Below are 144,179 nucleotides of genomic sequence, written 5' to 3'. Positions count from 1 at the left end.
CGCTCTCTCCCCACATCACTCCTACGGTAATGTCTGCAGCACAGGGCGTCTGTGAGCTGATGTACTGGAGCCGAGCCGCTGCGCTTTCCTCCGAGCGCGCTGGCTGCTCGGTAATGCTGCATCAGCAGCAGCTCGAAAAGAAGCGGTGGCTGACTTCACATGTATCGGAGGAAGCATGTATCGGAGGAAGCATTCACCCTCCTGGTGTGTTGAGGTATCACTAGTGATAGGGGGAGTCCTAATGAATGGGTTGGGTAATTGGCCGTGTAAATTGGGGAGAAAATGGGGAAAAAATTAGAAATAAAAAAAAAAACACTGTTAGTGTTAAATTTTACAGTCTCAGTGTTAATTTAACACTGGTGAATTTCCTGTGTAAGCTTTTCCTCAGCTTAGCATGAAGAAAATATGAACAATATTAAGTGAAATAAATATTAATTGTTCAACATGAAGCAAGTGTTTTTTTAACCCTTGATTTGCTAGTATTGACCCACCCCCTTGACTGGGCAGAGAAGAAGAAAAGAGGGGGAGCGAACTCAGAGTATTTGGAATGGAGTTCGGGGCAGCTTCGCTGTAAAGCGTGAAGCCGAAGCCCCCCCTCACACGAAGAGAAACATGAGAAGAGAATAAAATTAAAGAAGGAGGAAGATGGGGAGGAGGTGGGTGCGAGGTTTGTTCAATGAGCAGGTAGAGAGGAAGTGACGGTTTAAATAGGGAAGGAAGTGGGAGGAGTGAGGGCGTGGATCACTCCCAAAACTTAGTTATGATACATAACTCCACAAATAAAACCGTGTGAAGGTTGTGATAATACTGATGTCAAAGATTACTTTTTTTAAAGGGACAGGGTTATCCAAAGACCACAGGGTAAACAGGGAATCCTTGAACATATTTAAATAGCTTAATATGTTTATTAATATAATTTTAAAACATTGGATTAATCAAACAACTTTGAAAAAAATCATTATTCAGCTTTACCAGGCAGCACTGTGGACATGGGAAAAAACATCCCCACAATGTATAAAATGATCAGAAACTACTTTAAAGTGAAGGTTTACATTACTCTATAGTTGCAATAATGTGTTCATTGAGAGTAAATCTTGATAAATGGATTATTACACAAGACATGACAACACAAGACATGTTTTATTAATAATGACCCAAATACTGTAGGACTGATTCCTAATAACTAGTTAATTCTGATTACTGTCTGATCACAAGCCATCAAAACAAGCTGAACTGCTTGAATTTTTGCACCAGGAGTAAAGGCATAAAGTTATCCAAAAGCAGTGTGTAAGACTGGTGGAGGAGAACATGCCAAGATGCATGAAAACTGTGATTAAAACCAGGGTTTTTCCACCAAATATTGATTTCTGAACTCCTAAAACTTTTTTTCTTTGCATTATTTGAGGTCTGAAAGCTCTGCATCTTTTTTGTTATTTTAGACATTTCTCATTTTATGCAAATAAATGCTTTAAATGAAAACATTTTTATTTGGAATTTTGGAGAAATGTTGTCTGTAGTTTATAGAATAAAACAAGGATGTTCACTTTACTCAAACATATACCTATAAATATCAAAATCAGAGAAACTGATCAGAAACTGAGGTGGTCTCTTATTTTTTTCCAGAGCTGTAGATGCCTCATGAGTCAAAAAGATGGAGAAGGAGGATCTACAGAATATCAGGCAGGTGGTTTTAATATCATGGCTGATACGTGTAATTATATAATTCTTACATAAGAAGCAAATCACATATTTGCACCCAGATTCTCCAATTCAGCATCGTTTTCTTAAACCATCTCTCCAGCCACCTACAGTGAGACTCAGATAAGGGACGTATCAAACATCTCGTCCCAAAATTTGCTCTATTCTCCTCCCGCAGCTCGGGGAAGTGCCTGCTTATCAACATCCTTGTTAAATAGGCCTGCGATTGTGCTAACGTGCCGCTTCCTGCCAGAACCTGGCTGTTCTGGAGTGAGGAGGTAGATAACACAGCATCAGCTCCATAACTCCAGCTGAGGCCCTAATCAATGGAGATGTTCAGGAAAAGGCTAATGGAACCCGGTGGTGATAGCCACAGCCTGCTAGTGTAGCCGTACTGAAGAATGGAGGGGGCAGCAGGAGAGCATGGTGGGCTTTAGGAGGGGGGTGTGAGCGTGTTTGGGGAAAGGTGATCAAAAAGCATCCCTGCTGGAAAAGTGTGCGCACACACACTCGTGCATACACACTCACCCACAAACTCATACCATCCCATCACTTCAGACTAAAGCAACAGTGTGTGTCCGAGCCATCTGCCGAGCAGCGCGAGAAAAACAACCTCATGCAAAATGAGAAAAGAGAGGAATATGCGAGAGAGAGAGAGAGAGAGAGAGAGAGAGAGCAAGAGAGAAAAATGTGTGCAAGTTTTACATAAAATATTTTAGTTATGAAATGCTATTTTAGCAAGTCTTATTCCTGTTGCATTCAGATTTGCTTAACAAATAAATAATCTCACAAAAGATCTGAAAAAGTTGTGTAGAAAAGACAAAGAAGCCACAACATGACAACCCAAAAAACAAGATATTTCATGATTTGTCTGCTCAACTTATGTTCTTTTGTTAATAGTCATTTATTCCTTCATTTCAGGCCGACAAAAAATTCCAAAAAAGGTAGATATTAAACAGGTGACATCTGCATGTTTTTCTATTTATGATTTAATACAAAATCAGTCTTTACTGAGCGAAGATAATAATCTCCAGTTTGCAACAAGGGTTTAGGGGGAAATATTCATGTGAAAAGGAAAAGGGCTAAGCTGAAAGACAATTTTTGACAACCATGGTGCTTTTAAATCAGAATCAGAATGACTTTTTTTCACCAATAATGTTACACATACAAGGAATTTGGCTTGGTGAGAGCAGCACATATATGACATGTAACAGTTACACAGACTATTGACAAACATAACACTACAAAAGAAGGTACACTAAACAATAAATACAAGAACAATATAGTTAAAAAGTACTAAATGAATAAAGAGCACTGAAGAGCAATATAATCTAAGAGATAAATGAAATAAAATAAAATAAAAATCAGAACTGTACACATATGAATATTATTGCATCCAAACATTCTTGAGGTGGGTTTATGTTAAATATTGTTTAAAGAAAGTTGCAGATGATGTTTAAGTTACAGAAGAACATCTGTACAGCTAGCTGGTGCAAGTGCAAGTGACTACATTTCTTTTAAAGTAGAACCTATACTAAAGAATAGTAAAAATGCTACTATTATTAGTGCAATATTAGTACCATTATATTATGATTGTGTTATTGCTATGATATTGCAATTAAGCTATTACATCTTAATTACAGCTGTGCTATTGCTGTGATATTACAATTATGCAAATATATCATAATTAGAGTTGTGTTATTGCTGTAATATTACAATTAAGCTATTACATTATAATTATAGTAGTGTTATTGCTGTAATATTACAATTAAGTTATTATATCATAATTAGAGTTGTGCTATTGCTGTGATATTACAATTAAGCTATTACATTATAATTACATTTATGTTATTGCTGTGATATTACAATTAAGCTATTATATCATAATTAGAGTTGTGTTATTGCTGTGATATTACCTGTAAGCTATTATATTATAATTACAGTTATGTTATTTTCATGTCATTACTATTTTGGTACTACTATGTTATTGCAAGTGTGTTATTTCCATAACATGACTTGTGTTATTACTGCTTTGTTACAGTATTATTATTATTGTGTATTAACAATGATAGATAGATAGATAGATAGATAGATAGATAGATAGATAGATAGATAGATAGATAGATAGATAGATAGATAGATAGATAGATAGATAACAACAATGGAATTATTAACACACTTATAACACAATGTATGTATTTATGTATGTATGATTGTATCTATTTATGTACATATCTAACATTTTATTTTATATATTTCTTTTAGATATAAAAAATATAAAAATAATTTAATAAAAATATTTCCTTCAAGAAATACATATCTAATTATAATTAAACTGCAGCTCCTGTGATCTAAGAATTGCACTCTCTGAAATTGTGATATTAAAATGATTAATCAACCAACTTTATATGAATTAAGTTCTGAACTAATCACATTCACATGGAGTCTGACTCCACAAAACCCTATCAGCATCATCTCCTTCCTCACTACTTAAAAAACAAAGCTAAAAACGGGCAAATAATTAAATGAACAGAGCAACGCAAACAACTCCAGTCCTGATATCAATTAGCAGAGAGCCAGAGAGCAATGTTTCTGCCTTAAACTAATTACAGCAGCACTGATTTAAAATGTAATTGAAATAGATTAGTCTTCAGAGTGGCTGGAGCTGTGCATGATTTCTGTCTATAAAAGTGTGTTCTACATAAGCTGTCCCAAAACTAGATCTATAGGCAATCTTCCCCAACACTGCAGCTGCATGCGTGCAAGGAGGCTGAGAAATTAAAGATGTTTGTTTTTGTTTTAGGCAATATAAATTCAATATTCTCCATAGTATTTCACTATCACAATGCTTTAGAAATAGTACAAGTACTCTATAAGTACTCTTGGGCAGGTTAATAATTGAGAATTAGTATTTAAAACAATTAGAAGCAACCAAATGAACAATTAAAATAATAGCAAATAAAAGATAATACTAATGTATTGATTTCTTAAATAAAAAAACACATTGCCTGACTTTGATTTTGAATTAAATATGATATATTTGAAGTGTACTGTGCACAATAGGTTTTTTAAACAAAAAAATATGTATATTTTAATTATTATTTAAAGTATTTTATTGTATTGTTCTATTTTATATAATGTTTAAAAATTATTTAATACTTTGTAGAATCTCTACAGTTGTTGAGGTCTCAAAACTAAAATATTAATCAAATATGACAGACCCGTCTTTAAGGGGTTACTTGTATACCTCTATACCTAATCTTTACTGTAAATTATAATACATTTTATAATAAACTTTACATTTAGAAACAAAGAACAGTCTCATAATATTTTCTGTAACTGAGAATAATTGAAAATTAGATTTTTACACTGCCAAAAATAAACTTTTGTGGGATTAACCAGTTGGCAACAATTAATTTCTTTTTTGTTTTGCTGGAGCACAAACCTTTTTTCAGTGATTGCACTTATAGGCTAGTAGCTTGCTTTACAGCTAGCTGCTAGTTATACGAATCAGAAATAAGAAAGGAAATATCACGTTGCACAGCAAAATGTGTTTTTGTGATTGGTTCAGAGATTTTTTCAGAGAAAAAAAAAATGAATTGCTCGCATTGCGTTTGGTGGGGCAAAACTAAACTAAATTTGACTCCCCTCCTAGAACCAGCCCTGATTAAAAACATTGCAAACATTTACATTCGCTGATCAGTTTACAGAGTAAATACCATCATTGCTTGCTACACAGCAAATTCTGTTTTTTTGGAATAAACTCCCAGAGAGTTAATATCAACTCAGTTTAAATGTATATATGCGTGACTATCCAATACACTCTATAACAGAGTTAAAGCAACTCTTTTCTGGGAGTTTTTGGCATTTTAACTCTGTTCAGGAGTTAAATCTGAACTGTTGTGGGAGTTAAAATATTTATCCTATCTAGAGTAAAATACAGCTCTCAGCTAGAGTTCATTTCACCATAAACTCCTTCACAGTGTTAACAAATAATGCAAAAAATGTGTTATGAAACTAATATTTTAAAACCCTGGAACATTTAGGAGTCAAAATGATAACAAAAAGCATAATTACTGACCACAGTAACAATTTCATACTAAACAAGTGTATGCCAGTGTATATTTTTTCATTGCATGGCACATTTAATCCTGAATTGCAGTTTTCAGTGCATTACAGCACTTTGTCACACTTGACAGTGCAGAAGATGGTAACTAGCTCATATAGCCAAACACACATTACTAGGCAAACGGAATACCCCATGAAAGGAAGCCCTGGTGGCAAGACTTCACACTGATGGTAAGCTGGGATTGGGGGACACACCCATTAGAGAGTTCAGTCACGCTCTGAAATACTACAACACCAAAGAGTTATTAAGGATTTAATAACTTTTTAATAACCTTTTTAATAACCTTTAAATCTGTAGGACAGTCATTGAGTTCAGCAGACATTAACTCTGATATGAGCTATGAGCCTCGATCCTGACCAGCAAATCAAAAACTTCAACATCGTGCAAGAACAGTGATAAATACATTAGAATTCACAAGAGATTTAAAACAAGATAAATCCAATAAACTGATAACTTTGTTATTTAGGAAATTGTGAAGTAATTTATTCCACAAATGTGAAAGAGAGTGAAAGAGAGAGAGAGAGAGAGAGAGAGAGAGAGAGAGAGAGAAAATGAATGGGCTCTATTGTGCTGGAAAGCTCTAGGCCAGCCATTAAAGACAAGAGGCAATCACCATTTCATCAACACCCTCTCTCTCTCTCTCTCACACTCTCTCTCTCTCTCACTCTGTCTCTCTATAGCTCAATCTGTCTCGCCCCTCTCTCTTTATACCTCTCCATTCCTCTCACTCCCAGTTCAGCTTCTATGTCTCTATTTCATTTGATCCTTCCTCATCTGCCAAATCTGCTCACCTTTTTGCTTAAAATGCAGTCAGATTGTGTCCGAGGGTGTGTGTGTGTGTGTGTGTGTGTGTGTGTGTGTTGGTATCACTAATCAATCATCACCGAAGGCAAATTAATTGCCTATATAAACCAAATGATCTCACTGTCTCACTCATCTGTCTCACACATAGACGGCAACACCCACACTCACTCACTCTCTCTCTCTCTCTCTCTCTCTCTCTCTCTCTCTCTCTCTCTCACACACACACACACACACACACACACTCACTGTTCTTACTCTGGTACTAAAGCGAGTCTGACAGTGCCATCCTCTGCTCACTCACACCTTTGTCTCCAGGGCTGACCGCATTATGAAACAATTACCCCTTTAATTGACACTTAATTAATCTAAAGTCAATTTAACCTTGACAGAATAACCTTGAGATACACTTCCACAGCACTCACAGTGACAGAGTGTGTGTGTGTGTGTGTGTGTGTGTGAGAGAGAGAGAGAGAGAGAGAGAGACAGCAGTAGAGGAAGTTGAGGTGATGGTATAAGGGATTAATCACTATTGTAGTCTTCACATAACTGTCCATTTTTTTCACATTTTTTTCATAAAAAAAATTGTGTGTCTCTTTACCTAGGTGAAATTTAAATTAAGCTTTCTTTTATCAAACTCTTCTGTGTTGACTGCAGAAACATTCTAATTATTTCTTTGATATTTGAAACAATTATAATTTGCCAAATTTACAAATTAAACTAATAGCACATAAAGGATAATACAATGTCTGACTTTTATTTTGCATTAAATATGATGTATTTAGAGTGTACTGCGCACATTAGTTTTTTTAACAAAAAACATATTAATGTATTTTTAATTCGTATTGTTATTGATTATTTATTAATTTATTAAATGTTATTGTTTTATTTTATATAATATTTAAAAAATATTTTACACTTTGTAGGTCTCTACAGTTGTTGAAGTCTCAAAACTAAAATATAATACACCTGTCTAAAAGGGGTCACCTGTATATGTTCTAATCTTTACTGTTAGTTATAATACATTTTATAATAAACTATATGCTTAGAAACGAAGAACACCTTACATATTGTTTCTGTAACACGCCAAACTGAGACACACCAGAACACATTTGTATTCTGGAAGTCCTGGTCTTGTGAACACATCCAATCCAGCTCTAATATTCTCATACACAGTGTTCAGTTCAGTCCTGTAGCATCCCACACATTTTCAATCAGGGATAGGTCTGTATCTTCAGGACAAGCTGTATGTGAATGAGCATTGTCCTGTTGAAAAGGTAGGACCACTAGCTGCAAGACCTTATTAACATACTGTTAAGCTGTCGAGGAGTAAAAAATGTATGTTATAAAAATCAAAAATAAAAATATGATTTATCCTACAGCCCTAATACTTATAAAAGACACTATGGATGGTGAACAGAGAACAGACAATATCTTACCACACTTCACATACTTTACCAAACCTCTCCCTCTCTCTCTCTCCGTCTCTCTCTTTCTCTCTCTCTCTCTCTCTCTCTCTCTCTCTCTCTCTCTCTCTCTCTCTCTCTCTCTCTAACAGCACCATTTGCCCCGTATCTTTTGCTCATGCAGGCTTGTTAAAAAAAAATAAATAAATAAAAATAAAAACATGGAGAAAGAAAGATAGGGGAGGGGGTGAAGGGAGAGAGGTAGAGAGAGAGAGAGAAATGGAGAGAGGGAAAGAGAGAGAGAGAGAGTTGAGGATAAATTTGTCTCCTGTTTGTGTTTCCATGACGAGACAAAGCTCTGCCTTCACGCCCAGCCGAGTCGCAGTGATTAAAGAGACGACAACCAAAACCATCTGCCTGTCACACACATCCGTCATCCCTCTCTCACTCACCATCAGCGTCACCCATCACTCACACACTCACTCTGACAGAGACAGGGAGAGAGAGAGAGAGAGAGAGAGAGAGAGAGAGAGAGAGAGAGAGAGAGAGAGAGAGAGAGAGATATGAGAAAAGAGAAGACAGAAAGAGAGGAGATAAAAACAAAAGTAACTGAGAGAGGACAGGAGAAAGAAAGAAAGAAAGAAAGAAAGAAAGAAAGAAGATACAGAAAAGTACAAGCAACTGAGAGTATTACAAAGTAAAACAAATGGGAGAACAGAAGACAGAATGACAAAAAATAGACAGAAAAGATAGAAAGAAAGAATAGAGAGAGATGGAGGGAGAGTGTACAGAAGACAGAAGAAGTGAAAGCAACTGATAAAATGGACAAGAGACAGACAAAAAGAAAAAAGTGACCGATGGAGAAAAAGAGAAAGACAAAGAGAGAAAACAAACATCAGACACATCAAGAAAGAAAGAAAGAAAGAAAGAAAGAAAGAAAGAAAGAGGTGAGTGAGTGAGTACAGAATACAAAAAAAGAGTAAAAGCAACTGAGGAAGTAAGAGAGAATAAAAAAGAAAGGGAGGAAAAGAGAAACTGACAAAAAAAAAATAAAAAGACTGATAGGGTAATAGAGAAAGAGAGAGGGAGAGAACAAACATCAGAAACAGAGTGAAAGAAAGAAAGAAAGAAAGGGGGGTGAAAGTGTACAGAAGACAAAAAAGATAAAAGCAACTGAGTAAATAAGAGAGAAAAAAAAGAAAGGGAAAAAAGAGAGAATGGCAGATAAAAAGAAAAAAGTGACTGATGGAGAGAGAGAACAAACATCTGAAAGAAAGAAAGAAAGAAAGAAAGAAAGAAAGAAAGAAAGAAAGCAAGAAAGAAAGTGAGGGAGAGTTTACAGAAGACAAAAAGAGTAAAGGCAACTGAGGAACTGAGGGAGGAAAAGAGAAACTGACAAAAATAAATAAAAAGACTGATGGGGAAATAAAGAAAGACAGAGAGAGAGAACAAACATCAGAAACAGAGAGAGAGAGAGAGAGAGAGAGCACACACACACACACACACACACACTAACCATGACACTGTTGTGGTCAGGTGGTAAGTACTGTAGGTTATGGATCACTGATCTTCAGTAGTGGAAGAAGAGATGATGGGTGATGATAAACACGCCACAGATAAGGTCGAGAGACAGAGAGAGAGTGGTGAAAGAAAGACTGAATGTGAGGAAGTTACGGAGATGTGAGTAGTGTGTGTGTGTGTGTGTGTGTGTTTACTGAGTTGTATCATTAATTCCTGCTGGACAGATTGAAAGGCTGTAATGAAAGGTCCTCCAGGCTCTGCTCTTCACTAGACCAGGCCGTGCTTTGCTGCATCAGGCAGGTGAGCGACGTGTTCATGCTGAAAGAAGCTCTTCTGAATCAGCTCTGGGTTTATTCTGAACATGAGGAGCTCTTAAACACAGTGAGGCCACACACTCCAGCCTACAGCGAGAGGGAAACGAGAGAGCAGGTAAAAGAGAGAACGAGAGGAAAAAGCTGAGGTGTGTGGAGTGTGTGTGCTGACCTGGTCAGGAGGAGAGTTCTTCTCTCACTCTTTTCTCTCTGGTGATCTAGCGCAGCATCTCTTTTGCTTTCCCTTTTTCCTTTCCAGCCCCATTATCTCCTATCTCTCCCTCCTCTTTTTTTCTCCTCTGAAAAACCTCAGTCAGCAGTGATATTCAGGGGCCCAGTGTGAGTAAAATAAACCCCACTCTCATTCTTCATTCCCAATCCCAACCCCTCAGCTCGTCCCCCTCGCTCCTCCCCTCTTCCCTACCGGGGCCAGAATATCGATTAAGCGTACTAAAAGATTGAGTCTCTTAGTTGGAGTTCGGCTCCTGAGGCCTCTCTAGTGCAGAGAATCATGACTTATGCTCTAACCACAGAGTGCTTCAGCACTTTACCGCACTAACCACCAAGGACAACTCCAGTGCTAATCAAAGACCACTTAAATACCTACTATAGCATGCTAACTGTAAAGAACTAGCGCACTGAGACTAACTACTTCCAACTAAACTAAACCAGCGTCACTAAAAAGTATCATTTTTAGTCATAATTGTTCTCTTTTTGAGAAATGTAAAAATGAATCTGCCTGGGATTTCACACCAGCATTGGCTTATACAGTCCCCCAATAATCTGTACTCTCATAGTTGAAATGAAAGGAGATGGTTGGGACATACAGCTCTGAAAAAAATAAGTGACCACTTAAAATGATTGAGTTTCTTTGATTTTACCAAATTGAAAACCTCTAGAATATAATCAAGAGGAAGATGGATGGTCACAAGCCATCAAACCAAGCTGAACTGCTTGAATTTTTTGCACCAGGAGTAAAGGCATAAAGCTATCCAAAAGCAGTGGGTAAGACTGGAGGAGGAGAACATGCCAAGATGCATGAAAACTGTGATTAAAAACCAGGGTTATTCCACCAAATATTGATTTCTGAACTCTTTCTGTGATCATCCATCTTCCTCTTGATTAAAATCCAGAGTTTTTCAATTTGGTAAAATAAAAAAGAGTTCAGGAATCAATATTTGGTGGAATAACCCTGGTTTTTAATTACAGTTGTCATGTATCTTGGCATCATGTTCTCCTCCACCAGTCTTACACACTGCTTTTGAATAACTTTTTTTGCCACTCCTGGTGCAAAAATTCAAGCAGTTCAGTTTGGTTTGATGGCTTGTGATCATCCATCTTCCTCTTGATTATGTTCCAGAGATTTTCAATTTGGTAAAATCAAAGAAACTCAATCATTTTTAAGTTGTCTCTTTTTTGTTTCCAGAGCTGTATGTCTCAACCATCTTGTTTCATTTCAACTATGTGTGTAAGACTGGTGGAGGAGAAAACTGTGAAAAAAAAAAACAGGGTTATTCCACCAAATATTGATTTCTGAACTCTTAAAACTTTATAATTATGAACTTGTTTTCTTTGCATTATTTGACGTCTGAAAGCTCTGCGTCTTTTTTTCTGCAAATAAATGCTCTAAATGAAAATATTTTTATTCGTAATTTGGGAGAAATGTTGTCTGTAGTTTTAAGAATAAAACAGCAATGTTCATTTTACTCAAACAAATACCTATAAATAGTAAAATCAGAGAAACTGATTCAGAAACTGAATTGGTCAATCTAGATAAATGTGCAGATGTTTGTGAATTAGTTATTATATGTTCATTAATATGGTTACATGATTGTAGAGATATTTAACTAATTTAAACCTATTTAAACCATTAATCTCCCTGTGACCTGTAACCCCCAGTGTCCTCTTTATTAAAAACAAAATATATTCACCCAGGAGAAAACATAATTACCCATGATCCTAAATAATGATAATGTAGTGATTGTGACATAAATGATTCAGCTTTGTGATTAGCATATCCTAAGATGAGCTACAAAGATAAGTGTTCAGATGATGCACGATTCCAGATGTTCTGTTTGGTCAGCTCCTCTGTGTTGAGCCAAACACCCTGAAGTGCAATGTGCAATTCCACGCTTTACCTGACAAATGCTGGAGATGATTTATACAGTAATATACAGTAGGTGTGTGTAAGCATTAAGCTTCAGCAGTGTGTGCAAGCAAAAGAGATAGAGAGAGAAAGAAGAGCGGGAGAGAGAGAGAGAATAACATGGTTGTTTGAGATTACTTTATCAAGAGGAAGGCCTCTTAAAACATTGCATCTTTTGATTTATGAGATAATATATTTCAGAGTCTTCTCTTATCCTGAAGACCGGACACTGTAAAAGCAAACACTCCTCAGCAGAGACACACTCAAGGTAAGTACACAGACTGTTTGTGTGTGTGTGTGTTTGTGTGTGTGTGTGTGTGTCCAGACAGATCATTCACCTCGGGGCTCCGGTTCTCTCACACACAGACCCTGAAATGCCACAATGAGTTACAACTCGTAACGCACCACACACACACACACACACCGCGAGAGAAAATACAGACCAAAAAAAAGTTACTCTGGAGAAAATTGGACACTAACCTTCCTTACATTACCTAAAACATTAAGTACACACCTCACTGGCCACTAAATTGGAAACCCTTTAAGATCTACAGACTAATCTACAGATTTTCTAGACCACAGGTTTCCTTGGTCTACAATACATTCTTACAGCAGGTAAATGTGGCTCAAATCTGATTTTTTTTTTTTTTTTTACCAAATGTTTTATTATATTTTTTCTCCACCATTTCTACCCAAGCAGCCACCAGAAACATTATTTAAAACACCATTTGTTAACGATTATGTGATTTGGCAGCTGTTTCTGACCTGATAACCAAGGACGCATGCTAATTCCAGGTGTGAACGAGGCCAAAGAGCATCGGTTTCCCCATCTCCTGCATCACAGGAGAGGCTGACAGTTAGGCTTTATCACTGAGTATGCATTGAAGCTAGCGGTTAAAAAAAAGCATGTTATTCAGCCACACCTATTTTTTTTTTTTTTTTGCATCCATAATTTAAAAAAGTTTATATATATATATATATATATATATATATATATATATATATATATATATATATATATATATATATATATATATTTTTTTTTTTTTTTTTTTTTTTTACAGCCTAGCCTCTCGTTGTTGTGTTCAGCAATTTCTTTATAAACACACATTTTTTTTTTGATTGAGACATCACCCCAAATATATATATATATGCTATCGTTCATTTTTTGCCATTTAATGCCATTGAAGCGTATTGGATATGTGTTGGGTTTCAGTACCTCATTAAAGTATAAAAGTGGCCCGAATATGATGAAAAAGATTGGAATTTGGGCCACATTTACCTGCTGTGTGAATATAGCATTGGAGTGGTGGCTGTTCTGTATATTTTAACCCAAAAGAGCCCAAAGTAACATTTATGTCACAGACCCTTTAAAAGCTGTGGAATGTTTCTTGCAGCAGTTTCTTACTATTCACAAAGACCTAAAGTGACATATACTGAACATCCTGAGAGCATCACAGGACAGTGTGTGAATGTGTGATCATGTATGTGTGTTGGGTTAGTGCTTTAAATAAAACTAGCTCATTTGAAAGATGTATTTTTGCTTCTACATGTCTGTTCCAACATTCTAATAATTTAAATACTTTAAAGAAATGTTTTATTATTATATAACTAGTTCTGCTACAATTTCTAGAACGTCATTTTAAGAAAGTTGTAAAAGTTATAAGTTATTAAATTGTTGAGTAATTTGTGTTGCATTGGAATGTGCGTTTCTCAACCCATTCAATCCTGAGTTATATTCCAGTGATGGAAAAATATAAAATTGCTGTTTTCTACCTGTAATGCACACAAAATAAGAAACTAATACCATAATATAAAATCCACCAATAAAATACTTAATTGTTTTTTTTTTGTTGATTTGTCATTGTTCATTGTATGGAAACATTTTTATTTTATATTGACCTTTTTGTGTCACAAACCATTCCTACAAAATACAATAAACATGATTAAAGTGTCCAAATCACAAAATTAGTAAAAATCAGCTCTTATTATTTTGCCTTGTGCCATACTCTAATGCCTGAGCTGCCGTTTTTTTCCCAGTGATGTGGGTGTGGCTAAGATACCATATTATTGGTTTGTAAACTTGTTAATTGGCTGGTTCATGCTCCATTATGATGGACAACAGTCTAAAATAGTGTTATGTGCAACACAACATAAAACAAATGAGATATTCATTGTAATGGATGCAGGGTTTAAAAGGGCTAAAAACAAGAATACACAAAAAAGAAGAAAAAAGTCCATTGCAGTGGATGCAGGGTGTGAAAGGGTTAGCTTCAACACAGAAACCATTTATAAGGAAGCCAATTAGTAGGATTGGGTGTGCTGGGAGTAGACTGTGCAGGGCAGAAAGCACCCCAGAACCAGGGTTGGGACCACAGCTCTAGCCCTTAATCACCGTTCAGTCTCTGACCAGAGAGCTGCCAATGGTTGGCTGGTTATTTTTGGGTGATAAATCACATTGGTAACACTCAGCAGTGACTCTGACCTGCAGCTCCACCACCACACAGATTATCACACCACTGTCTGTGTTACTGTTGTTCTGAGAATGATCTACCTTCACCCAGTTACTGTGTTTAACAGCAGCCCTGTATTCAAAATCTGACCAATAATTAATAAGGTTGAGAGAGGCTAAATAATCCTATGCAGCCTATTAAAGCACAATTTTCCTGAATACAGTTCACTTTATGAGGTTTTATTCAATGTTGCCCAGGTTATTATTCATTAATTATATGTTTTGTGTCTATAATTCAAAGTTATAAGAACCAGAAAGAATTAAATAACAATCAAATAAAGTTTACTTACTGAAACTAAACATTTGAGCCAAAAAACTTAGACCAACATTAATTATCATTTCTTGCAGTTTAGTAGTTAACATCAGTGTTTTTTGCAGATCTCTTCACTAAGATGAAGTTTTGTAGGCATGAAGTACACAATTAATGCTCAACCAGATATGTGCATGGGAGCATGTATGAACTGAAGCATGGGTTCTTAATCTGGGGGTTAAGAGTGATGCTAATTAATAGGATTTATCTCTGAAAAATGTGCAGACAATCAGATTTATATTATCTCCAGAGTTGTCATTTCACTGAATCAGACTTTACAACCAGGTTTGCTTAAAAATAGAGAGCTTTTTTAATGATATAACTAGAATTAGGAATGCAAAATAAAAAGAATAAAAAATACAATGGAAAGTTGAACCCTAAAAACGATCCAGATAGCTCTCAGGGGAGCTCCTAGCCATTTTTTTATTTCTTTTTTATTTGAAGTTAATAGGGGCATTGATGGTATAGTTACTTTGAAAAAGTAATCCGATTACTGATTACTGATTACTCCTTTAAAAAGTAACTTAGTTATTTTATGGATTACTTGATTTTAAAAGTAACTAAGTTACTTTACAAGTTACTTTATTAGTTACTTTCAGCAGCTGCAGACACCACCTCCCGCCGCCTTAACATAAACATTATAACCAGTTTTGCCATTATTCCCTTTATTGGAAAATAAATTTTTAACAGCAACATTTTTAACAGCAACAATTTATCTCTAAGTTGAACGATTTCCTAAAAAAATACGTTTTTTTTAAAAAAAATAAAAAAAATTAACATAAATATTTTTTTAAATAAAAAATAAAATATGGTCTTTCTTGATTTTACTAAACATAAATACTTGTTTTTATAACAAATATATAAAATAAAGAAAGTCTTTCTTGACCTGACATATTTAACACTGTAAAACTGAACATTGAACTTGTTGTTCTCTGCAGGGCAGCAAGGAGTGGTTTTATAAAACAGAACCGTGTATATGGTCTAGACCAGGGATCACATATTTGCAGACTGGGGTCCGGGTCCGAACCCAGACGTTGTCCAATACGGACCCATACCGGACCCAACTACTGAGAAGGATTTAATTCTGACAGTGTTCATTTAAAGCACCGGAACTTTTCTTGTCTTTACGGTATACGCGCAGTGAACTTCCAATCACGTGTGGTGTAAAATCTTTAAATGCTCTCCTCTGCCAATCAAATTTGTGGCAGACCGCTGCCCTGGCTAGTGAATTGGGACTCGGCCGCAAAAAAAACGCTTTAATAAAGAGAACTGGCGAAAAACGAAAACGGGCGGAAACTAAAGACACGCCGAGCGCGAGAGAGAGAGACGCGTGTGATTGGGGAAGAGCGGAGGGGGAATGGGTAAGGGAGCGGTGTGTGTGTGTGTGTGTGTGTGTGTTTGTGAAGGAGATGAGGTGGAGAGAGAGAGAGAGAGAGAGAGAGAGAGAGAGAGAGAGAGAGAGAGAGAGAGAGTAACGCACAGTGACTTAAATAAGTAACTTTAATCTGATTACTGGATTGGAAATAGTAACGCGTTAGATTACTCGTTACTGAAAAAAAGGGTCAGATTAGAGTAAGGCGTTACTAAGTAACGCGTTACTGACATCACTGATTAGGGGGGTGTATGTTGTTCGTGGGAAGCTGGGTGTGTATGTATGTATGTGTTATATGTGCTTGTTTAGATTAATTGGATTTAGTTGTGGTGGTTCAGTTGGAGAAGCATTAGTCACACTCTTGGTGCTGGATCAGAGGGTGGATAAGGGTCTCCACCAGTGAGCTTACATTTAATGAAACTGCTACTTCTTGTTTAGTGGTCAATAATGTTTTTACCTGTTCTAAATAAAGTTCAGTATGATTAAGTAGTTTAAAGTCTGATGTATCAAATATAATACAAATTAAAAGTCATTAAAAATATGCAACTTTTTTTCTATAATTGGTTAGAAAATCAAATAAACACATATACAATAACTTTTCTGGGAATTATCTGATGGTTCCTGCTTTACAGGTTTAAACGTATAGGTTGAATAATGCTGAACAAAGGTTGGAAAGTGAAATTCTATTATGAAGAATTTTCTTTTTTGTTTGAACCAAGCAGTAGTAGTTTTTGAACACTTCCTGCCTTTTTCCATCTCTTTATTTTGGAACATGCAAATACAACTAAACTTAAAGTATGTATAAAATATGACTCTGACACTTCTTGAAGTAGTGGATGACTTTTTCTTATTTGTTCTCAATTTTCAAACAGACTCTTTTTTTCAATAAACAAAATCTTATACTTTCATTTGTTTTTATTTATATGGCAATTTCAAGCCAGATAAAGTTCACGACACCTGTGTGTTGCAAATGTATTTTCTTGGCCCCGGGATAAGAGAGAATCAGGAGACTGGGATGCAGAATGATGTTCTTTATTGTGTGAGCAGAATGAGAATCCACAAAACCAGTCCAGCTCATTTCTCTGCTCCAGTATCTTCCAGTCTGACTCAGATTATTTAGTGCACATCACGTCTGTAGCCAGTCTATAGCCTAGTCTCATTCTACAGCTTTTTAAAGCTGGTTTTGATTAAATCCACTAAATGTGGAAGCTTGCTAATGGTAATGATGACAGGTGTGTTGGGTGGTAACTTTTCAGGAGTGGCAGTAGATCTTTAGTTTGAATTGTAATTAGTTTGTAAACACTTTATTTTGATTTTCTTCTTAAATACATACTGATTGATATGTTATCAGATACCTGATATAATGTACTGTTGGTAAAGTTGGTAAAGCATACTTTTCATAACATATTTTAATGTAGATTGTCCCTTGATATACTGTAAATCTGGAAGATGTTCTTTAAATGTTCTAAACATTAGTGTTTTTTACATTCTAAAAAGTATTAAAAATATATTTTTAAGAAGTGTTTATCTTCTTGTGTATAGATATAATTTTGGATATACTAGCTTTTAGATGACAGTGGAAATATACACTGCCTGGTCAAAAAAAGGTCACACCCTCTAATATTTGGATGAACAGCCTTTAGCTTTGATTTCGGTGCACATTCACTGTGGAATTGTTTCCACAAGCTTCTGAAACGTCACAATATTTATTTCTGTCCAGAGTTGCGTACAATTTTTTCTTTAAATCTTGTAATGATGATGGTAGAGTCTAACTGCTGCACAAAGTCTTCTCCAGCACATCCCAAAGATTCTCAATGAGGTTAAGATCTGGACTCTGTGGTGAACTCTCTCAATCCATGTGTGAAAATACTCCCTGAAAATCTCATGCTCCCTGAATCACTCTTTCACAATTCCAGCCCCATAAATCCTGGTATTGTCATCTTGGAATATGTCTGTATCATTAGGGAAGAGAAAATCCTTTAATGGAACAACCTGGTCTATATTCAGTATATTCATACTGTTGCTGAACCTAAACCTGCAGACCAACTGCAGCAACTTCAGACCATAGCATCGCCCACAGGCTTGTACATTAGGCACTAGGACTGATAGGTCCATCACTTCAGCCGCCTCTCTTTGTACTCTGATGGACCCATCACTCTGGAACAGGGAAAACTTGGACTCGTGACCTTCTTTTATTGCTCCAGAGTCCAATCTTTATGCTCCCTAGCAAACTGAAGCCATGTTGGCTGATTAGCCTCACTGATAAGTGGTTTTCTTAAAGCTTCACAGCTGTTTAGTCCAAATCTCTTGAGTTTGGGCACTCTCACTTTCATTTTTAAACATATCCTTCAGTTCTAGTCATGTTTTTCCATTAAATGTGATTACAACAAAGTGATTGCCGATCATCATTATTCAAGATTTATCTCATTACAACCACATTCCTTCATTGAAGATGATGTATCCTCACTGTTCTTCCACTGTTTAATAATGAGTTTGACAGTTCTTAACCTGATTTTAGTACTTTCTGCAATCTACTTGATGCATCGCCAAACATTTAAAACAGATGAACATCTTCTCCATGACCACAGAATGAGTCTTTCCATATGGTTGTTTAACAAACGAGAAGCTACTCCCTGCATCAGTTAGGGATAAATAACTTGTTGCCAGCTGAAACACAATCATCCAATGGGAGAATCTTACCTATTTGCTTAGTTTAATTCAGGTAGTGACCTTTTTTGCCAGGCAGTCTATACGATATATGAGCACTTTTGAGTACAGTGGTCCTACCAGGCTGATGGATCTCACACAGTGGCCAGTGAGAGGAAGGAAGGTGTTTTTAATAAAGTGCATGGTGAGTGTATATTCTAATGCATTTGTATATTAGAGAGACTCATCATATGAAATATTCTTTAATATTAAAAGAGGATCAGAGCATCCATCCCTTGTCACGACTCCTTAATATCCATGATAATCTCTGTGGTCCTGAACATATAATAATAATAACATATGAAATATTTCTATAATATAATGAAGAATTCGGGAAAAAAATGCTAATAAAAAAAGCAACTACTGAATGCTAAAGTCTGAACTCATCCAGACGCTACAGCTCACAAGTGAGAAAATATTCTCACTATGGTGGATTTCTTTTTGCGAATATCTTGACAGGTTGAGAAACACACACACACACACACACACACACACACACACACACTGCACGCACCTACTCACACACACACTCATTGTAATTCCTGAATTCTATTAGTCCCGGCCCTGCAGTGAGCCTGTGCTTAGCGAATAAATAATGCTAATGATAACAATCGCTCACACTGTCACACAAACTCTCACCGGCACTCCCCAGGGGCACAAAGCCACACTGTGGGCAAGTGTGTGTGTGTTCTGCGATGTGTGTGTGTTGGGTGAGTGTGTGTGATTACGATGCTCTTAATTGCTCCCAACCCTGCAGCCTTCTCTCCAGGCTTACATCCCTACAGGCCTCCCAAGCAGTGTGTGTGTGTGTGTGAGGATCCTCCTCTCTCTCTAGCCTAACATTCACACATACACACACTGATAGGTGCAGGTTGTAATTGTGGTAGGCCTGGGGTGGTATACACTCAGGTCTATAAGTATTTGGACACTGAGACAAATGTTGAAATTTTACCTTTGTACTCTACCTCAATGGATCTGAAATTAAGCAATTAAAATGTGGTTTAAGTTTATATACCCAAAACAATTTAATTTAAGGAGTTTAGCAAAAATGTTGGGTAATAATTTATAATACCTGTTCCAAAGCCAATAGGTAACTAAGCAGGAACTACTTAATAGTGCTGCATTAACACATAATTAGTACCCTATTAACTACCAGGGGGTACTGAGTAATTACTCAGTAGGTAGTACTGAACTAATGATTATAGTAGTTCACTATTAGCTAAAAAAAAGGTCACACACACTAATATTTCATTGGACTGCCTTTAACTTTGATTCCATCATGCATTCACTGTGGCATTGATTCAATAAGCTTCTGCAATGTCACAAGATTTATTTTATTCCAGTGTTGCATTAATTTTTCACCAAGATCTTGCAGCATTAATGATGGTAGAGTCTGACCACTGCACAAAGCCTTCTCCATCCAGCACATCACAAAGATTCTCAATGAGGTTAAAGAAGAACTCCGATGTAAAATAGAAGTTATAGTTAAACATGATCTTTGATGAATAGCACACCTCTGTAAAGTAGCTCTACACCTCCTTGCTAGAATCCGGAGAGCCCTGACATTAAAAAAACAAGGCATTAATAACTTAAAAAGTTTCAATTCAATTTTATTTATATAGCGCTTTTTACAACAAAGGTTGTCACAAAGCCGCTTTACAGGAAAAACAGGTCCACGCCTCTTATGAGCAGCACCACAGAGATGCCAATTTTATGGTGACACAGTGGCAAGGAAAAACTCCCTTTAAGAGGAAGAAACCTTGGAAGGAACCAAGACTCAGTCCGAGGAACCCATCCTACTCGGGTTGACCCGCTCAGTACAACAAACAACAAACAAATAACAGAACAAAACAGTACAGAGAATTAATGTGAACTATGGCTAATATAACAGGTACTAATTTATGAATATAAGAATGTGATGGGCACAAACTATAGAGCTATGGCTAATACAGAAACAGATACTGAGTGTGTTAATGGTAATCAGTGCAGGGTTGCAGAGCCGGAGAACAACACAGCGGGCAGTGGAGAGCCAGGCTGGGAACATCAGGAACAGGGCATCTCCATACATGTAAAAGAGATAGATAGAGAAAACAGAAAGGAAAGGAAGAGAAAAAAAAAGCAGAAGTTAAAAGGGTTGTGAAATAATTCTGATGAGTAGAAGGACAGGGCTGATTCCTGAAAGCTGGAACCACAGACGGACACATCCAGGAAGACCGGCCGGCCAGGCGTCTCAGCACATGTGAGAAAGACAGAGAGAGAGAACAGAGAGGGGAGGGAAGAAAAAGGGGTTAGAATGGTTTTATAAAACTCTGCTGGAGTGGGATGGGCACTGGTAGCAGCAGCTCAGGACATGGGGAGAGAAAGAGAAAGCAGATGATTAGGACAGGGTTTATATTTGCTGGATAAGCTGTAAGAGGAAGAAAATTGTAATGAGACATTACTCAAAAGCTTGAGCAAATAGAAATGTTTTGAATGTGCTGTTTACCACTGTTTACCACTGTTTACATCCTATAACGCTGGCTTTGTATACATATTACAATAATACATATTTGTATTAATAATGTCATAGACATATGTATACATAGACATAGATCTTGGAACGCTGTGGGAGAACTGAGGTGTGCTATTCATCAAAGGTAAGTACTTTTTATCATGTTTTACTACAACTTCCATTTTACATCGGAGTTCTCCTTTAAGCTCTGGACTCTGTGGTGAACAATCCATGTGTGAAAATTATGATCTCATGCTCCCTGAATCACTCTTTCACAATTCCAGCCCCATGAATCCTGACATTGTCATCTTGGAATATGGCCGTGCCATCAGGGAAGAAAAATTCCATTGATGGAATAACCTGGTCTATATTCAGTATATTCAGGTAGTCAGCTGACCTCGTTCTTTCAGCACATACTGTTGCTGAACCTAAACCTGCAGACCAACTGCAGCATCAACCCCACATTATTTACTTAGTAGTTAACTCCAGGTGGCCACTTTTTTGTAGCAAACTTGCCATAACTGTTTAGGGACTATTTTTTAAAATGGGTATACTGTATTGCCAGACTCTCAAAAGTGGTTCAAAAACCCGTTCGGTTCCATAGTGCCAGTGTAGAACTGCTGGATAGCCCATTCAAAGCTATCTGAACAGGAGCAGTTCCAACAACCCATCCCTGACCCCCTCTACTCCCTCCCTCCCCCTGTCTCTGGTCATCTAATGAAACTCAATTTCATTACCTCTCTTGCACGAAAAACACGGAAATGCTGTTAGCCCGCCTGCATTTGCAAAGCCACTCCGAATTTATGAATAATGAAGATTAATAAGCATACAAATCATATTAGATAATTGAATTCAACCACAGTGAAAAATGAGACGGAATAAGAATAGTTATTCTTCAACAATTTCCCAAAGAGCCGTGTCAGAGATTTAATATTATGCCTCATAGATTCGACCATTACTGGGCCTGGCAAAACAGATACAGAAAAGAGTGAGAATGCTGGAGGAAGCGAGAGAACGAGGGAGAGAGCGGGAGAGAGAGAAAGAAAGAAAGAAAGAAAGAAGGAAAGAGACATTGGCCATACACAAAGATAATGCAATATATCACAAATGAGAAAAAAGGAACATGTAAAAATAACTGATTCCGTTCTCTAATGCCATAATGTAGTTTGGTGGCTTTGAGGGACTGGGGAAGAGAAACATTAATGGAGCGGACGAGAGTGTCTGAAACAATGTGCTAAAATCAATACCGGCTCGATCCTGCACATCGCCGTGAGAAACACTTTTATTCTATTAGCCTAGATTCTAAACACATTTGCAGCATTTTTCAACGTCTAAAAGTAGCTCAAAGCATAGATGGATGGATTTTCTTTGGGCTCTTAATATGATTTGAGGTAGCGGTGGACGGACAGGGCTCTTAAATGCGTTCAGGTTTGAGTGAAAAGACACATTACCCATCATGCACCTGCATGCGACATGGGACTTGGGATTAGGAGCAACGAGCACCTGAAATAATTAGGATATGGGCACAGATCTGTCCCACCGAACATTAACAAGAGTGTACACATCAATCTGAAGGGGGTAATTCAGCTGCATTGATTTTAGACTGTCAGCAGGGCTGTGTGATAAATTGTATAGTTATCTTTATCGTGAGTTTCAATAACAGACACCCTGTTAAAGGCTATAATTAAAAACACACATGTGGGGAGGCTAATGACTATCTATATACAGTGGCTTAATACTCTACATTTCTTGCACGGCTGGTGTTTGGTTTCCTTTCCTCTTTACCAGTGACTATCTTTATATATAAGTTTTAAGCCTTAGTTTAGCCTTTGTTCACTGTAACCTTGGCCACGTCTTAACCCTACCCGTTTTAACCCACAGTTGCTGGTTATAGAGATTAGCTCTGATTTATTGTCAATCTGTCAAATTCCTTGAATTTTTATTTAGCATTTTCAAACGTTCTCACTTGTGTTAATCTTTTAACTTTTTGCATTTCCGTAATGTTAGTGTTTGTCTAATAACGTTGTGATATAAACCATTATTGTGTCACATGTTTTCATGTTTTGAAATGTTATTCCTGTAATGTTTGGAGACTAATCCTAATAATAAAGAATAAAGTTTTGATAAATAAGAAATATTTTGAGAAAAAAAGTTGTATTAGTTTGATAATAAAATGGGAATAATTTCAGAATAAAGTCGTAATATTTTGAGAATAAAGTGGTAATAATTTAAAGATAAAATCATAAAAGTTTGAGAATAAATTTGTATTATTTTGAGAATAATACAAAAAGAGAAAAGTCATAATATTTAAAAAATAAACTCATAATAAAAAAAACAAATATTTTGAAAATAAAGTCTTAATAGTTTCATAATAAAATGGTAATAATTTGAGAATAAAGTAATATCTTGAGAACAAAATTGTACAATGAGAATAAAGTTGTACTATTTGGAGAATAAGTCGTAATATTTAAAGAATAAAGACATAATATTTTAAGAATAAAAAAAATATTTTGAGAATAAGGTCGTAATATTTTGAGAACAAAGAAATATTTTGAGAACAAACTAATATTTTGAGAACAAATAGTTTTAATAGTTTAAGAAAAAAGTAATAGTTTGAGAAAAAAGTTGTAATAGTTTGAAAATAAATTCATAATAGTTTGTGAGTAAAGTAATATTTTGACAATAAAGTTGTACTATTTTGAGGATAAAGTCGTAATATTTAAAGAATAATGTCATAATATTTTGAGAATAAAGTTGTAATAGTTTGAGAGTAAAATCTTAATATTTTGAGAATAAAGTCAGAACATTTTGAGATTAACATAAAACTGTTCAACTCCTTAAGAATCGATCATCTTGATAACCATTCTTATCATTTCCTGAGAAACTACATTCCCTCTTTTTAGTTTCAGGAGATGTAACCCTTCCTGTATTTGACTTCCAATTCCATTTGTGCATTCACTGCACTCCATGCTCTTTCTTCAGAAGCTTCAGCACATGGGCAGTCTGTGGCACAGCTGTGATTCACCCCTGAACCTGAAGAGAAGTCTCTGTCATGGCTGGAGGCTCTGATTGGTCACAGCTCGGTATGGCACTGGATATTCTCCTAAATGAACATGTGTAACTCTGCAGCTCGAGGGAGAGGAAACTTGATTGCACTAATTGGAGGCTCTCAGGTCTGGAGAGAAACATTAGTTAAAGGTACAATCTGTGATTTATAAAGCTGTTTCCTTTTATATCTCTTTCCTGAGCATGCCCACTAATTACCCAACATCTCTTTAGATGCTTCATCTGCTGACTGCAATTATCTCACCCTATGTTGAGCGGGAACATGATGTGTTGATCCCTCTGTTTACAAACAATAAACAACTGTTGTTTTTTTGGCCCTGGAGATCACATGGTCTTGGTGCCTGTAGATACACAAAGAGCACTGGCACAATTCTGGACCAAGACCAAGCCTGAAACTCTGTCTAAAGCCCTATCTGGACAGAATTAGTTTCTCAGGGGGTCCTAGGGGAAATTTTCTCTTTTATGGAGGGTCCTCTATGATTTCATTTCATCCGGAACGACCATGTATGTGTTTTTCTGTTGCTCATGCTGTGACTTCCTCTGAGAAAATTACAGGCTGAAGTACCTACTGTTTTTTGCTTAACTCCGTGATCCTCAGGTAATTTTATTCCCATCTGGACGCACATCTGTATGTTTTGTCTCCTCGCGTTAAATAAAATAGGTACTTTTTCCACCGCTGCACACCGTAATTACATGTTGAATTACTGAACGTGATGTCATGTGACAGCATGTCATGTGACACAGCAATCGCCTACAAGGTGACGACAGAACAGGCTCCTTCCTACCTGCATTCACTTCTGAAGGCTTACGCCACCTCCCGGCCGCTGCGCTCCTCCAATGAACGTCGCCTCTCTTTGCCAAACACTAACACAAAGCAATCCAGACTGTTCTCATACAGAGTTTCCCAATGGTGGAACAAACTTCCTTCCACTACCAGATCAGGAGAATCTCTCGCTATCTTTAAGAAACTCCTGAAGACAGAGCTCTTCAAAGAGCACTTACTCTCCTAACACCTCTAACTAACTACCTTCCACTACCAGATCAGGAGAATCTCTCGCTATCTTTAAGAAACTCCTGAAGACAGAGCTCTTCAAAGAGCACTTACTCTCCTAACACCTCTAACTAACTACCTTCCACTACCAGATCAGGAGAATCTCTCACTATCTTTAATAAACTCCTGAAGACAGAGCTCTTCAAAGAGCACCTACTCTCCTAACACCTCTAACAAACTACCTACTTCTAACCTCATTTCCTTCTTCCCCTCCCTTCCTTACTTCCCTCCTTTAAACCCTATCTAAAAATGTTTTACCTTTAACTTCTATTACTTTTGTACTTGACTATTGTAAGTCGCTTTGGACAAAAGCGTCTGCCAAATGTAATGTAATGTAATGTAATGTGACAGAGGAAGCCTAAAAACTCACTGGTCCTCCTTTTTTTTTTTTTTAAATGCAGTCCGGATGTAAGAGTTGTATCACTGAGTAGAAGTGTTAAATATTTTTCACAGACTTTCCCCTGAGAAAATAATTCTGTCCGGATATGGCTAAACACTGGTATCCTTAAAAACTTTCTAAAACATGTATTAGTACTGAATAGAGTGAAGTAATACTGGAGTAAAGAACACAGCCCTACTACAAATCTCAATATAAGTAGTAACAGTTGTGACAATGACATAAACTAATCAACACTGTTTGATCTTTAACATTGTTAAAGTGTCAATTTCAACAAGTTACATTATGATCGGTATGTTTAATAAAGAACAATATACAGTACCGGTCAAGTATGGACACACCTTCTCATTCAATGTTCTATTTTATCCCCCCTACACTGTAAATGAATACTGAAGTGATCCAGACTACGAAAGAACACATAAGGAATCATGTAGTAACTTAAAAGAGTTAAACAAACCAAAATACTCTGTGAAGCACTGGGGTGTTCTTATCTGTGCTGCTGTTTACTTGTGGTTTCTGAGGCTGGTAACTCTTATAAACTTGATAAGTTGTTATGATAAACGTATTCTGTACAACAAAAGAAAACTCTTGCTCTTCCTTTCCTGGGACGGTCCTGATGAGAGCCAGTTTCATCATAATGTGTTTGATGGTCTTTGCGGCTGCACTTGAGGATCCTTTCAAAGTTCTTTACATTTTTTTGGGCTGACTGACCTTCATTTCTCTAAAGTATGTTTTTTTTATACTTAGTTGAGTAGTTTTTGCCATAGTATAAAATGTCTCTAAATCCCCAAATCTACAACTATTGCTGTAAGAAGCCTTTTTTTCTGTAAAGCAGCTTTGTGACAATCTTGTAAAAAGCACTATATAAACAAAATTGAACTGAATTGAGTTGAATGAATTGAATTGAATTGAATTATTTTATTACATTTTATTAAAACTTCTAAATAGCACATTTATCTCTGAGGACACAGATCTGCACAGTTTTGGTATTTTAATTCTCAGTGTCTTCATGAGGCAGAGTCACTTGGAATAGTTTTCTCAGCGTTTTCTCAGGTATAGATCAAGGAAAAGTGGAGGATAAACACTTTTTTTTTTACTGTTTACTACAAAATTCCACGTGTCCTTTAATTGTTTCCATGCCTGTAAAATAATGTACAACGTCGAAAATAAATGAAATAAGGAAAAAAAAGAAAAACATTGAATAAGAAGGTACGTAAAAAAATCACATTAATTTTCTTTCACAAGAGTCAAGCAAATAGATTATAGATTTTGTCTCGGAATGGAATAATGGTGGGAGACGTTGCTGTAGAGGCCAAACAAAAGAGAAAGATAAAGTATTGATGCAGAAAGAGAGAGAGAGAGAGAGAGAGAGAGAGAGAGGAAGCAGATGGAGGACTGAGAAGCTGTGTGATGGCAGAAAAAGAGGCAAGAGCGACATCCAGTGGTAAAATCTAATCATTGAAACCACATAAAAAGTATCATTTTTAAAAACAACAAATTTAAAAAATAAAAATATATCAGTATTTGGTTTATCTAAAATCTGGGAGATGCACTAATAGAACGCTTTACGGGCAGCACTGAGACGCTTTAGTGATTTATTTTTCCCTCTATTTATCTCTGCCCTCTGCCTTCTGTCTTTCTTGGCTGGCTGAGGTCTAAGGTCAAGTATGACACAGCAGATCTGGTGTCACCCTGCCCTGTCCTCGCCATCCCTGCCCAAACGGTGCCAAGCCAGCCATCAACAGGAAGCGACCCGTATCTGACAGGGCTCCTGTCGGCCAATCAGACGACCGCTGAAGCTTAACGGTTACCTGTGCAAGCTTTACACTCACCACTGACAGCCTGAGGAGCTGTGTGTCTTTAAGTCTGTGTGTGTGTGTCGGGACTTTGCGTATAATTATGAGTAGAATGGCATGCACAAACACAAAGGCGTAGGAGTGGGTTTGACATTGGGGGAGACACATTTGCTAAAATGAATCAAAGCAAAGAAAAAATGATGTGTGAAATGTCATGTGTAAATTATATACATATGACAAATACACATGACAAAATATAAAAACTGATCAGTAATCACCTAATATTTAAAAAATATGGTTGTTGTTGTTGTTATTATTATTATTATCTATTGGCATGTCAATTCTGTTGTATACTTACATATTCTCCACTCTTTAAAAAAAAAAATCAGTAGCGTTGGGTCCTGTGTTTTTAATATTGTCTACTGAGAGCATTTCTTACAATGGTGTCCTTTTATTAAAAGAATGCAACTTTACGTTTCATAGGGATTTTTTTGCAGCACTTAATATAAACTTCAGATAACCCAAACCCTCCCAGTCTGTTACCAGAACAAGACATTACCCTAAAGCCGTTTTATTGCAGTACATTGTTATTGTTGTGATTCACTGCTCACATCACTTACTCGTGTGTAAAGCCGCTGTTGTGCCGAATTCAGCACCCCCGCCAGGAAAAGTACCCCCTCTCTTTAGAAGCACTTTACCTAAATAGAAATACCCAAGATACTGTTCTAAGCTACGGTGACTCATACATGGCGGGGTGCTGAATTTGGCACTATAGGAATGCCTAAATCTGCACCCCCGCCATGAAAAGCACCCCCTCTTAGCAGCGCAAACTTACCGTCTTCTTGATAAAAACAAAGATAATTGCTTTAGCTAACTTTACTTAGAAATGACGTAGACACGTCCCACCCACACAAGGCTAAAAAGTGACAGGGGTCTTTTGGGAGGAGAGGCAGGGCAGGAGAAAGAGATGATTGGCTGAGCTGCAGCAGCAGCAGTGTGCCTCTGATAGCGGTGAGATGCAGGTGGTTGGACGTCGGGGGGGGGGGGGGGGGGGGGCTGTATTATTGATTAACTGATCTATATATTGTGATGTGTCTGTGTACCAAAGTACATTAACACATCCTCCTCATCTATAGCACAGTTAAACCTGAGAGGGTGCTGCAGAGACAGAGATGACCACAATAAAAGTGTTTTTTCAAAGGTTAGAAAATGTTTATAAAACAAAATAAGCAGGACTGATATGTTTTATTTCTACAAAGGAACACATTTTAGCTATTAATGGAAAAAAATATGGTTTATGGTTTAGTGGCTCTTTAGTAATTAATATTTATTTAAATATATGTATTATATATTTTTTTATTTATATTCATTTAAATACATTTCCTTTTTATTTTTTTTTTACACTTGTTTTAATGTCTGCACACACACACACAACATAAACACACACACACACACACACACTCAGATCTCTTGGAGGATATCTGCAGGAAAAAAGCCAAGCTTGCGTCCAGTGCTGACCTTCAGATAGCCATTTACCTCATCTCCTTTCTTCACCACGATCTGCACAATACATACCAAATAAATAAATTAATTAATAAATAAATAAATTAATTAATAAATAAGAAGGTCAAAAATTAAGGTGTGTTTTGGTTCTTCTGTGATTTTTAACCACAGATACAGAGTCAGAATTAGAGTCACTCCACTCAGTGTAACCGTTAATGTACACTAGCAGTCAAAAGTTTGGATACACCTCTTCTCACTCAATGTGTTTTCTTCCTTTAATGATCTTTTTTACATTGTAAATTGACAATTGTAGATTATAATAAAGCTCTACAGGAACACATGTAGAATTATTCATTAAATAAAAAGTGTTAAACAAACCAGAATCTGTTTTATACTTTAGATTCTTCTAAGTATCACATTTATCTTTGAGGACAGATCTGCACACTCTTGGTATTTTAATCTCAGTATCTTCATGAGGGAATAGTTTTCTCAGCGTCTTGAATGAAGGAGTTCCAGGAGGTGCTGAACAATAGCTGCTGCTTTTCCTTCACTTTGCTGTGAAGCTCCAGCTCATCCCAATTAAATCACCTCAAATCACCATCTCACTTCATCAGGTTTAGATCAGGGGATTAATGTGGAGGACAAACCCTTTTGGTACCACTTTAAAATAAGACTACCTTTATAAAGGGTTTATAAATGGTTTACAATTAGTTTATTAATGGTTATTAATTAGGTTGTAAATGCCTTAAAAATCATTAATAATCAGTTATAACACATACTTAGAAAGTGCAAAAGTAAAGAAGGCTGTGGGTTCACTATTTGGCAAACAACATGTCTTCGTACATTTCTATGAATGTGTTATAACTGATTATTAATGCTTTTTAAGGCATTTACAACCTAATTAGTAACCATTAATAAACTAATTGTAAAGCATTAATAAACGCTTCATAAAGGTAGTTTTATTTTAAAGTGGTACTGAAATAAAGAAAACATTGACTGAGAAGGTGTGTCCAAACATTTGACTGGTACTGTATACCTTTAATTATGCACAAATACCAATTCAAGTATAACTGATCATACATTGCGTTTGTGTGTGTGTGTGTGTGTGTGTACTCTTTATATTTGTGTACTGTGTGTGTTGTAAGTGTGTGCCTGTATGTAAATTCCAACCTGGTCTTTCTTCAGCGTGATCTGGCCCATCTCTCGGTTCCCCACAAAGGAGCGAGTTACCTTGTACACTCTCTCCCCTGAGCGCACTCGGATGATGTAGTTGGCTGGCAAGAAGCCAGATCTCTCACCAATCTTACCCTGAAACACATCATCACACAGAGTGTTCACCTTCTCCCTGGATCTGCTGCATTTACACAGTGTAACACTGGGTGGCATCAGGAACAGTAGTTAATGCACTGGGCTGCAGGGCAGTGTTAATACTGATACATTCCCAAAAGGCACACAGCCCTTAATTAGCCTTGAGTGGACTGTAGAGGAGGTCAGTGCACAGAACACTTACACTAATAGTGTTTAATGCTGCTAAATACTTACTCTCCACCACTCCTCATTGGAATCATCTATCACTGTAATGCGGTCTCCTGGACTGCAAGCAAGCAAGACACACACACACACACACACACACACACACAAAGGCAAATAAACATTACCATAGAGAGAAAGATACATAAAGATAAGATGTACATACGTAACACATACAGATGCATCACTGTGTTGTGATCAGTGATCAGTCTGATAAATATACAGCTCTAGAGATCACATAAAAATTATTTTATTTATTTATTTATTTTTTTACCAAATTGAAAACCTCTGGAATATAATCAAGAGAAAGATGGATGATCACAAGCCATCGAACCAAGCTGAACTGCTTGAATTTTTGCAGCAGGAGTGGCATAATTTTATCCAAAAGCAGTGTGTAAGACTGGTGGAAGAAAACATGCCAAGATGCATGAAAACTGTGATTAAAAAACAGAGTTATTCCACTAAATATTGATTTCTGAACTCTTAAAACTTTTTGAATATTTGAGGTCTAAAAGCTCTGCATCTTTTTTGTTATTTTAGCCATTTCTCATTTCTGCAAATAAATGCTCTTAATTACAATACTTTAATTTGGAATTTGGGGGAAATGTCCGTAGTTTATTGTCAATAGTTAATTAACAATTAACTATTAATGAATTAACAATTATTTAAAGCTGCAGCTCATCCCAAATCATCCATTTCAGTTGGTCAGGTTTAGGTCAGGGGATTGTGGGGAGGAAGCATGCCACCAACACTGAACTGACAGTGATAGACATATATACATGGACACAGCCGGTGCCAGGAGGCAGGCTATGCAGAGTCTATGTGTATATATGTCTATGTTATTTTCAGTTAAGTAATGATGGCGCTCAGAGCTGAAGCTTAATAAGCTTCTTATGCACTTTTTAAGTTAGTAATGCCTCCTTTTAAATGTCAGGGCTACTACTTTAAGCTGGATAATGGTGGAAAAGGTGATTTATTAGGGCAAATTATGCCCCGTGTCACCCAGTCTGAAGAGGGTTTGGACAAACTGTTAAAATGTCTGGATTTCAGAACACTGTGGGAAAAGTGTGCTTTTCATTAAAGGTAAGTACTTTTTAAATCATGTTTTACTACACCAAAATCAATTTAACTGACTTCTCCTTTAAGCTTGAGTTGTGCTAATATAAAAAAGCATAAAGGACAGTGGGGGAGCAACTTTACACCATCTTGTTTGTGGCAAGAACCAATATCTAATACAACCTGTGATCATTTATATATCTGCCTGAGACATAACTGCATGCTGAGTTTTACAGCAGTCTGTTGTGTAATTCTGAATCATATCAAATCTATTGGATCAAACTGTGATGGGATTTGAGAATGTTCCAAAGACTCAAAATGAATCATTGTTATGTCAATCTGTAGAACATACCCATAATAATGGCATGACAGATACAGTATACAAACATAAAAGATACACACTGAAACCAATTTCATAATTGTAGCAAGCACAGAGATCCATTATCTTCACTCACTGCAGGTCCAGGTCATCTTTCTCGATGGCTTTAAACCGGTACAGAGCCAGATAGTAGTGCGACTGAGAGAAGACCCCCAGTTTACCCAGCACAGGCTTCTTCGTCTACATCACAGCACAACACACAGAGAGATCTGAATGATTGATCCTGGACAATTATCATCTGAGATTATAAATACTGTACATATCCACATTTTATAATGTCTGCTCAAGTAGTCTCCAACCTTGTCTTCTGCTGCTGCTTTGTCCCCTTTCTTCTCTGTCTCTTGGTTCACTGTAGAGAGATTAGGGATATACTGTATTTTACCTGGTAACACAAATTAAATTGTATTATATGATTATATGATTCTTTTTTACAGTCTCACCTTCCTCTGCTGCTCCTTCCTCAGCTTTAGGCTGCGATTCCTCTTCTTCCATCATCATCATCTGGATGAGTAAAAAATGGATTAAGACAGAAACAGTGGTAACTTTATTGCAGCGTGTTTGAGTTTATTTAAGTGTATTTAAATGCTAAGTAACAAACACAAATCTACATGTGAACCCTGAGAAAAATATTAAATAATATTGGATGAATTAAGCATTGTGTTTAAGGGCAGTTTCATACATGTAGTTGTTTTTTCTGGTCCAGATCAGTTATTGTGATTGTTGGAATGGAAGTGTTTTCCATTACTGTATTTTTGCACTATAAGGCCCACTTAAAATCCTTTAATTTTCCCCAAAATTGTCAGTGTGCCTTATAATCTACTTCACCTTATGTACAGTATGAATTCTACCAGTCAGGTATTAAGGAGCAGTAAAGCCCCTCCACTGGAGTACAGCATTATATAGGAGTTTCAGTTTAGTTATCCAGCACTGAGACTGCTAAGCGCTAAATCTTTCACAGTTCAGAGGTGATATTATCAGCTCTGGCTAGCACTGCTGGAGCAGCATAAGCATAAGTCGCTAACCACACTAAGCGCTAGCTCTTTTACAGTTCAGATGTAAAAAAGTATATCGGACTATAGCCTGCTCATTCATCACGTTAAAATAAGCTACTGATATTGCACTGGCTTACTGGAACACTCAGGGTTTCTCAGAGTAGTGCTATCGGGCAGCATTAGCCACTAGCCACTAAGCACTAGCGCTAGCGGTTAGCTGCTAATGCTAATTCTGCTGCTAACAGTGGAAATCTAAGCTTACTGTAAATAAACGGAAGCACTTTACTCACCCAAATAAACAGTTTTCAGAAGATAAATCTGTGTAGATTTACATCCAGCGCTTGTTTAACTTTAAAAGTTTACTAGTGTTGCATAATGGGACTTATAATAGGGTGCACCTTATGTAGAAAATATCCAAAGCCACTTATTCCTATTACAGAGGTGGGCCAATGTAGTGTTAGGAGTCTTGCCCAAGGACTCTAATTGGTGTAGCACAGCATTCAGTCACCCAGAGCAGAAAAATGATTGGTTTGATTGTTCAGAGCTGTCTGGAGTGGAAGCAAGAAAGTAAATACAGTCAAAAGGTCCTGTTTTTCAGATCAATCAATGCATTTATTTGTACAAATGTGAACAGATCTAATGGACAGGTTTGACACCCCCAGGTTATGTATTAATATTGTATTCATATTAATATGGATTTCTGTTCAAAATGCCTCTTATTTCATATACATGAAAACTGTAAGATTAAAAAATGGTCCTCCACAGATTAGCACCTCCCATTGTTTTTGTGCTCTAATTAAAAAAAAAAAAAAACTGGTCTTTTGAAGCAAACAGAGAACCAAATATTTCTGCTCAGGCTCAGAGAAAGCTGACAGGTCCTCCTCTGACCTTTAACCCTCCTGTTCTACTGTCCGTCTGTCCTCCTCTTCACCTCCTGACAGCTGTCTATCAGTCTGACTCCCTGTCCACGTTCAGAGTATATTACACTATATATTATCCTCTCTCAGCTCTCTTCACTCTTACGTATGGAAAATGTGCTTCTGTTGTTGTTGTCATAAAGAAGAACTGAAGCCTCACTGGAAAACCCAGGATTTCTGCTTGATAGTACAGTTGGAGTTGGAATACAGTTGAGTTAAAATTCTTGACTAACAGTCAAAAGTTTGGACATTCAATGTGTTTTTATGTCTATATTTAATTTGTTTCTGCATTGTAGATTACTATTAAGACATGAAAACAGTTAAGAGACATGCTGGAATTACGTACAATTGCGTAACAAATTACAGTAAAAAGTGTTAGTCCTCCACATTAATCCTCTGATCTTAACCTGATGAACTGAGATGGTGATTTGAGGTGATTTAATTGGGATGAGCTGGAGCTTCACAGCGTGAAGGAAAAGCAGCAGCTATTGTTCAGCACCTCCAGGAACTCCTTCCTTCAAGACGCTGAGAAAACTATTCCAGGTGACTCTCCCTCATGAAGATTAAAAGATTAAAATCTCACCAAGAGTCTGCAGATCTGTCCTCAAAGATAAATGTATAAAACATCTAAAGTATAAAGTATCCAAAGTATAAGACATATTCTGGTTTGTTTAACACTTTATGTTTACTAAATAATAATTCCAAGCGTTCCTGTATAACTGTAATGTCTTCAATATTAAATTTACAATGTAAAAAAAATCTTAGAAAAGAAAAAAAAAACACATTGAATGAGAGGAAGAGTGTCCAAACTTTTGACTGGTACTGTGTCTACTACAGTGGACAATTTTTTTTTTGTTATTTTTAATTCATCCCATTTTCTCACCAATTTACATGGCCAATTACCCAACCCACTCATTAGGACTCCCCCTATCACTAGTGATGCCCCAACACACCAGGAGGGTGAAGACTAACACATGCTTCCTCCGATACATGTGAAGTCAGCCACCACTTGTTTTCGAGCTGCTGCTGATGCAGCACCCGGAGGGAGCAGGACCTATTTTGCTCCCTCTGAGCACCAGCAGCTTGATGGCAAAGCTGCATGAGTGGGGGTTCGAACCTGCGACCTCCCGCTCATAGTGGCAGCTCTTTAGACTGCTGGACCACTCGGAGCCCAAGAAAAAAAAAAAGAAAAATAAAAAGAAAACATATTATACTGTTTTTAAAACCACAAATATAAACATAAAAACATTATAAAATAAAAACATTGCACTGAGACTTAATTAAACCTTTTTTATAAAATAATTCTTCATTTTATTAGGCTGAACTATCTTTATCAGTTTGAGATCTTACATGTTTCTTGTCTTCAGACCCTTTTTTTCTTTCCTTGTTGGCCATGATGACCCCGATACGCAGCGTCTCGTACACAGGGTCAGTGCGGTTAGACTGCGCTAATGAGGACAAAAAATTAGGAACATTGTCAGTTTGTGCATAGAAGAAGCTCAAATGATTCAAACTGACTTTAGATAAGATCATTAAAGTCTGGTAAAAGGTTGAGGAGATGAACAAACTCACAAAAGGGAAGCAGCTCTTTAACGGTGGCATTCTGCTGACTGCTGTAAAGAGGAGAGCTGTATGCCCGTCTGAATCCTGGAGGCTGAGAGCAGGAAGGAGAAAATTACATGCAACAAATATATCGCCTCTGGCACGCAAAAACACACACTCTCCAAATGTCCTAACTTTTATTATAAATCAATATAACATGATTTAATTCCAAGTAATTCTGGAACATTTCCATTAGTTCATGTGTCATAAGTTTCACACAATAAGAACAAACAACATAAAAAAAACATCAAAAACGCAAATTAATGTTTTTATTGCATGACAGCGACATAGTTGCAAAATTAAAAAATAGTTGCACCCAGAAATAAGTGTAGAACTGCAGTAATCAGGATGTGTAGTTACGAAGTAGAACTACTTCACTACTGTACTTAAGTACTAAAATGCTGTATCTGTTACTACCGGAGTATTAATTTTATTTTACTACTGTATTTAAGTACTAAAATGCTATATCTGTTACTACTGGAGTATTATTTTTATTCCACTACTGTACTTAAGTACTAAAATACTGTATCTGTATCTACTGGAGTATTATTTTTATTCCACTACTGTATTTAAGTACTAAAATGCTATATCTGTTACTACTGGAGTATTATTTTTATTCCACTACTGTACTTAAGTACTAAAATGCTGTATCTGTATCTTCTGGAGTATTTTTTTTACTTCACTACTGTACTTAAGTACTAAAATGCTGTATCTGTATCTACTGGAGTATTATTTTTACTTCACTACTGTACTTAAGTACTAAAATACTGTGTCTGTATCTACTGGAGTATTATTTTTACTTCACTACTGTACTTAAGTACTAAAATGCTGTATCTGTATCTACTGGAGTACTATTTTTACTACACTACTGTACTTAAGTACTAAAATGCTGTATCTGTATCTACTGGAGTATTATTTTTACTTCACTACTGTGCTTTAATACTAAAATACTGTATCTGTATCTCCTGGAGTATTAATGATATAATAAAATAACTATTGAGTTACACCTAAAGAGTGCCGTAGATCAGCACAGCCGTGCCAATATTACACGTTATGGCACAAACCTTGAGTGTATTATCGCTATTTATTAAAAAAAAGATAAAGTTAAAGAGGTCAAGAAAATACGATCTGTTTGGGTATAAACACTCTGCGAGTTACAATAGTTCCATTGCTGCTCTGTTTTTAGCTGTTTTTATTTGGTTTGTAAGCGCTGCATCGTTGCTAGGTTATGTGGCAGAGTAATACATTGAAAGCTTGGGTTACAGCGCATTACTGGCTGATAACGGCACTTATAGAACGCCTCTCAGCCAATCAAATTGCAGGCTTGGAACATGACTGATAGTGTTTAGTATACTTGTCCATCATACGACAGTTTTACAAACTACTCACGATTTTTCCAAAGCACCTCTGGAACTCGACGTAGGTCTGGCACTGATGATGGATATTCGTCTTGCAGTTTTTACACCTCAGTGCAAATTTATTATTGACTGTAAAATAAAAAAAAAATGTAAGAAGATATGAGCACAAATGACTGTTAGAGCTGCTAACATGAAGCTAAAGAGCATCACACTGCAGGACCCAGTCAAACAGCCACACTTACGAACGATCATGCGTGCACAGACGTCACAGAACTTGGGCTTCTTGCAGTAGTGGTCCTTAAACTTGTGCGGTTTATCGTTGACAGGCTTGACCGGCTCAGGAGGAGGAGGTTCCTCTTTCTCTTCCACCTCTACTTCTTCATCGTAAATGAAGTAGACCTGAGAGTGTAAAGAAATGACCCAATCTAAATGTTACGCTCAGCAGTGTAATAAAAACAGTCATGTGGGAACAGTTTTAATAGACAGTATTAAAATTAGGCTTTTGAAATGGCAAGACCTGGACAATACGATACATATCACAATCCAGGGGTTACAAAATATATCATATTAAATATATCAAAAGGTCCTGCAACACTGAAATCAATGTTATATACAGGTCTGGAAAAAAAATAAGGGACCACTTAATGATGATGATGTTTTTCCTTGATTTTACCAAATTGAAATCCTCTGGAATATAATCAAGAGGTAGATGGACGATCACAAACCATCAAACCAAACTGAACTGCTTGAATTTTTGCACCAGGAGTAAAGGCATATAGTTATCTAAAAGCAGTGTGTAAGACTGGTGGAGGAGAACATGATGCCATGATGCATGAAAACTTTTAATAAACACCAGGGTTATTCCAACAAATATTGATTTCTGAACTCTTAAAACTTGATATAAAAAATGCTAAATGCAATATATGCACTGTAAATGTGTTTTTGTTCTAACATGAATAACCATGAGAAAAAATGACACAAATGCTTAACCTGAGGAGTGAGGAGAGCTTTTGAGGGTGTGATATAAAGTCTCAGACAATGCGATTATTTTTCCATTGAAATTGTTTCCTAAAAATGAGGTCTAGTCAAATACTCGAGGGTCTAGAGTTCTCTAAATGCCTGAGAGAAGAGTTTGGATGATTCTAAATTTATCTTGTCTCTGTGGAGAGCTGGACCTACAGCTCTCGGCAGGAATGCTGTTGCGTTGCCATGACTAACTCTCAACCTGTTCTCCAGGATCCCTTGGGAACCTGGGATTTCAGAGGGCCCTGCTGCTGCGATCTGTTACTGCCTCCCACGTTCTCCAGCTAGCGGAGCCTGACGATGTATTTCTCCCTGCCTGCTTACCCAAGACCTATCATTTCTATACACACACATAAACATAAATACACACAGACACACAGACACACATGGGAATATGGAAAATAAAACCTGAACAGGAGCCAGTAACACTCTAATCAGAGCTTACAGGAAAGAGGCTTGGCATCAGTCCTAAATATATATCAAAGCGAGGACAGACACAAACAGCTGCCCCATCATTATGGCTTGGAGAACAGAAGGATAAATGTGAATAGTCTTGCATGAAGAATGGGAGGTCTCCACAGTGTGTGGGGATCATAGGGAATCAGCCTGTACTGTGGTGAGTATCGCTGTTGCCAGGGACGACAACATCTTAGCAAACACATTCAATAATTTAGAAATAATTTAGCCTAACAACACCTTATTAACCACCTGGGATAACATAGCAAACCACTTAGCAACAACTAACAACAAACGTTAGAACCTTATCAACTGCTTATAGCAGTGGTCTCAAACTCATGTTATCTGGGGGCCTCTGAGTAAAGCTGGGCCGCATCAGTACAAGGACTCACTGAATGTGATTTCTTCAACGCATTCATTCTGCCATGCAATACTACTACTACTATTACTACTACTACTAATAATAATAATAATAATAATAATAATAATAATAATAATAATAATAATAATAATAATAATAATAATAATAATAATAATAATAATAAAAATATAGATATTTTCTAAGAAATATATACAAAAACAGATTATAATAAACTCTTAGTACCATAACTTTACCCTGATGCGGTGAATTAGGCTATCCAAATATAGTACATGAACATGATTCTACTGCAAACATGCTCTAATATTGTGCTAAATTCTTTTGTATTTTTATCTTTAAATATACACAAAAGGGTATCATGGTTTGACAGGGTAGCAAAAGTCGACAGAACACTCTCCGCTTGCTGTGGCGCTAGGCGTATCCGTGATGTTTTTTAATTTAAATGAAGCAACAGATGTAGTCAGTTATAAATTTAAGATTTTTCATTTTTAATCAACCCCACTGTGATCTATAGTTCTATAAAATCATATTTTGCCGTTTTCAGCTTCTCCGTGGTTGAAAGGCAGCTGTTCTGTGTGTGTGAGGCTTTTCTGTGTGTGTGAAGTTGCAGCCTGCTGTTCCCTGATTGGCTGGACGAAGCACGGCGGTCGGATTCATTTGAATAAAGTTGAGTTCTGCTGAACTTGTGACCCCTGGCCTACAGTAACACCTTGGCAGCCACCTCAAGTATGATAGCAACCACCTTTCAAATAAATAGCATCACCAAGCTAACCTGCTTGAATTTAAAGGCATAAAGTTGTCCAAAAGCAGTGTGTAAGACTGGTGGAGGAGAACATAATGCCAAGATGCATGAAAACTGTGAATAAAAACAGGGTTTTTCCACCAAATATTGATTTCTGAACTCTTAAAACTTGATGAATATGAACTTGTTTTCTTTGCGTTATTTGAGGTCTGAAAGCTCTGCATATTTTTTATTATTCCAGCCATTTCTCATTTTCTGCAAATAAATGCTCTAAATGACAAAATTTTTTATTTGGAATTAGGGAGAAATATGCAGTATGTTACTGTTCTTCAGGGACTGATTGCACTCACCGTGTTGTTCTCCTCTCTCACCACGTTATCTGGAGCAGGAGGGTGGTCATGGATGTCCACAGAATCCTTGTCATCCAGTCTGTAAAGAAGTGAAGAGTTGAGATGAAGGGATGTGTGTCTATGATCTTCGACAGATTCATCACTGTAAACACGTCAGGATAATAGATAATAAGAGTTAAATTCAGATTAATGTGCCTTTTGGCCCTTAAATTGTATGGAAAAATAACTTGGAAAAATAATACCAACACAGTACCAACCACCTACCAACCAGAAATTGTAGCAACAACCTAGCAACCACTTAGCAACACCATAGCAAGCACCTGGAATTCCTTAGCAACCAGGCAGTTAACAGCATCTTAGCATCCACTTGACAAACCATAGCAATATAATAGGAAACACACGCAAACTACCTGGAAAACCATAGCAACAGCCTACAAACACTTTAGTAACCACCTGGGATAGCATACAGTAGCAACAAACACTTAGCAACAACTTACACCAACCTTTAGAACCTTACAAACTGCCTAGTAATGCCTGAATAGCCACCTCAGATATAATAGCATCCACCTATTATTGAATACTGTATATAGCAACTGCCTATCAACACCTAATTAACCACCAGAGATACGATAGCAACCATGTACCAATGAATGATCAACACTTTATAATTAGCAACCACTTGATAAACCATAGCAACAGCATATAAATAAAACTGTATAAAATGTACAAAAAAACACTTTAAAGGAGAAGATGGTGGAGGAGAACATGCCAAGACGCATGAAAACTGATATTAAAAAACAGGACTATCCCACTAAATATTGATTTCTGAACTCTTAAAACTTTATGAATATGAACTTGTTTTCTTTGCATTATTTGAGGTCTGAAAGCTCTGCATCTTTTTTTTATTTCATTTTTTTTTCCAGAGCTGTATGTTGTAACTCAGTGTTTGCATGAAATTTACACAACTATGCTGCACACATAGTAATACTGAACCAAAGAATACAGACTAAGAAGCAATTTGGAAAAAAGGAGGGGGGATGAAATGATAAAGAAGAGAATAGATCGTTAATACAACAGCATTAAGGGAAGAATAGATCAGTTATTTGATATTTGACACTTACTGGTCATACTGTGACATTGCTGACTCTGGATGTACTCAGCTGTAGACCTTTTCTAAAACCAACAGGGGGCGCTGTAGGCATAGAAATCTCAATATAAGACATTTGTTGAGTATTGTTTAGGAGTATGTGTAGAAATCTCAATATAAGACATTTGTTGAGTATTGTTTAGGAGTATGTGTAGGTTTTTGTATTAAAATCATGCTGTCCTCAGACTGAACACTTGATATCAGACTTAAAGTAAAAGTAAAAATCATATATTTTCATAAGAACATGAACAACATAAGAAAAAAGGTCCTAATTTGTATTCAAATGCATTTGTTAATGTGAAAGTTTGAGTCAATGAGAACCTGATGCAACATAAACAAAAATAAGGTTTGTATGGAGCCCCTTAGGTGACATCATGTAAAAAAAAAATAAAAAAATAAATAAATAAATAAATAATGCGTTGTCACGACTTATTAAGGCATGGAAATGAGATACTAATTTGTAGGAACGAGATAATTAAGTCATGACCATGACATATTAAGATGTGGGAAGAAGATAACAAAGGTGTAGGGAGTTGAGATAATTAAGTTGTGACCATGACTTATTAAAACATGGGAACAAGATAATTAAGTCATGGGAATGAGATAATTAATTTGTGGCCATGACTTATCAATGTGCGGGAATGAGAAAATGAATGCGTGGGAATGAGATTATCAAGTAGTGGTGGCCATGATTTGTTAATAAGTGCAAACAAGATAATTAAGGTGTGGAAACAAGATAATTAAGTGGTGGTCATGACTTATTATTAAGTGAAAACAAGATAATTAAGGTGTGGGAACGAGATAATTTAGTAACGGGAATGAGATGATTAAGTTGAGGCCATGAATTATTAAGGTGTGGCAATAAGATAATCAATACATGGCTATGATTAATTAAGGAGTGGGAACGAGATGATTATGTTGTGTACAGAGAATAATAAAGCTTGGTTTTCTGTAAATGAAGTGCAGTGTAAACTGTCTATGAGTTTTTAATTTATATTAATAGGGAGCTACACACCTGATTTCACACCAGTTCATTTGTAATTCTTTATCATTGCAGAATTATTGTTTCAGCATGACCACTACAATGTCTGCATACACTTACTGCAAATGGAAAATTCACACTTTTCAGTTTCCATGCGATATCTATCAAAGGCTGATTAGATCATCCAAATATAATTTATTCTACTCCCATATTGGAAACACAGTGTATAACATACATGCAGCATTCTGAATTAAATCTGATGAAAAAAAAACACAATATACTAAATATATATTATTTTGTAAAGTCAGTTATTATTTCCTATATTACATCCACAACTAATTTATTATTGATGGTTATATATCAGACATTGGCACCAGTCATTATAAACAAAATTACCATATCGATGCATCTCTAATATATCCATTAAATCTAAAGTTTATAGCATTCGACAACATCTGAGGGCTTCCAACAAATAACACTTTATTAACTACTTCTTGAAAAATTACGAATTTCATACATGAATAAATGTAACCCTAATTAACGCACATTTAACTTTTCTAATATAAAGAAAAAAAGCTAGAAATTGTCAATATATGGTCAAGTGTTAGTCTAGCAGATTCCAGAGTTCACAGTTAGTCTTCAGCTGGTTCAGGAACACCACTCTAATACTGTACACACTGAATCAAACCGACTGTCTTACCTTACTGTACAAGCGCTGCTCTGGTTCCACTCTGGCTGGAGCTCTGGGGTGGATCTGGGCTCCAGAGCTGAACCAAAACCCCCTCACCCGATTCCAACAGGTGGGGGATTCAGAGAGAAATGCCTCCATCCCCTTTGGGTGGTTTGTGTGACCCAAAGAGAGAATTTCAGACAGCTGCATCTGTCAGATGTTTATACTGAACTGAAAGAAACCAACAAGCCAAATGGAGGAGATCTTTCACATCCTGTAACTTGCTGACCTTCTGAATATGGAAACAGCACACTTACAGAAATCATCATCCCCCAGAAGACAGACCACAAAGGACTTTTTGTCTCCACCAAAAACTGTTAAATGGTTACCGACTGTCGTATACTGTTTTCCCAACGTTGACCTGAATATTCCTGATGATCTTTGCACATATAAGAGATAAACACACCAGAATGATTTGGATTTAAATGAATCAGATCTCAGTATTGCACTTCTACACATAGACAGCCCAGCCCATCCAATTGGCGATATAGGCAAATGTTGGGGTGTCATCCATCCTATTCTTAAAAATCTATTTTATCTTGTGTGATCCTTTCTGTAAAGCACTTTGTGGAGTTTTCTTTAAAGAAAATGCCACATAAATAAATAAATAAATAAATAAATAAATACAAATTTGACAAAATACCAGACATTTTTTATCTTAATTTCAACAGTTTTTTAGGTCCATAAATCTCTTCCATATTCCAAATTAATCATTTAACTTTGACAAGCTAATATGCAATTTTCCATTCTCTGGCACCTTTAACCCAAAAGAGTTTACAGTGACATACACAATACACTGCCTTCACACTCATGGATCCTGTTCTTAATCCGTTGGGTTTAGTATGATGTTGGCCCACTCTTCAACTCTCCTGAAAAAGCTTTCCACAAGGTTTAGGAGTGTGTTTATAGGAATTCTCGACCATTCTTCCAAAAGCACATTTGTGAGGTCAGACAATGATGCTGGTTTAGAAGGAATGGCTTGCAGTCTCGGATTGAGGTCACAAATTTTTTCACACCAAACTCACTCAACCATGTCTTTATGGACCTTACTTAGTACACTGGTGCTCAGACATGTTGGAACAGGAAGCTGTCACTCCCAAATATTTCTTATAATGTTGGGAGCAGGAAATTGTCTTGGTATTTTGATAATCCCCCCTCCCCCTAACTTTACACTTGGAACAATGCAGTCAGACAGGTACAACTGTCCATTTGTCACTTCAGAAAACGCAGCCTACACCACTGCAACTGACAATTTGCCATGCATTTAATGATGTAAGACTTGGATGGAGCAGCTCGGCCATGGAAGCCCACTCTACTATTCTTGAGCCAATCTGAAGACCACATGAAGTTTGGGGGCAGTCTGTATGCTATACTAGATGCTTGGTTTATACATCTGTGATAATGGAAGTGATTGGACCACATGAAATCAATTGATAGGGAGTGAACACTTTTAGCAATATAGTGTTAATGTTACAGACCTGTTAAAAGTTAAAAGACCCGTTAAAAGAGCACATCAGAAGACAGATCATGTGACCTCATTTACAAAATGTAAGTGTGCTCAGTTTGACAAATTTAACAATTCAAACTTTTCTCTTTGTCTTTCTACTTTTCAATCTGAAAAATATGACCAAACACATGACCAAAAATACACCACTCAATTAACTTAACTGATTCAGTTAACTGATGAACAAATATTAAGAACTGGGTCTGGGCATAATTCAAAACTGCACATAACTGCACATCTCTAGAGCCTCTCATGCAAATACCTCTTAGTTTTGTATCCTGCTTGAACAAACACAGACAAATTCATTTCTTTTTTGTCATCTTTTGTATTTTTAAAAACAAACAAACAAAAAAAGAACAGATTAAATGGAATTTACAATCAATCATTGTGCACTTTTTAAATACCTCAGATAACGTCCTGCACAGCTGTCAACGAAAAACGCAAAACACAATGAAGGAGAGAGGGAACAAGGGAGTGCAGGGAGAGGGGAAAGGAGAGGGGGAGAAGAGAGGGAAAGGGGACGGGTAATAAAGGAGCTTTAACTTATCCACTGAAAAAAAATCACTGAATATATAGATTTCTTATAATCCTTAACATCACTTATATAAATATATCGAACCGAAAAAAGAACATTATTTTATCCGAGAGAGAGTGAGAGAGAGAGAGAGGGAGAGAGAAAGAGTGAAAAGAAAACAGTGCGACATAGAAGTCCACAATAGCATTAAGGCAAACAGAAAGAGAAAGAGAGAATGAGAGCAGAAAAAGAAAACAATCAGAGAGAGAGAGAGAGCTAGAGAAGAGAGGAGGCTGAGCAGAGAGAGGAGTGAGAGTGCGAGAGCTTAATAGAAAGGGAGTGAGCCGTCAAGAGAGAGAGAAAAAGAAAGAGAGAGAGAGAGAAAGAGAGAGAGAGAGGAGCTGAATGTGCGGACTGATGGAGAACGGAGGGACAGAATGAAAGAGGGACAGAAAGAGAAGGTGCTTAGGGTGCAGTGGGGAAGGGGGAGCGGCTTATCCGGGGTCCTCTGTTCAGTGCATCTCTGTATGCTGCTGCTGCTCTGCTGCCAATATGTGTGTGTGTGTGTCTGTGTGTGTTTGTGTGTGTATGTGTGTGTGTCTGTGTGTTGTATGTACAAATGTAGTTACATATACAGCAACAGATCAAACACATGCATACATGTCTTATGTGCTCTTCGGTAATGGTACAAAAAAAAGAAATAAATAAGAACACCGGAATGATCTCTTCCCTTTTAGCATCTTCAGTTTCCTCTCAGTCTCCACCAGAATCCACCTCCCTCCCTCTTTCTTCCTTTCTCTCCCTCTCTATCTCTCCCCCTCTCTCTCTCTCCTCACTGGGAGCTGGCTCGCTCCAGCACGCGCAGGTCATAGTTCTTTTTGGCGGCGCGCAGTTTGAACAGGCTTCCTCCACTGTTGTTCAGCTTGAAGGACGCGCTCTGGGCAGCCATGGTGTTTGGGAACACGGCCACCACTGTGTAGAGGTGGGCTGGGTCATGTGCGTCGTTTTTGCCCATTCCGCATCCTCCCCCGGGTCCCGGGGCCGTTGTGGGCCCCCGGGGCACCTGGGGGTCCTTCAGCCACTGGATTTTGGCACCGCAGAGTGAGAGCTGGTTGAAGAGCTTCTCGGCATCTAGACGAGAGATGCCCTCGGGTAGATCCGTCACCTCCAACACACGGCTCACCACTGCAGAGATGTGGCATAAACAAACACATTGTTAATATATTGATATACAGTGGTATAAAAAAACGTTTAGGCACCCCTGATCATTTTCATAATTTTCCTTTAGAAATAATTGAATGTTCGGATGAGCAATTTTATTTAAACTGTGATCAGTACAGGTACTGGGATTCTTGTTAAAGTTGAGGGTCACATGGATTCCAGTCAATATCAGCAGATTGTTGAGAACAATGTTCAAGAATCAGTGAGATACTTCAACAAGACAACGACCCTAAACACTGTTCAAAATCAACTAAAGAATTCATACAAAGGATCAAGTACAATGTTATGAAATGATCATCTCAGTCCCCAGACCTGAATCTGTGGTGTGATTTAAAGCGGGCTGTTCATGCTCATAAACCATCAAACCTGACTGAACTGGAAATCAAATCAAATCAAATTTATTTGTATAGCGCTTTTTACAACTGGTGTTGGCACAAAGCAGCTTTACAGAAACATGATCACAGGACAAAGAATCAGGCAAAACATTAAACATAGAAAATACAGAATACAGAGGCCCCAGTGAGCGGGGTGTTTGTAAAGAAGAATGATCCAAAATACCTTCAGCCAGAAGTCAGACTCTCATTGGAAGCTATAGGAAGCGTTTAGAGGCAAAATTAGTATCTACTAATTATTGATGTAATTTTTCTGTTGGGGTGCCCAAATGTATGCACCTGCCTAATTTTGTTTAGTATGACTTCACAAAATATAATAAAAAATAATGTCTGCTTGCCAGTAAATTTCCGAAGGATCGTCATAGGTTTAATTTGCGTGAAGTGATGTCAGCATGGAAATAAGATGGGTTTGCTTAAGAACTCTTAACCCGTCCTTATTGTGTCTTAATGGGCTCTGTTCATGTAACATTGGCCCTGGCCTACTGCTCTGCGCATTATAGGGTTTTCCTGCTTCCAACTAAAAAAAATCAGTAACAATCCCTACTCTGTTGGATTTTGTGAAGGGCTGCTTTGGTCCATGGCACTGTGTTAGTTTGAGGGTCAGCTTAGTGTGAGAGGAGGTAGAAGCACAGTAAGCAGGCTGGAATATGTGCTACAGTTACTGTACAGTTACATATTATGATGTTTTATCCAACTCAAAAAAACTTTTTTTTTTATTTTGGCTGAACTAACACTCGGTCCAATGGTTTCCACAGGTTTAGTAGTAGTGAGTATGTGTGTGTGGTGGTCAGTGGTTTTGCACATGTAGAGAGTGAGAGTGTGTTTGTGAGTCTTACCCACGTCAGTAGTTCCTAGATCTGTGGAGGCAGATTTGAGTGTTGGTTTCTTCCCTCGGGTTCCATGCTTTATCACTCCAGAGCTCTAGACACACACACACACACACACACACACACACACACAGCAAAGTGAGCAATCAAACGCTTTGAATTAAAAGTTGTGTAGGAGAGGGAGATGTGAGCAGTAAGTAGAGAAATATGTGGAGAGCATAGTAGAAAGCCTGAGCAACATTAAAAGTAGGAGGACAGGAAAAATCACCTTCCGTGGACAAAACCACAGAAACACCACAGTAGAAACACAGTGGCACTTTGTCATGATTGGAGAACACATACCACACACAGTACACTTACACCAACACAAATACACCCCTCACCTGGTGGGAGCTATAGGAGGACTGGCTGTGGTTGTGCATGATGGGTGGGGGACAAAGGCTGTACTGCAACGGCTGCCCCAGTAAGGAATACCGGCCATCTCCTGAGAGAGAAAGAGAGAGAGAGGGAGAAAGAGGGAGAGCGATAGAGAGAGCAAGAGAGAGAGAGAGAGAGAGAGAGAGAGAAAGAGAGAGAGTGTGTGGGAGTAAGAAAATGAGAGCAATAGAGAGAGAAAGACAGAGAGAGTGAGAGCAGGAGAAAGAGCGGGAGACAAAGAGAGAGTGATTGAAAGTGAGAGAGAGAGAGAGAGAGAGAGAGAAAGAAGAGAGATTGTATTATTGTGTGTGTGTGTTGTATTACATTATTGTAAACGTGCCAAAAGCAATGACATCAACTCCTAATACATCAGTAGGGCAGTAGGGGAACCAGTGTGTGTGTGTGTGTGTGTGTGTGTGTTTATGTCTGTACAGTAAAATGCAATTGGGTGCAATGTGATCTGATGGCAGGTTGCACCATAATCTGCTGGAAGGCAGGGTGACAGTGACACAGTGTCAACAGTGACATCATTCTGGCCATGTGCTGGATGCATGCGTGTGTTTGTGTGTGTGTGTGTGTGTGTGTGTGAGGTATTAACTCTAACAGAGTGTCCATCATTCTCAGTGATAGGTTAACTCAAACATGGCTGTGGGAAAGAGTGTGATTGTGTGTCTATATAGCTTAAAAAAACCCAATAATAATTTAGTAAATGACATAAAAAACATGAAAACATGTTTTCAGAAACATTAATCATTTGACAGCAGATTATTATATAATTATTGCATAAACAACAGACCAGCTGATTTCTTTACAGACTTGTCTACATTTACAGTGTACAATTTTCTGGAAACCTGAGAAAACTCTCTGGATCTGGCCGTTGTAATTTTAAGTAGTAAATAAGATTTTTTTTGTTAGTTATGTTGCACAATGCTTGCTTTTAGCTCATTCCTAATACTGCCACACTAAGCACAGTTGATGCAAAGAGCCAGCACATATAACTGTAATTCTAGTCATTTAATGGCATTAATTGTGAATATTTACACCCCTGCTCACTGCACATTTACAGTGAACAGAATAAAACACTATTACGCTTCTGGCAAGAAGTCGTCATGGCAATTAATATTGTTAGCTAAATGTATTTTTCAAAGAAAGGAAAATTACAAAACTACACTTTCACTTAACACAATCATTCGTTCACTTACTTAGGTAAATATGGCTTTTTTGTCTTTGTTTTTTCTAATTTATATTTTGTAGTATTATATTTGGTACCACTTCAAAATAAGGCTCCTTTATAAAGGGTTTACAAATAGTTTATTAATGGTTATTAATTTGGTTATAAACAATTTATAAGCAGTTACAACACATATATAGGAAGGGCAACAGTGACAAAAGTTTCTTTCTATTTATGTGTTGTAACTGCTTATTAATGTTTTTTAATTAATAATTTATAACCATTATTAATTAATTTATAACCATTAGTAAACTCCTTAATAAACTATGTATAAACTCTTTATACAGTAGCCTTATTTTAAAGTGGTACCTTATATTTTGACAACTACTGACTGTCTAAAAAAAAAAAAAAAAAAAAAACCTGAAATAAACATTTTGGTTGCCAAAAACTTTGTGCATCCTTAATAATACTACAATTGCACCCCTTATAGAGCAATGAACTTAAATTATTAAAAATATTTTTTTATATCTAAAATAAATAAAATATATATCAACTTGTTTTTGAACAGAGTTCACATACCGGCTCATTCACGGTAATAATCTATCCTTGCTAACAAACAGAGGGTCCAATAAAATCCATTTTATTCATTTCTTTTGCAGATTACATTTTTTTCCTGTTTTTAATAGTGCTGTCAGGTGATTAAAAAAGAAAATTAATTACAAATTAATCACATTTAATTACAATTATCACCACAAGTAATTCATACCGTACAATTTAGTTGAAATTTAGCTGAGGAGCAAATGAAAGAATATGTAATTTGCATAGATTTAAAAGCTCCCTGTAATGAACATCAGTCAGTAACAGATGCTGTAAATACTGTATATTTCTTACAATCCTAAACCAAATTATAACTGCACCTTTATTTACCTGAAAACTACAAAACTATTATAGAACAAACGTAATGGGCTTAGTATGGAAAAGCAGCAACTTTTAGAGTACACCCATAGCAAATTCTCTACACTACACTACATTACACTACACTGCCCTCTGGTGGATCATACAGTTCAGATCATTCACCCCCAGTGCAGTCACCTTGTGCGGGTCCTCCAGGCCGAGGAAACTGAGAAATGAGTGGAAGTGGGCCGAGTCCAGGGCACACACTGTTCCCGCTGCTGGATGGAGACGGAGTGGGAGACTGAGTAGGAGATGCCAAAGGACTACTTAACTGAGTGCTGACCTGCGGAGAGAGACAGAGACAGAGATAGAGAGAGACAGGCAAAGAGGGAGGGAGGGAGGGAGAGATTATAACTAAATATAATTTCATATGTATATCTCACACACTACACACTTACTGGACAAAAGTATTAGGACGCCTGTTTATTAATTTTTTCAAAGGTAAAGAAATAAACTAAATTCTGCTTTTGTTGAAGTAACTCATATGTCTAGTTAATGCTTTCTGCTACATCTTGAAGCAGTAAAGTGCTGAGGGAGGATTTGATTGCAATTATTCCAGAGAAAAGAGTTCCACTGTTTTACAGCACAATACTAAGGGTCTTTATACCCCCTCTAACACATGCTGCTCCTGATTCCTATTTCTGTTCTATGTAGACAAGCTGTGTGTGTGTAATTGCACATCGGTTTCAGCATTGGGCACATTCATTAGAACATTCGAACATATAGTGTATTTTCAGAGAGATAAAATAAGTCGATTTAATAAAAGCCTAGTTGAACTTTTATATGTGATTCCACCTGGTGTTCTACGAATTCAGAAAATCCATGAATGTCTAGCCATTCAGGCCATTCGGGTTATGCCCTGAGGATTACTGCTACTTTATCAGGTTTGCCAAAATACATACAACCTGCAAAACTTCAGGATACCAACCAAAGTACGCTCCCCCCCTGGGGGTTGACCAGATATTTGATCACAAATGCAGAAGAAGCAAACTCTTAAAAATGGGTGTGAAAGAATAATGTGGATAGATTCAGGTCCAGAGTGTATTTGCACATCTGTGTCAGCACTGGGCGCAACCTTCTGTAGCTGAATCAATTAATAAGAAACTGTATTCACAAACATTTGCACCTATGGTGTAAATTAGACACAGAGTGTGATAAATCTTAATCTCAACCCCCTGCCAGAGAACTTTGTTCTACTCTCCAGATGGAAGGGGAGTGTGAGGTAGGGAGCAGAAGAGATTAGAAGGACACCTGAGGGTAAAGAGCAGCAAATACTACCTTATTTTTCAGACTATAACGCTTAAAATCCTTTCATTTTCCCAAAAACCTTAAGGGCGTGCATTATAATCCGATGCACCTTATATATGAATTCTACCAGTCAGGTATAAAGGAGCTGTAAAGCAACACTGCTACAGTGTCATAAAGGAGTTTCAGTGAAGTTTCTCCAGCACTGAGGCTGGAGCAGCATTAGTATTAGCTGCTAACCACAGCGCTAGCTCTTTTGCCGTTCAGAGATGAGTATATGGAACTGTAGCCTGCGAGTTTACCGTGTTAAAACAAGCTACTTGGGACGAACCGCTAGCTGATTGAGCCTGGCATTACCGGAACCATCAGAATTCCTCAGTGTAGTGCTGTCGGGCGGCGTTTACTAGCACTAAGCACTGCTAACTGTGCCAACATATTGGAAATCTAAGTTCACTGTAAATAATGTTAGCAATTTATTTACAGACAACGTATCTTTACAGAAATGGGGGGGCAGGGTTATTTATATAAAGGGAGACAGGAAATCTCAATTGGTAGAGTCAGGTGAGCCAGAACGCCGAAGTGTCACATGATCCGGCATGTTCGGGAGGTTAGAGACTTCTGGGAAATGTAGTCTTTAGAGTGAGAACTAGAGCCCAAGACAGGCAGACAGCCAGCGACAGGACTGACACAGTTTTTAAGCGGCGAGACTTGCAGAATTAGAAGGGAAACATGGCGACACACTTGTTCCTAACTATTGTCGCTTAAAATGCACTGCATAGTTCAGTGTGCCCAATGTATAAAAATAGACCAGAAAATAAATGTTTATTCACAGTGCTTCTAATAATATGGTGTGCCTTATAGTCTAAAATAAAATAGGTACTTTTTTCCACTAAGCAGCAGCAGCATGTATGCATTAGTGTGTGTGTAAACACACGTGTTTGTGTGTAATACCTGCGGCTCAGGCTTGCTGGGTCTCTGCTCCACGCTATAATACTTGCAGGGATTCCACTGCACCATAGGAGGATTCTGAGTAGACTGTGGCCCATTTGGAACACTCAGCTGCATCACCATGACACCTGGACCAGGGGGCGGCACTCCTAATCAGACACACACACAAACACACACGCACACACACACACACACACACACACACACACAACACAAACAAACAGCAATATTTCACAGAACTCCGACTCTGATTCAGAGAAATGCTGGTTCAGGAGTTTATTGCTACATGCCCCAATTTAATCACATGGACCGTTTATACTGTACACACAGAACAGCTCTAAACACCATAAACTGCTTCAGCATTAAAGCTGCTGTGCTAGTAATGCACGGACATGCTCTGTGCATTAGTGATTACTTTTTGTTTTTAAATTTAATAATCTAATTCAGAGCTGAAGATCTGGAATTCTCACAGAACAGACCTTGATACGAGTTTCACCAGCCAGAATGGGGTGAAAGGTAAGAGCAGCTATATATGGCAGAGATCATGTCAGTTACCACAATTACTTTATTTACTTGACAGGTCAGCAGGTGTTGTACAAAAGTTCGCAGTACGAGGTTATCCAAACTATTTAGGCAGGGATCTCAGACGCCAACTATCAATACGTGATGAGTGTTTTTTCTTTTTTCTTTTTCAGTCTAAGCTAAAAATAGCATGTCTGCTATAAGTGATGACATGACACATGGGGTTGTAGACTATTACATATATATTTTTTTACCTAAATTATTTAGATGTACATGTAGAACTGTCAGGATAGTACAATATATGGTCATAAACTTAATATTATTTAGTTGATCTTAATGTGAATTAAATGTCGTTAATGTGAAACGCTGGTATTATATATTATTTTCCAATGACTAAATATTTTGAAAAAATAAAACTCTGTTCTGTTATGCTACTATATTATAGTATTACATCATGGTATAAACTGATTATAAAATTACAATATCATTGTAACAATAATCTCTGGGACAGTATAGCCTCAGTCATTGTGCCTGGCCTATCTCAATGTAATCTACACTAAATCCTGGGAACAAATCATGGACCTTGACACACTACTGAAATTATATTGAACAAAAAACATTTATGGTTACAGTAACAAAATCCTTGTATCTCCAAAAGGACCTTTTAGAAAGACAACTTTAAAGAAGAATGAATAAACCCTCCTTAACTTTAGATGAAAATCAATGTAAAAATATTTTTCTTTTTGTGCATTATTGTAGTCCATTTATTATGACATTTTGACACAATGTAACAAACTGCTGCTTAGAACTGTCACAATAACAGCTTTAGTTTGGACAATATTTTGTCTCAGATATAACTGCAGTGAATTAGATCATTGTCATTTTATAACCAATTAATGACACTGATATAATGTTAATATAATGGCATAATTATAATGTAATTACAAGATATATATAAAAACACTGTTTTAAACTAAAAGTTTACATACCAGCTCAAGCATGGTATTAAACGTTTCTTGCTAAGAAGAACATCATGTCCATATATTGTACGATAAGTTAATATATGAAAATATATATATGGATATAGAATTGGAAAAAGGAATTCCAATTTCCAGAATTTTCAGATTTTCAGCCTATTGTAAAATAAATAAATTCATACAATCTCTGGATTTTACAGAGCAATATAATCAGTATTTATTCTAGTGTTAAACAACCGTGTTTCATAGACTAAAAACAGCTGTGGTACCTGAATACTGCTGCTGTATCTGCTGAGGGCTGCAGGGGGACGGAGACTGGGTCATCTGGTACTGATCTGAACTGGGAGGCTGCAGGTAGCCCACAGATGGACTAATACACACACACACACACACACACACACACACACACACAATAACTGCAGTTAAACAGGCTTATTTGACTAATTATACAGGCATGTAAAAATTATTCTTAATATTTATTTTTATTCAAACAAACTGTCAAAGCTGTACAATTGTCACAATTGTAATGTTTTAATATTACTTAGGCAACATTGAGCAGTTACATGCAGCATTCTGGGCTTCAGAATCATAACTGTAGCATCTGTAGCATCAATCATTGACTGGTGTTCATTACAGGGCACTGCCATCAGTTTACTGCATTTAAGTGGAGCAAAAAGGGCTTGGTAGTGTCACAACAGGTGGTGGCTTTTTTCTGTTCATACCGATATCAGAATGCTACTGTAACAACATTAAAGAATATATTAAATTAAATAAAAAATCAAATAAATTATTGATGATGAAATCCAAAAGGGTTTACATGCTAACATAATAAGCTTCGCCAAAATTCTGTCTAACCATGTTTAAATCTGAAGCTGACGGGATGAACCTCATTCTAATATAGAAAAAAGAAAATATATGTGTTATATGTGTTTAGTTAGATTACCACCATCTCTCAACACTGTTCAAATGAAGATCAAATAAACATATTTACAAATATGTTTAAGAAGGTTTTTCATGAGATATCCCAATTTCTTCACACAACTGTTTATGTAACAATTAAGTACAGAAGGTATTGTGTAAAGATGCTGCTGTGTAACACTGTACACATGGCTACCTTGTGCTGTTCTGTTGTGTGGGGGTCAAGACACTGTAGTAGACTGGCATGGGTGCAGGGGTTGGCATGGCACCCTGGACAGACTGGCTAACAGGCACCATGACAGGCTGCTGGTACTGCTGCTGCACCACAGGCTGGGTTTCATTAGCTACGGCCACCTGGGGTCAGCAGAGGAGCATTAAATAAACACACAGAGACACACAGAGATACACACAGAAACACACATAGGAACCCACATAGGAACCCACATAGAGAGACACAAAGAGAGACACAGAGAGAGACACAGAGAGAGACACAGAGAGAGACACAGAGACAGAGACACAGAGAGAGACACAGAAAGAGACTCAGAGAAAGACTCAGAGAGAGACTCAGAGAGAGACAAACAGACACAGAGAGAAAGAGAGACACACAGAGACACAGAGAGACACAGAGAGAGACAGAGAGAGAGAGACACAGAGAGAGACAGAGAGACACAGAGAGAGACACAGAGAAAAAGAGAGAGAGACAGAGAGAGAGACACAGAGAGTCACAGAGAAAGACACAGAGAGAAAGAGAGAGACACAGAGAGAGACACAGGGACACAGGAACACAGGGACACAGGGACACATACAGAGACACAAAAATAAGGCAGAGAAACACACAGGGACAAACACACAAACACATTTTTTAATTCTTTAACTCGAAACTATGAGCACTATGAGCACATGTCAGGGAATTACAATACATGCAGATGAGAGTACTGTACATTAGGGGTGGGCGATATGGCTCTAAAATAATATGACGATATTTCAGGGTATTTTTGCGATAACAATATACTTGGCGATATAGGAAAACTAAAATAATTAATTAATTTCAGGAATATAGTATAATAGTATAACAGAATAATCATAATGTGGCAAAATAAATAATATAGCATAAAATAATATAATCCAGCAAAAAATATTGCAGAATATTTAGTGCATGCATATAAACTGCAAACTTAAACAATTATACAATAAATACATAAATAAAGCTTCACAGTAAATAATAGACTAATTTTAAGACAGAACAGCCCTATTATCACAATATGGATTTTTAATATCAGGATATTTCTGTGTCACGATATATTGTATACGATATAATATTGCCCACCCCTAGTGTACATATGGAAGGACACACAGTACCTGATAGGAGGGCATGGGTGTGTACTGGACCATCATGCCTTGCATCTGTCCGCTCATGCCTGTGCGCTGTGAGCTCATTATACTGGCACTCTGCGGCTGCTGAACTCCCATCATGCTCTGATACGTTGGCTGCTGACTCGCCATCATAGGCTGGAGAGGAGCTGATCATACAGATAAAAAAGGGAGAGGGGAAAATTCATATAAACTTCGCACACACACATATTTAAAAGATGTTTATTCCGATACAATACTAAGCATCAGTCAATATAAATTTTTTTAAGCTGTTTTGTATTAAGAACTTTACTTTCATTATAATTTTTACCCTTCCAATATCAGAGCTAGAATTACCCTGTGATATTAACTCAACATTCATTAATACTGATATACCATTTGCAGAAGCTATTAGAAATTAAAGCAATTTTAAATTTATTTCATTTGCTGTTCATATGATTAAAAAAAATACAATTATTAGTGTCGAGCTCTCTATGCTTTTCAACAAAATGTTGGGTGCTTTAATACTAGTGGTATCTGTTTTCACATGAATATTTTTGTATGTTGGGAGTTAGTAAGAGGAAACTGTATGAATCTAAGAATCAAATCTTCTGGCCGGACCCCAGTCTGATCAGAGGAAGATACCTAGGTTAATGAATTTGCTTTGTATAACAGAAGTGAGAAACAAATTTTCTATTAAATAACTTAAGAATTGTACTTCTGAGCTGAGAGGAGGAGGCTAACTTGTTTGTGCCGGACATTCTGACCTTTCAGTTTGGCTCCAGATCAAAGTAGCAGGTGTGAAAGGGGCCACAAGTCCAAAGACACATGGACTAAATGATCTACTGAACCATGGTCCGGATCATCTGCAGTGTTAAACCACTTTTCTAGATAGTTCAGACTTTCTGACCAATTATAAGAAAGTCTAATTCTTGGACTTTACTTTACTAAACAGAAATAAACTGTCCTTTTTTACTTTAAACATACAATAGAGTATGTAAATGTATACAAGTTTTTTTTTTTTAATTTCCCAGAGGAAAGATTCTAATAGAGGAGAGTGTAGTGTGGGGCTGACCGGAGGGCTGCGTTGGTGGGGGGAGGGTCTGAGAGCGTTGAGCAGGGTATGACACTTGGTGGGATATGGACCTGTACTGCTGTCCTGAACTCGGGTACTGCCCACCAGCTGAGTAATACTGCACCTGGATCTGAGAGAGAGAGAGAGAGAGAGAGAGAGAGAGAGAGAGAGAGAGAGAGAGAGAGAGAGAGAGAGAGAGAGAGGGAGGGAGAGAGGAAGGGGGAGGGACAGAGAGGGGGTGCTTAAACATCAATATATCTGCAACCACCTATGTTCTTCACACAATGATGTTCTTGTTGTTAAAGACTCACTTAAACACACTTATTTAACCTTACTTTAGATTTTGCACCAAGGGTTATGATTATAGCGCTGTAATGTGCTTTCAGCAGGACACTAGAATGAGACCTTAACCTGACGAATATTAGGGCATCTACTCATTCAAGGTTATTAAAAATTATTATTATTTATTTATTTAACTGTCTCTACTGTGCTGTAACAACAGTGCTGTAACAACAATGGAGCTCCTTCATTCCAGAAAACACAGTTCCACTTCTCCACAGCTCAATGCTGCTTCAACCCCCTGTAGCCCACCACCTGGCATTAGGCTTGATGCCTACAGGTTAATATTTATCTGCTCCAGAGAATCACTTAAATAAACTATTCGTGTGCATTTGCACATTTGTGTCAGCAATGAGAGCAACCTAAAGTAGCTGACTGTATTTATCAGAAGGAGTGTCCACATATTTGGACATACAGTATTTGCTTTTATATAATTCTGGTATGCAGTATTTGGATACCTCCTTTGGTTCCAGATAATTCACTTTGGGTTAACAACACTTTATTTTCACACAAAACTCACACTTCTGAGGTAACACCGCTTCTACACTTTAAGTGTGATAAACACACACACAACTGATTCTTTACGACAGGAACTGCACGGTTCATTGTTTTCACATGCACTTCATTATCTAACCAAACATTTATAAGATGAAAAAAAAAAGCTCTAGTCTGCCTGACCTAAACTACACTACACTATTATTACTGCCCCCCTCTCAAAAATACAGAAAACTATCAGCTTAAAAAAAAAAAAGAATCATAATTATAATACATTTTAAGTGACACCACTAAAATAATTCAATTTAATTTTGTCAATGTAATGCTCATATTTAAAAAGAAAAAAAACTTTTAAAACCAAAATGCATAAAGCAATATGCGAAGGAAAAATATCTGTAGTTTAAGCACAAGCAATGATTTTTTTTTTAATAAAGTGCCACAAACATGCTCACTATTTGTTCCAAGAAGATCCAGAAAGATGGAGTCTCTAATAGTGACAGAATAAGAATGAGATTACTCATTTAAATATGTTAAATAAATACGTTGTGTTAGAATAATTATTGAGTTTTTTTTTTTTGTTTTTTTTTTTTGGTCATAATTTAGAAAAAAAGGTTTCAAAAAAGTAATGTTCGTGTATCTGTACCGAATCTTGTTATCTTATTGGTACCGAATTTTTTTTTTTTTTTATGTTTCCCAAAATGATAACTCATAAAATTTGATTATCTATTTTAATAGAAGAAAGTAATATAAGACATATCATTAAATTATTTAAAATAAACAGAGGGAACAACATATATATTGTTTTGTGTGCAATAAAATACACATGTATGTTTGTCATTTGGTGGGAAAAACATACATTTATTTTTTTTTTCCCATACATCCATCCCCACACATATTCTTAATATTAATATGTGATCCTATCCACAATATTAGACAAAAATAGAGACCTCTATAAAAACAGCATGCATCAAATGTATAATCTCTGCTTCTTTGTCTTGTCCTGGTTTGTCAGAATTGAAGTGAACAGCTTTGTAATGTGCTGTGTGTTGTACCTGCTGAGGTGGTGGCGGGGGCTGCATGTAGCCCTGAGCAGGCGGTGCTGTCTGCAGTACAGGCTGGGTAGGAGGCGGAGGGGGTGGAGGAGGGTGTGGGTGAGGTGTGGGCGGTTGGTACCCAGAGGGCGGTGGGGGCATGATGTAACTTGGCTGTGGTGGGGGGTGCTGGGACAGGACGGCAGGAGGAGGCTGGTAGAGGGTGGGTGGCTCTGGAGCCTCGCTGGAGCCCTGGCGGCTCAGAGACATCTGCCCGAAGCCTGGGGTCAACTCATCTCCCTGGAACAGACACTGGAGCATTAGTGTCTGTCTTTGAAAGGTGTTTAAATTACACACACAGAGAAAGAGACTGATGATAGAAGGAAAAGTGCTACTCCTATTCAACAGTTTAGAATGATGTTCATTAGTGAATTAATAATTAATTAATTTCTATCTTGTTTGTGTTAACATTCAGGATCATTCAAAGAAAGATTCACTTTAATTTCACTTTGATACTGACAGCTAATAAAAGATGCTAATTTAAAAAAGTTCTGCTGTTTAATATGATATACCATATTATTCGCACTATAAGGTGCACTGGATTATAAGGCGCACTATCAATGAATGTCTTTTTTCTGGTCTATTTTCATACATAAGGTGCACCTGATTAAAAGGCGCATTATGCGCCGCTAGTAAGGAACAGGGGTGTCGCCATTTCTTTCTTCTTTTAAAGTCAACAAGCACTGGATGTTAATCTACACAGATTTCTCTCCTGAAAACTGTTTATTTGGGCAAGTAAAGCGCTTCTGTTTATTTACAGTAAGCTTAGGTTTCCAGATTTCCACTATAGCTGGGTGCAGCAATATTATCATAAGCAGCTAACCGCTAGCACTAGCTGCGGTTAGTAGAGAAATATAAGCTATCGGTTCGTCCAACAAAGCTTGCTTTAACACGGTAAACATGCAGGGTACGCTCCTTACAACCTTACTGGTGAAATTCATACAGAAGGCGCACCGACAATTTTTGGGGGGAAAAAAAAAAAAAAAAGAATTTTAAGTGTGCCTTATAGCGCAAAAAATACAGTATGTATTATGGCTAATGTTTACTCTGGTCCTCTGGTAAGAAGCTCAGAACACCAGCACCAGAACACTACCAGTTGGATGCAGACTTTCAAGTTTACTACATGATTCCTTGTGTGTTCCTTTATAGTTCTGACAACTTCAATATTAAAGAAAAAATATATAAACCATTTAAAAAGGTGTGTCCAGTATGGTTGTCAAAGTTTGGTGCATGAAGCAATTTGGGAAACTCACAGTACATTAACAACAAATACTAATGACTGTACTAACTAACAACATTCAGTCAGATGTATACAAGCCTATGACTGACACATGTCTGTATTGTATGTCTTTCTAAGGTTATGAACGCTCGAATAGGAAGTAAAGAAGAAGAAGAGAGAAAGGAGATGTGAAGGACAGCAGGAAAGGGAGGTAGTACCATGTTATACTGCTGAGAAGGAGAAACAGGCAGGATGACCTGAGGGCAGGAGGGGCTGGAGTATGAGACAGGCTGCGGAGAGGGCTGCAGAGAGGCCACCGGCTGAGGTGTGAGGGAGAGAGAAAGAGAGGCAGAGAGAATAAAAGGAAAGAATGGATGTTAGCAGAGGGAACGCCAAAAAGCAAACACAAAAAGGAAGACTTAAAAATGCAGTTCAGAAAGTGGAGAGTAAAGAATTATGGATTTTATTTTTACGGTTGACTAAAGGCAACTGCTAATAAACCCAAAACCCCCATAAGATGCCCACTCACCTGTGGCAGCATGTGGTTGTGGTTGTGGTTGTGGCTGTGGCTGCTGATGTGGTGCTGTGGGTGGCTAAGAGTGTGAGTGTGTGTAGGGGTGGGCAGCAGGGCAGTTTGTGGGGGTGGTGGGGGCGCCTGGTTCTGGGGTGGAGGGGCATTAGAGGGGCAGTTGGAAGGACAGGGCAAGAGGCTGCGTCCCTGCTGGGGGGGCTGGGGCTGGGGGCATGTGTCTGTGGTGATGAGAGGGAGACCTAAAGAGCAAAAAAAGAAAAGAACGATGTTGAGCTTTTAATTAATATGAAAATTAAAAAAAAGGAGAAATTAAAATAAGCTTGTAACCAATGAACTTCACTGTGGAATTCTGGAGCTCCACCTTGGAGTTAAACACTTTTATTACCTTTTGAAAATGCATGTCTTGTTTTAGGTAAATTTCTACCTTATTTTTAGTGTTTGTTAATTAAAATAAATAATACTGTTAATTATAATAATGATTAATTTACTTCATTTATATTGCTGTGATTACCCATAACTCAACTCTCTCCCAAATATCTCTCAATTTAATTTATTGTAATACTAGAAATTCCTAGTTTTGATTAGAGTTTTTCAGGGCCTGTCTGGTATTTTTGGTGACTACATTTGTAATGCATTGATTTTACTTAAAAAAAAGCCAAGAAGCATGGGGGCTAATTACGATTGGATCATTTTAGTTTTACAGATCAGGAGAATTTTAATGATTTTAACAAGAACGATCTTTGTGTTTGTATAAATACTGCAGCCATAGAGTTAAGATAAGGTGCACTACTACTAAATATATATATTTTTTATTCATATCGCCAAGAGTATAGTTACTGCAATAATACAAATAAATATTGTGATATTATTTTAGGGTCAAATCTCCCACCCCAATGTTAATGTTATGGCTGATCTGTACTTATTGTGAAGCCCTCCTTTATACACCTTTTTCATCCAACAAGTTTGGACAGCAAGGTCTAGATATAGGAGTCATAATAAATTCCCAAATCCCAAATTTACTAATGGCATGCATGTCTGTACCTGTGCGTGACCCCCTGGCGCTACCCTGCGAGCCTTTGCTGCCCAGGCTGTCGCCGCGTGTAAGGATAGAGATGCCACTGAAGCTGCTGGCCTTGGTGACGGGCGGCCGCAGCGTGCGGTTGGAACTGTCCGAGTCTGTGCTGCTCCACGGCCGTGGCTCCAGACTCTTCATATCGCTGTCTGTGCTGCTCTGCCGGCTGCTGGACGCTCTGCTCGAACTCTCCTTATTACCCCTGCAGAACAGGACAGTGGGGAATCAGACGGGGGAGGTGGATGGAGATGAAACAGGAAAGGTTACAAAGAGGAAAAAGAGAGAATAAGAAGACAGAAATGAAACTTATTCATGAAATACTGATTAAAAGATTTCTGATCTCTTAAAAATGCACTCAGATCACAAACTTAAAAAGGAAACAAGAAGAAACACAAACACACACTATTCACATCATCAGACACACACATACACACACTATAATCGAGAAGGAAAAATTATAGTGGGGGGTTATAGGAAAAGACAAGTCAAAGAAAACTCAGAAAGCATTAATGACAAGGCTCCAATCACGCAAAACACGTGGAAACACACTTGGAAAATGCCTTGAGTTTTGTTACAGCAAGCAACAGACAACATTATAAAAAAAACAGAACACACACAAACAGAGACACATCTAAAATACTGTATTAACACACCAACCCATGCCTTTCCAACACTAAAAACAGAAAGAGCACAATGCAAAAACTACACACACACACACACTCACAGACAGAACAAAACCATTGTGTTTAGCTATTAGCATACACACTCATTTTCTGTGTGCTACGCTGTCCCTCTGGACAGGAGCAGCTGCCAAGAAAACCAATAATCAATCATGTCATCTCAATCATGTCATTTTTATAATCCAATATTTCACTAAGTTACTGCAATATTATATAAAGAAATAAAAAAGAAAGCTAAATAACCATAGACTTTGGCAACTTGTCAATTATTTACCATTTCTAAACACATGTGGAAGAGTATCACGGTAGAATATGACAATGTACTGGTGTTTTATCGTTACAGTGTTGATATACATTGAGCATAATGTGTAAATCACACAGTTGTGGTCGGACATTTACATGCAATCATTTGTTGGTTTCCTGGCATAAATTTGTATCATTCTGACCCTGTGTTATTAGTGTTGAAAATGTTTAACTTGTGCAGTAAGTTACCTTTTTTTCTATTAAAGATTATAAGATTATATTGCCAAAAGTATTCACTCACCAGTACAAATCACTAAATTCAGATGCTCCAATCAATTGCATGCACACAGGTGTATAATGAAAGCAGCAGTTAGTCATAAAGACTGCTTCTACAACCATTAGTGAAAGAATGGGTCTCTCTCAGGAGCTCAGTGAACCTCAGCGTAGTATCGTGATAAGATGCAGCTCCTGTACAACAAGACCAGTCGTGAAATTATCTCACTACTAATTATTATAACACAGTGGAAGAGACTGAGAACGACAGCGACTCTGTGCTCTGTCAGTGTAAAATAACAGAGCGGGGTCAGCGGATGCTGAGGAGCATAGTGCACAGAGTTCACCAACTTTCTGCAGAGTAACTACACCAATCACTACACACCTCCAAACTTCATGTAGCTTCAGAGTTCATCACTACACACCTCCAAACTTCATGTAGCTTCAGAGTTCATCACTACACACCTCCAAACATCATGTAGCTTGAGAGTTCATCACTACACACCTCCAAACTTCATGTAGCTTCAGAGTTCATCACTACACACCTCCAAACTTCATGTAGCTTCAGAGTTCATCACTACACACCTCCAAACTTCATGTAGCTTCAGAGTTCATCACTACACACCTCCAAACTTCATGTAGCTTCAGAGTTCATCACTACACATCTCCAAACTTCATGTAGCTTCAGAGTTCATCACTACACACCTCCAAACTTCATGTAGCTTCAGAGTTCATCACTACACACCTCCAAACTTCATGTAGCTTCAGAGTTCATCACTACACATCTCCAAACTTAATGTAGCTTCAGATTAGAACAACAGTAGAGAGTAAAGAGACTTGTGGAATAGGTTTTCATGGCCGAGCAGCTCCATCCAAGCCTCACATCACCAAAAGCAAGGCAGGTAAGCGGATATTTTTGGCAATATAGTGTGTGTTGCAATTCATTCTGCTATTAAAAAAAAGATCAGTTTCTATTATTATTAATTATATTTTTGGCCTCAAATTGTTTTTATTTTCTATGGTGCTGAAATACTGCAGCCTAGTTACTCTACTTTACATGCAAATATCATTTCACATTTCACATTTAATAACACCCCACACAGTGCTCATGTGGAAACCACTATTTGAGTCCCCTAAAATGAACATTAACAAACTTTAAATCCACACTTACCTGAAAATACAAGACTAAAGCTTATTTGTTTTTATCATAGCACTTAAAGTGGCCATAACAGCAGCCAACACTCTACACGCTGCCAGCTCAGCGCATGTCAGTTGGGAATCTGTAATAACAGTGATCGGGGCTGCCTCAACGTCTAGATGCCAAGTGTTATCATTAGCATCCTCAGATCAAAGAGACCTGAATGAGAGTACACTTAAGAGACAGGCCATAGCTAAGAATAAAAAAAGTAGCACTACACAGCAGAAATCAGAGCACGCCAAGCTGATAAACACAACCAAACCACACCTGACTGGTAGAAGAGTCACTTTCTTTCTCACACTGGATCATTTTGGTCTGTTAATACCAATATAATTCTGATATTATCATACTTCCTCAATAAAGCATAATGTTCTAATGCAGGATAATGTAAATAACTTGTTGGGTGAGAGCCTGTTTTTTAGTATATTCTTTTGTTCTTAGTGTTCATTTACAAAATACTATTATAATATATTATAATTATATAACTATAATAGGTAGAGAGCAATTACAATCCATTAAAACTATCAGGCCACTCTTCTTTTCTTTTCTTCTTTTTTTTTGCAAGAAGGGAATCCATATATCAGATCAGTAAGTAGAAAAAACAACGTCACTGGTGTCAATAAAATCTAATCAGTTTCCAGCCCTATTATATGTTAGCCCTCAGATAATGTGTTTTTTTTTATCAGTATTATAAGTTTTATACAGTTCGTGCAGTATAATCAATATTAAAATGTATTATTTAGCTCTAGTCTATTTAATACATTAGTGTGCTTTGTCATACAATACATTGGTAGGGTAAAGTTTTTTAACACATTTAATTTTTTGGAACATCACATTTTTGTTCACATTTTAAATATTAAATCAACAGTATTTGGACAAAATTAATGGGACACCATTCACTTATTGTTTCATCTGAAATGAAATCCATTAAAAAAAAATAATACAGTTTTTGTTTGTAGTAAATGTTTTGGAGGAATACTTTTTTCTACATTTAGGAGCACTGATTTTAAGGATTTGATTATAATCAAAGGCAAGAGCATTAGTGAGGTCAGGATGTTGAATGATCACAATCTCACCTTATTATCATCATCATCATTATCATCATCATTTCCCCATCTCAACCCATGAAGTATTAATAAAGTATTGGTTGAAGCACCATCATTCCAGAGAACACAGTTCCAGTACTCTACAGCTCACTACTCAGGGGTTTTACACCTCTCTGGCCCACACCTGGCATTGGGCATGCCTCCAGTAAGGTTATGTTTATCTGCATGTGTGATACCTCTCTGCACTGTCAGCAACGCATGCAACTTAAAGTATCCAAATGCATACATTAGAGGTGAAAATTTAGTGCATTTTAAAATAGAATAAAAGTGTGTAAAATGCTGATGTTTGTTGGGTCTGTATTAGGGGTCATATCCTATCATACGTGATAATATCGCCAAAAAAATTTAATATGGTGGACGATATTATACCCTGAAATATGGTGCCATATCACCCACCCCTAATTATCACATCAGGGTTCTACTTTTTGCCGTTTTTAGCAAAAGAAATATTCACACTCTTCTAATTTTGCATTATATATCTACTAGAGACAGATTATATATCTGTCCAGTATCATTTATTTTACTTTAATCTTGGATATATGGAGATATTTGGAGTGCATTACTAGTATCATGATATTCAGGATCATTGACTTCTGTTACAAATCTGATAAAAAAAAAATATATATATTATATCTCAGTTAGCCATATCATATTGCATGCAATAATACAATTCTAAATAATTTTTCTAATTTAGTGTTTTGTCATATCGCCAAAAGTATCGTTATCGTGAAAATACCATAAAATATTGTGATATTATTTTAGAGCAATATCGCCCACCCCTAGTCTGTATGTTTTGTATTAGTATTACATCATGAGCTAATTGGAACTAAAGTCCTTATTTCAGGCAGAAGAGAGCTTGAAATAATGCAAAGAAGTGAAGTTTCCACAACTCATTATATCGACTGTATTCAGTTCCTTAGTGAAACTCTACAGGATCCAGGTGTCCCAGCAGAGCTTAAAAAGCCTAGAATCAGCACTAATTTACTGATGAGGTAAGTTCTTAATAGCGCATTTTTTAAAAATGGCTTGGCTGGCTGTGCGGCACCAGGAACAGTGTGTTTGTGTGTTTTAGAGGTGATCAGTCTGAGAAAGGGAAAATGTTTTATTGCAAATATTGGTTGCTTAAATCATTCCTGTGTGAGGTTTATTTTTTGTTTTAAGTGCTGGAGTGGAAAGAATATTTGTGTATGCAATTAATGGGGGAGCTATTTTAAGCCTGCTGCCTGCACAGCCCAGTTCTGAGATGCACTTACTGCAGACAGTGAGAGAACGAGCACACATGTCATTTTCTGCTATTCTGTTCTATATTCTCACCTATACAGTGATGTGAGATGTAACATTGTAGGATTGCATTTCACAAAAATAAATGAAACAATAAAAATGAATTATTATTATTATTATTATTATTATTATTATTATTATTACTGTAATAATGATATTAATGACAACAGCAACAACCACTGGCACACTGTTATGAGAAAGGCAGAAAGACAACCCACAGACTGCAATAACTCCAAACATGCTTCAGGTAGCAGAAGACTGTTGCATCACTGTACAGCAAATGACAATTCCAGAACATTCCCCACTGCAACCATAGCAACCAGGCTTAGCCCGGTTCCTCACACACACACACACACCCATCCACCAACACACACACATTCATACAAAACACACACACACACACCCACCCATCCACCCACCAATGTGCAGGTGCATATCACAGAACCAAGAATGTGCAAGAATGTTCACGACTCAAGAAGAACCCCCTCCACCCCAGCCCCACCATGTGAGATTCGGTTCGGACCCACATAGCAGCCATGCACAGGCCCCTAGCAACCCCCACAGTGCACCGAGCCGATGCCAAGCAACACACGGTCATCACGGAGATGCGCATGGTAACACACAGCACACTCAGTACCTAAAGATCTGCCTCCTCTTATGGGAGGAAGAGGAGTAGCCGTCAGTGGACAGTCTGGGGGTCACATTAGGAAGACAAAGGCTGAAAGTTACTGCATGTCTGGGCTGGAGGGATGCTGTTATGCTGTGTTTACATGAGAAAAGTAGACGACTGGCACGACACGACAGATATTCCATGTTTTTCCAATTAAGAAATAATAATAAAGCCTTCTAATTTTTAAAATTTTTGCTATCAACCAAAACTAATAAACCAGGCATGCACCAAAATGAAACATTTTGGTTGAAACTGAAAGTGTATAAAATAAAACATTTGGTAATGCTGATCAATAAACATTTTTTTTTTGGCCATTTCTTTTTAACCACTGAATAAATTAAATAGCCTAAATGCATTTTTGCAGTTGCAATTTAAAAATATCTATTAAACGTCCTCTGCTGTGCTGGAGTGGTTTAGCCATGATCTTTAATAGTCAGGTTAAAGAAATCACGCTAATGCCTCCGGCCTCTGCTGTGCTAATGCTAACAGACACAGCAGTCGACTGAGTTAATGACAGGCCGAAATCACTATGTATGCACAGTCTTTACGTTGCATTATGGCTACAGGGAGACTCCAGTCATATTTTTGTCTCTGTTTTATGTCTTGGAATGCATTAAAGTGCCATCTTTGCTAAAAGAAAGCCTAACTTCAGAGGAAACACTGTTATATAACCTAAAATCTATAGTCTATAAATGATTTCCTTACATGTTTTTGAAAACAATGCACTTTATTTTTTTTTCATTTAATTTTGTGCATCCATGCAACCATGTAAACACAGCATTCTTTTTGGTGTTTTTGTGTGTTTTTGACTGATCTGGAGGGGCTAAAAAACAGAAACAAAGCTCACAGTCCAACCCAAAGTCCTCTTTCCTAATGTTAAGACTGACCCTGCGTTCACTCTGGCAGGAGAAGAGTATGTTTGAGACTGTTTGTGATATTGCGTGTGGATATGTATCCATGCAGCCAGTTAGCATGGTGGCTAATCTAGTAAGCTACCTATCGCCAGGTCAGTGTACCAGAGAGACCAAAAATATCTGCTACTTACTTTTATTCTTTATTACTAGGGCTGGGACTTTAGTGCGTTAATTTCGATTAATTAACTACGCAAATACCCATGCGTTAAAAAAAATAACGCATTGTAACGGCAAACTATAAAATAGATACGTAATTCTGGATTAGAGCAGTGGAGAGTGGCATTACATCTGATGGTGTTGTACACAGCCTGCTGGAAACTCAGAAGAAGTCATTAGGGATTTCACCTGTGGGGGCAGCACTAATGCCTGGCAGAATCAGCCGGAGGGAAACAGAAGAAGAAGAACCACAGTAAACATTAGCGACATGGGCGAAGAAGCTGATGAGAACGCTTTAGTTGGCCCCGTGCAGGGGAAGTTTTGTTTTAAAACAGAGTTTCGACAAGAGCGTGGTTGTGTGCAGATTATGCAACAAAGAATTTGCGTATCACCGCAGCGTATCAAGCCTCAAATATCACCTCAATGCAAAACATGTAGCAGCTAGTGCGGCTGGGCAGGGTAAGCAAGACCACAACGGAGAAAATGACGCGCTGGCTTACTACTGGGCTGCTCTCGACTGCAGACCCATTGCAGTGGTAGAAGATAAGGGGCTGAAAGGGTACTTCAGATTGCGTTGTCTGACACTATGTATGAGCTGCCATGCAGAAAAACGATGATAAAAAGAGTTGGACTGAAATTGATTATGTCTATTTTTTTTAAATAATTTCAACTGTTGATAAACCCACAAAGTCTGTAATAGCCTCTGAAGCAACAGACATGTTTTCTAATAGTTAGGGGTTACATTGTTCTGAATGTACTTGAAAGGATTGTGTTTAACAAAAAAGGTCTACCTATGCCTATGAAGCTACCTGAATTTCTGAAGTTTACAGGCAATGGCCTGTTGATCTTGGTTTTGAAATAAATAAACAATATTTTGTTGATTAAGCTTATGTATTGTCATTCAAAATCCATGTGGAAAAAATTACTTCTCACTGTTTTCAAGCCAAATATTTATATGCGATTAATTTCGATTAATTAATTTTAAAGCCTGTAGTTAATTCGATTAAAAATTTTAATCAAGTCCCACCCCTATTTATTACTTTTATTCTTTATTGGGCCAATCAATTTAGATCGTCACTTCACAGCATCAATATTCAATTGTATCATTTATTCCTACTTGCATGATTTTCCAATTGTTGCACTGTCTGCTGCCAATGTGAACGCAGGGTGAGCAAACCTTAATCAAAGCTAGGTTTAAGAGTAAGCCTGGATTTGTTTAATCTGGCCATGGAGTGCAGTTTCTGATCAGGGGAAGAAAAAAGAAGAAGAAGAAGAAGAAGAAAAAAAACACACAAACAGAGCAGAATTTCCCTCCAGTGTTCATTGCACGTTCCTTATGCCACCTCAAAAAATGAAAGTGCTCAGCCTTTACTAGTGTGCATTAATTAACAGTAAACTCAAATGTACAGTCTACTTAAAAAAAAAAGCTGATCAAATTTATTAAAGCAACTAATGAAACAATTAAAGCCCAAAAGGTAAAGGTAAAAAAAGATGTTTCCTAAAATCATTTCAGTATTTTGTTGGTATTGAGTTTAATATAAACATCTGACAGTTACAGTGGCACAGAAAAGGAAGCAGAGCTTATGGATTGCATCCTACACCTGACAGTGACAGATTTATCCTATTACAGGATCGGATGGTGGGCAACATATTATATCAGTGACACACCAGCAATTTACTGTCAGTGAGGAATGTTGGTGAGAGGTACTGTCAACCTGAGAAGCAAAACATACTGCAAGAAATGCATCCATAAAAAAAAAACAACCCTACGGTGAGGAATATATCCACAGGGTATAGGTGTTTATGTTGCCAAAATATCATCAGCATTAAAAATATGCTTTAAATAAAACACAAGAGACTGTTTACACCTTGCATTACAGTAATATTTTGAATGTATAGCTTAAATATCAGTGTGAACAACGTTCCGACTGTTGCACTCTGGCCTTGGCACTGGGTAATTTTTGTGAAGTGGGCAGAAAAAAACTTTAGGCTGCATTACTCAAGGCACAGTTGTTTAAAATTCTGTCATTTTAGACATTTCTTTAACTCTAGTACTTCAGTCCACATGCCTTTACTTTCACTATCGGTTCGGCATCTCTTTGCTTGTCCAGAAATGCATGTTTACAGCATGTCCATTAGTTTTCACTCTAATACCACTTTCTTATATGCTCACATAATTCAGTTTTACATAGATTTTTGTTTATCAGGCCGCATTCAGATTTAATTTGCTGATATGAAAAGTCAGGTGTAAACATGGCCTGAATGAACTGTGATCAGATCACTGGCTGGATCATTTAAATCACATTTGGAGATGGTCAGAAACACAATGACAAATACTGAAGAAAAAAAAAACCGTAACATTAGTAATTATTACTTTTACTGGTTTCTCTCTCTCCCTTACACTTTCCATTTTACTCCCTCTCTCTCACTCTAAGTTGTCTGACCAGAGGAGGATGCTCCCTCCACAAACAGCTCTGGAAAAAAAAATAAGAGCCCACTTAAATATGTTGAGTTTCTTTGATTTTACCCAATTGAAAACCTCTGGAACATAATCAAGAGGAAGATGGATGATCAGAAGCCATCAAACCAAACTGAACTGCTTGAATGTTTGCACCAGGAGTGGCATAAAGTTATCCAAAAGCAGTGTGTAAGACTGGTGGAGGAGAACATGCCAAGATCCATGAAAACTATGATTAAAAATCAGGGTTATTACACTGGAATAATAAAACTTTGATTTCTGAACTCTTAAAACTTTAAGAATATGAACTTGTTTTCTTTGCATTGTTTGAGGTCTGAAAGCTCTGCATCTTTTTTTTGTTATTTCAGCCATTTCTCATTTTCTGCAAATATCTGCAAAATCTAAATAACAATATTTTTATTTGGAATTTGGGAGAAATGTTGTCTGTAGTTTATAGAATAAAACAACAATGTTCATTTTACTCAAACATACATCTATAAATAGCAAAATCAGAGAAACTGATTCAGAAACTGAAGTGGTCTCGGATTTTATTTTCCAGAGCTGTATTTTAGCCTTGACAGTATGTTATGGTACTTCCTGCTCCCGCTCTAATGGTTTTTTTCTTTATCTCCCTTTCTCACTGGAGGTTCTGTGTTTTTTGTTCAGTGTTTTGTCTAAATCTCTGTCCTGCTACCACAATTTTTGTAAAGCTGCTTACATTTCGGTGAGCATTTCTGTGCTAATATATATATAATTTTTTTATTTGATTCTTATTTGGTCACAAGGGGGATGCATATAAGTATAAAATAGAATCTAGTAAAGTTCAAAAAGTAGATCCAGCTGTAATCCAGATATGAAACACATGTTAATGGCAGGTGTAAACAGGCTCACAGTGACTCCAACCAGTTCTGCTCACCAGTGTAGGTGTATCTTACCTGTTGTCATTGATGTATCCGTTTTGAGAGGACTGTGAAGAAAAAAACACCTGCACATTACGAATAGCTTCAAAGCTGAGCTGAATCCCCAAACACTCGTTTACAAATATGTTTTTAAACAAGTAGTTCCTTCACTCATTTCTAATTTTAGAGGTTTGAATTATAATCTTAAAAAAACTTGGAACTGCATGAATCACACTTAAATTAAAGCAAATGTATGCAGTACGTATCCCTTAACAGTAACTACATAATATGCTTAAACAATAATATATGGTCATTTAAACTGCCAGAACCTCCCATTAAACAATTTCCAAGCAGCTAAAATGAAGCTTTAACACACCAGAATAATGACCTGGTAGCAGGTGAATCCTGTGCTCTTTCAGAGCTCTTAACATGATGAGTAATGAACTGTACATTATAATAAAATATCATGTTCTGGAAGAGTTTACGGCCAATACATCTCTCTTATGGTTCACTGCTGCAGGAGGTCAAGCACTCTTATGTGAAATGGCTGTTGGCGTCATGCTTTCATAAGCCGCAGTTGCGAACACTTACTTCCCGAGCAAAGATTCTATCTCGAACACGCTGATACTCCTCCTCCCTCTCCTCAATGGACTTACTGCGTCGACCATCCTGGAGTGGAACCCGGATCTAAGAAACATACAGGCAGAGACGAAGAAGAAGAAAGTACATTAAGAAAAGATAAACCTTTATTAGTCCTCATATTCACATTCTCATTTCACAAGCTCATCTTGAATATTACAAAAGAACAATATGTGGTACCTACCGTATTTTTGTGCACTATAAGGCACACTTAAATTACTTACTCCAGTACATCTTATGTATGAATTCTAACCATCAGGTTGTAAGGAGCAGTAAAGCCACTCCGCTGAAGTGCAGCGTTATACAGTTTACTCAGTTTCAGTTTAGAGTTTCAGTTTCACTTTAGTTCTTCAGCACTGAGGCTGAAGCAGTATTAGTATTAGCATTAGCCGCTAACCTTGCTAAGCGCTAGCTCTTTAGCCGCTCAGAGGAGAGAATGATCCGCCTGTATCCTTCAGCTAACCCTGGCTAGCACTGCTGGAGCAGCATTACCATTAACCGCTAACCATGCTAAGTGCTAGCTCTGTCTGTGTGCTAGTCTGCATGGTGGTCGTGCTAAAACAAGCTATGTGGGACGAACTGCTATCTGATAGTGCCCTGGCTTACCAGAACAGATCAGAGTTCCTCAGCCACTAATGCTGCTGCACCCAACCTTTGTGGAAATCTGGAAATCTAAACTTACTGTTAATAAACAGAAGCACTTTACTCACAACTGTAAGAATTTTGTTTAGAGTTTTGTTTACTTAGCCACTCACCACCACCCAGCACCAAGACCTGCTGATTTAGAAAGAAAACATGGCAACGCCCATCTTCCTTACTAATTTCACCTCATGTATTAAAAAAGACAAGAAAATAGACGTTCACTGATAGTGTGCCTTATAAACCAGTGTGCCTTATAGTGTGAAAAATATGGTATATTGTTAATACCACAAAATTGCTTAAATTGACGTGTTGGCACCCTTTGCTTAGACAAGCTCATTCATTTTTTTACAAACTCAAGCTGACCTAAATCCCAGCCTTATTTACCAGGCAATATGAGTGTTTTTAAAATGTATACATGTGTATTATCCATTGGTTTGTAAGGCCTGCAATTACGTGCAATCATATTTATTTCTATATAAATGAAAATGACATGTATTATGATGAGAATAATAGTGTAAAGAAAGTGTTATTTAAAAGCAGAAGTAAACAGGAAATGAAAGACTGGTTAGTTGTACAACAGCAGCACTTATTTTAATTTTTGCGAAATTCTACCAAATCTGCCCAAGGCTAGAACTGAACGCTCACCTGGTTATCGTCTTTGTCCATGCTTGCATCATCCCTCTTGAGAATGAATTTCTTTTGGAAATCCATGTTCCTTTCGTCCTTAATGTGCTCAGAAAACCTCTGTTCAGGGCTGAGGAAAGAAGAGGGCACATGGGGGAAAGAGAGAGAAAAAGACAGAGAGATAATGAGAGAGAGCGTGAATTCGAGAGATTTAGAGCCCTATTTTAGCTATCTATAGGTGAGCCATTAACCGTACAGCTTGATTTAGGGCGTGTCAGTGTGTTTAAAACTAAGCTTCATTCAGATTTTGCCGGAAAGTCGTAATGACGGGAAAAGTACGCCTTACAAGGCTTGAAAACACACAAAAGGCATTTACTTATTCTCTTAATTATTCATGAGTGTGTTTTGGGTGAAACGTGCAATAAACCAAAGAGCTTGTTATTCCCTTTAAGAGCCAGGTGTGCTCTGACTTTGGCAAATTGCTATTTAAACCGTGTTCTTAGCAGAGTACCTGCTCATTAATGCTAAATAACTATATTTTATGTTGCTGTAGAATAATGCAGAAAAATGTGTATGCAATTCACTGCCAAGATAGAAATTAGCGTTTGACTGTTGATGCCTTTATAGGTTGTATTCAGTCAGTGGTGCACCTGTGTTTTCCGTTGCCAAGATAGCAATAAGAAATTTACTTCGTTTTTTTTATTTTATTTACACCTCATTTCGAGACTACCACGCTCATCAGCGTAGCTTTGTTCTTCAGACTAACTCACAGGATCTCAACTACCTTCTTCAAAAATGAGAAATTGATGTATTCCCTGTTTTTAAGTTTCCCTCCATCTGATCTAATGTGATTTTGAGTTTTAAAGTAAAATCAATCTGATCAATAAGGGAGATATGTTTAACCTATGTGCTTAGGTGACTAAAACATTTGTACAGATTCAATATTATAAATTAAACACTGAGAAGCTGCAGATTCCTGATGTAACAGAGTTCAAATATACAAGTGTTTTATTGTTAGAATTCCCCAAAATTCTTCTCCTTATATTCTGCCTGTATTGATATAGAGTGGCTGGGTTGGAATGGCTCCTCCCCTTTCCCCCTCTTATATCTCCTCCCCTCACCCTGCCTCTTCCCTTTCTGTACATGATGTGTAATGGAGAGAGAGGAGCGGAGAGGAGAAAAGAGGTGCCAATCTAGCCAGAGCTAAAGCCTGTTTCTGTTTTTCTGTTTATCAGAATAAAATCCAGTAAAGACACAACGCAGAGTCTGTCATCTCTAACCACCGGTTACACTGAAATGATATATAAAATCCTGTGGAGTGTTTAAAATCCCCTTACATGCGCGTGTTGCTCGTTTTGTTGATGATGACTGCTTTGCCAGTTTGGTCCACGTTGTGGTCCATTCCAAAATATGCTGCCACCCGATGCAGTAGCATGCGATGGTAAGAGGTCATCTGAGGGAACTTCTTATACTGATTACTGAAAAGAAATATAAATAAATACATAAATAATTAAAGTTATTTCTTTTGTATAACTAGAATTAATTATACTAAATGAAAATGTCAAAAATTCTAAAATTCAGTTACACTTACAACTAATGAACGTATTCAGCCATTGCTGACACAAAATGTATTGCCAGAAAAAGACTATGTGGAGCAGATAAACTAAACAAACCTATGTTTGCTGAAAAACAATAATGAGCAAAGGTCCCAATACTGTCCCCAATGTCCATATAGTGTTTATCTGTCGCTTTATATTTACTAGAAATGAAAATGTAGCTGACCAAGAGGCGTGCAGGTGTTTTGGTGATTCTATTTATCAACATATAAATAATTTAATTTCCCATCATTCTTTACAAAGCTTCAAGCAGCCAACAGGGGGCGATAATCTACACAAACCTGTGGCCACAACAGACAGAAGATTCATTATAAGGGTTTATTTCTCCAGTTAGAAACATCCAATAAAACAAACTTGGTCTCTGTAAAAAACAAGCTGAGCATTTTCATTGTCTTCAGGAAGCAGCACTATTTTTGTCTTATAAAAATTACTGCTGGTAAAATGATGTTGTGTACAGCATGTGTACACTGTGTACAGTTTGCTAGAGTACACACAGAACATCTATCTGATGATGACAGAGAGAGAAACCGTACCACTCACTGACCAAGACTTTAATCATGTCGAGTAACTCAGAACAGAGTGAGTATATAGAGTGCTCTTTGTTCCCCTAAAAGAGGCCATAATAAATTGAATTACACAATTATTTTAATAGTTTGAGCTTGAGATGTACAATGCATTCAAGAAAGGCTTCAGACCCTTCATGTTTTTCACGTACTGTTATGTGCTGGGCAAAAGCAATAAAAGCATCAACCATCATTCTGCACTCAATACTCCAAAATGATAAAGTGAAAAATCTGCAAACTTATTAAAATAGACATAAGTATTTAGACCCTTTTTGATTAGAAATTCAGCTCTTGGGGGTCACCCATTTCTCTTTGTAATCTCTGAGATGTTTCTACACCTTGACTGGAGTCCACATGTGGTACAATCAGTTAATCAGACATGATTTGTACGGACAAACCCCTGGTTACATAATAAAGGATGCAAAAACAAGCCATTAAAAATAAAAAGCTGCCTGTAGAGCTCGGAGAGAGGACTGTGTGGAGAAACATATCTGGACAGGGGTCCAAAAACATACTTCATAAATCAAAATTAAGGCAAAATTCACAATAACAAAATGACAAAAAGCACACAACCCCAATATTATGTTTACAGACTTTACAGTAAGCTCAGGATTTTTAAATTTTCTGACAAAACAATACTTCAAATAAACATAAATTAACAGTTAACTAAAAATATGTAACATTAAAAATATGGTCCATTGTTAAACTAAGGTTTTCCAACAGGGTTTCGTGTACCATCTCCGCTAAACGGACTTAGTTTAGTCTGCATTACATCAATTAGCCAACTTGCATAACAAAATTAGACAATGCAAAATGTAAATGTGCAACACAAATACATCATATCTTCTTGCTGTGTCAGTTTAAGACCACTGGCAAATAGTTTTAATACATTTTAAGACTAAGACTAAGACTATTAGACAAACACATTTAAAACCTTCTAAGATTTTATGAACCCTCCTGCTATGTTACAAATCAGTATGACCTGTTTTAAGATTTGAAGATCTAGGAGAATAGTTCAAAAGTTCTTTATTTTAGTATGAAACTTTTTCTGCTTGCCGTAGTGTATTCAATATATAATATGAAAATGGTTAATCTCATCTATTTGCAACCACCCCCTGCTAAAAAAAAAGTAAAACAAAATTGCAAATGTTATGTTCCAATGTTATGTAAACTATTGTGTTTTATATGTTGATCTTTCAAAAGTAATAAAGCAGTAAAACATAAAACAAATACATGTTCAAACCCTTTTTATTATGAAAAACAAATAAATTATCCGGTAACACTTTACTTGGATGGTCCATTTGATGGCCTTTTTGATGCTCAACAGACATTCAACTAGCATTCTACTACATGTCTATTAAATGCAAATGAACTAAAAGGTGAAAGTAATTGATTCTCTATTGAATATAACCCACCATCCAACTCTAATCCAAACACTTATCTTAATATTTTAGGATTGGGTTTAGGGTTAGATTTTAAGTTTAGGTTAAGGTTAGGGTTAGGGTTAGGTTTAGGGTTAGATTTTAGGGTTGATTAAGGGTTAAGGTTAGGGTTAGGTGTAGGGTTAGATTTTAAGGTTGATTAAGGGTTAAGGTTAGGGTTAGGTGTATGGTTAGGTTCTATTTTGAATCATTTACATTCAACATAGGGTTAAGTTTAATTTAATGGACATTCAATTCAGTGTTAGTTGAATGTCAGTTGATCATCAACAAGGCCATAAAATGGACCATCCAAGTAAAGTGTTACCAATTATCCTAATAGAACCATTAGTTGTTAGAGGTAAGGAATGTCAGTGAACTAAATATTGATAGAATAATTAGCAATGGAGTTATTCAAAAATATTTGCACTGCTTGTTAGGATTTTTTGGGTTTCAAACATCTTTTGGAAAATGAACCTGCAAGAGCACAGTGGCTGCACAATTCTAAAATTGAGGAATATCCAGAACTCCTTCCAGAGATTACTGCCTCAAAGCAATTAAAGCATTAAACAAAGCAATTACACAGAAGAGCCTTAGTAAGAGCTGACTAATATCCCAATGGTCACTCATTGGCAACTCAATGGAAACCTTCATAAGATCAAACATCAATGCATCGCTCCACCAATCTGGGCTCCACCACACGGTCTTTTGGTTATAGCCCAGTTTGGTCAAGTGCTGCAGTGAGCATTAGTCCTGATGAGGCCTTTAGGTTTGAGAGGTTCTAGATGACACCTGGAGTTCAAACAACATATAACACATTCACTCACTCACACACACAAATCATTCACTTACTTGTCATCATTGATGAACTCCAGTATATCTTGTTCCAGCTTCAGTAGCATCATTCTGTCCCTGTTAAATAAACGGAGAAAGAGATACAATTTATATTGAGAAAAAAACATTGAATGAGCTTTTAAACTTTAAACACTTCCTAATCAATACCAAAACACTAATTATTTATTAACATGAACATACAGTAACACTTTACAATAATGAGACATTAACTGACAGTACTTACGACAGAATGTTTTCACGGACATTAGTTAAGACATTATAAATTATAAACAAAATGTTTAACCAATGTCTCAATTCATTAGTCTTTAAAAAAAAAAATACAATATTCTTAGGCATTAAAAGTTTGCAATTTGTAATAACGTCTTAACTAGTGTCAATTAATAATTAATTGCTGCTTTACTTAACCTTTAAACAATGTTCATCACTGTCGTAAGTATTTGATGTAATTGATGTAAATTGTGACCAAACATACTAACAAATCATAAGGTGTGCAGAAAAAAGGTGATTTTAAAGCATTTTATTGGTCTACTTATCATAAACCTCAGACAAAAAGTAAAAACTGCCAAATACAAGGGGTTTCATTATGCATTTGTAAATAATAAAATATTATTTTCCAAAGGTAACAAATATCCAGCATCTCACTGTTTAAGCAGACATGTAACTTTAGCTTAGTTTATCAGAAACCTTAAAATCTGATGATCTGACAGCCAAACATGTAAAGTAAGCTATTTCTAAGCTATAACATATTATTCTGGTCATAAGAATTTGTCAGTTTAGAAGTATATGTAGGGGAGCTTAAGGAACAGTAATACATCCAAGGCATTCAAACGGTGTCCTGTGTCACTGTTGTGTATGCTGTGTCATTTGTACCTGGGGTTGTTTTTCAGTGTGTTCACCAAGAACTCGTGCACATCGATGCCCGTGGAGTCTGTGTACTCCTGACTGGAGTCTGCAAAAAAAAAAAAAAAAAAAACACAAAAAAAAATAAATAAATGTTATAATAAATGACTATTGTATTGTTATAATAAATAACTACTGAATAATAATAAATAAGACTGTATTGATACCTCTGGTCAGAATGCAGAACATTAAAGATGACACCAAAAATATATCAATATTATATTAAATAATATAAATATACAGCTCTTGAAAAAAAAATAAGAGACCACTTCAGTTTCTGAATCAGTTTCTCTGATTTGACTATGTATAGATATATGTTTGAGTAAAATGAACATAGTTGTTTTATTCTATAAACTACAGACAACCTTTCCCTCAAATAAGAATAGTCATTTAGAGCATTGTTTTTTAAGAAATTGAGAAATGGTTGTAAAAACAAAAAAGATGCAGAGCTTTCAGATCTCAAATAATGCAAAAAAAAAAAAAAAAAAGTTCTTCTCCACCAGTCTTACACACTGCTTTTGGATAACTCATTATTTACAAACCAGGCCGCAGTATCTTCCAATGTTTTGGATAACTTAATGCCACTCCTGGTGCAAAAATTCAAGCAGTTCAGCTTGGTTTGATGGCTTGTGATCATTTTTTTTTACTGCATTGTCTCCTTGTTTTAATGGTTCGATTTATTTCATGATTTGTGGACTAATTATAATGGTTTAAAAATAAGTGTAAAAAGATAACACAAAAAAACTACAATTGTATTCTAGCTTCTAGCCTGCTGTAAACTTGGCTTTTCCAGACACTGAAACATTCTGGAGAGCAACCTATTAATTCGCTCATTATATACAAACCAGGCCACAATATCTTTCAATCTATATTAAACCTATTATTAATTCATTAAGCACACAAAGAATGCCTGGAAATCATTAGCTGCTAATGGCACAGTGCTGGCACCTTACCAGCCTGGTCTGTTTCAAAAGGAACAAAAACACAAACATTGCTGGCTCTCTTTACACCAAGGAAAACTAAAAGCTAAAAGCTAAAGGTTCCTAGGTGAATTTAAGAGGGTTATCTTTAGTCTTACCCCGCGAGAGCATCTTGCGAGGAGTCTTGTCCTTCTTCTCCCTCTCCTCACTCTCGTACTCATCTTTCGAGGATTTCTCCTCTTCTTTGTCTGAAGGACAGCTGATGTGTAGCTGAATGATGTCCTGGAGAGTTGAAAATTATACAACCCTTTAAGATAACTTCAAAGAATATTTAGGTATGAGTTCTCTTAGCGAATATGCTCTCAGTGTGGGGCTGCACGATATATCGTTTAAGCATTGCCATGGCGAGGTGCGCATGCGCAATAGTTACATTGCAGGATGGGCAATGTCACTTAAGGCAATAAAATAAAACATGTCATGTTAAAATCCTTTAAAGTACATACACAGCGCTGTCTCTGTGTCTGTGTAAGTGACAGGCTCCTGCTGCCTGAGAAGCACGAGGTGGGGGCAGGAGTGAACACGAAGTAACCACATGGCCTCCATCCACATGGCTGGGCACGTGCTCGTAAACACACATGCCGAAAGCTGTGCATCTCAGTCCAGCAGAGTTTTGCACAGATATTTCCAGTTACAGCTGAATTTATTCTTTTAATCCCAGACAAATTTACCTTATTAAAAGGCTGATGTCACCTAGTGGTCCAGCGGTCTAAAGCGCCGCCACTATGAGCAGGAGGTCGCAGGTTCGAACCCCAGCTCATGCAGCTTTGCCATCAAGCTGCCGGCGTTAGAGGGAGCAAAATTGGCCCTGCTCCCTCTGGGTGGGTAGATGGCGCTCTCTCCCCACATCACTCCTATGGTGATGTCTGCAGCACAGGGCGTCTGTGAGCTGATGTATCAGAACCGAGCCGCTGCACTGTCCTCCAAGCGCGCTGGCTGCTCGGTAATGCTGCATCAGCAGCAGCTCGAAAAGAAGCGGTGGCTGACTTCACAGGTATCAGAGGAAGCATGTGTTAGTCTTCACCCTCCTGGTGTGTTGGGGCATCACTAGTGATAGGGGGAGTCCTAGTGGGTGGGTTGGGTAATTGGCCGTGTAAATTGGGGAGAAAATGGGAAAAATTTGAAATAAAATGATAGAAAAGGCTGATTACTGTTGTTTTGCTGTTTTCCTTGAACTTTGAGTGCTCAGAGCTGACTCAGCTCTTGACCAGTCCGGATGCGAGAAAGTGGGCAGGTGTGGGCGAGGCTGGTGAGGTCATGGGCCCTGCATTGTTTAATATCGTGATATATAACTAGATCCTAGATCTTAGTGAACACAGAAATACTTCAGATCCTTCAAAGAGAACAGGAGGTATGCTGCAGTACCTGCGTCTCTGGAGGTCCATCAGTTGAGAATGGACCCGATGACTCTTCACATACTGCTAGACTCCGCACCAGCTTCAGCTTGGCATTGGACTGCGAGAGAAAGAAATGTGGAAAAAGAAGACATCAGCAAATCTGTAATCAAATCTGATCTGTGTTTAAAGATTTCAAATAAGCTCAGTCCTCTCAGATATGAACCATTCTGGGAATATTTCAAAGAAATAGAGAAATTCATAAAACTTAACAGGATTTCCTGCAGTATTGAGTGTGTGATATTATATGAGAAGTGTAAATCCAATCTAGGTAGCTTCTACCAAACTTCCAACGTGCATATGTGAATGAGAGGGAAAGACAACACACAGGTGTGTCTGAAGATACAAAGTACGTGGTAGATAGCAAAAAGGTCTAGGTATGCAGTAGCAGTCAAAAGTTTGGACACACCTCCAAAATAGTTAAACCTACCAAAATACTCTGCGAATCGTTTAGGTGTTTTATCTGGGGAGCTGTTGATTAGCAGTTTCTGATGCTTTGTAACTCCTGATGAGCTTATCCTGGGAAAATGAGATAACTCTTGCGGTCCTGATGAGAGCCAGTTTCATCATACTGTTTTGATGGTCTTTGCGACTGCACCTGAGCTTTTTTTTTTGACATTTTTTGGGTTGACTGATCTTTATCTATTAAAGTTTTTTTACTGTGCTCAGTTAAGTAGTTCTTGCCAAAATAAGGATTAACATTTAAAAATAATAATAATAAAATAAACAACATTTTTGAATGGTACTGTACACATTTATGCCTAAGCTCACATCATGAGTCTGTGTATAATTTCTCAATAAAGTGTGTGCATGTGCTCTTTCCTCTCTCTCATGTGGCACTTGGCCAGGGAGATTAGATTAACAACTTTTGGGTTTTATGTGACACTGCAATCAAATGTACATCACTGATTACCTTGGCTCTTTTCCTGGTATGGCCATGGTTCTGACAGCGTTTCTGAGACAGATTGGGAAGACAAAAAAAAATCAACACAAAACACATTAATTTTAATCTCAAATAAAAAACTAAAATTATTGTTACTATTGTTATCATTGGTGGTGTCTATTATTTTTACCAGCTCTCTTTAAAAAAAAGGATCTTTAGATATAAAAGTTATATATAGAATCCAGGCAATAATTCGAAAGAGATGCCTGATCATTTAAAGCTGTATACATTAAAAAAACAAACAAACAAAAAAAAAACATTTTAGATGGTTCTATATATAAACACTTATTTAAAATGTTATACAGTGCACCAAAAAAGGCTTTTGCCATCATTAGAATTTTTAAAAACCCTTTTCAGCACTATCTAGAACCTCACAGCTTGTTAAATTTGACTGTTCTTTTACCTGTGTGTCTTGTGAGAGGTTGTCGTCAGGCTCTGTGTTGTTGTTGTCAGTGCAGTTGTCTTTGCCAGGTAAATTGGTGTTTCCTTTGCAGCGCGTGCCGGCTTGGGTCTCAGTAACCAGCACACTCTCCCCCTCCCTCACCCCATCCAGGGGCATCACCACAGACATCTTCCCTCAGGAAGGGGGCGAGAACCCAACTCGCACACACACACCTTGTGAGACAGACGTGCACACACATGATACATTTATTACATAATAATTCAATAAATAAATAAATAAATAAGTAAATACAGCTCTGGACAAATAAGAGACCACTTTAAAATGATGGGTTTCTTTGATTTTACCAAATTTAAAATCCTCTGGAATATAATTAAGAGAAAGATGGATGATTAAAAGTCATCAAACCAAGCTGAACTGCTTGAATTTTTGCACCAGGAGTGGCATAAAGTTTTCTAAAAGCAGTGTGTAAGACTGGTGGAGGAGAACATGTGATTAAAAGCCAGGGCTATTCCACCAAATATTGATTTCTGAACTCTTAAAACTTTATGAATATGAACTTGTTTTCTTTGCATTATTTGAGGTCTGAAAGCTCTGAATCTTTTTTGTTATTTCAGCCATTTCTCATTTTCTGCAAATAAATGCTCTAAATGATAATATTTATATTTGGAATTTGGGAGAAATGCTGTCCGTAGTTTATAGAATAAAACAAAAATGTTAATTTTACTCAAACATATACCTATAAATAGCAAAATCAGAGAAACTGATTCAGAAACTGAAGTGGTCTCTCAATTTTTCAAAAGCTGTAAATAAATAAATAATCAGAAGCATAAATCATCCAAAATCAATTTATACATAAAACATGTCAGAGACCAACCACTACTGATTCAGGTCAGGTCCAAAAAAAAACACAAAAAAAAAAACACTTTTCTCCGTATCAGTAGGTCCTTCTCAGCATATACACTATTTTGCCAAAAGTATCCACTTGCCTGAATTGTGTTTGGTGATGTAAGGCTTAGATGGAGCTGCTCAGCTATGAAAACTCAGTCCATGAGTCTCTCTACACTAAAGCTAATCTGAAGCTACATGAAGTTGGGAGGTGTGTAGTGATGAACTCTGAAGCTACATGAAGTTGGGAGGTGTGTAGTGATGAACTCTGCAGCTACATGAAGTTTGGAGGTCTGTAGTGATGATGAACTCTGAAGCTACATGAAGTTTGGAGGTGTGTGGTGATGAACTCTGAAGCTACATGAAGTTTGGAGGTGTGTAGTGATGAACTCTGCAGCTACATGAAGTTTGGAGGTCTGTAGTGATGATGAACTCTGAAGCTACATGAAGTTTGGAGGTGTGTGGTGATGAACTCTGCAGCTACATGAAGTTTGGAGGTCTGTAGTGATGATGAACTCTGAAGCTACATGAAGTTTGGAGGTGTGTAGTGATGATGAACTCTGAAGCTACATGAAGTTTGGAGGTGTATAGTGATGATGAACTCTGAAGCTACATGAAGTTTGGAGGTGTGTAGTGATGATGAACTCTGAAGCTACATGAAGTTTGGAGGTGTGTAGTGATGAACTCTGAAGCTACATGAAGTTTGGAGGTGTGTGGTGATGAACTCTGCAGCTACATGAAGTTTGGAGGTCTGTAGTGATGATGAACTCTGAAGCTACATGAAGTTTGGAGGTGTGTGGTGATGAACTCTGAAGCTACATGAAGTTTGGAGGTGTGTAGTGATGAACTCTGAAGCTACATGAAGTTTGGAGGTGTGTAGTGATGAACTCTGAAGCTACATGAAGTTTGGAGGTGTGTAGTGATGAACTCTGAAGCTACATGAAGTTTGGAGGTGTGTAGTGATGAACTCTGAAGCTACATGAAGTTTGGAGGTGTGTAGTGATATAGTGACTCTGCAGAAAGTTGGTTCCTCTGTGCACCTTGCTCCTCAGCATCCGCTGACCCCGCTCTGTTATATAGCTGTCGTTCCCAGTCTCTTCCACTGTGTTATAATATCACTGACAGTTGGCTGTGGAACACTTAGTAGTGAGGAAATTTCACAACTGGACTTGTTGCACAGGTGCACAGGCTGGAATTCACTCAGCTCCTGAGAGAGACCCATTCTTTTACTAATGTTTTTAGAAGCAGTCTGCATGACTAGGTGCTTGCTTTCATACAACTGTGACCATGGATGTGATTGGACCCTAAGTTCAATTATTGGGATGAGTGAGTGAATACTTTTGGCAATATATAGAGTATGACTGCATATATAATTATTTATAAACATGAAAAATGCACAAAAAATGCGAAAAGCACATATTGAGAAAAACACTATCCCAGTAGTATATTTATTGTTTCGATAAAAAAAAAATGTTTTACCTGGGATTGTAGTGGGCCGGTGTGTGTGGTGTGGTGTGATGTGGTGTGTGGGGCTCCACTCTGAAGCCCCCAGTGGTGAGTTAGAGGGAGGACGTAGCTCTTCTTAAACAGGGGGAGGGGGCGGGGGACACGCCATGGCGAGTGTGTGTATCCTCTCTACTGCTGCATGCTGCACGACCTCCCACACACTCTCTCACTCACACACACACACCCAGTCACACAGTCACTCTGTCCTTCTGCAGGAGAGACAGAGAGAGAGAGGAGAGAAAACATCATCACTGGGTGAGTCATCCAGCAAAACAGCGGAAACTTGGGAATAAAGTCCTGACAATCACATAACCAATGAATTGAAATTGTGCCAAACTGTATGTGTGACCAATGAATTATAAAATACTGTTTTACTCATTGCCAAAAAGACATAATCTCACAGGGCAAGGTGATTCAGGGGAAAGTCACCCTAATTTACACACACTCAACCCACACGGTGTCTGGGTTTGTACGTATGTGAGTTAAGGCTGGCTGAGGATCAGCGAAAGAGCATAAGTGCCATGGTTGAGTAATGCACCATCTGTCACTGAGTTAAACACATATCCATACTACTCAGTTCAGTCAGATTATTATAACCACCCTCTTGTTTCCACCTTCATTTTCTATTGTTCCAGGTCCACTGAGAATAGTAGTGCTGGTACGAGTGGATCAGAAACAGCAGTGCTGCTGGGGTTTTTAAACACTGTGTCTTCTTACTGTCCTCCACTCTATCAGACACTCCTAACTAGCTGCTGCATCTTGCACTGAAGATGTATAGTCAGAGAAAACAGAGGACAACAAAAAAATCTTGATGTAAATTAGGGTATAATAGTGGTGGTTTAATCTCCTCAACAATTGAATGTCCTCTGCATTCTTTAGTTCAGACAGTAGTTAAGTGGGTTTATCTGAAATCAGGCGGACCTTAGAGAGTGAGTGTATGAGTGCTAGCCTACGGTCACTAGCAATAAAATAATGAATGCATGTTTTTGTTGCATAAGACGGTATTATAGTATGTAAGAAACAAAAGAGGATACATTTAAAACTTAATACTCAATCAAATTTTAAAGGTTCATAAACATTTCTTAAGCCTAAAGCAATGATCAATCAGTTGTGGATCACAAACGCCACTCTGACTTATCCCAAAAATGGGGCACCATCATTGACTCGAACATAGAGACCCACTGCTCCACTGCCCAGTGATGGGGGGCCTCATATCCTTCTAGTGGATGCCAGGAATTAGGCACGGTGACCTTGGGCTTATGTGAGGCTGCTACAGAGCATCGCATTGCATACTTGGCTGTGCATTTCTATGGAGGTTACACAAGCTGTGTGTGTTCAGTGTGCGCAACTCAACACCTGCGTCATGCTGAATTCATTAATTACAAAGGGTCTACATACTTTTGGCCATGCATACAGAAAACAGGGTGCAAAAAGGGGAGAAACTGAGCATGCGGACGCAGGTCATTAAAATCACGCAATTCGTGACACGCAGGCGGTGAAAGCCTGAGGCTGTTTGAGTGAAGGAAGTAGAACAGCCTGTGCTGCAAGAATGAGGAGAGAGGAACCTCCAACAGTGACGTCACACTGCAGAGAGAGGGGGGAGAGAGGGAGGGAGGGAGGAGGGGGTGCGAGAGAGAGCGCAGAGCCAGAGAGACAAGCCAGCAATAGAAACACATGCAGAGAGCGAGAGAGAGAGAGAGAGAGAGAGAGAGAGAGAGAGCACAAGATAGAGAGGAAGCGAGATAAAGGGAAAGAGAGATAATACACAAAAGTGAGAAAATGCACCAGAGAGCAAGAATGCGTAGAGCAGACATGAGAATTCAAAAGAGAGAGGGAGAGAGACAGCTAGATAGACAGATAAAGAGAGAGACAATGCAGAAAGAGAGGCAGAATGTGTAGGACAGGCAGCAGAATGAAAGAGAGAAGGAGAGATGGAGGGAGAGAACAGAGAGAGAGAGAGAGAAAGACAATGCACACAAGAGCATGAAAGTGTAGGACAGACAAGAAAGTGGGTTAGAGAGAGAGAGATCATGCACAAGAGTGAAAGCACAAGAGAGCAAGAAAGCGTAGGACAGACAACAGAACGAAAGAGAGAAGGAGGGATGGAGGGAGGGAGAGAACATGCACAAGAGCGAAAGAAAGAAAGAAAAAAAAGATTGAGAAAGCGTAGGAGAGAGCGAACGAGTGCAAGAGAGAGAGACAAGCATAAAGAGCAGGGATTCCCAACTGCAGAGAAGACGTCATCAGTAATGCGTGACACTGTTGACCATTCACCCACACACACCCTTACACAACATGGCAGCTAGCGCACACACAGAGACACACTTACACAGTGACACACACAGTGACAAACACAGACACACACAGTGTGCAAAAACCCAGTAATCAAACAGATGCAGTAAATATAACAATTTATCATGAAAGAACAAAAATGACGATGAATGAAGGAAGCAAATGCTCATGAATGAACACTCTCTCTCTTTCTCTCTCTCTCTCTCTCTACATCTCTCTCTTCCTTCACAGGACACAGGGTTGCCAAGGCGACGGTAACGTCATTCTCAGCTGCTGCCATTTGTGCTAGTAAGAGAGAAGGGCAAAGTGAGGGATGATATTAAAAATAAATATTAGGGGCAGAAAGAGAGAGAACGAGAGTGGAAGAGAGAGAGAGAGCGAGCGAGCAAGAAAAAAAAAAAATCACTCAACGAAGACAACCACCACCTCCCACCGTGTTAAACAACGTGTTCAGGGCGGACTTCGGTATCCAAGGAAACCATGTGTCCTGCTCTGTGCTGTCCAGATCACAACCAACTAAACCATATGGGCTTGTGTAAGGACACACACACACACACACACACACACAGTGACAACTGCATTGTAACATAAACTGTAGCTCTCTGAAACTCAAGCACACACACAATTACACACACACACAATCAAACACACACTGACCCAGTTTGCAGTGCTGAACTGGGTTAAGGCAGCCTCAGTGTTCTGGAGCTGATGAGAACAGTAGAGCAGGACTAATTCATTGATATGTTCACTGTGTGCATGAGTGTACATTCATAAAGAGTGAGAAATAACAGTTTGTACTAGGGCTGTATATTTAATATATATATATAATTGATAGAATAATATTACAGAGCAATAATCTCTGCTCTCTAAAGCTATGGGAGCTTTAATGCTTTTAATGCTAAGTGTGGAGTAGAGAAGCAGGTACAGCTGATTCCAGCGCTAAAAATTTTGCAGCATCCATGGGCGTCTCCTACATTCCATGTTAGTCATCGTTTAAAACCCAATAATAACCCTCACCAAATACTAATTGCACGTTTGCCAGCAGCGCAGCGGTCTGCTCATATTGTGCAAGTGAGACAGTCTCTCCCAGCAGAGCAACTGTTTCCCCTCTCCTCCTACACTTTGCTAGACTGTGCCTATTTTTGACCGTTTCGTTCTGAACTCCCTCCCTTCCCTGTAACAAAAAGTCCTGGCTCCATCACCACACAGCTGAACATCTTTTCAGACATAACGCTCCCATAAAAACACAAGTCCAGCGCAACACTTTCTGTGCATCGCAAATATACTCCATCTGCATAGGCTGTTCCAGAAGGATTTACTGGATCATCAAATAATGAACTTGTACAAAGGAGAGAAGCACCAAACACCTACGCTGTCCTTAGAGATCACAAAGTGCACCCACGTCATCTTAATCAGATCTTACTGTGCTTATTATGGTCAATACTTTAGGAATGTCCTAAATCAAGCTGCTTATAGAATTCTTTACATCCTTACATAACAACTGAAAAAATACTCTTTCACAATTCCAGCCCGATGAATCCTGACATTGTCATCTTGGAATATGGCCTCATTCTTTCAGCACATACTGTTGCTGAACCTAAACCTGCAGACTAACTGCAGCAACCTTACATCAGTGACTTTTTTGGCAAGGCAGTGTAGAAACTTTAAGCTTTAGTTTATTTTTTACATAACTGAAAAAAAAATCTAATATGCAATCTATTGTTTCTTTTACATTTATTTTCCAGCACAAAAATGTTTACTTCAACCTAACAAGCAACAAATATAACCTGCTTATTAGTGCTGTGCGATATGATGATAAATATCGCAAGTGTCTATTGTGCTACCTACCTTCTATTGTCCCTATCGTTTCTACAGTAATTTCATCAATTATTCATGCAAATATATAAAGTAGGCTACGATGAAAAGTATTGGCATGGTCACGTCGCATAAATTCGGTTTATATAAGTGATAAAGTAACATTTGCAAAAAAAGGTTTTGCGACATGGCGCTGCTTTACATTATTTGGCAGACACTTTGAAAAATGTTAATTGAGTTTATTTTGATAACTCAGTTTAAATACCTTTATATACTTTTGAAAAAAATTGCTACTGCATTTGTTTTCATTTGATACATATATATTGCTGCACTAAAAGGTAGTAATTCTCATTTGTGAAAGTTTGGTTTAATGTCACTAAAAATATGGTTAGAAAAAAGTAAGCAATGATATTTTGTCATATTTTTCAAAGAATAACTGAAAACATACTTAAATGTGGTATATCATGATATATATTGTTACTGTGATATAAAAAAAATCCATATTGTGATATTTGATTTTTCTCATATCGCCCAGCACTACTGCTTATATTTTAGTTAACAAAAAGTGTGAAATATATAAAATCACTGCCACATAAAACCATTATTTACAGGTTTCTTGAGAGAATACATCAAGAAATGCCTCAAACGTAAGAAAATCTGTAAGATAACTGGATGGCCGGGAACCCCTTCATGGGTATTCCTGCCTTGCACCCAATGGTTTTAGGAATTAATCAATCAATCAATGACCATGACCAGGAAGAAGTGGTTAAGAATATAGATTTATCCTGTCTATCCTGTGATGGACTGTCACTTCAGGGTAGGGATGGGAATTGATAAGATTTTTCCGATTCCGATTCCCTTATCGATTCTGTGAAACGATTCGATTCCTTATCGATTCCAATTTGGGGAAAAAAGAAGAGCAAACAGTTTCATAAGCACCAACTTTGTTTACTTAAATATCATACGACCTTACAAACTCAACAACAAGGTCAACATGTCCACAACAATGTGCAACTGGCAATATGGAAATGTAGCAAATACTCTCTAATAATGTTGTGTGCGCAGATGTTTGTTATCAAAAATTTACAATGGTTGCAAAACGCCCTGTTGCCATCCTTGTGTAGCATGAAATGAAGCCAAACTTTCGAGCGTTTTAACCTAGTGGATGCCATTGAAAAGACGTGCTTACTGAATCATGCGTAACTTGCGTAACATGCGTAACTTGCGTGATCGTGCTGTCTGGAATCGATAAGAGAATCATTAAGCAAGGCGCCAAACGATTCCGTGGAATCGAAACACAAGGAATCGATTCTCAACAGGAATCGATTCTCGATTCCCAAGCCTACTTCAGGGGGTATACCTGCCTTGCACCCAGTTATTCCAAGTAGACTTTGACGCACCACAATCAGTACCAGGAAAAAACAGATAAGATGGATGACCAGGAGCTGCCCTTCAACACACTGGTACCCTGTTCAGGGGGTATTTCTGCCTTGAACCCAATGTTTACAGGTAGACTCCAGACCCACCCCAACCCTGACCAGGAAAAAAGTGGATAAGAAGACTGATGGAAAACTGGGAGCTATGATTCAAAGAGAAAGAATTGAGGATACAAAAAGTTAATATCAATAGTGGGCCTTTTTTTAACCAGCATTTGTTTGCTGCCTTTGGACTTCCTGTGGATGTATGAACTCTAACTCTTTAATGTGGGGAAATGAGCTTGGGATTTACAGGTTTTAAGCAGCAGTGTAGATGAAAAAAACGAGGCATAAGTTGGTCCAGAGCTCTGGAGCATATCTTACTGGTGAGCTGCTGGAGTTGTCTGTTTGTTAGTAAAGCAATGTGCACTAGGTATCAAGTATGAGTGTATTAGCATGGTATTGAGCTCGACACAGATTTCAGAATAGTCATTTATGCATCACTGTCCACAGCATTCTAGGTTTGCTAGTGTAGGTCAGTCAGTGGGCCGAGAGAGAGCAGAAAAGACAAGATAAAAAAGTTTGAGCAAAGGGGAAAAAAAAAGAAAAAAGGAAAAAGCATTGCAATTCCCTGATTTCAGTTGCAGCCTGCTCTGCTACACTTTTCACCACTGGCGCGAATTATTTTAAGATTCACCAGAGCACATTTTAGATCAGTTGAACAGGTAAGCACACAGTAAGTGAACGTGGGGATTTTTTTTTTTCAGAATAGCAAAGCGAGATGGACACTCAGTCATGGTCAAACTGTTGCTGAATTTGTTTAACAGCAGACAACAGTGTGTCATGGAGAGGATTCCCTTGTTTAAGTGCGTGCACACAAACACACAGTCACAAACACGTGGTGCGCATGAGTGATTAACACGAAGCAGCCTGTCAAACAGATGGAGAATGACGAAACGAAGAAATTGGAAAAAAAAGGAATGAAAGGAGGGGGTTCAAAACTAAATGAATGGCAAAGAGAGATGTTGGCATAGAAGGGAGAGCTGAAGATGCAGTGGCAGGACTGATAAAAGAACAGAGGTAAAGGAAGAAGACTGAAGGAGGCAAGGTGAGAGAGAAAGAAAGATACAGAGCACAGAAGAGAGTGGGATGAGTCAGAGTTGGTCCCACTGGACTGAGTGGGCTATGAGGGGGAGGATGGCGTCAGCAGACTTGACGATTTACGAGAAAACGAAGAGGAAGAGATGGAGTTAGTTTGCCTAGAGAGAAGGAGGGGATGTATGAGGGCTGCAGAGGGGGATCCTCTCTGACGGAGAAGACTGAGAAGGAATGAGAAGGACAGAGAGAGGGACAGCACTGCCATAAACAGTGGGAATGTTGGATGGTTATAAGTGATGCTAGAAAGCCACAAAAAACAGTCACTTTCAGTCACCTTGCAGAGCTCAATCAAAAAGTTTCTGCTGTATTTTGTCAAACGTGCAACTGTATAAGCCTTAGTGCAAAAGTGTATAGCAGCACGGGTTTATGTATGTGTGTGTGTTTGAGTGAGAGAATGGATTATATATTCTTTTCCCTCTTAGTTTGATGTTGGATTCTCTAAAAATAAGTGTGTCAGGTTAAAACCTGTTTCGTCTCCCATTACAAACCTTATGCAATTGCTCTGTTTCCTCCTGTTGGGAAGAGAGAGGGAGTGTGAGAGAGTGAGAGCGAGAGAGAGAGAGCGAGAGAGAGAGAGAGAGAGAGAGAGAGAGAGAGAGAGAGAGAGAGAGAGAAAATTCTCAATGATGAAACTGTGTGCTGCAGTGCCATTGGCTCAGGCCTTCTCCAATAAAAGAGGCAGCTCCATGGCAACAGGCTCTGTCACCAAGAGAGAACAGCGATCTCTCTCAACCCCCATCCGGCTCACATCAACCCTGTCCCCCAATCTCTCTCACACACACACACACACACACACACACACACACACTCACGCACACCTTTCTGAATCACCCCAATTATCCGTGTCTGACAAAGTAGTTCAGTAACACACTTATTCGCGCCCTCTCTCCCTCTCTTTCCCTCCAAAACACACAGACACACTCTGCAGGCTTTTTATTTTCTCCTTCCGGTCAGACAGGTAGTAATGGATTTGAGTGTACACAGAGGCTGTAAGCCCTGCACACATTGTACCCATCTGCACATGCTGTGGTTAAAGTTTCACACACACCTTAAATCCACTAAGAATAAAGATACACTGAGCTTCACATTCAGAAGACAGCTGGCTAATTAAAGAAAACATTGCAGGATTAGTCATTGTTCCATTCCAACCAAAATTAAGACCTGTGATCTGAATGAATCTTGCCCCTATTAATTACAGCATTCTTAAAAATACAGTATGTCCCCACTGTGTGCGTTTATGTGCTGCCCCTTAAAACCAAACTATCCATAGCAGCAGCATGACAGTAAAACAAAACATGTACACTAAACAACTTGAGCAGTGTACTTCCTTCATTAAAAAAATATCGCTCATTTAACTTTCTTGAGGTAAAATAATCAATACATTGACACCATATCACCTAGCACTAGAAATACATTTAATTAACCAAGACTGAAGATTGTACTGTGCATAATCTTATAAACAAAGGCAACACAGAGTTTCTCACACGCATTACACTTGCACGCCCCAAACTGAAGGAACTGCCTGAAAAAGTAAACCATCAGCTAGATCAACTTATTTAACTTATTTTCATGCAAAATAAAAGTTATTTAATATAATACTAAAAATGAAGACTAAAACTGATCACTTATCTTATCCTAAAACTCACCCATAGCATTTTCAGTCCTACTAAACAAACTAGAGATCATTTATTTATTTCAGAAGTGATATAATAATACTACATTAATCTCAGCGGTGCTAATCTAATCATAAATCTATTTCAGCAGTGCTATTTTGCAACGTTATTTTCATCCTATTTATATTTTTCAGCAGTGCAATTCTAACAGACCTGCCAACCATGAAATAATTTTATGAGTACAAATCACCCGCACTCACCTAATATTACTATTACTATTATTATCTTTGCCCTATACTTTGTACCTTTCAGCATAAAGACTGATTTGATGCCAAAAAAAGTGTAAAAATATCCTTAAACGGACTCTTTCCTTTCTTTCCTTCCTTAAATACAGTAGCGCTCTGAGCTCTGCTGGGGAAAAAAAACTAAACACTGAAATATGACTTTAATTAATTAATTAATTAATAATTGTTTGGTACAAAATAACTGGCCTTTTTACTTATTCTGTCTCAACATTTATTTGCTGTTTGTGGCCTAATCAGTTCCAACTAATGCATTCAGCTACGTATATTTTTTACCTATTGCTGACAAAGATGTGCAAACGCAAACACACACCGCTGCTCTAGTCCCTGCAGAGAAGTACTGCAAACATAAAATATCTAGCTACGAAGTAAGAAACTGTGTTCTCTGAAATGTTAGCAATCTATCCAGTAAATTTGAGATAGGTTAAGGAGTTGGGGATGATATGGGGTGGTGATCGCCCAACATCCTTACTAATGCCAATGCAGTCCCTGCATGGAACTGAAACCACACGGCAATGCTCCTCACAGAATTTATGAGCCATGTGACTGTAAATGAACGTCAAAAAAGCATCTTAAACCCAGTAAAAGCATTAGAATTACATATTTTATGATTGACTGTCATGCTCAACTGCACAATAGTTTAAACACAATAAGAGTTTAAAGTGTTTTATTACCTTCTGTGTACTCTCCTCTCTGCTTAGAGCTGGAAAACCTGTGCGTTACTGACACCTAGCTCAATCCAGAGGGGGCTCTGCTAGAAGAAAACACAAAACAAAACACAAATTATCAGAACTGGATTGGAACAACCAACATCCATTACAATATGCTTGGATTGTCCACAGTCTTGATACACTGTATTGGATTAGTACACTTATTTAGTTTTATGTAGCTATATAGCTTGACAAAAACAAAGGTCAGTAAATACACTCATAGCAACATGACAATGTGAAGTTGAAATAAATAAAATCCAATATAGATTTACTGTCTTTTTTTGTAAGAATATCAAACCACATGTCCATTACTATGGTTTCTAGTTTACAGATTGAAGCATAAAGGGGGATGGGCTTAGTGGCTGGTAGCATATAGTCTGTGAATGTTATGCTGCTGTGGTGGATCTTCTGCACCACTTTCTCACAGGTTTATCTTTTCCTCACTGTTTACCACTGAATCTGCTAAAAAAGGTAAAAACAGTATTTTTGTCAGCATCTGAAAGCTTACATGATACTGGGCACTGCCCAACATTTAAAAAACTGAACATGACCTACATATATACACAGATGCTTTTTCCCCTCACTCAGTTGAGTTAAACAAAAAACATGATCAGTTTTAAGTTAACTAAACTAAAACACAAACAAAATAACTAATTAAAGAGCATCCTCAAGTCAGACAGTGGTACATATCAACGCCATATCACTTACCACAGACACTTTTTACTCTTCACATCTAAGAGCATGTGCTAAACTCTTTTCCTTTTAGCCCTGTTTTAAAAATCTCTCTGCAGCTGAACAGATAAATCAAATATTTATATATATATATATATATATATATATATATATATATTCAATTTGTACCCTGATGTTTAAAGACAGCAACTTTCATCATGCTCAACTTCTTATGCATTAAAAGAGGACTTGCCTCTATACACTCCTGTCCACCACGCATATCCACCCAAATAATCATCATATTGATCACTTTACACAATTATATGCTGTATTTAAACTCATGCCTCACAATTTACATCAGGGTATCTGCTAGGATTGCACCGATGTGGAAATTCTGGGCCGATGCCAATAACTGATACTACACGTATATATAATTGCAGACTGCCGATATACACATTTATAAAACTTAAAGAGAGACTACACACCCCAGCATAACTTTATAACTTTAAAAATAATATAAATAAATAAAAATCAGCAAGTATCGTTTTGAAACATTGATCATATAGGAATGCACAATGATATTAGAAGTTAATAGATAATTATTGATAATTTATATAAATAGATTTTTTTTTAATCGGCATCGACTGATAACGATATAATCTGATGATACCATTGTGCAATACTAGTATCTGCAGATAATGGGAAATTTAACTGTAGACTTTTTAATATCACTCAATCTCTCAAAATTAAAATCACTTAATAACACTGCAATAACAAAAAGCAGACAATAAATTTATATACAGTGAAATTTGTATTTTTTTTTTTAAACCAATACTTTGAAAAAACTAAAACAAAAATGAATATCATCACACATAAAACTGCACTAAACAAAATAGGGTCCAGTGCAAAATCGTGGTAATTTAAACTGTTTTATTCAGTTTCCTAATGTACCATCTATGCTAGCTAACAGAAAGTAATAAATAAACATGAAAAAGGTGCCCCACAGAGTCATAATTGCACCTCAAAAAATGTAAATAGCTAATTGCAAAGCATAAGCCTCTTTAAGACTTTTCAGGAATCTGCAGCATCCTGTAAATCAGTTGATCATGCTTGACTGTAAAGCGTGTGAAAACTTGGTATCAGTTCTGTTAAGAAGTTCTTAAGAGGCAGATGCTGGGAGTTAGAGTTAGAACTCCTCAAAGAGCACAAAGAGGCAGATGGCTACTATAACACACCCTCCACCAAACAAACACGCAGCTGAATACATGTCAGATAAATCCTTTAACCCCCTCACATGCCTCTTAGGAGAGAGACAGGGATTCTGCAACAAAATACTGGAGTAAAGAGGAGCATTTGTTGGCTAATATGAGATCATTTATCCAACATCATACTGGAAACTCCTGCTTTCATGACTCTAATAGAATCTCAAATTTATCTCAAACTCAACTCAAATTTATTTGTGTGTAATGATTCAATGGAGCAACAAACTAAACAATACAACTAAATGGTCCCAATTAGTGTCTATGGTATTCCATGTGGTTGCTTGGGTGTTGCTAAGTGGTAGCTAGTTAGTGACTGCAAGATGCAAAGTATATCTAAAGTAGATGTTATGGTGTAGCATGGGGGTTCTGATGATATGCCAGGTGGTTGCTATGGAACCTCAGGTGGTTGCTAGCTAGTTCCCATGGTATTGCTACATAGTCAATAGATGTGTGATACAGTATAAAAGTATAAGTAATTGCTATGGTATTTCAGGTGGTTGCTCAGATTTGTATAATCATTACATTTAAAGAGTGCAAAAACATTTGAACCCCATTCATTCATTTAAGGAAAAATCTGCTAAATTCAATTTCTACTGTATCTTAACATCTTCTTCTGTGTCAATAACATAAAAACAGTAGGAACAAAAAGGAAAGATTAAACACAGAAATAAGTAGTCAGCATTTTAACACTGTCCTACAATTTCGAGAGACAATAATTAGTCTTAATTAAGACATTAATTTTTATTACATATTTTATATACCAGTTTACAAACTGAACGACATCTATACATTTATCTGTTTTTTTTTCCTTTATAGTATACCAGGTGTCAGAAAAAAAAAAAAAAACGTTGGTATCGGAATATTATATTTATGCCAGATTACCCAGCTCTAGCTAATTTATTAATCTTATTTTTAGTAAATAGCACTGAGCTCCTTATACTGTGTAAACCAATAATCTAATCCACCAATGTCACTAAATCTCTTTTTACACTGAGTTTCTCACTGTTTATTATTTGGGCTCTGGTGGTCCAGGAGGACCATCAATGTCGCAGAGTTGGTGCAGGAGTCTTCAGTGACGTAGCTGACCTGTCAGTGTTGGCACTGCCCGTACCACACAGAGCCATGCCATCTGCTCAGGTACTACTTTCCTCTCCTCCAAACACATACACACAATAAAACACACACACTGTACCCCTCCTCTAATGGTCCTTTCATTCTCTCCCTCCACCTGCTACCACTCCCTTTCTCTCCTGCGCAAAAATGTTCCTATTTTCATCCAGCCCCCCCACTGATTCAACTCAAGCCTGATCTAAAAGAAAGAGACAGGAACAGAGCAAAAACACAAAAAAATATATATTGGAGCCTCAAAAACTGGTCAGAAAACGCTAGTTTTTAATCAATCCTATCAATTAAATTATCATAACCTTAGAATAATGCTTATCTGTGACTAAGTGTTATAAGGTTCAGACTCAGTAAAATGATGAGTATAAATGGTTACATTTATATTATTAATGTCTAATTTAACCAGATAAAAGTTGAAATTGCTCATAAAGTACTGTTTTTACATAACGACGATACTGGCTTTCCAGTGTCACACCACTGTTTGCATAAGGTATATTCCAAAATGAGAGTTATGCTTTATAAACTGTAAAATGGAACATAAAATGCAACATATCAAATAGTCTGCATAAATCAATGAAGAGGGTTTAAAAACATAATAATAATACATTTTATGGAGAATCGTATTTGAGAACATTCTTTTTTTTTTCATGGGTCTCAAGATTTTGTAAGATTTTGTAGTGCTATACTGTATAAAGAAATCTGAACTGATATGAACTTTGCAACTTCCTGTGGTTTTTTACTGTAGCATAACAGCTGTATACTAAGGTAGAATGAGAATGAGACTAAACTTCTATTTCATATATTACATCATAAACTAAAGTACACATACTGTATATTAGAGCGATTAGCACTTTTCTCATTTTCCATGACACATCAACCAGAGGCAGATTATGTTTGACCATCATAATTTATTTTACTTGCATCTTTGATACACAGATGGCATTAATTACATCCTTACATTCTGGACCATTGATTTCTGGTTAAATATGGTGAAAAATCCTGTTTTACTATTGGTATTTATTTTAATATCACTCTGTCTAGCACCCCTGAAAAAGGCTAGCTTTGTACCCACGGTTTTACTGAGTAAACTAACTTGGCATGCACAGGTTTTTGGCAACAGAAAATATTTATGAAAAGTCTGAATAATTTATAACTCACAATGACACATTTATTTTAAGGCTCAGTGTTTCCTCTAACAGATGACTTTTAAGCAGCAGCAGCGCTGCTCAGAGTGCTGTTAAAAAGTGAGGGAGAAAGCAGACAGGGAGAGCCGACAAACGGCAGGTTTAAGTTCATTTTTTACACTTAACTTGCATAAATGAAAAGCGTTCAACATCAATTATCACTTTAAGTAACAATTTACTCATCTTTCACAAACTTTTACTCCTCTTTCCAGCTAAAACATACGAGCTGTACAGGGCTTGCTAACATTGTAACATTAGCCGAGCTAACTTAGCCTTGGCATTTGTTTGGCTGCATTTCTCTGTGTAAATTTTACTCATGTGTCTAGAGCAGTACTACTGAGGTAATTTATGACTCGAATGGCACTGCTAAAGAGATTATTGATTAGAAGAGCACTGCTGAGGTAAATGTTTTGAGCTATGTTGGGTCGTCTGCTGGGTTATTAAAATGGTTAAGTGTTAAATATCCGACATGTTCAGTGTTAGACTTTTTTTTTTAATGGTGTATCTCTAATGTAAACACTCACTACCCATATAAACAGCTTTTTAACTCTAACTTTTAAAAGGTCCCTAAACATTTGCACAGAACTGTATAGTGTCTGTAACAGAAAGAGAGCTGCTGAAAGGGACAACTCTTAAACCCAAACATTTTGCTGTGTACCGCTTACCGCTACAAACTTGTTTTGCCGCAGACAGGTTTTTACTTCTTCATACGATTGCATTTAAGTTTAGGGCTGGGTATAGTTCTAAAATGTTTGATACTGGTACCGATATGATTCTTTTAATTCAGTAAAGATACCCAAACTATACGTTTTGCGATACCTTTTTCTAAATTGTAACCAAAAATACAAAAAAACAGTAATTATCATTACACGAGGTATTTATTTAACAGCCGACATGAATCTCATTCTGTTTTTCAATTAATCAATCTTGTTGGAACAAACAGTGAACATACTTGTGGCATTTTATTAAGAACAAAATTCATTGCTTGTGTTTAAACTAGAAATATTTTATCTACGCATATTGCTTTATGTATTTCAGTTTTATTAGTTCTTTATAAAAAATATCAGCAATACATTGACAAAAATAAATTATATTAGGAGGTGTCAACCATTAATTATACAAAAAATAAAACATTATAATCATGATTTTTGTTTTTAATGCTGCTAGTTCCCTGTATTTTTAAGAAGGGGCAGTAATAATAATGTAGTGTGGTTTAGATTAGGCAGACTAAAGTTTTTTTTTTTTTTTACTATTAGAATTATAATATCTCAGATGAGAGAGAGAGGGGGAGACAGAGCGAGTGAGAGAGAGATAGAGAGAGAGAGACAGAGAGATAGAGAGAGAGACAGTGCGAGAGTGAGCAAAAAAGTGGCTGAGATTTTAGCACAGTGGCGATGTGTGGACAATTTTAATAATCACCACAAACATGCTCACCATGTTTCTGAGCCTGCTCGCCGCTTGTGTGTGCCAGGGCAGCGTCGCTGTTGTTTTACCTCGCTGTGCACACTCTCTGCTTTTGCCACGTTTATGAGTGTTTCATGCAAAGTATCAGAAACAGGCACCAAATTTTGTTTTAGACATTTTAGACCTTGGTAGTACCGAGACATTTTAGTCTGTGCCTTTTTGATATCGAATTTGACACCCAGCCAACTAACAAAACTGCATGAAGATCAGAGACAAAACCAGAACCAGAGACAACAAAAGAAGCAGATATCAAAGGTCTGAGGTCAAGACTGAAAAAGACACCAGGGTCCACTTCACTTCAGTCACACGATAACCCTGATTGATCTGCCTCTGACAGTGTGCCTTACAACACAAGGACTTAATTCAGCTTTACTACCTACTTTGCTACCTGAACTACACTTCCCATTCGTGTTTACTTTGTCGGGTTTTGTGTTCTTTAGACTTAAAAACTGCCAAACTGTTTCCAGCTCAACAATCAGTGCTTCAATAAAACAATCAATAATTACTACAAGCTTAATCATCCACCTAAAGGAAAGAAAGACACAATATTTGGTTGTTGGGTTTCAATACAGCTGTCGTCTGGGGTCCTGTTTCAATACACATATAGATTGGTGTGTGCATACAGACCACAATGATGTGATTTCTGATGAGAAAAGCGTGAACTCGTTGACTTTAAAACCAATTACAGAGCCAGTCACCCCAGAGGTTAGTATTGATTTCTTTTCCCCACCCACCTCTCTCCAGCTCTTGTGCTCCCTCTCTCTCTCTTTCTCTCCCCAGCTCTCACTTACTGACTTATGGGCCTCCTCCTCTCTTTTTCCCACGGTTGGGCACAAGTGATACCAGTAACCTGACACACACCACACACAAACACACACACACACACACACACACACACACACACACACACACACACTCAACACCAGAAGTTTCTTTAACTAAATGTAGAAATGTGAGGCTAATGGGTTTTATTGGCAGAAAAAAGTCAAATACTGTTAATTATAAAAAGCAAAACTTCTCATCAATCACACGCTCTCATTTTGAACAGCACTTGTGGGTCTTTCCTATCAGATGTGATTCATTTTTTAATGAAATGAAAATCTGAAATGCTGATGGAAAATAAAGGTAATTTAGAACCAATACCACAAAACCTGTAACAATATGCTGTGTTATTTGAGGGAAATCCCAAAAAATGCCATGCAGTTAATCAGGCACAGCATTTAATTTCCAGAGGATCACAGTGCTGGACTATATACACCTTCTATACCAGTATACTGTGAATTAGTGACATAGTTGAGAAAGAACAAGCTCTACACATAAACGTCATAATGTCATAAAATAAACCACTTTAAACACAAACAACCCATACATATTCTTTTTTTTTAACTTAAATACACAGGTAATAACCTTTGTAGTAGTTGCAATATTACAATATTATCTTGTATCTTGTACAAGACAGTTTTGAATATTCCAATATTTATGATACGTAGCCCAACTCCAGTTTTTATTAGTTAGCCCCAGTTATTAATTTGTTGTATTTTGTGTGCTTTAGGCATTATTAAGAACCTGCAATGCATTTAATAAGATTTTAAGAGGACCCTGATGTCCCTAATTGCATATCGCAATGCTAAATATCAGCTGATACAGATCTAATCTTTGTGTTGCAGCTACAGAGTTAAGGTCAAATGTTCTATTTACTGAAGTAAAATAACGTTGAGTTTCAGTTTATATAATGAGACATTCTGGACTGATTTAGTTTAGTACTTTTAAAACTATTGTTTATGTGTGTGTGTTACAGATTCTGGACACATACTGATATTTACTGTTGAATGCTTTTATAGGTGATCGTACTATGTTTATGTTTTAGCATATGTGTATTACATAACTGGATAAGGATTAAGATGGAAGCTACCCAATTCAATGATTCATTAATGTTTTAACCTCCTATGATCCCGAAAGCATCTCTGGTTTTACATTGTTACAAAACAACATTGCAAGCAGAACAAGTTACATTAGCAGTGAAAGACATTCAGTGATTCCTAACCCCAGATCTGGAATATCCCCCGTCCAGCACACTGTAGTCTATCCCACTTATCCAACTAATCACCTTATTAACAATCCCTGCCTGGGTGTAGTGGGTGGGTTAGAGAAGGGAAACACAGGGTCCAGGCGATGTCAATGTATAGAGCTAAATGGGTTTATTAACTATTAATGCAAAACCTTACATCTTTTCTGATACTATTGTAAAATATCAGAAAAAAATCAATATTTATTAATTTATCAAAAGTTACAATTTACAGTCAGAAATGCAAAAGTGTAATTTAATAGTTAAACACATGCCCCCTCATCTCTGATTATGTCGACAACCTATGTTATTATGTAATCAATGTTATTGGAAAACTGTTATTTTTTGCTGTTAGGCTCCCTCTTTACTTCTATACACCCCTGCAGTATATACAAAATAAGTTTTCCCTTGTGAGCAGTTGTACATGTGAATTTTCTGAGAAGCTTGAAGAATTAAAAATGATTTTTTAAGATAGGATGAGGTGAAAAAAATCATATTTCTAATGCCAAAAGACAACAATGATCTGTAGTTACTCTTACTACGAACGTTTCCCCACTTCCCTCTATGCTGCACAAGTGTCCAGCTCATATAAAACAAGCGTATTCTCTTATCAGTTGGTATGGCTGGCAGGTGACTGTAAACAACTGGTTATTTTATGGTCTGATGTATGCATGCATCATGACATCTTTTTTGTAAGGTTACTTTACACATTCTGACATGCAGATTCTAAAGCTGGTTTGAAAAATATCTCTGCACTGTATTTATTTATTTATTTTTTATTTTTGTCAGATCTGTCTGGTGCATTTGTACTCCAGATATGTGGTGCACAGGGGTGGCAGAGGGATTTCAGCCCTTGAGCTGATATGTTAAACACAATGTACCAAATAAACAAAATCAATGTTATTAATAAAAATGAGACATCCAACAACCGTTCAACACCCATGAAATCAGTGTCATAAAGGTATTACAGACACTGGTACTGAGGAAAGATCCTGTGAGAAAGGAAAAGGAAGACATGTGGGAAAGGTTCTTAGAGAAAATCTTCATCAGAAAGCAAAAGGAGGAGGCGAAAAGGCGGTTTAATAAGAAAAAAAGGAAACCTGCAAGAGTTGGAGGCCATGAGGACTGCTTGCTATTTATAGCAGCAGATTTGTTATTCACAAGAGCTTCTCCCTCTCTCCGCTCTCCACAGCTCTCCATTTCCTATCCACACTCACTCACCATTTCTCTCTCATTCTCCCTCTGACTCTCTGTTCCAGCACACAATGCTTAAAAATAACCCTTGTGTGTGTGTGTGTGTGTGTGTGTGTGCATGCACGCACATGTGTGTGTGTGTGCGCACAGTAGGTTCAGGTGGAGGTGCAGACAGAGTTGTTGATGGCAGAGGCTCTGCAGGGGTAGCGAGAGCGTGAGGAGAGGAAGAGAACAAGGGACTGGGTGGGTGGGGTGGTGGAGGTAATGAGGGAGGGGGGGCACTTTTATCTTTGCAGTGGAGGTGAGCATCTTTTAGAAGAAAGTTCCCTGATGGAAAATTCCCTGATTGGTTCTTTTCACCACCTCCTCTTATTGCTTTTAATCCATCAAACCTACACCCTCACTGTTCTCAACTCCCCCACACTGACCCACACACACACACACACAGCTTCCCCTGCCCAGTGTGTGTGTGAGTGTGAGTCTGTGACAATGTGGGTGACCAACAGTATGGCAAGTTGATGTCCCCTTCCCACCAGGGCTCCACCCCCACCTTCCACCTCCTCGTCCACCCCAGAGCGAACGCTGGACGCACTCAGCAAAAGGGAATTCCTCATTACCTCAGCAAAGACCAGGCCTCCCTCCCCCTCGTACTGCACACGGGTGGGCAGACAGGGACCTCGCTCTCTCTCGCTCAATGCCACACTCTGTCTCAGACACACAAACACACACACACACACACACACACACAAACACACACAGAGCAAATAAACCTCAACATGCAGCCATTCAAAACTACAGCATGATCATTTTTTTAATAGCTAAATGAGTGCAAGTTTGAACACAGGCTACATATTATACATATCATAATTAATGCAGCATACATACTGTATACACGCTCAACACTTAACATGTCTTATGCAATTCCCAACATCCTACCCCTGCATCCCTGACCCAATTTCCTCCATCCCTCATTCCTTCCATCCTTCTCCAATCGCCCACAACTTGGCTAATCACTACATCTTCCAGAGCAGCACATCGCACCCTAAGAGGAAGTTACAGTTATAAGAATACTACTACAAATCATAACTATATTTTATATTAATTTTAAAAGCTTTCCAGAGTGGACAAGAAAGAAAAAGTCAAACCACACTAACTAACTGCCTGTAAGAAACATACAGTAAAAGAGATGGAGAAGGTTCAACTTGAACCAGATTAATTGACTGTATACATTACAGTAGAAGAGATGCAATAATGTAATGTCATGTACTATATCAGGCAACATTAATAAGAATCTTCACTTAAGCAAGCATGTATCTACACACACACACACACACACACACACACCTTACTGTATTGAGTGTCGTATTCGTGGGGATTCCGGTGAGCGTCAGGTGCTCGAGGCTTGGCGTGCTTCACTGACAGAGACCACAGAGTCCAGAAACAATCACAACATATACAGGCACCAAAAAACAGCCAAACAGTCCATGCCTGCAGAAACAGACCGATCTTTCTCTTCTCCTTCTCTTTTCACTGTTCCTTCTTCCCTCTTTCCTCTCTCCTCCGCTGCGCTATCGTTATTTTCCTGTGAACGGGAACACTTCGTTTCTGACGCCCCCCTTCTTTTTCTGAATGAAGCGCAGGAGGCAATGAGCTGCACTCGCGCTCTCTCTCCCTCACTGACATGCGAGCATGCGCTCATTCATTCTCTCTCTCTCTCACATTCACATACCACACTCGCGTCAGAGTCTCTCTTCATCTTTTAGTCTCACTGAAACAGCCAGAGAGTAATTGCACTGATAAGCAGTTGAACACTTTGAGCTGTCAGCTAAAGAAATACACTCACACACTTTCACTTAATCAAAACTTATTCATAACAGGATGGATTATAGTTTAACAGAGAACACAAGTACATTACAATAGTGCATGAGTGCTTACAGTCAAGCTTATGCTTAATAAATGTGAAAGTGAAAAATGCTCTGTATCGTATTAGTGAGCATATAAGGCTATAGAATGGTTGAGGCATCACTGGGTTTACACATTGAGAAAAAATGTTAAAAGGTGCAACAGGCAAAACCACCAGACCTCTAGTGGTCAGAAAGTTAACAGATGAACCGTTAACCTTACAAGCCCAGGCTGAGAATGAGTTTTTAATATTTAGTTTTACGTTGAATATGTGTGGGCACCCCTGATTAAATGAAGATAAATACATATTACTGATTTTTCAAAGCAAATCAGAAAATAAATATAAATTCTGACCCTCAAACTCTTAACACTGAAGCATCATGGGATTCTCTAGATAGCCGGCTATGGATCTAATAAGGCTACATAACAGGGTAATGCAAAAAACTAAAAAAATATATATATTATTTAATAATCGTACTTTGTAAATCGCTATGTCTGTCAACTTGGGAGCTTCAACAGTGGCAACGGTAATCAGGTAAGAAGGGAAATGGTGGAACTGCTCTTTTAAGACAAGCAGATATGGACAGATTTTACTGTGTCAGCAAAAAACAAAAACAAAAATAAAGAAATGATTAGACACAAAAACAACTGAAAACATCATGGCATTAGAAAATACACAAATAAATACAACAGTCATGTTAAAAAATATATATTATTGTTGGGACGATTGATAAAGCTTTGGTAGGGTTTTGGGACAGTTGTGAAACCGTTAGTCTGAAGCAAGGGCCAGAACTGAAAAACACTGTAAAAGCCCACCTGTCAACTGTCGCCGGTTAGTGTGAACACAGGGCAAGAAAACTCAGATACCACAGCCAATTGTCTGCAACCAAACACAGTTGACACAATAGTGGTCATTATTCTACTACAAAGCATCACCCACATAAACATCATCTGCACAGACTACTAAAACTCTAAACTTTAAAACTTTCTACAATAGAAAAAGGGCTACAAACATTCCACAAACGCCACCATAAAAACTAAAAGAAATGCAAGCCGAACCTTTTGTATCTTTAAACATGCATGTCTCTGAATATGAGGATATTTTTTTGAACAGATACACACTAGCACACAAAATATTCATATTGATCATAAGCACACAAATATTCACACTGGCTGCAATGATGTTTCTGCTTACATCAACTGTGAAATGAATAAATAAAACAAACTGTACTGAAATTAGTGCTGGACGATATGGCCAAAATTCATATCACGATATATTCCTTAATTTCGGTCGATACGATATAATTTCGATATCGATATAAATACTTAGAAGGCCACAGAAAACTGCGAAGAATCCCTGCAATGGAAATATGTACCTACTACTGTCTGAAAATTTAATTTAAGTCTTTGAAACCTCCTTTCACGAAAACATTATAATACTTAAGAAATAAAAAATAGTCAAGATAAATCAATGCTCAATTTTATTTGCATATAGCAAAATAAAAACATGACATCCCTGTCAAACATAAGCCTATATAACTATTACCAATAAAAATAACTTTAAATTAGGACAGAAGCAGAGCTTCTTATTCTTTTGTAAACAAATTTAACAGATCAAAACAAAAGTGTTTCAACTAGGATAAAGAATAAAAGAAGCCTTTATATACATAAAAGCAACAAGATTTTCCCATCAAATAAACAAACCTATAGGCTTTATCAACTATAAATAACTTAGTTACAATATAAGCTACAAAAGTGCTTCAGCCAAAATACAACTCTTTATAAACATAAAAGGAACATGATATCCCCGTCAAATAAACAAACCTAAAGGATTCATAAACTTTAAATAACTTAAATAACTTACAACATACGCTATAAAAGTGATTCAGCCAGTATAAGGAAAATATTGTATGTAGTGGAACTGATTGAGGTGGTGGAACAGATTAGATGTTTTAACGTTACCGCTGCTAACCTGCTCCACTCTCCGGCACAATTTGCAGCAAACTGAAGTTTAGCAGACCTTCGAGAGTTGAACCAAATCCTCACCACTGAATTAGACCTCCCTCCTTCAATTGATCACTTGTGGAAGCGGCAGGGGCATTCATTTTGCATCAAAAATGTCCCGTGCTGGGAGCCAAGAGGACCCGCAACTGACCGCTGACCGAGCGGACCCGTGGGTGGACCGAGCGGACCAGAGGCTGACCGAGCGGACCCGTGGGCGGACCGAGCGGACCCGAGGCTAGGCTAGGCTAGGCTCGGCTTGGTTCCGCTCCGTTCCACTCCAGCGCGGAGCATTTCAGATGCGAACCGAGCCTACCTTAGCCTTGGATCCGCTCGTCCCGGCTCCGTTTGGCTCCAGCGCGAGGCATTTTAGATGCGTAGCGGACCCGAGCCTAGCCTAGCCTAGCCAAATCTAGCCTAGCCTAGCCTATCTGGCTACGTGCCTATGTGATTACATAATCACGCACAGAGATAGTCCAGCTACGGAGGCTGATTGTGTTCAGCTGTGCGGCGAGCTGACGCCAGTAAAACGCCTGTCCGTGACAGATTCTGTAAATAATACATATCGATATACCACAAAAATGATATCACCGTTATTGAAACATTTCTTATCGCGATAAATACCGATATCGAATTATTGTCCAGGCCTAACTGAAATTAAATGTATTAATCCACATTACCTTGAAGCTAGAGTCACATGAAGCTGTGTCTCTAATAAACAGAAACTCTCCCACAATGAAACTCAACCGTTCTCCTGCCATCGCTAACCTGCAGTTTACTTTTTCTAAAAACAAGCTGCAATAGGGGAGACAGACCTGCACAAAGTAAATATTATTTCTAATTTTCCCCATTTTCTCCACAATTTAGCACAGCCAATTACCCAACCCACTCTCTAGGACTCCCCCTATTACTAGTGATGCCCCAATACACCAGGAGGGTGAAGACTAACACATGCATCCTCCAAAACATGTGAAGTCAGCCACCGCTTCTTTTCAAACTGCTGCTGATGCAGCATTGCTGAGCAGCCAGCGCGCTTGAAGGAAAGCGCAGCGGCTCGGTTCTGATACATCAGCTCACAGACGCCCTGCTGTGGACATCACCCTCGGAGTGATGTGGGGAGAGAGCCCCATCTACCCACCCGGAGGGAGCAGGGCCAATTTTGCTCCCTCTGAGCGCCGGCAGCTTGATGGCAAAGCGGGGGGTTTCGAACCTGTGATCTCCCGCTTTAGACCGCTGGACCACTCGGCGCCCCTGCCTGCTGCATTTTGAAAGAAAATGTATCCAGATTTTTCCACCAGATTTGTATTTTTTTTTTTTTGGGCTGTGTGATTAAACATATTTTATCGTTACTGTGATTTAAGTTTTTACAATAAACACATCGTAAGAGCTATGATAAGGCCACAATAACAGCAATTAATAATAGTAAATAAGTCCAATTTCTTGTCTCTGGATTATTGGATTCAAATAATACCCTCTCAAAAGTACTTGGTAGGAAAACAGGGTCCAAGGCGATACATGTACTGATGGAGGAAAATCTGCTCATATAAAAAAAAATGCAAGTCCTTAAATCTGCAGCAATCAGCAGCTTTCACTCATAATAATAATCTATAATCCAAACAGCATGGCTGGATTTAACTGTTTCAGTCACTGAGAAGAGGACTGGCAAAGAAAAGGTAAATTACAAGTGGATTCAGAAACTGTGTATTGTGAGCAGGCATGTTTTTAGGACAGTCTGGTCTGGCTATGTTTTAACATGTGACAGAATAAGGACCTGTACTAATAATACCTAGCACTGCAACATCTTAAGAGGGATTCCTGTGTGAACGCATGACAGAGAGAGAGCAAGAAGGAGATAGACAGAACCCTACACCAAACATCCTCTCTCTCTGTACTAGTGATAGGCCCCCCCCCCCCAAAAAAAAAAAAAAAGCATCCTACTAAAATAATGAAATATGTTACATGCAACAGGTATTTGCAGTTCACATCTGGCATTAGCATGCGTCCCGGGTGATGCAATCATAGTGATTGCCAAAATGCACAGCTGTTCACACCTGGAATTTTAAATATTTATTTCTCACATCATTTCCCAATTTGTTTTGCACAGTGAATTCAGATCAATAAAGACAACAAGCTTTACTTGCAAAACAAAAATAAAATAAATATTGTACTTTATTGTGCGGTAGTATGCGTAGCTAACACACACACACACATATATATATATATATATATATATATATATAGTGAAAACTATGTTGTGTGTCTCCCTACTCTTCCCACAGACTCTGGTTCGTTGATTTACAAATGAAAAGTAAAATTTACTGATGGTCAGTGATGATTTGGAGAGTCATGTCATCTGCAGGTGTTGATCCACTGTGTTATATCAAGTCCAAAGTCAGAGAAATGTTTTTTATGAAGATGCAGATTTCATTTTCCAGCAGGACTGGAAACACTGGCACACTGCCAAAAGTACCAAATGGTCTTTTAGAATATTCACATTTTCTGAGACACTGATTTTTGGGTTTTCATTGGCTGTAAGTCATAATCATCAACACAAAAAAAAAACACTTAAAATAGAGCTCTATGTAATACAGCTGTATAATATGGTACACATACGGTAGTCCTGTTTCTCCCTATACTTTATTATGATCAGGTTCCATACAAGGGAGACCACCACAGAACAGCTATTATTTGGCTGGTGTGTCCTTCTCAGAACTGCAGTGACACTGACAAGCAAAACGCTGCTTTAAGAATAACTGAAATTAAGTATAACAACACATAAACAAGGTGATCCACCCATCAATCCGTATTCTCATGCACTTCTTCCTGGTGAGCTTCATTAAATCTAGAGCCTAGTCATAATTTTTGAGAGCAAGGCAGAAACAGGTATACCCCCACAACAGGGTACCAGTGCATCAAAGAGTATTTTTAAAAATATTTTTTATGTCATGCAAAATCAAATATGGAAATCATTTTACAAGGCAAAAACTGGGCTGGTGGTGTGCTCACATCCTCAGTGCTGCACAGGTTTCTGGTTGTGCTGAGAGTACAGAGCACTCTGAATAACACATAGTAACGATAAAGTAAACCGAGCTTCTGAATTTGGAACATTTCACATTCATTTCAGTGCAGTCACGAGAACTGTTCACTCGAGTCGTGCCCACTACTACAGCACTTTGCAACAAGGCACCACCGTTCATCTGAGATCGATAGCAATCGGAGACCCGTGTGTATTTGTGCCGTCTGCTTTGGTAGGCTGTGCTGTCCATCTTCCAGAAGCCATAAGAAACAAACATGGGGTATTCCATCATATAGCAACAGCTGGAAAATGTTTTCTTGGGATGTTGATGAATTGGACAGACTATGGTGTACAATCTTTAGGTAGACCACATGCTCCTTCTCCATCACAGACACACACAAAGTTCTCTCTCGCAGGGTTTTGAGGGATGACCCTACGTCTGTCTGGACCACAGAGTTCAGTTTACGTGAAGCTGTTGGCACTAAGCCCCAATCCTGCAGTTTTTATGGAATAAGAAAGCAAGGCGTTATCATTTCATCCTTTAGATGGGCATGGCTTTCTTCACAGTCTGATTATCCAGCTCTTATTTTTAGATTAAATGTGTGAAGCCTGAAAGCCTGACAAGGCTTACATATCCAATCAGAAACGAGAGTCTTTGCTTGCCATGCCAGCAGTCCCCACCCTCCAGCAACTATCAATAATTCACATTCAGCAACCCAGAGAGAGAAAAAGAAAGGAGGGGGGGTGGAGGTGCAGAGAAAGAGAGAAAGAAGCAGAGAGAGGAGAAAATGAGGCAACAACACAGAATAAGAGCAGAAGCATCAGGAAACCAGGGCAAGATGGGGGGATGCACAGAGACAGCGATGAAAAGACATAAAAGATAAAAAAGGAAGGAATTAGAGAAAGCAAAAGGAAGCTGTAGGAGATGACAGAGACAGAGACGAGCCTATCAGGATGGTGTGCTGGGGAAAGTGAGAAAGCATGTATGTGAGAGAGAGAGAGAAAGAGAGAGAGCGAGGCAGCAGCACCATACGCTCGGTGCTCCAGTAGGCATCTATAAATAGCACTTCAAATCTCTGAAGGAAAAAAAAGCTATTCTGCTTCTGCTGCAAACCCAGCATAAGACACAGAAAATAGGCAGAGAGAGAACACGAACACACACACACACTTCTTTCATTTGCATTTCCATCATCCACTGCAGTGTGTAATAAACAGCATCACAGAACATCAAAACGACCACCATGTCTGACAGAGTTAAGAGATGTTCCAAACCCAAAATATAGACGTAACATGGTGGATTCTCCCTCATCAATATTCCAGCAGCGCTTCCTGTTAAACATCAGCCAGAATCACCGGCATCTATGACTCACCGCCATACGTGGGAGGACGACATCAAATAAAGCTTCACATTATTATAACTGACTCCAAGATATCACGGCCAAATCGGAGACAAAATAGCTCTTCAACAGCTGTAAAGAGAGGGGAAGTGAGGCACATAAATTAACACCATGATTCCTATTTCTAATTGAGCCTTGAATTAAACTCTGAACTAAAAAAAAAACTTCTCATCCAGCAGAAGGTTGAATCAGACAGTGAGTAAAAACGATTCATTCTATCTACATGGAGGTAATTCACAAGTTGTGAGAGCAGACATCTGCCATGTAATACTTTTAAAAAATAAAAACCAATTTGGGAATTCTGGCATGATGCAGATATCGAATATTGCACATGTACATATATGTCAATGCTGAGTTACACATTTATAACGTAATATTAGACAGCTCAGTTTAGAAACAAATGTAACATTTTGATTTGATTACATTTTAGCTTTTAACAAACTGTATGGCAAGAATAAATTAAAGGTTTCTCCAAAAAAAAAATTGATTTCACATTTATTTAGTTAACTGGTCCCTAGAAAGACCGTTCACAGATTTAAACCCTATATCTTGAATTAACAGAATAAATAAAACAATCAATATATTAAAAATTAATAGATAAAGAAATAAATGTAAAAAAAATGGTTCAATTGTTATTTAAAAAAGCACAACCAGTACTGGCCATTTGTAGTAGCACAGCCGCCATTTGCTGGGTTCTTAATGGCCATTGTTCTGGTTGCTAAATGCAATCAAATTAGGGATGTCCCGATCACATTTTTTTGTTTTTTTTGGTTGATAATGAGTATCTGCTGATACAGAGTCCGGTCTGATACTTTGGCAATGCTGTAAAAAAGAAAAGAAAGAACACCTCCAAGTTGTCCCTTGAGTTTTTTTTTTATTATTACTTTTATTATTTTTGAAACATCACATGATCGGATCGGGGACATCACTAAATCAAATCCTTATGGCAATCCTCTGAAAGAAGGTGTCCCAATACTTTTGTACAAGTGCATCTCAAAAATTTTGAATAGCATTTAAATGTTACTTTATTTCAGTACTTCAGTTCAAAACACCAGCAGATGATATGGCTCTTCAAACAATCACTGACCATCAGTAACTTTTGCATTTAATTTGTAAATTAAGGGAGCAGAGTTTGGAGGAAGAGTGGAGCGATACACAGTCCAAACTGCTTGAGGTCTAGTGTGAAGTTTCCACCAATCAGTGATGGTTTGGAGAGGCATGTGATCTGCTGGTGTTGATCCACTGTGTTTTATCAAGTCCAAAGTCAGTGCAGTGTTTTCCCAGAAAATCTTACAGCGCTTCATGCTTCCCTCTGCTACTGACAACTTTTATGGAGATGTGGATTTCATTTTCCAGCAGGACTGGGCAAACTGCCACAAGTACCAATTGGTCTTATATAATAAAAATAAATAAACACTTAGAATAGATCCCTCTGTGTGTAATACATCTATTTAACGAGTTTCACATTTTAACTGAATTACTGAAATAAACTAACTTTTCAATTATATTCAAATTTTTTGGAGATGCACTAGTATATGTGGAGTATATACAGTGTCACATCAAACAATTAACAAAGTTTCTGATTAATGTCTTAGTCATTGCTGCAGCACCAGTACATTATAATAACTTGTACAATATGATCACAAGCTACAGCTGTCAACTCTGTAAACACGCCTGGTACATCAATTTCAGATATCCACACTTAATACTACCGAAGGCCTTCCCAGGAACAACCAAGCTCACAAATCATAATTTCCTTCAAGCATACACCCAGAGAGAGAGAGCACAGATAAATCTCAGATGCTCCTGCAAGCGTTCTGATTAATGGCTGGCACTTATATGGGCTGTCAAATGCATCATTTTTATCAAAATTGTGCAGGCCAGCCTTTAAACCATGTAACAGGGGGAAAACACAGAACCTGTTCACAATGTGTTTATCATACTAGGTGAATTTCTGGCATTTGTTACAACACTGTAGTTGTGATGTGATATAGAGCTTAGATTCTCTCCCGAACCCGACCTGACCCGAGGCCCGACCCGAACTCTGAAAGTGAAAAAACATATTTGTTAACTGAAACAAATAAAAACGGTAATTAAAAGAAAAAAACGTAACTAACTGGAACTGTACTGTGTGTTACAGATAGAACTATTTACATATAGAATACCCTTCGTTTTCTTGTTTGTTCATTTATTTATAAGCGCCATTCCCACTCCCGCAGCTTTACAGGGGGCGGTGTTGTGCCGAAACTGCTTGTGAAGCGGAGCCGGATTCTATGGGGAGTGGGATTCGGCACAACAAAATAACAGCAGAAAACAGAAACTGCAGAATTCTGTATGGGATTAAAATATGAGCATGAGGGAGATAAAAGCACATGTTTTGTAGTGAAACAGGAGATACAGTGTGTGGAATAAACTCCACACAGCTATAAGTCCATTTGAGAAGCAGCTGTGAGCATCTTTACCTGTGAGTAACACACACACCAGAAAACACCCCAAGAGGGAGGATGAACTGATAAATCTCTCTCTTTCTCTCACTCTCTCTGTCGCTTACTCACTCATAGTTGATACTTTTGGTGAAAATGAGTGAAATCTGTTTATGAAAGTTAAAGTTTTATTAAAGTTTATTGAGTTTTTGAGTTTGTTTATGTGTTTCTCAGAATTAGCTCTCTGATGTGATGTGTAAAAACTAAAAACTAGCAAACCCACTCTAAAAACTAAAATAAAATTAAACTATAATGAAAAATTCATCTATTCAACTATTAGAACCTCATAAGTTACAAAATAAACGGTTTAAAGAAAGTTGCACCAGTTAGAATGTTATAATCACGCAGCTGTGAGCGCATGTGAACTCCTCCACTTGTCAGCGTTTAACGCGCAGCGCTGTGTGTATCTGTTTTTAAAAAGACATTTTTATTAAATAATAATTCTATGCTTCTATGCTGCAGTGTTCATTAACATCATTCTGAACAGATTTGCTTACTGAAACAGCCTGGAAACAGCCAGTGTATGGGGTGGGTCACGCTTGGGCTCTTAATGACAGTTTTCAGGTCGGGCTCGGGCAGAATGTGCACGGACTCGGGCCGGGATTTTTGGGCCCGATCTAACCTCTAATGTGATGTGATGTTATCTCAGGTCCCAGCTTACACAACATGCACAATTCTGTGTTTGGGAAAGGTGTCTGCAGACGTGGCCCGGAATACGCTGTTTAAACACATGAGCAGATGCATGAGAAAATCAATATTTCCTAAATTATTCATGAGTGTTGTACTTGTAAGTACAGAAAGACTTAATTACCAGAATTTTCTGGACAATGCAGAGCGATGTTTGCCTCATCTATGTATTTTCTGTCTTAACAAGTTACATATCTTAACATATCTTGATGGATTTTCCACAGACTGGACAAGACTGTTTAACCCTATTACAGGCATTTAAATAAAATTGGACACCCCAAAACGTCGCTGTTCAATAAAACACACAATCTCCAAAACAGCAACTTTACAGTATAAACGTAAAATGTTATGTATTTAAAACATCACTACATTAATTACTACATAAAATGTCTAAATTTAGAATCAGGTGCAGTACATCATCCGCAGATGATTAAAACATGCTCAGCGAGGGCTTTAAAGCAGACTGTCTTATTAAAACCTCAAGCGTTTAGTTTAATTTGCACTTGATTGGTGAAGAATTTAAAATATTTAAATTACTGGTTTAATAAAGGAATCTATTACCAAACTACATTGTTATTTGCAAGACATTAGATTTGTGTACTTCCTTAGTTTATGTGCACAAACTGTATAAATCAAAACTTTGATGGATCTGTTTTACATATCTGTAATCCTAAGGAGGCATTTCCTGTTGAACTGTACAGGATCACTGTGTTTGAAGATGAAAATGAACAGGACCAGGGAACCCAGTGTAACCTAGCAACCTGGGTGCTGTTTCCTGTCCAGTTCAGCACCGTTTTAGCCAGGCAGTGGCAGTCTGGCCCATCATCCTATTAGTGTAGTGAGCATGTGTTCGCAAGTGTATGATAGCAAGATTCCACAGAAAGAGAATAGCATTTAGAGAGTTTAGTATGTTCTAGTTTTCAAATATTCCATACAGCTCTGGAGAAAAAAAAAGAAGAAAAATAATAAAAATTATGAGTTTCTTTGATTTTACCAAATTAAAAACCTCTGACATATAATCAAGAGGAATATGGATGATCACAAGCCACCAAACTAAGCTGAACTGCTTGAATTTTTTCACCAGATTATCCAAAAGCAGTGTGTAAGACTGGTGGAAGGGATCATGCCAAGATGAAAACTGTGATAAAAAACAGGATTATTCCACCAAATATTAATTTCTGAACTCATAAAACTTCATGAATAAGAACTTGTTTTCTTTGTATTATTTGAGGTCTGAAAGCTCTGCATCTTTTTGTTATTTCAGCCATTTCTCATTATCTGCAAATACATGACAATAATCTTTATAATCTTTATATTTAATTGGGAGAAATGTTGTCCAAATGTTGTCCATTGGTCTCTTAGTATTTTCCCAGAGCTGTATTTTAACAAAATCGCAGTGCTTCAACAAACAACATTTCTCCTGTAACAAGCTAAAATGCAGGGATAGCTACATAGTAAAAGTATGACAACACAATTTTATCCAATCTAACATAAGACATTTTCACGATCAAACAAATCCAAGTGATTTTAAGACACACAAACCTGCAAAACTAAAGCACATAAAGAGGCTTCCTAACCAGCACAGTTTACACTCAGATTACAGAAACACAGCCATTAGAGAGCAAGACAACTGCAAAATGTCCTTCATCCATTTATCAAGACAGGTAGTGTAAAGATAAACATGCTTTTTAAAAATCCACCTTACAATAATACTGAACCTGTCACTGATCCGACAGGTACAATACTGATATGATCACACTCTAAATTAAGTCAGTAACAGTGCAGTGAACAGTCAAATACTTGATGCCAGACTGAAGTTGATAATAGTAGCATCTGCAAACATCATTACAGAGTTCAGCCCAGCTGAAGCTAGTTAAGAATACATGGTAATGTTTTCCTCCCATCTCCAGTGCTCTCTTTAGTCCTCTAGCTGAACTAAAACTGAAGCTAAACACACATCAGAAGGACACCAGAACACTGTCTCAGGCCAAAGCTGAGTGAGTGACTGAATTATGGCTAAAAGCTAACCAGGCTTTTAGTGCTGTGTATTAACAAAAGATATTTATATACCACAATATATTACAACAATGTAAGCAAAGTGATATTGCAATTGTATACATCAACTTTTAAAAAGAACTGTCATTGCGTAAAAACTCTCATGTTTATGAAATGTGATAAAAGAAAAGTCGACTGTTACCCAACAGGTAAATGATTATCTAACGGCCAGAGTTTAAACACAATACAAACTGAACCACTGTCACTATCAATCGTTAATTATACCACAGTTAGTTCCAACCCTGCAATGTGATTGGCTGAGGGGCGTACTATGAGTGCCATTATCAGCCGGTAATGCACTGTCACCAAAGCTCTCCATCTATTACTCTGCCACATACAGGGAACCTAGCAACAACGCAGCACTTACAAGCCAAACAGTGCAGCTACAAACAGAGCAGCAATGGAACTATTTTAACTTTTATTTTAACAGATATTCTCCAACAGCAATAATGGAAATGTGGTATAATCACAATAATATTGTTGCTTAAATATAAATTAATAATTTTTGCTAACAGCTAACAGCACATCCTACTGAGAGGAAACAAGAGTGTAACAACACTATTCAGAAACACTCTGTAAATAACCATGTTTAACTGTGTTTTTTCCAATATAAAAACTATGCTATGGTTTGCAGCTTCTGAAAGCCAATGGCAATGCTGTAAACCAGCCAATAACATAAAAGCTGGTTGAACTTTCTAATCTTTTCCTATAAAAGGTAAAACAACTGTGTAAACGTGTTTCAAACACACTGACTATTCACTACATCTGAACATCAGTCTTCCACAAAATACTACACACAAATCAACCAACCAAACAATGCCTTAAATGTCCAAAGTAGTACATTATTTGTGCACTGTGCATTGGAGCACATTGTGGCAATGTTACAGTGCTTTAAACTCAGTAGTAAAACAGTAGTGAACCTTATAGTGACAATATATATGACACAGTTTGACACAGCTCAGGTTTTACTCTGAGACAAAATAGCAGAGTTGTAAATAGACTTATAAAACCACATCTAAACATATCTCACACTATTTATACACCAAACAGCAACTCAAGATACTCAATAAATGCATTCTACCGCACATATAAACAATTCTGCAGCACTGTGCTTACAGCGACATGTTATGTGTTCACTGTCAGAACTCATGCACACTGTGTGTATGTCTGTGTGTGTGGTGTGTCTGTGTGTGTGTGTGTGTGTGTGTGTGTGTGTGAGCATCAGAGGAAGCTGAAACTGAGACAAACAGCATTTTGGAGCTTTTCTATTTTTAGGGTTTGCACATGAGCAATCTTGACTGAGTGTTAAAAACTGTAAACAGAGATGACATCAGTATCAGGGTATATCGGTCTGGGGTTCATATCAAATCCAATCAAATCAGATGGAAAAAATAAAAGAACCTTACCCAATCCGTAGCAATCTAGCCTAAAACAGCACACACTCACACTGCTGACAAGCTGAGCATTTGTTCCCATGGGATAGTGGGATAGGTTAACCATGATATCTTACTATTAGATGCTTCTGTGTGCTGCTGTTTAAATGAAAATAGCTCAATTTACAGCTCTCCTGTATCAGCCGATACCCAAGACGTCAAAATCGATATCAGAATAGAAAAAGTGATACTGTTTCATCTCTAACTGTGAACAAGAATAATATTAAAAGATTTAAAAAAAACTAAACAGCAATTTTCCAGAAAATAGTACACTGTTTTTCCCATGATAACACTGCTTTTCACTTTCACATGCATGTGATACTAGAGATGCAAGAGTGCAGCTGTCAAACACACATGTTGTGAAATAAGATTAACTGAAAAAATATACAAATAAACTTCAAAACACCTAAAGAGAAAATTACAGACTTAAAACATTCACTTGATGTAATAAATCAGTCTCTCAATTTAAAGCATTACCTCCAAAAATAATCTGTTCCCACCTTTATTTTTTATCTTTCTCAATGTCTCAATAAACTGTTTTGTCCATTTATTAAAGTGTTCTTGCCATTTAATAAATAGCTTTTTTATTTTAATAAAACCAACTTCTTTGATTAATAAATCAGTATCATTATATCATAAATTATCACATTAATAATGAAATAATCAATTTACCTTTCAGTTTAAAAAAATATCTATTCTCTCAATTTTATAAAAATGTTCCCACAACTGAATCCTTCATTTGATTTTATAAACTACATTGTCTAACTGTATTAATTAAATCATTCATTAACGTTAGTATCTTTAATTTATGTAAACAATGCATTTCTTTGACTGAATAAATTGTTCCCTCCAATTAACAGTTTATTTCACTGATTCAACAGTTTGTTGCCTCCGTTTACTTAAATATCTTCTCTCCCTCAATGTCATAAATTGTCTTGTCTATTTATTAATATGTGCTGGCCATTTAATAAATTGCTCCTTAATTTCAATTTCAAAGCTCCCTCAAAAATGAACAAAAAAACAACCTTTTTGTTTAAAAATAATAATAATCATCCTAGATTTAATAAATTATTTCCTTAAATTAATAATTTATTCCTTTAATTTAATAAATTGTTCTCTCAAATGAATATATATATTTTCTCAAATTAATAAGTCACACTGTGTCCTTTTATTAGTTAAATCATTCCATAACTCTAATAACTTTGAAAATCTAAAAAATGTATTTACTGATTCAGCTGAACTGACTATAAACTGAATTTAATTTAATAGATTATGTCTACAATTTAGAGAGGATGTTTTTTTTAATGTGGAAACAGTTTATTTGACTAAAAGAATAACTACATTAAGGAAATTATTTATTAAAGCAAATTGTTATTATTTATGACTTAAGTCATTTAGTTGAGCCAGTGGTTTAGGTCTCTAAAAATTTGCTTTTTGATTATTTTTTTTTTTATATATAGAAAAGTTGCTTATATAGAAATCTCCTCTGTGTTTAGCTCTCTCTCTCTATCACAAATAATGAATTATACACTGATTACTGGGGAACCAAACACCAAAGGTAGCTGTTAAGTACTAAATAAAGCTAAGTTAACATCATTTAAACAAGCGACTCCACTACACCGATATCAGTGTACCAATGTACCAGCCAGTCAGCTTACTCTAATTAGATAGATGTATCTACAGCTGCTGGGTAACCAACAGAGGTGAGTAGCTAATATTCCAGATCCACTCCAGGATTTTACTCCAGCTTCGTGGACCAGTTATCCGCAGCGGAGCCACCCATGCAGTTGGAGCAAAAGCCTGGGATGGATTTTCAATTTCGGGACCTGGATTTGTTACCATTGGTAACCATAAGCTAGCTAACGTTAGCCACTGCTCCTGTCGTTTAAATAGACAGCTAACGTTAGCTAGCGGTTGCTATACTATAATATACATTACAGTGAATTAGTCAGCTGTTGTATGAGAGAACAATGTATGTCTTAAAAAGGGTTACAAGCGTTAAACAGATAAAATGAGGTAGACTTACCGTATATTTACGCGTTCATTCAAAGCAGAAATGAAGCCAAAGTCCACTGTTTTCTGTTTAATAATAAGACTAGAAGAAGGGTAGCTTAGCTGAGCTTGGCTGTCTGTGTTTGTGATGGCCACCGGTAAGCTCGGTTGAGGCACGGCTAACGTTAGTTAACGTTAAGTCACGAATTTATTATAAATACAGAATGTCAATACTGATAAATGGACGATAGCCTACTGCGGCTATTGAACTAACTAGCTAAGCCTAGCCTTAATAATAATAATAACAAACGGCTAGCGTGCGGCACACGCTTGTTATAGTTAGAGCTATTTATGTGCATGTAGTAAAGCGTTTACCTCTCTTTCTCTCTTTCTCTCTCTTTCTTTCTACACGTCTTCCCAACACTACCCGACAGCTCCCCCGCCTGCACACCACGGTACAACTAAAACATAGCTGTTAGTTAACCTAACGCTAACTAGTTAGCTAAGCTAACACTAACTAGTTAGTTAACCTGGCTAATTTCATCTCGCTCACGACCAGCCGAGCGCTCACTCAGCCCGTTAGCTGCGCCGTGTGGAGGTAGCACTTATCACCTCTGGGCTGTTGTAGCACAGGGGGGCAACCACAGAAAACTCCCCCAAAAAACCTTGCTTACCGGTTTTTGGACGCTTTTTAATATATAAAAATTTTACCTACGACTTTTCTACACCTGTCTAACAACATTAAAAACATTATAAATAAAGCTGAGGTGTCCTTAGCGTGTTTCGTGACTCATCCACACCTACTGTTCAACATCAGGAACAGGTGGATCGATGCTGCTAAAACATCACTGATAGTTTTTTTTATATATAGCTTTTTTTATATAGTTTATCTTTCTCTTCTTATTTATTTTTTTATTAGTTTTAATTTGTTTTATTATTTTTTTATTACTTTTATTCTAATGTTTTTATTTTGGTTCCTATGATCTTAGTTCATTTTTATTTTGTATCATTCTTATAATTTTACTTAACTTCTACAATTATTATCTTTTTCTTTATTTTATATTTTATAAATTATGTACTTGTTAATAATGTTAATTTACGTGTCAATTTACGCGTTTTTCTTTTTCTATATATATTTTGTTCATCTATATTAAATGTATATTATTATTTTTTAGTATTTTGTTCCTAAAATTTTTTCAATCCCTTTCATACTGTAAATTTATTAAATTGTTTCTTCGACCAAATAAATCTTTCATTCAATTTAATATATCACGTTGTTTTTTTATAGGACCAAATTTTGTTTATGCAAAACGAATACACATTGTTTCTAAGTTTGACTTCCTATTACTCCAAATTACTACAGTAATTACGCTTGAAACATATACCATGAATACATAAGAATGTTTTTTATGTTTTATAGAACTTAAATTGTTATTTTTCATACATTTGCCTTACCATTAATTCCAATTCTTACAGTATTGTTACTAAAAACAGGGTTCTGTAGTGTTATTAGATAATCTGATATGCTGAAAGCATAGTGCACAAAGGAACCATCTTTCTCCAGAGTTCAACACTACAGACCTTCAAACTTATAACATATAGTAGAGAGACGCATGAAATGGCTTTCATGGCCAAGCAGCTCCATCCAAGCTTTATATCACCAAACACAATGCAGGTGAGCACGGGATACTTTTAGCAATAAGCATATACAGTTGTGGTCAAAAGTTTACATACACTTGTAAAAAAACATAATGTTATGGCTGTCTTGAGTTTTCAATAAGTTCTACAACTCTTATTTTTCTGTGATAGAGTGATCGGAACACATACATGTTTGTCACAAAAAACAGTCATAAAATTTGGTTCTTTCATAAATTTATTATGGGTCTGCTGAAAATGTCACCAAATCTGCTGGGTCAAAAATATACATACAGCAACATTAGTATTTGGTTACATGTCCCTTGGCCATTTTCACGGCAACTAGGCGCTTTTGGTAGCCATCCACAAGCTCCTGGCAAGCTTCAGGTCGAATGTTTGACCACTCTTCTTGACAGAATTGGTGCAGTTCAGCTAAATGTGATGGTTTTCTTGCATGAACCCGTTTCTTTAGCACTGTCCACATGTTCTCAATGGGGTTTAAGTCAGGACTTTGGGAAGGCCATTCTAAAACCTTAATTCTAGCCTGGTTTAGCCATTCCTTTACCACTTTTGATGTGTGTTTTGGGTCATTGTCTTGTTGGAACACCCAACTGCGCCCAAGACCCAACCTTCGGGCTGATGGTTTTAAGTTTTCCTGCAGAATTTGGAGGTAATCCTCCTTCTTCATTATCCCATTTACTTTCTGCAAAGAACCAGTTCCACTGGCAGCAAAACATCCCCAGAGCATAATACTACCACCACCATGCTTGACAGTAGGCATGGTGTTCCTGGGATTAAAGGCCTCACCTTTTCTCCTCCAAACATATTGCTGGGTGTTGTGGCCAAACAGCTCAATTTTTGTTTCGTCTGACCAGAGAACTTTCCTCCAGAAGGTTTTAGCTTTGTCCATGTGATCAGCAGCAAACTTCAGCCGAGACTTAAGGTGCCTTTTCTGGAGCAAGGGCTTCTTTCTTGCACGGCAGCCTCTCAGTCCATGGCGATGTAAAACACGCTTGACTGTGGAGACTGACACCTGTGTTCCATCAGCTTCCAAATCCTTGCAGACCTGCTTCTTGGTGATTCTTGGTTGACTCTTGACCATCCTGACCAATCTCCTCTCGGCAGCATGTGATAGCTTGCGTTTTCTTCCTGATCGTGGCAGTGACACAACTGTTCCATGCACTTTATACTTGCGTATAATTGTCTGCACAGTTGCTCTTGGGACCTGTAGCTGCTTTGAAATGGCTCCAAGTGACTTCCCTGACTTGTTCAAGTCAATAATTCGCTTTTTCAGATCCACACTGAGTTCCTTTGACTTTCCCATTGTAGCTTTTGTAGCTGAGTCTAATCACTGGGTCAAATGAGCCCTATTTAAATGGGCTCATGAGAAGTCAACAGCTGTAGTCAATCAGAATCACTTACAAGAAGTGAAGAGGCCATGACATGAAGCTAATTTGATTGACACAACTCGCTACATCACCAAAATTGACAAATTTTGTTGCTGTATGTATATTTTTGACCCAGCAGATTTGGTGACATTTTCAGCAGACCCATAATAAATTTATGAAAGAACCAAATTTTATGACTGTTTTTTGTGACAAACATGTATGTGTTCCGATCACTCTATCACAGAAAAATAAGAGTTGTAGAACTTATTGAAAACTCAAGACAGCCATAACATTATGTTTTTTTACAAGTGTATGTAAACTTTTGACCACAACTGTATCTGCTTTACTTTTGATTACCTAATTGTAAAATCTGCTCTTACCGGTAACAGCTTATCAAAACGAGACAAAAATCAACATTGGACAAACTTTAATTCAGTTAAATTCAATTTTATTTCTATAGTGCTTTTTAAAACAAAAGCAGCTTTACAGAAAAAAAAACAGGTCCACGCCTTTTATGAGCAGCACCACAGAGACACCAATTATTGTGGTGACACAGTGGCAAGTAAAAACTGCCTTACATTAAGAGGAGTAACCTTGGAAGGAACCAAAACTGGCATCCCTCAAAGAACCCTTTAAAGCGCTATTATGTTTAAGAGTGTAGTTACAACACAAAACAACAGAGACGGCAATTACTTTTGGCCTCATTAATCTGAAAGATTTAAATTCACATACACACTGTCATGTTCTTGTCCTCTTCCTCATCAGCTTCCATGATTTTCCCCTCCTTTGTTTGTTTTCCTAGCCATGTGCTCATAGCACATGTCTCTCAGTGTCTTCATTTGTCTCAGCCCATGTCTTCAGTGCTTCCACCTGTGTTCATTTGTAGCTCCGCCCCCTTATCAGCAATCCCAGGTGTTTTCCATTCCCCATTTGTTTATTTAAAGCCCTGTTTTAGCTTTTCAGCTTTAGGTTGTCTGGTCTTGTAGGTGTTTGACATCAGTCAGGTTGCTGTTTCTTTGTTTTCTCTTTTGTTTGTTTATTTTGTGCTTGTTGTAGTAGTCCTGTCTGTTCTTGTATCTTGTTTTGAGTTTAGTTTTGGTTTATTGTTTGTTTTCTTGTAAATAAATTACCCTGCATTCACATTCATGTTGTGTCCTCCCTGCTGCAATTCCTGATACACACACACAATTTTGAATTTCCAATGCGTTTAAATGCATGATTAAATGCTGTGAGCTATTAATTGATTATTAATTAGTATGTAAATACATGCACACATCCAGTGCATTCAATACTGATCTTGCTCATTGACCTTTCCCCGGGCCAGTCATTTGCTGTGAAGAAATGTTTTTTGAACAGGTCAGTCTCTCAATAAATCTTCAAAGGGAACCCAGAGTAAAGATCTACCCCAATACATGGTTTTAAAAGGAGAAGAAATCACTATTTATTGTTCTGTTTAGTATTTGTTTTGATGATGCAAGGATCGCTGTACTGATTAAAGGCACACTTTGTGATCTGACTTGGTTGCCCAAGTCACTTGATGTGCTGTGGGGTAAAAGGAGAAGAGAACAGGTGTGCGGTCACACTCACCTTTCTAAGAATAGCATGTAAAAAAACAGCAGTCTTCTACCTGACATAAAAACTGACTTGATTACATCAACCATTTCACAATCTCTCACAAACTGACTTGAATGGTGGATTGTTTTTAGACACATTGACAGATTTAATCCATACGCTCCTGTGATTGCACACAGGACATGACAGATAGACATCACTGTGGCACCCAGAAAGGAGTAAGCACTGGGATCCTTGGTATTGAACCCACAACTATGTCATCAATAACCCAGTGCTCTAACCACTGAGCCACCACTACTTTGCAAATAGGCTATTATTTAATTATGTGAAACAAATCCATGCCTTTCCAAATTGTATTATTACTTTAAACAAAAAAGCTTTTCACTATGTATTGCATATAACAACCCAAAACATTTTTTAAAAGGGCAACAGTATTTGGCACCTGTAAAAATTGTCATTTTAAAGCTACTTGGAGCACTATAAGGAAAAAAGGTATTGGGACACCAACATATTTTAATTGGCTGTTTAATGTTCACCACCCCACCTCATCCCCAGCTTCCCAATTAATACTAAAAGTTATGAAGTTATGAGTTATGAAAACAACTAATTTTGGGAAATTAATCCATGCCCTTTACTCCTCCCACTCACCCTACATAAACCCTCATTTCCTCTCTACCTGTGTGTCGAACAACTTCGTACCCACCTCCTCCCCATCTTCCTCCTTTTTTCTTTCTCTTTTCTTCTTTTTCTGTATCCCTTCTTGTGAGGGGGCTTCAGCTTCATGCTTCCCAAACTCCAGCCCAAAACCTCTTAGTTCGCCCCCATTTTTCCTTCTGTCCAAGGGCATGAAAGAATACTAGCAAAGTACTAGATACAGAACCCACCATCATTCCAGAGAACACAGTTCCACTGCTCCATCAGCTCTGTGCTGGGGGGCTTAATACCCCTCCAGCCCACACCTGGCATGACACTAGATAGTTGGCTGTAATTCTACGACAAGCAATATGTGTAGATTTGCACATCTGTGTCAACAATGAGTGCAACATGAAGTAGCTGTGTCTACAAACATTTAAACATATAGTGTCTCACAAGATAAGAAACAAGTTACTTTCTTTAAAATGAGATATTCTTGTTACATCAAATAATATGATTATAATATTGAGTAAATAAAATGCTCTATATAAATGAAACTAAGCTACAGTCATATGAAAAAGTTTGGGCACCCCTATTAATCTTAATCATTTTTAGTTCTAAATATTTGGGTGTTTGAAACAGCCATTTCATATATCTAATAACTGATGGACACAGTAATATTTCAGGATTGAAACGAGGTTTATTGTACTTTCAGAAAATGTGCAATATGCATTAAACCAAAATTTGACCGGTGCAAAAGTATGGGCACCCTTATCATTTTATTGATTTGAACTACTTTTTACTGACTTACTGAAGCACAAAATTGGTTTGGTAACCTCATTGAGTTTTGAACTTCATAGCCAGGTGTATCCAATCATGAGAAAAGTTATTTAAGGTGGCCAATTGCAAGGACAATCCGCAGACCACCTCCAAAGAGCTGCAGCATCATCTTGCTGCAGATGGTGTCACTGTGCATCGGTCAACAATACAGCGCACTTTGCACAAGGAGAAGCTGTATGGGAGAGTGATGCGAAAGAAGCCATTTCTGCAAGCACGCCACAAACAGAGTCAAAAGCACACCTCAGGCAACTCTGACTCTGTTTGTCTTGTGCTTCAGTAAGTCAGTAAAAAGTAGTTAGGAGTATTCAAATCAATAAAATGATAAGGGTGCCCATACTTTTGCACCGGTCAATGCATATTGGTTTAATGCATATTGCTAATTTTCTGTTAGTACAATAACCCTCATTTAAATCCTGAAATATTACTGTGTCCATCAGTTATTAGATATATCAAACTGAAATGGCTGTTGCAAATAGAGGTCTGCACTCCCGCGGGAGTCCCGCGGGACCCGCGGGACCCGTCAGAATATGTTGCGGCGCGGGACAAAACTGAATTGTTATTGGCGGGAGCGGTAATTTAATCAATACAGGCCATGCGGGAGCGGGACCACATTAACATGTGGTCCCGCTCCCGCAAATTGATAAATAGTTAAGAAAATTATAATAATCACGCTATGATTCCCATGCAAGCAACAAAAAAACACAAGAAAAATCTCTCGGAGGATGGACACACACACACACATTTTCAGCATCTCCAGCAGGCGTGTGCAGAGGAGGGGGGGGGGGGGGGAGGGGGGTGTGTAATTTAAAGGACGACATTTACTATACTGGTGCAAAATAATAATAATAATAATAATAATAATAATAATAATAATAATAATAACAATAATAATAATAACAATAACAATAACATTGTTATTGTTATTATTATTATTGTTATTATTATTATTATTATTATTAATAATAATAATACAAATATTAATTAAACTAATTGAATTTAATTTTATATATTTTTACATTTATTATTTTATATAATATAGATCCACTTCTAATCCACTTCTAGGATTCTTGATGCACCTGATGGCATGTGTTTGGACTGCGAACTGAATTGCTGTTTTAATAAATACATATGTAAATTTGAAGCACTAAATGTAATTAATTCAATTCATATTAGGACTGCGGGACGGGAGCGGCGGGAATGTGTATGTGGCGGGCGGGAGCGGGATTAAAAGAAGTGATTTTTTTGCGGGAGCGGGCGGGAGCGGGACAAAAAGACGCGGGAGCGGGCGGGAGCGGGTTTAAAAAAACAGTCCCGCGCAGACCTCTAAGTTGCAAACACCCAAATATTTAGAACTAAAAATGATTAAGATTAATAGGGGTGCCCAAACTTTTTCATATGACTGTACTTACAATATACAAAAACACACACATTCAGTAAGAACACATATCTTATACTTTAATGTGCATTTCTGTATTACAGTCTCATACAGCATCTCAACAATGATCTTGTCCAACAGATGGTGCTATAGTGCTTAGTCACTGCCAAATACTTTTCAAGAGATAGTTCATGTGAATATATTTCAGTAGTAATAATGAGTTATATATACATATCTAAAAAAAATAGAGACCACTGAAAAGAATACGTTTCTTTGATTTTATCAAATTGAAAACTTCTGGAATATACTCGAGAGGAAGATGGATGATCACAAGCCATCAAACCAAACTGAACTGCTTGAATGCTTGCACCAGGAGCGACATAGTTAGTTCTCTGTATACTTCATTATTATCCTTCTTTCACCCTATTATTTAATGGTCAGGACCCCACAGGACATACCACTTCAGAGCAGCTATTATTTGGGTGGTGGGTCATTATTTTCAGCAATGCAGTTATTTTGATATGGTGCTGATGGTGGTGTGAAGTCAGTGTGTTTAATGCTGGTATGAGTGGATCAGATAAAGCAGTGCTGCTGGAGTTTTTAAACATCTTGGTGTCACTACTGGACTGAGAATAGTCCACCAACAGCATCCTGTGGGCAGTGTGTGTGTGTGTTTGCAGTGCACTTATCTGTGGCTATGGTTGCCAGATCCATCTAAAAACATTTTTATTTTTTTTGTCAAAAGAGACAAATAAAATCATAATGGTCTTCCTCTGATTTATTGTATTTTATATATTTTATTTATTTATTTATTTATTTTAAGACTGCCAAGTCCTTGAATCTCACGGCTGAGCGTTGGCAACTTTACCTATGGCCTCTGAGACAGAAAATGCTTATGTGGCAAAAGTCTTATAAAACTGAACCTTGGAGCAGACTTTGTAGGATGGAATCAGAAGCTGCTGTACAGTAATCCGTACAGTACAGGGCTCTGGGAATGCAGAATGATGCAGATAATAAAATAATTTAAACTGTATCAATAAAATGTGTGCATATGTACAGCTCTGTGAAAAAAAGGAGACCACTTAAAAGTTATGATTTTCTTTGCCACATTTCTTTTACCACATTGAAAACCTCTGGAATATAAAAGGAAGATGATCAGAAGTTCAGCAAACCAAGCTGAACTGCTTGAATTTTTGCACCAGGAGTGGCATAAATTTATCCAAAAGCAGTGTGTAAGACTGGTGGAGGGGAACATGCCAAGATAAAAAACTGTGATTAACCAAATATTTATTTCTGAACTTTATGAATATGGTCTTGTTTCCTTTGCATTATTTGAGGGCTGAAAGCTCTGCATCTTTTTTGTTATTTCTGCCATATTTTTATTAAATAAATGCTCTAAATGACTTTTTTTTGTAATTTGGGAGAAATGTTGTCTGTAGTTTATAGAATAAAACGACGATGTTCATTTTACTCAAACATAAACCTATAAATAGCAAAAATCAGAGAAACTGATTCAGAAACTGAAGTGGTTTCTTAAATTTTCCTGAGCTGTATATATGATTGTTGGGTGTTACTTCTTTTGCCACACTTTTATCACTTATCACTCGTATTTATGTGCCACCATAAGCGATATAATCCTTCAAGTGTGGTTGTAAATCTACTGTAAGTGATATTACCTAGTACCAGTACAGTTCAGTACAGTATTTCAAAATCATATGACTGACCAGATATCACATCACTGAGCTGATTAATGTCTGTCGGTACATGTGAAGACTAATGGTACTTTTAGTTGGAAGGTTTGTGTGACCTTTGTTCGGTAGTCAGCAGTGTATTGGGCCACCTGTAAAAGTGAATCTGTTCTATTGTTACACAGTCCAAGGTACAGGTTCATCTACCGTGGCGTGGAAGCATGACGCAACTGTGTTTATATACAGTCATAGCAAAGAAATGTTGATGACGGGCATTAAAAATAATCAGCTGGGCAAAAAACTCTGTTATCATAATACTAACAGTAAAGTTTAAACCCAGACTCAGACGCTTACACATTTTTGGTATTAAGCCACCATCTGAATCGTACTGCTTTTTTATTCATTCATTTATTTATTCATTTTTGTACAACTGACATAGCTCTCATACTGTAAAACAGATGCTTCTTTTATTTTTTATTTTTTTCCATTTATATTAAAAGACACTGAATGTAACCATACATGAAGTCCTACTAATAGCAGGATCTGATGCAACAAGGTGAGGGCTTTATGCAATAATAATTCTTAGTCTCGTATCTCTGGAGTTTCCCCAGACCTTTTGCGTAACATGGTGATAACAGGCCTGTAGAGGGCGACTGGGTTGTATAGTATATACATATATATAGTATAGTTGGTGCTTATCTATCACAGGATGAATTTAGAACACCTGGACGTCATCAAGATCCTCACAATTAACCCTCAGGCCAGTAATGGTTTATTGCCCAGTGTGAATGTGCATTTTTCTCACACAAGATTCCGGCTTTGAAGATGTCAAAGAGTCTGATCACAATTCCCTGCAGTTTTTAATATTTCATGCCTCTACACTTAAAACCCAACTCATGATGGACTTAATATAGTCTGTAAAGGTAACTGATCAAACTTATTCACCATACTTGTGCTTGACACACAGATAGCTTGTGGCTTCACACACTTAAACACCTTTGTGAGCACATTCAGAAGGTGCACACACACACGGTGATCAATCGTAAACTGAGCCATCGCTCCAGTGTTGGGGACCAGAGAGGGGTGAAGGGGTCTTGCTCAAGGGTCCAATAATGAAAGGTTGCAGAACCTGAGTGTAAAACCCAAAACCCGATCGGGAGATCGCTGGTTCGAATCTTGGTCATGCAGCTTGCCATCAGCTGCCAGAGCCCTGAGAGAGAACAATTGGCCTTGCTCTCTCGGGATGGTTAGATGGCGCTATAGATGGCATCAATCCTAGGGGGATGTGGATCAGCTGTGATGCTACTTGACAATGCTGCATCAGCAACAGTTCAAATAGAGGCAGTTGCTGACTTCACATGTGCTAGTCTTCACCCTCCTTGTGTTGTGGCATTACTAGTGATGGGGGATATACAGCTGACTAGCAGCTGAATGGGTAGAACAATTGGCCTTTTTCCTAAATTATGAAAAAATGGGTAAAAAATTTAAGTAAATTTATAAAAATGAAAAACAAAACCCGTCATTAATAACCCAGTATCAACACTACAACCTTAAAATTAAATTTGCTCTTCTTTCATTAAACTGTTGTTTACTTACTCGTTTATGCAGCATTCATTCAGATGAAAACAAGTTTGTCTCTTGTGGGTGTGTTCAAGGATACTCGCGCTGTTGCATATCGGTGTGTATCGGTGTGGCCGGTTAGCATGCAGGCCTATCGAGCCAGCTGCTTTTTTATCCCACACCTCATTTTTCTTCAAATCGCCTCTCTGTCACATCCAGAGCCACACTACTGGGGATATATATATATCAAAGTCAAAGGTTCACAGTGCAGAAGGTGGAACTATGTCTGTGATTGGTCAGAAGAATTTGTTCAGCGTCACAATTTATTTGCATAAAGTTCGAAAAATCTCAACTTAATTTCTCGCTTTTACACCGAATCTTGGCAACAAATCCCGTCCATCCATAGGAAATGATTACTCGATTGTCGCTCTTTTAGCTGCCAATGTGAATGCAGGTTTAGGGTGCTTTCACACCTGCCTTGTTTGGTCTTGACTTTTTAGTTTGGACCAAAATTTAGCCAGACAAACAAAAGAACTGTTTTCAATCCAGATCTACTGAACCAATCGCTTATGTTTGACATTCTACTGTAACTGTAGATTAACTCAACAAAAAAACCCTATTAAATTATGAAGAAATTTATTTTGCAATAGTGTTCAGTTGAGCTGCACAGACTTTTTACAAAACTTTCTGTAAAAGCTTCTGATGAGCAGATTGGGCCCAAACAAGTCACAGGTTTGACTCACAAGTTTGCTTAAAACTAAATATTAACCCAGAATTACTCCAGAATCTTATATATTTCTTGTTGATTGTACTTGATCTAACTTTTCTTTGTCTGAGGTCCAGGTTTAAATAAAACATATCTAGATAATTATTTATAGTGAAGAGTTTTCAATTTCCCAGCACTGGAGTAAGAAACCACTGACCTTTTTGAATAAAACTGTCCTCCCTGCTCAGGCCTTCTGTGCCCCAGATTTACTGCACTACCAGCATATGGCTGCTAGACGGCGACTTCAACCTGTAAAGACTGTGAAGACTGTTAGGCCAAAGCTAAGCTGTGAAAGTGTTTATCAGTTTACAAAACAGTTCGAGATGTCTTTACACCTATAATTTTACTGAATTACCTTACAACTGAAATAAACTGCTGACACATACACTTGCATTAGTGTGTGGTTAATAGAAAATAAATAAATATGCAAGGGAAAATGTATAATGTATGCTAATTAAAATGCACAGAGTCAGGTAGTTTAATAGATTTATATTTCATTTGCTCGTTTCATTAAATTGTTGTTTACTTACTTGTTTAATCTGCATTTATCTGCATAGACAGTGTGCAGGTGATCTTTTCATCCAAATTTAATTTCATCCAGTGAAAAAAAATCCAAAAGATTTTACAGGCAAATGCTGACCTGCATTCCCTAAACCAGCAGGCTATAGCTGCTTTTCCCATGGAAATAGGGAGGCTAAATTTCATCATGTTTACCATACACGTGTAGCATTATGCTTTCCTGAAGCTCCAGTGTTTAGTTTGGATCTGTCGCAGGATGGAGGTCACTGGGATAAAGGTTAGGTGCTGGACTTAGCTCTCCCACTGCCAGGTTTTATTTTATTTGTTTGTTTGTTTTTTCTACCTATATTTTGATAGTTTGTGTTTTTTCTGCTATGACTGGCTTAAAGTAGCTGGCTAATATTTCTGGCTAATTCAAGCTAGTTTAGCTGTGTTGGTTAGTTTGTCATAGCCCTTAAATAATACGGCTTATTGTGGAATTAGTTTGCTATCTGTCTCATTCTAGTAAGAGTTTAGCCCAGAAAACAAGTGCCCAAGTGGGGTCTGTATGGGTAGTCCAACTAGGTATGAGCATGGAGGCTGGAGCCTGGAGAGCCATTATTGTGCCTTTCGTCAATTCAATAACCTGCTAAAACACCACTTCCCAGTACTGACTAATAATTTGGGTTGTAGTTCAGACTCATACGTTATTATTGATTAGCTTAGGCCATTGGTAGTTGCCTATGTACTGTAACTCATACTTAGCTAGGATTGGAAAGTATGCTCAAGCTAGGATTGTCTCATAGTAGTTACTCCCATAGTATTCTTCCATTACACCTGGCTAGTTATCCATATTCTTGAACTATAATTGGCTAAGGTTTTACCCCAGTAACATTTTAACACCAGTAAAAAGCTGGTTTATACTTCTGTGTTGAGTCAATGGAGAGTCTAGGGCACAGCCTGCACACTTGGCCCAACATCATTGTGAACCTCTATACCCTAATGTGCATTGCTTGTCTGCATTCCTCTACAGTGAAGGTGGGAATGCATAGGCGAGAAAGCCAAGCTGAGTGGACCAATCAGAGTTGCTGCGATCTGCGTTGTGTTGTAACATATCTGGGGAGCTGCTGTAGACTAAGGTGTAGGGTATGCATAGGCTATGCATAAGGTACACTATGGCTACAGTGTAGATGTAACAGCATATATTGGCCTTAAGGTTGACCAGTAGATGAGACCGGCATTGTCACACTCGCAAGCTTAATTTGGTTAGTAGTACTCCTGTCTCAGGATACATCAATTTGGGAATTTTGGGCTGATGCCTATATCCAATATTACACATGTATAAATCTGCAGATGACAATTTCTGTGTACACATTATAACTTATAGAGAAATTAGACACCCTGGTATAACTTTAGAAACAAATGTAACATTTACAAACCTTGCATTTTAGCTGAGAAATCCAGCAATTATCTGCTGATACCGATATAATTCTGACATCATTATTCTTGAACTTCTTGAGAATATGCAAAATACTATTTTATTTAGACTACATTAAGCTGACAGAGTACTGCTATTACTCATGTATTATATGTATTTATAAATTTACACAGTAAAGCTTTATTTGGATGGTCCATTATACATGCCTCATAGATGCTCAACTAACATTAAACTGAATATCTATTAAAACTCAACTCTCAGGTAAATAAAAATGAATCTCAATGCTTATACTAATGGACTATTAGCATTTAGTTGAATGTTAGTTGAGCATCTACGAGCCATCAACAATGTAACCATCCAAGTAAAGTGGTACCATTTATACTGCTAAATTTTAACTACTGCTCAACTAAACTGCCTGGACAAAAAAAGATCACACTCTCTAATATTTGGTTGGATAACCTTTAGCTTTGATTGCGACCTGTGGCATTTTTCTTTAAGTTTCTGCAATGTCACAAGATTTATTTCAATCCAGTGTTGAATTATTCTTTCACCAAGATCTTCCATTGATGATGGTAGAGTCTGACCGCTGCACAAAGCCTTCTCCATCCAGCACATCCCAAAGATTCTCAATGGGGTTAAGGTCTGGACTCCACAATCTTTCACAATTCCAGCCTCATGAATCCGGGCACTGTCATCTTGGAATATGTCCATGCCATCACGGAAGAAAAAATCCATTGATGGAATAACCTGGTCTATATTCAGTATATTCAGGTAGTCAGCTGACCTCATTCTTTCAGCACATACTGTTGCTGAACGTATAACTGCAGCATCAACCCCACATCATTTACTTTAGTTGAATCCAGGTGGAGACTTTTTTTTGGCCAAGCAGTATATATTTAGCTAGTGCTCTACACTCTTCCACAAGAACTAGGTCATAGTAGTTGACTCATATGCACTCACATGCACAATGAACTACCAGCCAAACTACTAACCAAGGAGATCAACTACTGGGCAGCCAGCTCACTTACAGGGGCCAAGTAGGGAACAGCTGAGGAAAAGAAGGCCAATGGGGGAGATGGGCTACCTTGAGGTTCACAGTCAGCAGTACCTGGGATTTGTGTTGCTTGTGGGCACGTAGGCTTACTGTACCCTGCGCCCTGTGTTTATTTTCTCAGATTAGTGCTGTTTTATTTAGATACACTCATTTGGCCGTGCATGCACACAGGAGAGTAGTACATTAGCCTGCCTACCAACTTTATGCACTTCACGTATTGCTCGCGTGCCCAACCCTCCTCCCCCTCCCGTAATTTGTGACTGTGTGTGTGTGTGTGTGCACGCGCGCGTCCCGGTGCGTTCATTGGAGCGTCCCTCAAGCGTGTCACAACTTTTGGTGGATTACCCCAGATCTCCCGGACCTCAAGCTTCAGTCTCCAGCGCGCTCTGCTGCTCTGCGCTTCTCCACGCTCCTCCTCCAGCAACTTACACCTGCCGACAGCGGACCAAACAGGCAGTGCGCGAGCTGACGGCAAGATGCTCTCCATACCGCTCCTGGACTTGTCCCTCCACGGGGACCGGACTCACCACGGCGGCGCGGTGTCCGCGCTGTTCTCCGCGCTGGTGCTGCTCAGCGCGCTCCTGCTTCTCCAGGGGCTCGGGGGCGCGACCGCCGCCTGCACGACGTGCGCCACGGCGAACAGAGACTCGGACGAGAACGCGCTCATCGAGGCGGCCAAGAGGCAGATCCTCAACAAGCTACACCTGCGCGAGAGACCCAACATCACACACACCGTGCCGCGCGCCGCCCTCGCCACCGCGCTGCGCAAACTGCACGCCGGGCGCGTGCGGCCGGACGGCACCATCGAGCTGGACAACGGCGGGGCGAGCTCGCACGTCAACGACCAGTCCTACGAGATAGTCAGTTTTGCAGATATGGGTAAGAAAGATCCTCTCGTTATTCAGTTTTACAGTTTCTTCCAGTTCTAAGGTAGCTCAGATGGGTTCTGCTGGGTACCTAAAACTTTCTTATAAGTTTTTCATATTAAACTTAATAAGAAAGATCCTCCAGAAGTTCTTCACTGTAAAAAAAAAAGTTTGAATGACTTTAACTTCAGTTTTTATCTAGCTGATTCAGCAACTTAAGATTTATAAAATGGACCAGACCTAAATTTAATATCATGTACAAACTCCAACCTAACTCAGCTTAACAAAAGCTCGAATAACTTTATCTTGATAAAAAAACTGACTAACAATAATTCCAATAAGTACTTTAGGTACTTTAGATCTAAGACTTTGCCCTCCACTAGAGCTGGATATTTCTATAGATATGTATATTTTCTAGAGTAGAATCTTCCAGTTCAGAGGTTTGCATTGGATATAACTTAAGATTTCTGAAACTGATCAGATAAAATGTTGATATCATGTACACTGTAAAAACGCAACCTAACTCAACTTAACAACTTAACAAAAGTTGCTTATACAACTTTAAGAAGTTGTATAAGCAAATAAAAAACCCTGACCAACAATAATTTTTGAAAAAGCATAAATCTAAAAGTAAAAAAAAAAAGTACAGCTGCATATTTCTATATTTTAGAGTAGAAACTTCCAAATTAGAGGTTTCTACATGTTTCCAAATTAGAGGTTTCTACAGTAGGATTTGCTGTGTAAAGAACCCCATAGTTAAATAGGATAGCAATATTCGTCTCTATGCTTTCAGAAGCGGCCAAAGAGACCTAAAACAAAGATCTGATTACTCTACAGATGATGCTATAGAATACCTGAAATAGAAGCATGCCTTTAAAAACAACAGATTTAAACAGTTTTTTTTTCTGGAAACAGTTTGTTTATATTTACACTGCTTGCAAATAATAGAATGATCTGCGTTGTAAAATATAGTTTTATTAACTTATAATTTAATGTTTAATTTATGTAACATTTTAAGATAACCAGTTATTACACTTATGTAACATGACAACGAGTACAAACTTTTGACAAGCAGCATTCTGAGTCACAGCACTTTTAGTCGATGCTTATGAATTATTAGCTGAATAAATAGGAGGGATAGGGAAACAGATTGTAAAATGAATTCAGTGGAAATGCTTGAATTCCAGCTGTTGCATAAAATACCTCTATAATATTTCATGCATTATCATGTTTCACCACAGCCCAGGTCCTTTTCATTAAATCCACAGGAATAAACTATATTACATCAACACACGTTGGTGTACTTTTGTGTTAATCTAACAATATACAGAATGTCACTAAAAAATAAAACCTGCTATCTCCAAAATTTTTGAACTAATTTAGCAGCATTTCTGTTGATCTGTTTAAAGTGACATTTTAACAGAAATGCAAGAACTGCTAGATTCAGTTTATTCATGTAGAAAAAAGCAAACTGGCATAAATATATGTTTTTTGTGTGATAGCAATGAAATGTGAATGAAGGGTACATTTGTATCAAGCTAATTCAATGCTGAATCTGAAGTATCTGAAGTTAAATGCAATTTAAAATGGGTATACTACTAAGGACTAAGCCTCACAAAGAATCTAATGCATTTTGATTCATTTAAAGTTGAAATGTCCTGTTGGTGCTGAACTAACATCTACCAAGTTGCTATAACCTCTCAAACTTTTGTTTTATTGTATTTTTTAACTACACATTATTAAGCTGTAATTATAATCGACTATTTTTTCTTCTTATTTCTCACCAGATGATTTAGACTCCAGTGGAATTGACCCCAGCCTGTCCTTCCAGTTCCTCCAGGAGCGTGGTCAGAGTGTGCAGGTGCTGCAGTCCTCACTGTGGCTGTACGTGCGTCCTGCTGATGGCCCGCGCCCGGCCGTCCGCGTCTCCGCCCAGGTCTACCTGTCTGGCATAGACGATGCCGAGAACCGCACCCTGCTCCTCCAGAGAAACGTGGAGGTGGCACGAGGTGGCTGGCACACCTTCCCCGTCAGCAGCACCCTGCAGGCCTTCCTGGATGGTGGGCAGCGGCGTCTGCGGCTGGAGGTGCACTGCGAGGACGGTGGCCAGAATCTGTGCAGCCGGCGTGGTGCCGACACCTCCCAGCAGCCCTTCCTGGTGGCACAGGTTCGTTTACGCGATGACTCCAAGCACGCCCTGAGCAAGCGCTCACTGCACTGCGGCGATGACGTCAGCGTGTGCTGTAAGAAGGACTTCTACATCAAGTTCAAGGACATCCAGTGGCAGGACTGGATCATCGCACCTGAAGGCTACCACATGAATTACTGCATGGGCCAGTGTCCGCAGCACCTGGCCGGCTCACCGGGCATCGCCTCATCCTTCCACGCCACCGTCTTCAGCCAGCTGAAGGCGAACGGCATCCACACGGCCGTCTCTTCTTGCTGTGTTCCCATTCAGAGACGTCCGCTCTCAATGGTCTACTTTAACTCACAGCACAGCATCGTAAAGACCGACGTCCCCGACATGATCGTGGAGTCCTGTGGGTGCACGTAAAACAGGACACCAAACATCAGAGACAAGTTCCTATTGCAGAAGGCACTTTTACTTTAATGAAGACATTGTGTGACATTTTATACCTTCATTTGAGATTGGTAACTTTTATATGCAGTAAAAGTGTGAAGTAATTCTATTTATCAACTGTGTTAATGTGGCCCCCTCATGCAGGCCTCTTGTTCTTTACCCGATGCAAAGAAAGGCTCACAAATCTTATATCATATCTTTTAGGGCATTTCAAATGTATCAAAGCAGTGCACAGGTGAAGCAAAGACACTGTAGGGATTATGTGATCCTCTGGGCCTTTACACTGTACTGTTTGATTAGTTTTCAACTAAGGTCGCTGGCCTAACCTCTGCCTGGTTACCCAATGAGATGGGTAAACATTTAGTTATTGCCACATGCACAAGCGAAAGTCTAAAAAGGGCAAGATGGTAAATGGACATATGTGACATGCTGGATTCTGTTTGATGTGAAAGTTCTTGGGGATCGGGGATTATATCTGAGCCTGCAAATTTCACATTGTATTCCACAAAGTTCTCAAGGCTTTTTATGTACTGTTTTGTTTACGTCAACCATAGTTGTGTTCATGCTTTTGTTGTTTTGAGTTGTTTTGTTTAGGTCTGTGTTAAGTTAAGACTCTTTCTTTAGGCATCCTAGCTTTATTTAGAGATGTGTTTAATGTATTTTTGGCACATGCTATACATCTGGAATTTCTGCAAAATTTAACAAAGAAGCTTTTCACCATTTCCCAAAGATAAGGAGAAAACAATGAGATAAAAAGAGAAATGTCTTGTTGAAGCACTTCCTCTCCTGCAGTGCATTAGGTATGACATATTGATACAGGATACAGAGGTGTGATTATGCTGGTCTCAGGTTATGGCATTATAGCTTGCTTCATTTACTATGTTTACAGTTCTATTGATTTCAGGGTCAGACTCACAAAGAACAGAAAGTCTTTCTTAATGATGGATTTCTACAATGCTTCCAGATTTACCACTGCATGCATGAAGCACTTTTAGAAACTGAACTTAATGCTTCTGTGTCACAACTCAGGTTTGTGGCTGCACTTTTGTACCTGTTAAAATATAATAATTTGCATTCAGCTTTTGTTTTCAGTTGGGTCACGTCTGACTTTTGCATGTGTTTGTACACTTTTTTTGTTGCTTTTTTTTCTTCTGTTCATTGATGTAAGTTAAATATGTTGTAAGTTATGACCAAATACCAAATAATTTATTTGTATGTAATTTATAATAATTTTATAACAATATTTTCATACAATAGGATAGTTTGACAATCATGTAATCTTACACTGTGCTTTTGTTAAATGTGTTTATATTTTATTAATATAAAATAAAAGAAATAAAAAATACTTGTTTCTACTTGTGCTTCATTAAGCTCTTTATCAATACTAAATACAGCATTTTGGTATAGCCAGTGTAAATAAACTTAACTATGGTCTATGACATATTGCAAAATATTCGTACATTGATATTTCAGAAGACAATCAAGTTTCATAAATATATTATCAGCTCTCATATAATCGATTGCCCCATTGGTATCTCTATATGCCCCATCATTGATTTTGGGGACTCAAAATCAATAGCGTCTGAAAGGCAAAGAGCGTGTTTGCCTGGGCAAACACTTGAATTGGCTTTTTTATGGACCGTCTATATTTGCCAAGCAAACATTCGTCAACTTTTTCTGGCAAAGCCTAAACTCTCTGTGTTCCATAAGAACAAAAGATAGGATTGACACGGGAAGCTTGAGGACATCACGTAGTGTTTTACTATGATATGAAGTAAGTAAAAGTAAGTCACCAACTTCCCTGACCATAAAAGCCTTACACATTAGCGTGCTCTGTAATGTGTGCCTCATAACATTTATAGCACCATTAGAAGAGAGTCATACATAGATCCATGAGTCTAGCACCTGTGCTGGACCAGGAAGCTTCTTCAGTTCCTTAACATACAACAGAGCAAATCCTCGACAAATGCATGCCCATACAAATATGGCACTTTCTCCAGTGTATTTAAACTTTAATAAGTAATAGTCCTATCAATAAGCAATAGAATTATTTCTCAGTATTTACAGTTTTGCATACATACAAAATGAAATTCTGTCAAACAGCAAATAATAAACAGACAAGCTGTCTCACAAAATAAAACAATTACTGACTTTTGATCCTGTAGCACAGTTGGAAAACCAGCTCTAAAAAAAAAAGCTATTACTCAATGCGGCATGTTCGAATCGGAGATATGAGCTGGACTCTGGCAGCACGTTGCAGCTTAACAGTTAACAGAACCTTTTGCAACTTGTCCCTGTGACTGCAGGTATGATGCAAAATACGAATGCAAAAAGAAGTTTTCATTGACTCTTCAGCCAGATCAAGCTCACCTAAATATGTGATCTATGTGACCCTCATTGATTTTCCTGTCGAAATGTTTTGCTGACTTATCTACTTTTTAGTAAACATCCTGTACTAGATGTATTTTAGTGTGCAATACTGCACCACGCTGTTAACTAAAACCAAACACCACAGCTTTCTCATTCAAATGAAATTTTGCAGCACCAGTACTGTTGTATGTACACTTCAGAGACCCAGATGTGCTCTTGCTCCTCCCTCAATATGCATGGAAGGTGAGTTGTGTGGACTTCTTACAGTCCGATATCCCAGAATGCACCTCACAGCAGTATTGACAGAGGAGAAAGAACCTACCTGTAAGATCTACATTTTAAAAATAGTACTGCTGTGCGATTAAATAAAGTTTTAATTTATTTTTAGGCGAGAACGTAGTGGTTTCAACTTCAGAAATGTGGTTTCTTTGTTAAGGAAGCAACTCTGTAAAAAATGTGCTCCTACATTTTCAGAACAATGCTTTACATGCCCCTGAGAGGGTGATGTAATAAAGTACCAGTTCGAATTACAGAATAACCGCCTCGCATACACACTGACCAATGCCTCATCTATGTTTCATTCCTTCATCACTATTCACTAGCCTTTTCCTAGAAACTGGAATGCTTGCTCCATGATGTGATAGTTTTGGTCAAGTGTGAAAGCTCTTGTCAATCCTAGGAGTGGTTCAAAGTACAGATCTCTGATCCTTCTGAAATTGGTGCGCTTGTGTTCTCTTCAATAATACTCTGATGTGGTCTGCTGCAGTTGTGGAAGCTATCCACTCCCAGTGCTGCGTGTGGGGTAGCGTGATTGATTCCCTTTGTAATTTGACTTTGTGATTGTGATACTTCCCTTTATATTCATGTATGTTGTATAAAACCACACTTTCATAGGACTAGTACAAGATAACTGTAATAAGTTCACCTTCGCAAAGTGAGTGGGTGTATGGAAAGTGTATGGCCAAAGCATTTATGGACCTACATGAAGAAAAATGACGCATGTTTGAAAGAGCCTTTAAATTATGTCTGGGAAACAAATCCCTAAAGTTTGGTAAAGACACAACAGTTGTCCCACTCAACCAGGATTGCAGTGAGGCTGGTACTCTGGTGCAGTCAGAAGATACTGAAGCTGAACATGCTCAAGATAGTGTAGATGAAAGCAAACCTTAGGAAACACTCCTCAGAACTGCTTCTCTTTACAGTATTTATCAATTCTGTGTCAGTTGTGGAGAAATTTCCTGGGACATAAAGTTGGAGATCAACATTAACTCCATGTATATCTAAGCAAAGAAAACCAGATGAAAGCATAGACGTGAAGCCTCTCTGAGACAAGGCCACTTTCTGCCTCAATTTGGAAAAAAGTTTGACTAAACAAGTATTGTAGGGGTTTAGCCTAGACGTTGGACTATATATGAGTCTCTACTGAATGGAAGAATTTTCCAAAGCTGAGGGTGGAGAATGCAGCTGATTTAATAAATAAAAAGCCAACACTTGTTGATTCAAGTAGGAGTGAGAGTTCGTAAAAAGAGATGAGGTCACTCAGGTACTGAAGGGCAAGGGCATTTCGAGCTTTATACGCCAACAGACGAATTTTGTAATCAATGGCAAAATTGGACGGGAGGCCAATGTAGTGTTGATAATACTTCTCTGGCTGCTGCATTCTGCACTTTGGACAGCAATACATACAATAGTTCAATCTTCCTCTTAATGATAATGATAATATATTGTATTTATATAACAAAAAATAATAATCTTGTCCACTTTAAACTCATCATGGTCAGGTAGGACCAGAACGACCCAAAACAACTGGGTGCAAAGCACGAACATAGCCTTTGCCAGGGTGCCATCGTAGAATCACCACCACATTTTTTTTCCATCACATGAACAGTTACGTATCTAATAGTTTTGCAGCACTAATCTTGACCTCTACAATCCCCCTGAACTGCTATTTCTTAATGACATCACAATGAAGAACCCACAAGTTGAACCCTTCCTTAGTTAGTACAATGTTAGTATATAGTGTATAAAGCTTGGAATATTGACTATGACTATGTTGAGGCTGCATTCACACAGAAGATAAATGTGGCCCAAATACGATCTTTAACATCATATGTGACACAGGTGTGTCATTTGTGTGGCTGTGTAAACAGAAAAAAAAAACATTATGGCTGTGACCGAAATGGCTCCCTACTCCCTCATTAGTGTTGCGCTATTTAGGGAGACACTATGTAGTTCACTAAGTAGTGGTAAAACAGGAGTGGATTCGGACACTACCTCATCATTATCATGCGCCAGCACCGGTCGCATAAACACACACAGGTGAGAGAGGGGTTGAGCCGTGTTTAAAACTCTGTAAACACACAGAACTGATCTCTGAATTAAAGTTAGTGAAGCTCTGAGCTGATCATGAAGTCATTTCTCTGCCTGTCATATTTACGCTGTTTAAAAGATAATCCTCACATTATTGAACTACATGGAGAAACACCTGAAATTAACAGTGTACACCGGCTTGTGCACCGGCTTGCAGTGTTCCCAGATTGGGTGGTTTCGTGCCAAATGTTGAGTTGTGTCTGAGATTGTCTGGAGGAAACGCTGTGATTTGATGGGTAAACAAAACTACCAAGTGTTAGAAGTTTGGAAATTGAACTCATCAGTGTTGTAGTTAGATATCTAACCTGGCAGAGACAGAGCTTTTAGTCCTGCTGATGGAAAGGGTACTTATCAGTGTTGTAGTTAGATATCTAACCTGGCAGAGACAGAGCGTTTAGTCCTGCTGATGGAAATTTGAAGCTGTTTTTTATGTTTGTTATTATATGTGAGTATTTACTTCTTTTATTGTTTGCAAGACTATTTTTATGTACTGTATTTACTTTTTTTGGTCCGTGTGTCCGAAGATACAATGCACAAAACACATAATACAAACATGCAGATAAACTTATTTAAATATCGTCTGTCTGTCGCTTAGTAGCGAGACCCGCAATGCATTTTGGGATACATTTAGCTCAATTAGTAAGCAGCGATGTTTAATATAAATCATGATGCATTATGGGAGTTTTTAGTGCCCTCAAAATCACGTTAGAATTCCCCCTCATGATTCGGACACTCAAAGAAAAATGGCTGACATACTCAATAGTGCCCTAACTAGTAAAAAGGGAGCCATTTCGGTCACAGCCTATGTCTGCAGAAGAAGTCATCTGAAGATTTATGTGGTGAATAAAAATAGACAAGAAACCTCGTAAAAAATTGCACCAATGTGTTTCTTCCAATAGTATTTACACACTTTAATTCCCCAAAAACTGTGAACTTTAAGAACTTTACGCACTCATTCACTTTACTTTACCAGCCTTAAGCTATATACCACATTTGCACTACTGTTATATACTATTTATACTGTCATTCCATCTCAGTCACCATCAATATTGCACTATTGTCTTCCGTCTTACGTATGTTTATTGTGTCTTGTTGTATTGTACATATAGTGTCTCCCACTCTTTTAGATAATATATCTATTTCTTTTTTTACTTATATTTATATATCTATTTCTCCCCCACACTACTGCACCTTGTTTTTTTCTCATGTATGTCTATTTGTGTCCCTGCTGTATTGTACTCATAGTGTCTCCCATTCTCTCTTTTATTATATCTATTATCTGTACCTGCTGTAAATTTGGGAAGGAGAGTAAGTAATTTCAATTCTCTGTATGTCCTGTACATATGCAGTATTGACAATAAAACTACTTGACTTGATTAAAAGGCTCGTTTTTCAGCTACATGATTTTGCAAACCGTTCAGACAGA

General features: G+C 37.7%; 3 protein-coding genes across 15 annotated transcripts; 1 reads left to right on the top strand and 2 right to left on the bottom strand.

Moving 5' to 3' along the window:
- Positions 1–29,085: 29,085 nt before the first annotated feature.
- On the bottom strand, positions 29,086–42,921 carry LOC103033422 (SH3 and cysteine-rich domain-containing protein 3). Its single transcript, XM_022675642.2, has 13 exons — positions 42,830–42,921; positions 41,122–41,192; positions 40,001–40,079; positions 37,293–37,449; positions 37,082–37,179; positions 35,663–35,744; positions 35,441–35,538; positions 32,622–32,682; positions 32,481–32,530; positions 32,258–32,361; positions 30,759–30,810; positions 30,387–30,524; positions 29,086–29,273 (listed from the first exon to the last, which is right to left on the bottom strand). Exons 2-13 carry the CDS (start codon positions 41,136–41,138, stop codon positions 29,175–29,177), a joined length of 1,035 nt encoding a protein of 344 aa, XP_022531363.2. The 5' UTR covers positions 41,139–41,192; positions 42,830–42,921; the 3' UTR covers positions 29,086–29,174.
- Positions 42,922–44,668: 1,747 nt separating this feature from the next.
- On the bottom strand, positions 44,669–120,856 carry LOC103033743 (R3H domain-containing protein 2). 13 transcript variants are annotated; one of them, XM_049479740.1, is made up of 28 exons: positions 120,154–120,856; positions 103,771–103,857; positions 94,155–94,231; positions 84,859–85,094; positions 82,495–82,706; positions 82,062–82,103; positions 81,120–81,209; positions 79,856–79,979; positions 78,748–78,826; positions 77,875–77,934; positions 74,763–74,903; positions 73,447–73,555; positions 72,112–72,207; positions 71,557–71,606; positions 67,061–67,114; positions 61,612–61,844; positions 60,568–60,809; positions 60,257–60,358; positions 58,781–59,059; positions 56,895–57,024; positions 55,829–55,989; positions 54,666–54,823; positions 53,821–53,921; positions 52,056–52,201; positions 49,998–50,142; positions 47,701–47,801; positions 47,327–47,411; positions 44,669–46,062 (listed from the first exon to the last, which is right to left on the bottom strand). In XM_049479740.1, the coding sequence occupies exons 5-28, from the start codon at positions 82,660–82,662 to the stop codon at positions 45,710–45,712; spliced, it is 3,249 nt and encodes a 1,082-aa protein (XP_049335697.1). In that variant the 5' UTR covers positions 82,663–82,706; positions 84,859–85,094; positions 94,155–94,231; positions 103,771–103,857; positions 120,154–120,856; the 3' UTR covers positions 44,669–45,709. The 13 variants fall into 13 exon arrangements, with proteins under 13 accessions (XP_049335697.1, XP_049335696.1, XP_049335695.1 ...); XM_049479739.1 differs by lacking the exon at positions 120,154–120,856 and adding an exon at positions 104,498–104,975 and having other exon boundaries at positions 94,155–94,234; XM_049479738.1 differs by lacking the exon at positions 120,154–120,856 and adding an exon at positions 104,498–104,975.
- Positions 120,857–134,802: 13,946 nt separating this feature from the next.
- LOC103021438 (inhibin beta B chain) lies at positions 134,803–139,358 on the top strand. The gene is made up of 2 exons (XM_007253395.4): positions 134,803–135,445; positions 137,220–139,358. The coding sequence occupies exons 1-2, from the start codon at positions 135,043–135,045 to the stop codon at positions 137,984–137,986; spliced, it is 1,170 nt and encodes a 389-aa protein (XP_007253457.2). The 5' UTR covers positions 134,803–135,042; the 3' UTR covers positions 137,987–139,358.
- The last annotated feature ends 4,821 nt before the right edge of the window (positions 139,359–144,179 follow it).

Source organism: Astyanax mexicanus, chromosome 5, assembly GCF_023375975.1.
Source record: "Astyanax mexicanus isolate ESR-SI-001 chromosome 5, AstMex3_surface, whole genome shotgun sequence".
Classification (NCBI taxonomy): Eukaryota; Metazoa; Chordata; class Actinopteri; order Characiformes; family Acestrorhamphidae; genus Astyanax; species Astyanax mexicanus.
The sequence above is the reverse complement of the archived record's forward strand: the minus strand, read 5'-3'. Positions and strand labels throughout refer to the sequence as shown.

Coding starts and splice junctions, on each gene's coding strand:
- LOC103033422 (XM_022675642.2), bottom strand. Junction 37,450..40,000: donor TGAGAGAGGAGAACAACACG/GTGAGTGCAATC, acceptor TTACACTCTCAG/GTCTACTTCATTTACGATGA. Junction 35,745..37,081: donor AGAGGTGCTTTGGAAAAATC/GTGAGTAGTTTG, acceptor TCCTGCTCTCAG/CCTCCAGGATTCAGACGGGC.
- LOC103033743 (XM_049479740.1), bottom strand. CDS start 82,662: ATGTCTGTGGTGATGCCCCTGGATGGGGTGAGGGAGGGGGAGAGTGTG. Junction 81,210..82,061: donor ATACCAGGAAAAGAGCCAAG/GTAATCAGTGAT, acceptor TTTCTCTCGCAG/TCCAATGCCAAGCTGAAGCT. Junction 50,143..52,055: donor CCAGCAAGCCTGAGCCGCAG/GTATTACACACA, acceptor CTCTCTCCGCAG/GTCAGCACTCAGTTAAGTAG.
- LOC103021438 (XM_007253395.4), top strand. CDS start 135,043: ATGCTCTCCATACCGCTCCTGGACTTGTCCCTCCACGGGGACCGGACT. Junction 135,446..137,219: donor AGTCAGTTTTGCAGATATGG/GTAAGAAAGATC, acceptor ATTTCTCACCAG/ATGATTTAGACTCCAGTGGA.